The 120,980-nt window shown below is 42.3% G+C and overlaps 1 protein-coding gene across 1 annotated transcript; it reads left to right on the plus strand.

The window, feature by feature from the left end:
- Positions 1–23,253: 23,253 nt before the first annotated feature.
- On the plus strand, positions 23,254–97,642 carry LOC128902090 (mitogen-activated protein kinase kinase kinase 1-like). The gene is made up of 20 exons (XM_054184444.1): positions 23,254–23,820; positions 57,975–58,125; positions 60,626–60,829; positions 61,455–61,655; positions 62,601–62,717; positions 63,260–63,408; positions 73,071–73,192; positions 73,913–73,994; positions 74,110–74,290; positions 80,680–80,970; positions 81,399–81,520; positions 82,708–82,799; positions 83,054–83,243; positions 83,562–84,831; positions 85,904–86,056; positions 87,018–87,180; positions 89,017–89,148; positions 90,148–90,290; positions 91,106–91,237; positions 96,885–97,642. Exons 1-20 carry the CDS (start codon positions 23,390–23,392, stop codon positions 97,032–97,034), a joined length of 4,476 nt encoding a protein of 1,491 aa, XP_054040419.1. The 5' UTR covers positions 23,254–23,389; the 3' UTR covers positions 97,035–97,642.
- Positions 97,643–120,980: the final 23,338 nt, after the last annotated feature.

Raw genomic sequence — 120,980 nt, forward strand, 5'->3', positions numbered from 1 at the left:
TCTCTTCTCTGTAATTTCAGAGCCTCCATATATCCTCTTATAGACCAATGAATGACAAAATACTCAGTAAATCATAAACTTGGGCTTACCAGCAGAATTTTCATTCATACTTTCCCATCTTCTGCAGCAAGACATCAGTGGAATTCAGACCTATGACCTTCTGAATATTCACAATGAATTCATTTTGAAAACATCATACACTTCAATCTCAGGACAGCTTTCGTTGTCTTTGGCGTGGTACAATTACTAAAAATAAGAAGGTTGGAATGTCTTTCTGTGTACCAATATAGACTACAAACACCCTCATGCAGTTCTGTAACGCGCATCTGACATCAAATCTACTTTTGGTTATGGTTTTAAACAAATTAATTTGCAGGCTTATAAAGCTAGTCTAGGTCTCATATATGAACGTTGTTCCAAATGGTAGCTATTTATCTCATGCTTTGTTGTGGGCAGGGGAAATAGAAATGCTTTCTTTTTATAGCTACAACTTTGGCTTTCATGACATCATCAAAATGCATTGGAATTTAACTTCTCTTCTTTCAGTACTTTAAAAAAAGAGGGAAGGAGGAAGGAGATAGGAGTTAACATTACATACTTTTCTAATATGCTGTCTTTAGTAATAGTTTTAGAATGAAAAATAAGAACAAAAGATAATTTTAAGGGGGGAAAATTACATACAAAGAATTTCGCATTTATTGACTGATTAACACACATGTTCACATGAGTTAGGAAAATACTCCTGATTTATTTCAGACATAAATAAGTTGGTTTATACCACTCATATTAGGGGAAATGCTGGGTTTAAAAAATAGGATTTTTTTCTTCCTGCAAGCATTTCTTCCTGCAAACATGTCTTCCTGCAAGCATTGGCCACATTCTTCCTCCATAAATTTCTGAAGTGATACTTTTCTGATGCTTTTCAGCTTCCTTCAAACTTTGGATAATTTAGAATGGTGAAAAGATGAGCTGTGATGTTCTTTGATATCTACTCATATAGTAGTGTATATACTACTCCAAATCTTTCAAAATGTGAAAGAGAAGTTTCTGGTGGACATGTATAGTGCTCTATAGAAGTATATATCTGATCAATGTGTTGAGATTGAAGATTCCCAAAAGCAAAGTTGTGTTTTAAAAATTTGGGGGGATTTTTGGAAATGTAGAAAAGAACAGGGACTCTACTAAGTCAGGGAGAGAAGACAGCTATCTACTGATTAATGATGAAGTGAATGGCAATCTACCCTATTAAAATCTAATTGGCAAGATAAAATAATAAAGAATTAACCTGAACTATGAAGCTGTTTTAATATATGAAAAGTACCTTTTCTTTAGGTTTAAGGAGTCTAATGTCTGCCTGTAACTTAACTGACATGGATAGCTGGGCTTTCTTCATACTTAAAATAAAATGTTGCTGCAATTATGTGTAAGTGCTTTCACTGAACTAAGATCAAATATGTAGGAATGTGTCTGAGAGAAAATGGTCATGTGAGCCAGCCTCCCTACTATGAAAGATTAGATTAAGAGCAAAACAGGTGGTAGAAGATGGAATTAGTACATGGGAAAAACGGGAACTGAGAAGGTAGAAAACATGTTGTGCTAATGACTAAGCAATTTACTGTGCGAATTCTTGTAACCAATCTGATGTGTGAATGAACTGCATGGACAGCGCATGGACAGTGTAACTAGCTAATCAGAAATAAGCGAGTCGCGTGTACGGCTACAACACAGGGTATAAAAGATGACGATCTGTGCTTAATAAACGGCTTCTGTTGATTCACATTGGATCGTCTGGAGTCCAGTTATTTCTCCTCAGATGGTGACCCCGACGTGATACCGATCGGCGCTTGGCTTGAGCAACGGAACGCGAGGGGCAGAAGACCCAGAAGGAGATCCACTGGCTGGAGGACGGCTCAGCTGGACTGAGACCGGGCGGATTGGCCGGCAATCCGGAATAGAGGAAACAGACGACATGGCCACGGACACCCAGAGAGAGGTGAGCAGCCGGGGCAGGAGATGGGGCAACAAGTAACAAAAGAAGAAGGGGCTGTATTAAAACTTCTCCTGCATATCCTCTCTAAGAGAGGGGTGAAATACGATGAGCATATGCTCCGAAGGTTGTTAACCTGGTGCAGAGAGAACGGATTCGCACCAGAGCCCCAGACAGCTTTTAAACCAGAAATATGGGAGGCTGTTGGGGAAAAAACTGTGGGAAGTGATAAGTAAAGGAGACAAAGAGGCATCACCGTTGGCGACGACATGGTGGTTGGTGTTATCGACGTTACAAGATATGAAGGCGGAGCGAGCCACAGCAGCCAGGGCTTTTGCAGCATTACAACCCACGGGAGGGGGATCGAACAGGCCAGGTCCAAAGGTCTGGGACGATCCCCTGCTGATCCCCTCTGCTCCACCTGAGGCCGAGGGAGGAGGCAGAATGTCAGCAGAGAAGGACAGAGCCGGAGCTGTTTGCTCCTGCCATTGCCCGCCTCGCCCCCTCCCCTCCCCAGTCGTCTCCCTGAGATAGAAGTGCTGGTTTTGTACGTCTGCTGTGTAAGTGTGTGCGGGTGCCAGCTTATACCTGCTGATCAGCATGTGTGCTACTGTTTGTTTTTTGTTGTGTGCAGTGTCGTTAGGTGACTCCCCTTGAGCAGGTGTTCTGCCCGGTGTGGTACTGTTCTCGTATGCAACTAGGGCTGACACTCCGTCAAGTGAAGAAGTTTGTATATACACAATGTTTAGACGTAAGGCGAGCGCGCCCCAGGTAGATACACCAGGATGGGCTGTAGAACCGATGGAAGTCCTGAAATGTTGGGGGAGTTTTCACCAGCCGACACGCTTACACTCTCGGGAACGGCTCGCCCGTGCAGGGCGTATCGCTGGTTGTTTGTTGTTTGTCTATAAGATCATGGTTGATTGGGAAAAGGAGTTGAGCCAAACTCTATAGGATACTCTGTAGGAAAATGAGAAACTTAAGGAAAAATGAGAAACTGAGCTCTTGTTGCAAAGGCAGACTTTTATGTCAGTCATAAGTGATGAGAAAGAAAAAAAAAAGAGAGGGAAAAAAAGAAAAAAGAAAAAAGAGAAAAAAGAGAAAAAAAGAGAAAAAAGAAAAAAAAAGGAGAAAAAAAAGAAAAAAGAGAAAAAAAAGAAAAAAAGAAAAAAAAAGAAAAAGAAACCAAACAGGAACAATTAGATGGGAAATGTGCCACGTTAGCACAAAAGTATGCCATACGCATTACGAGAAAGCATCAGAAAAAGAGAAATAGGACACCTGATTCAAAGCAGTACCATAGAGATATGTTTTTGGTTTTTTTCCTATATGTGTATATGTTATTGCATGCCTTAGTAGATTGCTCTGTGTTATACCCTGCGAGACTAAAATGAACCCCAGCAGAAGCGGTCTCTTGAGCAAGGGGGTGGAATATGGGGAAGCAACGGCAGATTGGCGAGGAGGACTGTAAATACACTCAAGGGACTCGCACCTGGGTGCTGGAAAACACAGATATCACACCAATTGTTATTCAGTCTCGGGTGCTGGCAAGAAAAACATTTGGATGACATAAGCCTGTAATGGACTCACGGACACCTTATCCAGCTGCTTGAGAATCTTGGCCTGTTGTGGAAGAAGATCAAAGCACAGTACCAGCAAGAACAGGGAGTCCGCATGCGCTCTTGCTAACAAGGACTCTTTTGCTGCCAAGGATTCGTGATAACAAGGACTCTCTTGCTGCCAAGGATAAGTTTAACAATGCTACTAGTACCGCTATTTCTGAGGTATTGCTAGATATAGATAGTATTCGATATGCGGCGCTGCAAAACAGAACTGCTACTGATGTTTTGCTTTCAGCTCACAGACATGGTTGTCAAGATTTTAAAGGACTGTATTGTATGAATCTAAGTGACCACTCCAAATCCATCCATGCCCAGCTGCAAGAACTGCACTGACCGAACCAGCAACTTGTGGAGACCACTGGGTGAAATCTCTTTGCTGGATGGACTTGGGGGTGGGGTTGGTTGAAGCAAATTGTACTCATTGCCTGTGTGGAAGGAATTTGTCTGTTATGTTTAGTGTGTTGTTTGCCGTGTTTAATAAGCATTATACGATCAGTTGTAGATGCCGCTTTGCATCGTACCCTTGTATGAGTTGTAGAATATGTTGCTCTAAAAACTATGTGTGTATCCATGAGAACCTGACCTTCACAGAAGAAGATAACAAGAAGGGATTACAACAATGTAGTCACGTATCAGACAGCCGCTGTTGGCAAAGCTGGATCATGAGTTTGGTGAGACTCGCTGCATACGCTGGCCACACGTGCAGCGACTCTGGCCTGTACTTCTCCACTCAATCCAGTGCAGGATATAGGGGGGCTGTCTCGGGTCAGAGAGGGGGAGAGAGACATGAGCACACTTTGAAGATACAGGGGACGCCCTGAAGCACTGTGTCTGCCCCCGCCCCCCCCCCATAAGTTCTATGTTCATTAACCCCAACAGCTCAGAAGGCATTACAGCATGTTGAAAGATAAGATATAGTCTACTACTGCTGCAAGACGCATTGAACACCTTCCTACAAGAATTTCAACTTTATGCCCTGATAGGACAGTGGGATGATGCACTCGCAAAGAGCCTGACTGTGTTAGAGTGGGTATTTTTGCCACATACCTTTTCAAAACCAGTAACTATGATGATTGAAATGTTACCACGATTGTTTTTCCAGGGTCGTTTGTGCTGTCACCAGCTTTCTGGAATGGATCCAAGCCACATACATGTCCCCATCAAAAAGGATGACCTTGACCCTTGGTTATCACAAAGTCTTATCCTCCTTAGTACATTATATTGGGCAAATAAATTATTCTTTCCCCTAGCACAGACTATTGCAGTCACTTTCACAAATTCCTTTACAGCCGCACACCCTGCTAGCACCAAAGCCTCTTGATGGCACTTGTTCGGTGTTTGTAGGTGGTTCAGGGACACAGTAAAGGCTTTGGACTTATTTCAACAGGAACTGTTAAATGTAGGCAGACTCTCAATATGTTACCAGTATTGTTCAAAGACTTGAAGGAGCATTTAGAAAACAAGTAGAGAACCAACTGTTATTTAGTCTCTTACTGCAATTAATGTTGCTTTTATGAAAAAGACAGTTTCCTTATTTTATTGTCCACATACGATCTCATAGCTGTTTACTTGGTCCTTTAACTGAGGGAAACACAGTTGCGGATTATCACACTGTTGGTAACAACTCCGAACATTATGCAGCAAGCTAAAATGTCGCATGATTTTTTTCATCAAAATGCGAAGGCATTGAGGAAGCAATTTTCTTTAACACAACAACAAGCACATGATATTGTGTGAACTTGTGCCGATTGTCAGCAGCTGGCTCCTCTGCCATCATTTGCGGGGGTTAACCCGCGAGGGCTTACACCTGATGAACTTTGGCAATCCGATGTTACGCGCATTATGGAATTTGGACATGTTTCAGTTGATTTGTTTTCTCACTTTGTTGTAGCTACTGCTCATGCAGGAGAGAAGGCTCGTGATGTTATTCGACATTGGTTGCAATGCATTGCAGTCATGGGAGTACCGAAAACTATAAAAACTGATAATGGACCAGCTTATGTGTCCGCTAAAGTACAGGCCTTTTTTTTTTACAGATATGGGGTATTAAACATGTCACCAGTATTCCTCATTCCCCAACTGGGCAAGCAATTGTGGAGCGTATGCATCATACTTTAAAAACCATGCTTGCTAAACAAAAAAGGGGGAATCCCGTAGGTATGACACCTCAAGAGTGATTGTATAAAGCAACTCATGTTTTAAATTTTCTAAACATGTCTTCTTTGTCATCCACAGCAGTAGAGCGACATTTTGTAAGAACTGTTGAATGGCCTGAACAACCGAAGGTGTATTATAAGCACCTTAAATTGGGGTGCATGCTAACCACGGATAATACTGCAACAAATAGAAGTTGTGAGCAAGAAAATTCTGTAATGATTTGTACTTCTCATCCGTATGTTTGCTTCGGCTCAAAATGCAAGTATACAAGAATGTAATCAATCTTATTGTGTAAATTTAACGTGAGTAAGGTATAAAACAGCAGTACTATGGATAGGGGATCGGCAAAATGCATTAAAAACACGTCTTTCTCTGTATTGGGATTGGGAGTACAACTCTCAAAGACTTTGTGTTACATCTCTCCCCTGGAATACGTTGCTACATGGCTGGGAAATGGTTAAACACCATCTCCAAGGTGCTTTTGACATGTCGTTGCAAGAAAATATTCGTCCTTTACATGATCAGCTAAAAGCTCAAATACTAAAGATTCAAAACTTAATGAACCACAATGTATTTGAAATATTACAAAAGGATTTCTCGTGGGTAAATCCAAAGAAATTGGCTTTCTGGGCTAAATTTAGGAATCTGGGTATTTATTGCCTTAGCAGGGTTCTTTTTGATTCTGTTTTTAATTGTGTTTAGTATATAACCTGCTAAGAGCGTCACAACGAGTAGAAGCACAAGTCATGGCGACCTTGTTAATAAATGGTCTGGTGATAAACAAAAAAGGGGGAGATGTGGCAGATCTACGAGCAGAGGCCTGCATACGGCCAAACACACAGTGAGCAGAGCACACAGGAAACACAGAGCCAAGAGAACAGTTCATACCTTCACTCCATCCTGTGACGACCATATAACATTTTCGAATCTCGGACAAAGAATAGGACTAAGTATTCTTCCTTCGCTAGGAACAGCAACGGCATTAAATATGTTGAATAAGACAGGGTGTTGGGCAAGTAAACAGATAAACCTTACAACTGAAATCATATCTAGCTTGCTTACTGATGTTGATAGCATTCGGCATGCTACGTTGCAAAATCGAGCGGCTATTGATTTTTTGCTGTTAGCTCAGGGCCATGGATGTGAAGATTTTGAAGGTATGTGTTGTATGAACCTTTCTGACCACTCATCATCCATTCATAAGCAGTTACGGGAGCTGAAGGATAACATGTCCAAATTAAAAGTGGTCAAAAATGGTTTCGATGATTGGTTAAGCTCATGGGGTATAACGGGATGGTTATCAGACTTCCTAAAACAAGGGCTCATGCTATTGTTGGTTATATTATTATTGATTATGGTAGCCTCGTGTGTTCTCCGCAAAGTGACTGACATGATAGAAAATGCCATGCATAAGGTCTGGCTGGCTCAAGAAGAAAAAGGGGGTATTGTAGGAATGTGTCTGAGAGAAAATGGTCATGTGAGCCAGCCTCCCTACTATGAGAGATTAGATTAAGAGCAAAACAGGTGGTAGAAGATGGAATTAGTACATGGGAAAAACGGGGACTGAGAAGGTAGAAAACATGTTGTGCTAATGACTAAGCAATTTACTATGTGAATTCTTGTAACCAATCTGATGTGTGAACGAACTGCATGGACAGCGCGTGGACAGTGTAACTAGCTAATCAGAAATAAGTGAGTCGCGTGTATGGCTACAACACAGGGTATAAAAGATGATGATCTGTGCTTAATAAATCGGCTTCTGTTGATTCACATTGGATCGTCTGGAGTCCAGTTATTTCTCCTCACAAATAAATCTGAGTTCTCTGCGAAAAAGAAGGAATATATATTGTCACAAATCATAGTAAACATGGGGAGTTAGAATATGCAAAGGAATTTGGGAATAACTCAGAAAGTTTTGTGTTTAGGAACTTAAAAATAAGAGGAGGTGCTATTTTCTTGATTTAGCTTCTTTACCCCACATTTTATTTTTACATTTGGTATCTCTCCATACTTAAAATATACATGAGTATGATCCACAGGGTGCAAGAAGTTATTAGAAAGGGGCCTGCAGTAGTTCTTACTGTAGACTGAAAGGTATGTTACCGCCCTAAGAAGGATCATTTGTTCTGGTTAAACAGAGCAAACAAATAGCTATAATCTCAAGAATTCTGTGCCTAATATGTAAATATGTCAATACACATTCTTATCTTGGATAGAAATTAAAAGGAAGATTGTTCTTTTCAACATAAAGCAGACAGTTCATGCAGCTTTATGGTTAAGATGCTAGAGATACCTAATGAAGTTAATATAATGAAATTGGTGTTAACATTTGTAAATAAAATCACCTCCAAATCTTGTGTCTAGAGGACGGGAAACTAAGAGCAGCAGAGTTCAGTGGTGTTAATTTGTTAATGAAATGCAAGAGAAAATGTATTTTTGAAGTGATCTGACTTGCACTGTTAGTACCATGCACAATAAACTCAATTAAGGCACTGTCCTTGAAAAGTAGTTATGCAACTCCCAGGAAGTGGTTTGCATGGTCGATATCTTCAACAGTAAGTGGTCATTTATGCTCTTGAGACTTGCAAGCCTTTGTTCAAAATCTGGAAAGTTTTGGCTTAAACCACAAAGAATGAGGAAGATAGGCAATCTGTCAAAATAAATTATGTATCCTACCTTGGCAAGCATTAAATTAATGCCCTCCCCCAAATCCACACAAACATTATCTGTCAAGGGCATTCTTTGCTTCTCAAAGGCCTTTCACAGAGAAAACACATAGAGCGTGTGAAGTCAGCTCAGTTTTGTACCCTGGCAATGTTTTTAGGTTACGTCAGCAGGATGAAATGAAATCATCAAATTTAAAATTGAAAAATATAAACAAAATCTATTAGAGAAGCAGCATATGTTTATAGTATATACATGCATTTATAGTACATGAAAATTAACTTTGCAGATGTCAAAGATGATCAACTAATACAGCATCTGTTTTCTGTGATTTCAGTATCCAAGAGAAGGAAGGCAAGTATGCAGAAAGTAGAGGATTTATTTACTGATTATTTATTGATAGGTGAAATTCATTAATCTCTACAAACTTCATAAAAAAAAAGTAAATGAACCGGGTGTAGCAAAGGAAGCTATGATATAGAGCAGCAAGAGCCCTGTGAATAATAAACTCCAGAAGTAGCAACCAAGTTCAAGAAGTAGGTTTATATGGTGGAATAGATGGAATATTTTTTGAAATATCCTTTTATCAATTAATGTCCTGGTTTCAGCTGGGAAAGAGCTGTGAAAGTAATGTCAATAATGCATATTGGTTTAGTTGTTGCTAGGCAATGTTTATACTTTTCAAGGACTCTTTTCATCTTCCCATAGAAGCTGAGAAGGCCTACAGACAGAACAACCGAATGGCCAATGGAATATTCCATACCATAGACATCATGCTCAGTATATAAATGGGGGTTGTCATGCTCAGTATATAAATGGGGGTTGGTGGAGGGTGGGGGTAATCTGCGATCACTGCTCTGGAAGGTGCCAATTCACCAGGTGGTGAGAGTGACTTGTGTCATTATTATTATTATTGTTATTTTCCTTTTCTGTTATTGTTCTATTAAACTGTCTTTATGTCAACCCATGAGTTTTTTTCCTTTCCCTTTCCCCTCCTTTTCTCCCTCTTCTCCCTGCCCTTCTTGGGGGAAAGGGGAGAACTGCGTGAGCAGCTGCATGGTCCTAGCTGCCGGCTGGGGTTAAACCAGGACAGTAAATCAGATCTCAAGAAAGGGAAGAAATTTGTTTTGCAAAGATATATTTTATTTCATTGTGTTTCTTTTGGAGCCAGCTGCTCATGTAATATAAAGGTAAGATGTTTGGTTTTAATACCAACCAAATAGTAAGACTGAAAAGTTACTTTCCTCAGAATTCTCTGGTGCAATCTTTCTTCTTCCAGAAACTGCCTGGGAAACTTTTTTATGACTCCTGCGCTCATATTACATGTACTTATGCATGCACAGAAGAGAAAACTGTGGAAGCAATACAATGCTGAAAACATTTTGTCTCAGAATAGGCAAGTGCCTACTACTCATGTCCAGATCATCTGGCTTTGGAGGATATTTAGTTTAGATGGTAGCTTGGGACACTGTGATTAAATGGCTTTGGAAACACCATTCTCATGGATTGTTACTGGCACACAAGCAATAAAGTAGTGTTGGACCTACTATAATTGCTGGAGGGAATAACTTATATTTAAGAGCTTACAAAAAATATGATGTGGACTTTTCTAAAAAGGTGGGTATAATAAAGATCTGTCTGTTTGGACATAAAACTATTTTTAAGATCTGTGGACTCCTTGCCATCATTACAGCAAAAAGCTATTTGATTTGCTTCTGCCATGGTGCCAGAAAACTGACAGTCTTGGCATAAAGGGATCACATGATGAACTAGGCACTAATGTTGCTGCTGAGTTTTCTTATTCTCTCTGACAGCTGAGGGCCTTGTCAGAATGTGCCTGCTGGATTTAAGAAAAGGAACAGTACTGCCACTACTGCTAGCCATCATGAATGAAACCATACAGACAGTATTACTAGAGGGGCAGGGTGGGATGAACAGAAATAAAAAGGAGGGAGAGAATGTGTCAGTCAAGATGCTATTACTGCACCCAGAAATGATTATTCAGATATGCACTGGCTCTGGAGAAAGCAAGAAGGGTACTCTTTGGAGGATGTTCTCGCCATTTCCTTGCTCATCTGGTGATTATTTAGGGAGGCAGTTATCCAGAGGTAGCTGTCAAACTGCATCCCTGTTGTCTGCTCCTCTTCTACAGGATCCTCATACAGCTTGTGTGGTATGCACTGAATATACCCATCACATGAGACTGTTGGTTCACAGCCCACAGCCATGCTGAGACACACCAAGACTTGGCCTCGTTTTTGTGTTTGGTGATGGTTGGATGTTTATGCTGTTGTTATGTTACTGTTCTCTAGTAACTGCAGTTTATTGTTGGCACTGCATGATTCTGCTGTTGGCAGAAGGATGACAGAGCAGCAGGCAGAGGAAAAGAATAACTGTGGGGTCCTGTTCGGTGGGAGTGAGGAAGTGGTCCTTCTTCCATCCTGACCCTTCACGCTCCCTTTCAGTAGGTTGCTATATTGTCCTTAAAGACAAAAATAAGAGTGAAAGTCTTGCATCTGTTCCCTTGTAATTTGGAAATCTATAGCTTTCAGTGGAGAAAAGCTTCCACAGTTTATTAACAGCTGTGCTTATTCCCTGTGCCTTTGTCTCCCAGAACAGAAGGAATAATAAGCGCCTATGCTGAAAGAGACATAACCACCAGTGGTAGAGCAGTATGGTAAAGGAAAACTAAGCTATTGCTAGTCTCCTGAGTCTGAAATGGTACAGTTGCTTTCTCCTGGAGAGGGTACTTATAATAGACATAACCGCTGATCTGGGTGAGAGCTATGTTGTCAATTTAGTAGTCTGGAAGGATATAAGAAAAAGAGCTGATGGCTGCAATAATTTTGGTAGCTCTTGCCAAGCGATGTACGACAAGAGGCTTAACAGGTCTTGTTCACTTCATTACTGTACTTCTTTTAAGAGGCTTAACAGGTCTTGCTCACTTCATTACTGTACTTCTTTTGAGCAAGGGATTACCTAGAAACTCAATAATATTAAATCCCTCAGCCTTTTGTCAGGCCTGAGGCAGGTAAATATATTTGTTATCCTGTTACAGTTGGGAAAAATTGAGCCACGAAAGGATAGTGACTTATTCAAGGTCAGAAAAATCCTCTGTAGCACAGCCAGGAAGAATATCCAAATTAGATGTCAAATAATTATTGATATTTTTAAAACTATCTGAGGTCACAAATTGAACTGATTTTAGTAGTTAATGCAAGATGTACAATCTAGTGACAAAAAAAAGTCAAAGCAGCAGATAGACTTCTTCTCTATGAGGACTGCAATCTAGCTTGATGATTTCTCCAATCCTTGCCTGTCTTTCATACTTAAATTGCAAACTCTTTGGGAACAGATTGCCTTTTTACTTTGGACCATATGGTGGATAGACCAAAAGGTTCCCCAGTTCATGAATAGATGCTACAGGAAGAAAATCTATAACTGTGATGAATGTGACTAGATGGTACAGGGCTCTTAGAAGAAACATCAGTATTAGCTCTTAAAAAGAAACAGAGAACTGTGATTACATGCTTTGGCAGAAAAAGGAAGCTTTATGTACAGATCTTTTCTTATATGTATCTGACACCTAGGTCAAGACATAATCTTAATTTTTGTGGATCCAAAATACATTTCTTAACAGTTCAGTTCTGCGTGAGCTGAAATGCGAGGGAAGAAATCTTTAAACACATTTTCCATGGAAATCAATGCTGAAATTAATAGGTAAACCAGTAAGAAAAATACTTAAATAACAGTAAGACTAGAAATTCCCAGTGTCTGAATGTTGTGATTTGGCCTCAGCTGGCAACAAAGAACCACGCGGTCAGTCGCTCGCTCACTCCACCACCCCACCCCCCATCCGTGGTGGGTTGGGAGAAGAATCAGAAGAAAAGGGCAAAACTCTTGGGTTGAGATAAAGGCAGTTGTCCTGGTTCCGGTGGGGATAGGGTTAATTTTTCCTGGTATTCCATGCCATGTGAGCCACGCCCACCCTGAGCTGCCGGGGGAGGGGGCAGGAAGTTGCTGCTTAAAAGCGGGCTGGGGCGGCCCGGGTCCGGCCGGCGAGCGGCGAGCGAGCGGCGGTTCCGTAATCGCGTTTGTATATTCCCCTATCCGTGTTGTTGTTGTTGTTGTTGTTGTTTGCCTGTTCCCTTTGCTGTTCTGTTAAACTGCCTTTGTCTCAACCCAAGAGTCTTGCCTTTTCTTACGATTCTTCCTGTGTTTGGAAGGCACGAGCGAGCGACACGTGGTTCTTTGTTGCCGTCTGAGGCTAAACCACGACAGTCCTTTTTGGCGCCCAACGTGGGGCTCGAAGGGTTGAGATAACGACAGAATCCAACTAGAACGTGGAAAAAACGGTTTTGGTTTTTTAGGTAAATAGTCACTGGTCATCATGTTGCTTGGTTTGTTCTCATGGCTGTGTTACATAAATTCCTATATGGCTTATGTACTCCCTGCGATGCTGTTTACCATGTCTGGAAAAGGGATGAGGATTATCATTCTGCTGTCCTGTGCGATATCTGTTTATGATATGATAACATCACTGTTCAGGCGGCTATTTTGGGGTGTTTATGTGGTTTTGCTGTCCTGTCCGTACATTGGACACCGTCTCTCAGAATTTGTTAATAATTTCCCCAGCCCTTTTGCCTCCCTTTTCTCCTTCGGGTCAGGTATGACAGCTTTTGAGAATTTTGAATATCCTTGGGATACTCAAACCAGCGTGTTCCTAGTGCTATGTCTCCTGAATACGTTCCAGGTCTCGTTTAGGGTTAAGTGACTATTTAAGACTACCACCCAGAGATCTGCTCCGAGGCTGGATAGTCAGGGGTGGCATGGCATGTGGGAGAGCATGGGCAGGTACCTAGAGAACTACTCACCTCCAATGGTCTGGGACTTCACCCCTGAACAATTACAGGACCCTGATCAAGTGGTAGAACATTTGAAGGGAAAATGCTGTGGCTATTCTAGAGAGGCACAACTCACCGCGCTGTGCTGGGCCCTGGCCAGTATCTACCAGGCACTGCTCAGAATTATGCAGCACCCTCAAGGGGAAGAGATGGAAACCAGACCGGCAGACACTGCGGCTGCTGCAGCCCCTGCGGTAGCCACTGCCACTGAACCAGGGAATCAACCCGTGCCGGTATCAGTTGCCCCCATACAGAAGAAGTACACAAAGAAATCAGTTCGCTTAGTAAGAGATGATGATGAACCAGGGCCATCACGAGAGCAGGAGGAAGAGGCAGAACCAGAGATAATTACTCGATCCCTATCCTTGAGTGAGCTGCGGGATATGCGAAAAGATTTCAGCCGACTTTCAGGCGAGCACATTGTCACCTGGCTGCTCCGGTGCTGGGATAATGGGGCCAGTAGCCTGGAATTAGAGGGTAGGGAGGCCAGGCAGCTGGGATCCCTGTCTAGGGAAGGCGGCATTGACAAGGCGATCGGGAAAAAGACCCAAGCCCTCAGCCTCTGGAAACGACTCCTGTTAGGCGTGAGGGAGAGGTACCCCTTCAGTGAGGATGTTGTATGTCAGCCAAGCAAGTGGACTACCATGGAAAGAGGTATCCAGTACCTGAGAGAATTAGCCGTGCGGGAGATGATTTATTATGACTTGGACAATGCAGACTTACCCACAGACCCTGATGAGGTGCGATGCACAAGGCCCATGTGGCGTAAGTTTGTACGGAGCGCACCATCGTCATATGCCAACTCCCTGGCAGTAATGGAATGGAAAGGTGAAGAGGGACCAATGGTGGATGAGGTAGCTGGCCAGCTCCGGCGATATGAAGAAAGTCTCTCTTCCCCCCTTGTCTCAGCTGTGGAGAAACTGTCGCGGAAGGTCCAGCAACTTGAAGAGAATATATCCTACTCCCCACCTGCACGGGCCAGTATCTCAGCTATTAGAAGCAGGCATTTCCCCACTCAAGAGAGAGAGTACGGAGGGTACACACCACGAGGCACCCTGTGGTTCTACCTGCGGGACCACGGAGAGGACATGAGGAAGTGGGATGGACAACCTACTTCGATCCTGCGGACACGGGTACAGGAGTTGCAAGGAAGGACAACCACAAAAGGGGATCCCTCCAGGAAAAGTGCCGCCCCAGTTTCCAGTGGGCCATTCCCCAGACAAAGCAGAAGGCCTGATCTTGCTTCTGATCCTCTTGAAGGAACTTCCAAGTCATTTATGCAAGAAGTGAGTAATGGATACTATGACCAGTATTAGGGGGGCCCTGCCTCCGGCCAGGTGGAGGAAAGGGACAACCGGGTTTATTGGATGGTGTGGATTCGATGGCCTGGCACATCAGACCCACAGGAGTATAAGGCTCTAGTGGACATGGGTGCGCAGTGTACTTTAATACCATCAAGCTATAGAGGGGCAGAACCCATTTGTATTTCTGGGGTGACAGGGGGATCCCAAGAGTTGACTGTACTGGAGGCAGAAGTGAGCCTAACTGGGAATGAGTGGCAAAAGCATCCCATTGTGACTGGCCCAGAGGCTCCATGCATCCTTGGTATAGATTACCTCAGGAGAGGGTGTTTTAAGGACCCAAAAGGGTACCGCTGGGCCTTTGGCATAGCTGCTTTGGAGACAGAGGAAGTTAAACAGTTGTCTGCCTTGCCTGGTCTCTCGGAGGATTCTTCTGTTGTGGGGTTGTTGAGGGTCGAAGAACAACAGGTGCCGATTGCTACCACAACGGTGCATCGGCGGCAGTATCGCACTAACCGAGACTCTCTGATTCCCATCCATGAGCTGATTCGTCAACTAGAGGTTCAAGGAGTGATCAGCAAGACTCGCTCACCCTTTAACAGTCCCATATGGCCGGTGCGAAAATCTAATGGAGAGTGGAGGCTAACTGTAGACTATCATGGACTGAATGAAGTCACGCCACCGCTGAGTGCTGCCGTGCCGGACATGCTAGAACTCCAGTACGAACTGGAGTCCAAGGCAGCCAAGTGGTATGCCACAACTGATATAGCGAATGCATTCTTCTCAATCCCTTTGGCAGCAGAGTGCAGGCCACAGTTTGCTTTCACTTGGAGGGGCATCCAGTACAACTGGAATCGACTGCCCCAGGGGTGGAAACACAGCCCCACCATTTGCCATGGACTGATCCAGACTGCACTGGAACAGGGTGAAGCTCCAGAACATCTGCAGTACATTGATGACATCATTGTATGGGGCAACACAGCAGAAGAAGTTTTTGAGAAAGGGAGTAAAATAGTCCAAATCCTTCTGAACGCTGGTTTTGCTATAAAGCGAAGTAAGGTCAAGGGACCTGCGCAGGAGATCCAGTTTTTAGGAATAAAATGGCAAGATGGACGCCGTCAGATTCCAACGGATGTGATCAACAAAATAGCAGCTATGTCTCCACCAACTAGTAAAAAGGAAACACAGGCTTTCTTAGGCATTGTGGGTTTTTGGAGAATGCATATCCCAGATTACAGTCAAATTGCAAGCCCTCTGTATCAAGTAACCCGGAAGAAGAATGATTTTAAATGGGGTCCTGAGCAACGACAAGCTTTTGAACAAATCAAACAGGAAATAGTCCATGCAGTGGCCCTGGGGCCAGTCCGGGCAGGACAAGATGTTAAAAATGTGCTCTACACTGCAGCCGGGGAGAACAGCCCTACCTGGAGCCTCTGGCAGAAAGCACCAGGGGAGACTCAAGGTCGACCCCTAGGGTTTTGGAGTCGGGGATACAGAGGATCCGAAGCCCGCTACACTCCAACAGAAAAAGAGATATTGGCAGCATATGAAGGGGTTTGAGCTGCTTCGGAAGTAGTTGGTACAGAAGCACAGCTCCTCTTAGCACCTTGACTGCCGGCGCTGGGTTGGATGTTCAAAGAAAGGGTCCCCACCACACATCATGCAACTGATGCTACATGGAGCAAGTGGATTGCACTGATCACACAGCGAACTCGAATGGGAAACCCCAGTCGCCCAGGAATTCTGGAAGTGATCATGGACTGGCCAGAAGGCAAGGATTTCGGAATGTCACCAGAGGAGGAGGTGACGCGTGCAGAAGAGGCCCCACCATATAATAAACTGCCAGAAAATGGGAAGAAATATGCCTGAGCTGCCGGGGGAGGGGGCAGGAAGTTGCTGCTTAAAAGCGGGCTGGGGCGTCCCGGGTCCGGCCGGCGAGCGGCGATGAGCGGCGGGGGAGCGGCGGTTCCGTAATCGTGTTTGTATATTCCCCTATCCGTGTTGTACCCAAGAGTCTTGCCTTTTCTTACGAAGGAAGGCGTGAGCGAGCGGCACGTGGTTCTTTGTTGCCATCTGAGGCTAAACCACGACAGCAGTTTAACAGAACAGCGAAGGAAAGAGGAAAACAACAACAATAATACTGATAAAGGAATATACAAAACACGATTAATGTACAACTGCTCACCAACCGAAAACCAGAAAAACCCAGCCGTCTCCCAAGCAGGGATTCCTGCCCCCCCCCCCCAGCCAGCACCCCCAGCTATATACTGAGCATGATGTCACAGGGTATCAAATACCCCTTTGGCTAGTTTGGGTCAGCCATCTAGGTTGTGTCCTGTCCCAGCTCCTTGTGAAAATTAACCCTATCCCTGCTGGAACCAGAACAGTCCCAGCCTGTCCCATCCCATCTTATTGTGAGAATTAACCCTATCCCCACTGGAACCAGGATAGTGAACTAAACCCAGAGACTTCCCTGTAACAGATTCTGGTTTTACCTGCCTTTCTCTCTCATGAAAAGTGATATAGGATCCTGATTATCTGAGGTGGATTTCCTTCTAAAAGGCACACCTGTTATGCTACGAAGTAAGAACTGAGCATCAGCAAGATGGCAAAGCATTTCTATAGGCAAGAGATGCAAGCAGATTCTCAGCAGGTCCTAGGAAACAAGAATGAAAAGGATCTCAGACTATTTTCTCATTTAGTTGCTTTACTTCTACATTACACAGAAGAGTAAATAGGAAAGGATTATGGCTTAGGAGCAGGTTTGCTTTCCCTTTCTCACAATGGAAAGAATGAATGGAAGATCAAGGTGGGGATAAGTTTTTCTACAAAGAAGAACAAGGCAGTGAGAATCTAGTTTGTATACAGTATTAAAGCACTTTTTGCATGTTTAGTCGAGACTAGAAGCTATGGACTGTGTGTGCTGGTTTTGGCTGGGATAGAGTTAATTTTCTTCATAGTAGCTAGTATGGGGCTATGTTTTGGATTTGTGCTGGAAACAGTGTTGATAATACAGGGATGTTTTCATTATTGCTGAACAGTGCTTACACAGTCAAGGCCTTTTCTGCTTCTCACACTGTCCCACCAAGTAGGCTGGGGGCGCACAAGAAGTTGTGAGCGAACACAGCCGGTACAGCTGACCCCAACTGACCAAAGGGATATTCCATACCATATGATGTCATGCTCAGCAATAAAAGCTGGGGGAAGAAGAAGGAAGTGAGGGACATTCGGAGTTATGGGGTATATCTTCCTAAGTAACTGTTATGCGTGATGAAGCCCTGCTTTCCTGGAGATGGCTGAACACCTGCCTGATGATGGGAAGTAGTGAGTGAATTCCTTATTTTGCTTTTTGCTTGTGTGTGCAGTTTTTGCTTTACCTATTAAACTGTCTTTATCTCAACCCACAAGTTTTCTCACTTTTACTCTTCCGATTCTCTCCCCCATCCCAACTGGGGGGAGTGAGTGAGCAGCTGTGTGGTGCTTAGTTGCTGGCTGGGGTTAAACCACAACAGTGTGTTATGTCTCATATTTATTCTGTTTGTGGATGATGATGTCTACGTTATATATTCAGAGGCACAGCGGATTCCTATCTCTAGCATGTTGAAATTTGTTGGTTCGTGACATTGTTACAGGTTTTGTGCAACAAGGAAACTCCTTGACTTGCAAAAACTTAGTGTGTTCCCAAACAGAACTTTCTTTGTGTACAACAGTTGATGTTCCAAATGTTGCATGATGCTAATTTGAGGCCAAAGGCTTCTGTTTCATAACAAACCCTGGATTACTTATGACTTAGGGGAAGCAGGGTCACTGAAAACTGCTAAAAGTTACCCTCCAGAGCTGTATTTTAAATTGGCCCATTGGAACTCAGCAGTTTGACAGACTGAGAAAGAGATAACACAGTATCTTTCTGAGTTTTTCAGTAAGTTTTATGCTTTTTACAATTAGGTCAACTCATATTGATTAAGTGCAAAAGGATTTTTAAGAGCAGATCACAAGAAAACACAGATGTCAGTCAGCGTGTGAGCCAACACAGGCAGGACACAGGAACAACCACAAAGCTACAGATGAAAGGCAAAGAACAAATTTAATCTTGATACCTCATGGATTGGGGAATCTCTGAAGCAACACCTAGGCAGAGGCATGCAAGCAGGGGATGCAGGCACCGCGGAGTGAGAGTGAGTCCTTATTAGCAAGAGAGTCCTTGTTAGAGAGAGACTGAGAGAGTGAGAGCTCATACTTGCTGTTCTTGCCTGTATTTCAAGGGTTCAAGCAGGCATAGTTTTTCACTGTGCTTTGATCTTCTTCAACAGCAGGGCAGGAATCTCAGGCACGTTTGATAAGGTGCCCCTGAGTTCGTCACAGGCCTACATTATCTAAGTGCGGATGTTCTACTTGTCGAGCACATAAGACTAAACAACAATTAGTGCGATATATGTGTTTTCCAGCACCCCACGTGCGAGTCACTCACTTGAGCGTGTTTACAGTCCTCCTCGCAGATCTTCTGTTACTTTCCCACAGTCAGCATGTTCAATTAATGATTTCAGAATTTAGTACTTCTAGTAGAGCCTCTACTATACAGTATCTCTGTATTGTTCATAAATCTATGTTGCATACGGGCATTGCATCACCTAGTGTTCTGGAGTGAGGCATGGCAGGTGTTTTCTCATTCACCACTGTGCTCCCCTAGTCAAGGCAGAGTGGAGAAACATCCATTTGAAACAATAGGTTGAATATAAGGATCGAAGGCAAAATGTAATGTATTAGTTGGATTTTGGCCAATAATCAGAGCATAAACAGCCCTTATATGGCATGCCATGTATTCTTTAATGACTAAATAGTGAGGCTTTTCCACTTTCCATCTTATCCAAAAAGTAACTCAAAACCTTGATAGTGCTGGCCTTACTCAAATGGCAAAGTTGTGCCTTACCAGGGATGGTGACAGCACTTGTCTGTGCTTAATTATTTCTTACACTGGTGCCTCCTGCTCTCCCTGGATTTCATGTTTTGCCCTGTTCTTAGCTGCTTTTCAGAAACCATTTCACCTCAGTGCACGTGTACATTCCTCAGTACCCCACTGCCACTCTGACATTGTGCCTCAAATTTCCCAAGTTTCCCTCTCCTTTAAGCTTTATTGGAGCTTTGGCACTCTGGGAGAGGTGTCCACTAGGACTCTGTCAAACCAAAAGGACGTTTATGCACTCTTATTTCCTAGATTTAGTTTTATTAGAGATTTGCTCTTTTTATTCTCTGTATCCCTTTCTAACTGATTGCTATTCAAAGCTGTATTCCTTCTCCATGTGACAAGTGTTTAGTAAATTCCTAAAGTTGTTTTTTTTTCTGTTCAGAATACTTTAAAAGCATAGGGAGTTTTTCTGTGAATGGTATTTTATGTCAGAGAGGAGTATTTGAAAAGGTATAATTGTGCAGTTCAGTTTTGTTTGGTTTTTTTTCTATTGAAGCATCCTGTGTACATGCAGGTTACGCTGCCAACAACTGATAATTTGAGTTCAGTTCAACCATCTGCTTCAGAATTTACATGCAGCTAATCTCATCCCACTTCTACAAAGCGCATACTTTTCTCTGTTCTTCCCTGCATTTAGTAACATCCTCACTTTGACAATAAGTCTTGGTTTAGGAATCTTCCAGAAAACTGTCCCTAATTTAATATATAGTTGAGACTTTAAATAAGAGAAGTGTCAAATACTGCATTTATGAAATTCAGAATTAATTTTTCTTTAAATGTACATCACAAGAGGATATTTAGATGACCTGCTCATTCCAAAGGTACGCTATTCACAAGATGATAATGAACACAACTGACTTTCTCACAGCATCCTTCACTGAAAAACCTTCATAAGGGTAGTTAGAACATGGCATTTTAACAGACCATTTAAGTGATTCACTTAGTGTGACCTTGAGGCCGTGTGCATATTGATACTATTCTGCAATTATATCGAGAACCATTTGAATCAGTCTCCTTGAGCTTTTGCTCTTGCAAGTCTAGAGGAAAAGAACTCTTCTAATCTGCTCGTCACATCCTTCAGCAAAAACTCTACATTTAGGTTAGCATATGATCATGTATGTAAGACATGGGTTGAGTGACACAGGACTAATTTCTCTTTCAGTAATTTTACTTTTCAGTAGTCTCTTCTTGGGAAAACTGCACCTTTAGAAGACTCTGGTGTCTGAATTTGTGAAAATATTTACTTTATAGCCAGCTAGGCTATGTCGGTTTCAAGGTCTCAGTGTTTTTGAGCCTTGCCAGGTGCGGGGATGAGGAGGAGCAAGACCCTTGACCCAAGATGGCCAAAAGGATTATTTCATACCATGAATGTCACATTCAACATAAATTACAAAGTTTGCTGAGGAGTTCTCTCTTTTCCTTGGTGGCTGTGATCCTGAGAACTTCTTGCCCCAGCGTCGGACCCCTGAGGCCTTCCCTTCCTCCTGAAGCTGTAGCGCTTACAGTGTCCGACATTTGCTGTCCACTGCTGGGAGTGCACAGCTTCCTACTGATATGATTGGCTGAGTATAATCCTTGTATATTTTATCTTGGTATTGGGATCAATATTGGTTCTTTAGTGTTATTAATGTTAATTATCTAGTCTTATTCTATTAAAGCTGTTTATATTTCAACCCTCCTCAGGTTTCCTTGTTTTTTCCCCGATTCCCCTTCCCGGGTGGGGAGGGGTCGTCTGGTGATAGAATAATTGTCTAAATGACAATAAATTGTTATGGGTTCCTCAAACCATAACAGAAAAGAAAGAATCTGCTTCTGTTAGGAGGTACTTCTCATTCAACTAGCACTTCAGATGAAAGCAGTGATCCCAGCAAAGTAACCATACTAAAAATCACTGTCAAGATGCTCAGTTAATGCTACGCTTGGGGGACACACATCAAATTCTGAGAAATAATCTTAAGATATTCAGCTAAAGAAAAATGCTTTGAACTGCGTGACTTCTACTGTATCCAGAACCACATCAACCTGAAAACAACCTGGTATGCATAGCAACATTCAGTTATTCTTTCATTGTCTCAGATTAAATCAGCATTCAAATACGTAGACTTGTTTAACGGCAGCAAAACAGCACCTCTCTGACAACAATGTATGCCCTTCTGTTCTTGCAAATTCTAAGTCCCTTCTCCACAGCTTGGAGGTTGAAAGCAAACCCACCCAAATGTGGTCAAGTGGAAATCTAGACCAAGAGTAAATTTTACTTGGACCTCCCCAAGGTTCTGGTCACGTGATGTCTCCTGCCTTTCTTCTCTCTCCCAGTCTCTTGGGAAACAGCTGCAGCGGTAGGTATATGTGGCAGGCTATAATTTAAACTAGACGTGTGTATGTTGTGGTTTAACCCCAGCTGGCAACTAGGACCACACAGCTGCTCACTCACTTGCCCCAGTTGGGATGGGGGAGAGAATCGAAAGAGTAAGAGTGAGGAAAAAATCGTGGGTTGACATTAAGACAGTTTAATAAGTAGAGCAAAAGCAGTGCATGCAAACAAAGCAAAACAAGGAATTCATTCACTGCTTCCCATCAGCAGGCAGATGTTCAGCCATCTCCAGGAAAGCAGGGCTCCATCACATATGATGGTTACTTGGGAAGACAAATGGCATAACTCCAAATGCCCCCACCTTCCTTCTTCTTCCCCCAAGCTTTATATACTGAGCATGACATCATATGGCATGGAATATTCCTTTGGTCAGTTGGGGTCAGCTGTCCCAGTTGTATCCCCTCCCAACTTCTTGTGCACTCCCAGCCTACTCACTGGTGGGGCAGTGTGAGGAGCAGAAAAGGCCATGACTGCTTAGCAACAACCAAAACCACCAGTGCACTATCAACACTATTTCCCATTCCAAATCCAAGACACAGCACCATACCAGCTGCTAGTAAGAAAGTTAACTCTATCCCAACTGAAACCATGACAGTGTACATATGAACACATGGAAACGAGTGTACTCTGATGAGACATTAACACTTCTAAGTAGTTACAGACATGGAAAAGTATCAGAGGACAGGTGAAGCAGCACCTGCCAAATGAGGGCAACTCAGAGAAGGACACTTGAAGGCTGCAAGCAAGGATGTGCATTGAATTTCATACTAATCCCAGAGACAAATGAGCAGGTAAGCTTGGGCACAGCAGCGATTTCAAGGTGGCTCACTGCAGCACAGAAAGGCACCGCAGGCATTTTGCTTCTTCCTCACCTCTTGCCTGGCTCCTGGGGAGGACATTGCCTGGGAAAGTTTTGGAAGCGCTAGGGAGAGGGAGCACACAGACAGGGTGTTGTGAGCTGAGGCCCGGCTCCACCAGGAGCCGGCCCGAATTTCAGGAAGGGCTTCCCCGCGCTGCCCCGCAGCACCGGCTCCTCACAGGGCGGCAGCTGACCCACATCACAGCCCCACGCCTTGAGGCTGCCCGAGCACCCACGGCTCTCCTGCGCATGAAAAGGACCACGTGGGAACGGGGACACCCTCCTCATCCAACACCTCCGCCAGCTCCCAGACGCGGCCCGACCCCGTCCGTCCGCACACAGCCAAACCTTGCCCCGCCCCTGATGAGCAAGCGCGACGCCAGCACCTGTGTGGGGGTGGGGTGCCACCACGGGCCGCTGCACCTACAGGCGACCGCCCCGCGCCGCCTGCTGCTGCCAATCCGCGCCCGACTCCCACCTCCCTCCTTACGCCGTTTCCGTAGTGTGTTGGAGTACTAGCTTCCCCTAAGCCTTAGGGCTCTATGTGACCCGCTAGAGAAAATGGCGGCGGTAAGGAGTCGCACTTCGTTGTCGGGATTATCCTCGGTCAGCAGCACGGAGGCGGCTGCCGCCGCCGCCAGGAGCCTGAAGGGCGGCGCGGGAAGTGTCGCTGGGAGCGGTGGGGGGCTCCTGCGGGAGGCGGGCGGCGAAAGCCGGGAGCAGCGCTCTGACTGGAGACGGAAGCAGCCGCGTAAAGTGCGGAGCGTGGAGCTGGATCGACTGCCTGAGGCGCCCCTCTTCCTCGCCGCTTCCTCGTCCTCCTCTTCGCCGGAGCTTCCCGAGACGCTGCTGCTCCACTACCTGCCCGGGCCGCACTCCAGCCCCGCCAGCCCGGCTGCCTCACCCAGCTGCTGTGCTGAGTTCCTGGAGCCGCTGTCGGCAGGGACCGACCCCGTCGCGGAGCGGAGGATGGAGCCGTGCCCTCCGGAGAGGTGAGGGGGGGCGGTAGTGGAGGCGGCAGGGCTGTTCCCGCGAGGAGGGCTCGGGCGTCTTGTTCCCGTTCCCCCGCGGGCGTCCGGCCGCCGTCTGGCCGGGGGCGGATGCGGGGGCGGTGGGAGCCGCCCGCCAAGTGTAGGGCTGGGGCGTGGTGGGCAACCCTTGTCCGCCGCCTTCCCTTGGGGCGCGGAGGCACCTGGTGCGTGCTTGAGGGAGGGGGGGTCGCCTGCAGCTGTCAGGCAGTGTGGGGCTGTGCGGGGCCCAGCAGCCGGCACCGGAGGGGCGGGGCAGCGCGTCGCGTCCCTGCGCCATGGGTGATTAGCGGCGCGGGAGCCGAGCTGTGTGGGTGGGTGCTTCTGTGTTTAACTTCTGCTGGAGTCCCAAAAGCCTTTGGAGTTTGAGTTTGTGGTGGTGGTGGCGGCCGGGACCGGGGTCGGATTGTCAGCCTCTGGACCTCAGTGCGAGTGGAGCCCGTTAACTCTTCTTGCAGCTCTGTCGGCTTGGCGCCGGAGCAGGGCGCGAGAGTGCGGCGTGGTTCAAGCGGTAGCTGTGCTTCTGATACCCACCGAGTATCTGACTGCTTGTCCTGGTTTAAGCGACGCAGGACTAATTTCTCTTCTAATGCTTTGGAAAACTGCGCTGTTAGAAGACTCTAGTGTCTGAATTTGTGAAAATATTTACTTTATAGCCAGCTAGGCTATGTCGGTTTCAAGGTCTCAGTGTTTTTGAGCCTTGCCAGGTGCAGGGATGAGGAGGAGCAAGACCCTTGACCCAAGATGGCCAAAAGGATTATTTCATACCATGAATGTCACATTCAACATAAATTACAAAGTTTGCTGAGGAGTTCTCTCTTTTCCTTGGTGGCTGTGATCCTGAGAACTTCTTGCCCCAGCGTCGGACCCCTGAGGCCTTCCCTTCCTCCTGAAGCTGTAGTGCTTACAGTGTCCGACATTTGCTGTCCACTGCTGGGAGTGCACAGCTTCCTACTGATATGATTGGCTGAGTATAATCCTTGTATATTTTATCTTGGTATTGGGATCAATATTGGGATCAATATTGGTTCTTTAGTGTTATTAATGTTAATTATCTAGTCTTATTCTATTAAAGCTGTTTATATTTCAACCCTCCTCAGGTTTCCTTGTTTTTTCCCCGATTCCCCTTCCCGGGTGGGGAGGGGTCGTCTGGTGATAGAATAATTGTCTAAATGACAATAAATTGTTATGGGTTCCTCAAACCGTAATTCAACTTTCTGCGCTTTTCTAGCAGATTACTGCACAAAATTGAGTAATTTAAACTTTTTTCTTTAAAAAAAAAACAACTTATCTGAAGTCTAATTCTAAATTGCAGCATCGTGATATTGCAGAACTGATTTCTTTGATTCTTAGGAAGGGAGGGGAGGGGAAGGGAAGGAAGGCTTTTAAACATAAATACTCGATATGGTGTGGTCCTAACGTATAAGAAATCTCTACTTAAAGAAGGATTAGTGGGGAATCTTAAGTGTTTCAGGAGAGGAAAAAATCATGTATGAATTTTGGCAAGTATCTTGAGCTTTTTTTGAGACAAAGATGGCGCTAAGAGTCATGAGTCGGGAATTTATAATGTACTGTATCTCATAATACAGTTGTATCCAGTTCCACGGCTTTCAAGGAAAACGAAGAATCAGTGTTGGAATATGTTTAAAACAACTCAGAGTCTCCTGCTGATAATAAGTGGGAGTTAGGCTTGATATTAGAGGTTCAGGAAGGTCAATATATGTTGCACTGATGCTGAAACATTGAGTCCATCCTTGCTAGTCAGTCCCACAGCAGCTGTGGACTTTTTTCCTTTCACATGGATAGTTTTAAGTACCTACGTTTGGACAAGTCAGTGTTTTGAGTGCATGCGTGAGTTAAAACCTCTTTCCCTTTCTCCCCAAATGCTCTCAGGAATGTTAGCAAATCACAGAAAATGCTAAATGCCAAGTGCTTTTCTCTTAAGTATTTTATTGAGATAGTCTACTTTTCAACTGTCTTCACAATAAATTTAAATACATGGCAGCATTAATAGTGACTTTTTCTTCAGAAATATCCTATAAATGCTCACGTATAGTATCTTAGTAATTCTGTATGTCACGTTACCAGTAATAATGTTAGACAAAGTACTGTTCTGTCAGACCATATCAAGAATTTAAAACATCTCTCTGCCCTTATTGTAATATTAATCTCCCTCCTTCAGCTAGAGCAAGTTAATTTGTATGTGAGTAGCAGTTAGTGTATTGCACGTTAAATTTGTGCATGCAGCTGTTGCCCAGACACTTAAGAGGCAAACTGAAGGGCATAATCAAAATAATATATTACGTGGAGGTTTTCTATTCTGTTTTTAAATACAGTAGTTGTACTTTCCTGTAAGATATACTGTTTGTTAAAAGATACTGTGCTTGCTCTGAAGTCCTCCTATCAGTCTCTGGTATTACAGTCACTTTCTTTTTAAATAAATTTTCTGTCTATGCTGGAAGACCTGCATGAGCCTCAGAATGAAGCTGAGAGGGAAAACTGACTCTACTGTGTGAAGTCTTAAATGTAAATAATACCTTTTTTCTTTAATCTCTCAACCTTTCTGCTTGTCAGTGCAGTAGAACAAATATTTTTCAATAAAAGCTGTGACTGTTATAAGTTATCTTTTTATATCGCTGTAAGAGGAGGAGAGAGTCATTTTACTAGGAAATGCAGCTTCAAGATAAAAGGTCTAAAGTGCTTTATCCCATGTCAATATACTGATGGTATATTGATTTGGTTTATAGAAAAAATTCTAACAGTGAGTTCAGTGATAACTGTAGTATGGTTTCTTGTAACTTGAGTTATAACTTCCAATTTGGGGCAAATCCATGTAGGCAAAATGCACCTCCTTCTCTGTGACTTTAACAATGTTCTCTTAAAATGTTCAAACCATTTAAGTGATGTTTATTTGTGTCTGAAATTGGTGTATATGACTTATTACATCCCTGAGTACAGGATTAGTTTTATTGCCGTAACCCTGTTTTTATAAAAATGAAAAGCAGGAAATGCTGTGATTAGTCTCCTCTGGATACAGTAAACATGTACTGTGTGACTTGGGTGAAAATTAAGTGTTTAAATTTTGAAAATGCATATGCTAGCTATGGTGGACTTGTCAGTTCAGCTGCAAGACAACCTTTGTAGGTACTTATGCTGTATTTTCTGCAGTTGCTGTTTGTATTGATGCCTGCTAGAGATAACAAAGACGCACTGTGAAACTGAAGTTTTGACTGTATGTACAAGTGTACTATTAAAAGCTTGTCAATTTTTATCTCTGCTTATCAATTTGTAGCACCTTTGACTTTCAAAGGAGGGCATGAATGTATTAACAGAGCACTGGACTGGGCAGTGGAGTAGGAACAGAGGGAGAACAAGTACAGTGAAAGCACAGGTTTTTTACTGGTTTGTTTTTTTTTTTTTTTTTTACTGAAATGATAATGTTCTCAGTTCATGTTCTCAGAATGTAGCTAAGGTAAAAAATGTAGCTTATTTACCTTGGCAAGAATAGCTAAGGTAAAATATAATTATTTTTTTTAACCAAGTCCATAATGCTGGATATTTTTCACTGTCTGCTTAAATAAGCTACCAAACTTTCTGCTTCCAGTTTAAGCTGAATACTACTGTGAGGGAAATTCCACCTCCTACCTCTTCTGCGCTCTGTGGCTTGAGAGTGGTTTTGGAAGAGGGTCACCCTCTACCATATCTGATTCTTATCACTGTTAGTTATTGCGAGCGGTAGGGTTCTACTTAAATGGTTTGATCTAGTATGGCAGTTCCTTTGTTCCTATGCAAAGTAAATAGATTGTGACTAATATGAAGCTTTCTGTCTCATTGAATTTAGTGATACTTAAGGTTCAGTCTTCACTGTCAGTCAGTGGAGTCTAGGTACTGCTCAGTGCGATACCTGTGTGTAGATGTGTGCAATTGTGCCTTAGCCAAACCTCAAACACGTAGAGTACAAGATACTTTTGAAGAACAGTTTTTCCTTCTGTATGATGAATTTGAACTTCATGAGATTTTTTTACTGTGCTAATGCATTTGTTACTGTTTGAAGTTGGAGTAAAGGTAATGGTGCAGTTGTGCAAAAGTTTATCCCAGTGTAGAAGAGGATGAGGTGGGAGGAGAAACAAGCAGCTGGGGTGGGGTGACTGTGGGAATGCTTCTGTTGGCTTTTGCTGGCTTTCAGTATTGGTGAAACTTGGCTTAAGCTTGTATAAAATAGAAATTATACATTGACATGTAGCTGTTCTTTAAACAAACTTGTAAAGCTAGTTTTTAGAACCTGCCAAGAACAAAGGGTTGTCTTTTTTTACTTTTTATCTGCTCTGCTCTCACTTAAAACTCTAGAACTGAAGTTCATTCTCTTGCTTGAGTTAAAGAGGATAGAAAGCCTTTAAGAGAGCTTCATTACTTGTCTTTAGGTGACTAGGAGGATGTTGCTTCCCTCCCTTTTTATCTTTATCCAGAGACTGAGTGCGTTGCCTGTAGAACACTTCTGATTTCCTGTCTCCCCACCCTGCAGAACTGGAGAATCCTGCTTGGTGGTGAATAGTCTTGATTATTTTTTCCTATAAGATAGGTTTGTGGGTTTGGAGTAGCGTGTGTGTTGGGACTTTTTGGATTTTTTTTTTTCTTTTTTTTTTTTTTTTGGAAGATCGGTTTTGGTGGATCTTGACTGAAAAATGTCCTAAAAGAACCCCAACCCCAGCAGCTCTGTTTACTCAATGCTTAAGAATCATTTGAAATTGGGAGTAGTTTACCTTCTGTCTGGAAACTGATGAAATACTTTTCAAATTGTCTTAATAAAAGCTGATACAGCCATCACTCCCTCTTAATTTTGATCCACTTTTTGGATAGCGCTCAGCATCTGATGACTAAGGATTTGAAGGTGTTTGTAAAAAGTGTGTGTGTTCTTGTTTGGTTTTTTTCCTTTTTTTTTAAAATTAAAATTTGTCATTGAATATTCTGGTTTCTCTGCTATGAGATGAAACTGGAATTCAAGTCAGTCTACCCTTGCTTCACACTGTCTCAGTGTATTTTTTTTTTTTGTATCCCTGAAGTGTAAACTATTCTCATAATTAATCGAAATATTACATAATACTGCTTGTTCTCATCTCTCTTATCCTAATATTCTAATTTGTAGTGGAATGGCTACTAACATACCTGTTACATCAGGTGATTTCAATTCTTCCCTAGTATTTCTCATCAATAGATTTCACAGTGTTTATTGTAAGACACACTACTGTTGATACTGTACCTCCTTGTAACTTACCCTAGGTTACTGTGGAAGGTAGGAGTAGAGTGCTGTAGAAATGGGTTTTGCAAGTTACACCATCCTGACATCTGATCACATCTGACATCTTGTTTTCTGAACTCTTTTCCATCCTCATCTTGAGCATCCTGTCATCTTGCTTTTGAGCAAACTGAAATAAGTCTCTGCTCAGCTGTCAGCAATGATGATCAGGTCCTCTTGTGAGCTGATAGTTAACCCTCAAAGGTATGCAACTAATACTCCTTGTTTGGACCCATGGATATGCATTTCACTTCACTAGTTAGTTCTGGCAAATACTGTCTTGCACTCTGAGGATTCTTTTCTTTATGACCATCATGCTTCTATTTTCAGAATTGTTCCTTTCAGATGCTGAAAGGGCTTGGTATTGAAAGAAAAAAGATCTAATTTGTGATAATACCAGTTTGAGAAACAGTTTTTCTTTTTAAACAAACCAGTATTATCTCTCATTCTACTACCAATAAATGCCTGTGGAAGTTTAATTTGGTAATCCTTTATTTTTATTTTTTTTAAAAGGGAAGCTTCAAAGCTCAGTGGATAATAGGGTCTCCCCATTACCTTCAGGTAATATTTACCTGTTCTATATCTGAAGAGGCATACAAAATTCAAATATCTGAAACATGTGGTGAAACTTACAGTGACCTCCAGTTTGCAGTTCATGTAGAGTTTATTGACCTTGTTGGATTAATGCACTCCAGTGGGCAGGTATTTGTCTGTTGTCATGGTTAAGATAATATTTTAATTGCCTTAATTTATGACAGTACTCTAATTTCTGGTTGCTGAATGCATACTTTGAAAATTCATGTATAGTCAGTGACAGTTTTCTCAGTTTATCACTATTTTACACTTTTTAAACTTTTTTAATGTTTTTTATTACTTTCACTTTTTTTTCTTGTAGCGAGTTTTAATTTTACCACCACATATGTAGTCGGTATTTTAAACGTTCCCATAAAATACATCTGAAACTTTTGGGTTTTTTTTTCACTGAAGTAAGTATCTCTACAGATGCCTAGCCTATGACTAAAGACTTGTTTGCTTAATGTAAGAAAATATTGCAGTTGTGATTAGCATGGAAGCTCACTGAAACAGTGCTAATGTGTTCTTAAAAATTTGGAAAGGATCTCCCATATTAAGGATCCATATTGCTTATTAATTTTTTGGTTTATTTATATAATTAAAACATAGGTGATGGTTCCTATAGTTGTGTGAAATGCATTATCAGGAAGTTCAAACTTGAAATGGAAATGTGAACAGCTGTTTTTTAACAGTGGGGTTGGATGGAGTTTCTCTTAAAACTATATTAATATACATAAACTTATTTTTAAAAAGTTATTTCAATAATGTCTGCATATAGTTCTGGAAAACAAGCTCTTCTGTAAACATAGAACAGACATGAATTTGTTGTGTCTTTTAACTGTAAGCTCTCCTTTTATTTGTAATTAACAGTTCAATACATTAGTTTTCCTGTGTTCTGCAGGAACATTGGATGCCCTAGCCAGTAGGAAGCACAGGGGCACTTGGGTTTTTATTAGGTTTTCAGTCATAAGTGTGGAAACTAGTTCTTCCATACTGCCAAGCAAATGCAGCCATGCTCTTCACTGCCTGACCTGCGCTTGTGGCTGATGGCTTCTGATTAGGTTACTGTAACAAGCAGAACTAGCTTTCTCTTTGAACCTTGAAGGTCAGGGCCAGGATCTCCTACATTGGTATCCTCTACTCTACAGAGGCTTGTTCATGCTTTCTTCAAGCATCTTCCTAAAAATAACTGAGAGTTTTAGTTTCTTCCCCTGACAAGAATTTGCTCCGAGTTGCAACTGTATGTTTTGTATACTTCTCTTGTGAGGAAGAGCAGGGGTATGTCAGGAAGAGGTCTTGAAGGCATGTAGATTGTTCTCTGTATTTGTTTTAAGCTGGTCTTACAGGAAGAGGGAGGAGGAGGAGCTTCCCCACCACCTGCCTTGTGTACAAGAAAACATGAAATGAAATTCCTTAAGCCATGCAGATCTCTAGCAGAGAGCAATGTCTTTGGGGTTATCACTTAGAAAATCACGTGTACATATGGTAAAGAGGAACAGTGCTACTGTATCTTCGGTTTTGTCTTTTAAGCATGTGATTAAGTTCTATCATGTTCAGGTACAACGGTAAACCATCTGGTCCTGGTAAATATACTGAAGCATATAACTTCCCTTAGTACCTCAGTAGAAAATTAATATGCTCTACTGTTTGCTTGTTCTGACCTGCTCCGAGCTGCATGTTTGTGGCAGTATTTTACAGTTCTGCTGCTAATGAGAATGCCTAGCGAAGCCAAGTGGGGAAGGACAATGGCTTTGGTATTTTGAAATCAGCTATGTATGAATTACATTCCTATATCTTTAAAATTGACTGCAAATGGGAGTAGAGGTCCAGTGACAGGGCAGGCCACTTGGAGACCCTGGGATTCAAGACTGCAAGGGGAGAGTGCAGACAGAACTTTAGGCTTTTGGCTTCCTTTCAGTCCACAGGGTGGACTGCTGAAGAGCTAGCAAGGGGAACTAGTAGGAAATCTGCCAGCTTCTATTGCATAGACAAAGTTCTATAGGAGCTTCATCATAATGGGTCTCTGACTTTTTCTGAAATAACTTAAAAAAAAAAAAAAAATATATTTTTTCCAGGCAGCAGCTTAGCTGTATGCATAAGTCATTCCCATGTCTTTAACAGTACTCATGTATGCATAAATATTTGAGACCTAACTAATTATAAATAGCTGGGACCTAAACAAAAATACAGGTTTTAATCTTGTGAGCATCTAGTAAAACCCTTGTGCAATAGTGGAGCCTTATAGGCTATATTGGTATTCTTTTGAGCAAGTGTTCACTTCTTGTGTATCTGTCCAATTTGTGGTATTGGTGCCTTAGGCTGAGATAAAGTAAGGTTTATCACTGAGTAGGTGAAACTGGGTTTCATTCAAAACCCGAATCCCAATTCAAAGGAAAATCAGGACCTGAATTACCGCTACGCCCACCTTAGAGTTATATGTGACTGTTGCAGGGTTCTAACTGAAACTTCTCTGCTCATCAGCTTTATTGAGCTACTGGCAGTAGGGCAACGCTAGCATGAAGCCTGTTGTACTCGCAATGACTAGGTAAGTGCTGTGCATCTTGGGGCCTTCAGCTACATAAAAACCTGGTATGGGGTTCATAAGATTAGTGATGCTTCAGGCAGGAGGTGCCTATGGAGCTCGGGAAAAAGCAGCATGTGCACTCGCAGCCCAGAAAGCCAACCGTATGCTGGGACGCATTAAAAGAAGCGTGGCCAGTGGGTCGAGGGAGGTGATTCTGCCCCTCTACTCTGCCCTGGTGAGACCCCACCTGGAGTACTGTGTCCAGCTCTGGAGTCCAGCACAAGAAGGACATGGACCTGTTGAAATGGGTTCAGTGGAGGGCCACAAAGATGATCAGAGGGCTGGAGCACCTCTGCTATGAGGACAGGCTGAGAGAGTTGGGGTTGTTCAGCTTGGAGAAGAGAAGGCTCCAGGGAGACCTTATAGCCGCCTTCCAGTACCTGAAGGGGGCCTACAGGAAGGATGGGGAGGGACTCTTTATCAGGGAGTGTGGTGATAGGACGAGGGGTAATGGTTTTTAAACTGAAAGAGGGTAGACTTAGATTAGATATTAGGAAGAAATTCTTTGCTGTGAGGGTGGTGAGACACTGGTACAGGTTGCCCAGGGAAGTCTTGGATGCCCCATCCCTGGAAGTGTTCAAAGCCCCATCCAACCTGGCTTTGAGCAGCCTGGTCTAGTGGGAGGTGTCCCTGCCCATGGCAGGGGGGTTGGAACTAGATGATCTTTAAGGTGCCTTCCAACCCAAACCATTCTGTGATTCTATGAAGATCTGGTAGTGTAGCATGTGTTTCAACCTACAAGACCTACTGGGTCTAACAGAGTTTCCACATATAAATGTGTTTACATTTATGTATATTTAGCACTCTTAGGTTGCTTCTGCCTAGGCCTTGCTGATAGTATTTTGGTACATGCTGACTTGTGAAATATCTAAAAAGGGTGAATTTGTCATGATTAAAACCCTGATTCAAAAGACATAACACTGAAAGTTGTTAAAAGTATGAATATGATTTTATTTTTTGTTTTTTCGTTAATAAGCCTAGGACCTTTTTAACTATAAATAGCTATACTTAAGGAGCCATAAGATTTTTTTGGGGGGGGAACACCCAAACCAAAACTGTTTGCTTGTTCTGGCTTATTGGGAAAATAATTCAGCTCTGTTTCAACTAATGCTTGTAAGGGAAGACTACTGAACAGATTAACCTTCTCCCATTATCATTGGTACAAAATGCACACGAAGTTTCTCTGATCTTGGAGCCAAAAGGTCTATACGCTACCCTGATTTGCACAACTGGTAAGTAGGTAAACTGCCTTGGAACAAAGCCAAAAATAGATGGAGGACTGATTTATACAACTGCTGCATTTTCAGATCTGTGAAACGTTGTCATCTGTGCAAGAGAGCTCTACTAGTTATACTAGTTGGGACCAGCTGTGCTCTTTTTTCCCCTCTGTGGGGAGACTACAGCTTGTGTTATGGGAGCTGGTACCTTAAGAAGGATGGGCTGCTTTGGGGGAGAAGACACAGTTGTCTCTGGATTTCAGAACACTTATGCAGCGAATGTGATGACAAATAAATTTATGATTTGGTGGCGGCACAGAGCAGGCCTATGGATTTTGCCCTGAAGAAATTTTTAAGACCACAAAAAAACCCACCTTGAAACCACAAAAAATTAGTGGGCAAGCATAAATGCAGTTGATGTTTTCTTTGTGGTTATAATTGGCCAAGGTTTTTGGCATTTATCAGTAACAGTCTATCCAATCTTTCAGATTTCTTTACAATCAGTTTCAGAAAATAAAATATTGCATAGCACTTGCTTCAACCACCCACCCCACCCCCGTAAGCTCACTTCAGAGAACCAACATCTCACTTTCTCTCCTGAGGGTCCAATGTCTGTTTCATTGCATTTCTGAACCTTATTGTGCTAACATCTGCATTTTGATACCTAAAAGAAAATGGGAACATGAGTTTAGCACTGTTACTACCTTTCCATTTTCAAATAAATGGCATGTTTTTCATAACTGGGAGGGGGAAAAAGCTGGCTCTCATAAGGGAAATGGTTAATGTAGCTAGTTCTTACCATGGCAACTTTTGATAAGGATCTGTTGGGTTACTGTATACTTATTTGCTGTCACTAAAATGAGTTGAAAAGTTTAACTCTTTAAGTTCAACTACGTTAGTCCTTCAGAAACTGTGAATGGGCAGTCAGTAGAAGTATTGAGAATTGTGCTGTTCCATAGTCATACAGCACCTTGCTTCTAACTTTGTGTAGATGCGTGGCTGGCTAATGCTTAACCCAGATATATTAAGCCAGTAGATGGGAAGGCTCTTGTGAGTGTTGACTTTCCTATCTGCAGTGGTCAGAGATACTGTTTGGGTCCTATATCTGAATGTTTGCATATTACGTGTTGTTAGAAATATGACTGAAACTGACTATGCAAGCACCTTTAGTTTTCCAGGATAGAATTACGTGACAGCGTGTTCTTTACTTGTTCTGTGCAGTCTGGACTGAAGTCAGTCTTGTTCCAATTCCATTTCAAAGGTGTGTCTTCCTTCTGATGGACTTGGGGCTCAGTCACCCTAGTCACAGATTCTGCATTCTGTTGCCTATAAGTTTAGTGTAGCAATTAAGTCAATGGGTGACATCAGTCTTCAGCTTCTAGTTCACAGCCAGGCCACTTCCAGTACCCAGTATAAGGTTAACCTGTTGAGAAAAGTATTTCCATAAACAGTCTATTAGTAAGACACAAGGGTGTGACTTATTTCATACAGTGACTTTTTCCACCTATAGTTCTACCAGTGTTTCCTGGAAACTAGTTTTTAATTCTGGTCTCACATGTGATGTAGTTTCACAGTGATTTGAAAAGCACTCTACATGCCTGTTTGAAGAAGTGAGACTGCTTTCTTAGTTGCAAGTTATTCTTGCATTTTTTGAGGCTGTTACTGAGATACAAGTCTTCATGGTAAGAAGTAAAATGAGTCTAAGCCATCTTTAGTGATCACAAATGTTTGTTTAATCTTTGAATATTTATTAACTTAGAAATTAATTTATCTTTGTGTTAAAGTAAATGCTCTTTACATCCTTTTCTTTAGATACTTATCTCATCTGAAGGTCTTTTAGAATAGTATGCTTTTCACTGATCTTAAAATCTGCCTTTTTCAGATGTGTTTTAGTGACAGTAGTTAAACTTTTAAGACATTCTGATCACACATTGATTTAACATAAGATTCCTCTTGTAATCTCTTAATATGTGGCAATGCCATTAAACTAAAGCACCTTCCAGAGTTGCAAGAGGTGTGGATTTTTCCACTTTTTTCATTCTTTCAAAGTAGAACTTGTATTCTGTAGGGAAAATGAAATTGGATTATGAATTTGTAATAATTGGACAAATTATGGAATAGATTTCTTACTAAGTTATGTTAACACACATTGTTTGAAAGTCCATTCAGAAGAGTCATAACACAGCAGGGTGGTCACAAATGGGACTATAAACCAGTACAGCTGCCAAGCTGGTCAGACTGCTTGGCCATCACCTGTTTAATTTGTTGCTTCTTTATCCTTTCTTATATTGAAGCACAGCTGATGAGTAAAAGCTTTCTTAGTGGCACTTCAGGGAATGACTTTCAAATTCAGTTGTTACTGATTTCCTTCGGGTGAAAGAGATTTCTTCTGTAACAAGGAGTGTTATTTCCCCTTTCTTAAGCTGGTTACACTTCTATTTCCTGCTGCTTTATGACTCATTACTATAGTAGATATTACTGCTTCAAGTCAGTCCTAGGTTGTAGAGAGTAAGGAATGTGTGACTATAGGAGATCATCAGTAGTATCTATTTTATGTGTGTTTGTGTGTGCATGCATATATATACTTATCTAAATTTATATAAATATATACGCAATCTCTTAAAGGTAATATAAAATGTAATGGCAGAGATGGAACATCTGCATAACACCCTCATAGGCTTTCATATTGTTTCAGCAAATAATCAACTCTTCATGTTATAAATTTTCTGACTTAAAATTTTAAGTAGCTTTGAACCCTCACTGTGAAGTTATGCATTATATATTGTGAACAGTTTTATAACTCTTAAAATATTTTAACAAAAATGCAAAGTTGTCTTATATTCCATCAAAACCAAACTAGCTGATAGTAATTAATCACAGAATGGTAGGGGTTGGAAGGGACCTCTGGAGATCATCTAGTCCAACCTCCCTGCCAAAGTAGGCTCACTTAGAGCAGGTTGCAGAGGAACGCATCCAGGTGGGTTTTGAATGTCTCCAGAGATGGAGACTCCACTATGGACAGAGCTCATAAAGGGTTTTGCCATAATTGTCACTATTGCCAGTAGTGGGTATCTCTTTCCCAGGCCATGTGCCTTTTTGAAGTATAATGAATACTACTGGTCATATATGTATCCCAGTTTGGCAACTTCTTGCCTGGAGCGTTTTGTGGGAGTTCTCCAGAAACCAGTAACATGACAGAACCTAAAATGCTCACATAAAGAGGTAAAAACAAATATTTCGTATAAGTAATTATTTAAGAGTTGTCAAAAGTTTACTGTAACAAAACATTCTTAACCTCAGAAGACTTTCCTGTCCTTTCCCATCCCCTACACAAATATTTTCTAATATTTTTGGTAGTGTCTTAATTGGATGGATCATTAGCTGAAGGCACTAGAAAGGCTTTCTTTTCAGGTGAGGTTGTGTTGAACAAGAATATTTTGGGAAATCGCAACTGCTCTAGTTGTACCTTAAGGACAATGAGAATGCTGTGCCAGTCTGGGGTGCTGCTTTTGTGAACATACAAATTACAGTAGTTATCGCATGTTGCCTGGCTTCTCAAAGTTGTATGCCAAGTGCTGCTTGTTTTGGCAAGAGATACTTAGTTTCCCTTAGCTTTGTAAGAAGGTGAAGAAGGTGGGAGGGAAGTGCAGGTTGAGAATCTTCCCTGTGCAGGTTGAGAATCTTCCCTAAGCAGTTTGGCCATCCATTAAATTATTTATTTAATTCAGTAGGGCAGATACCTATTAAAAGGTAGGCTAGAATACTGTGCATTTTGATTCTGCTTCATTCTTGTATGTAATTGTGTAAAAAAAAAAAAAAAAAAAAAAAAAAAAAAAAGTCACGTTGCACTGAAGTTAAATTCAGGTTTTAGTTGATACTTGCTAGAGGAAATTTAGCAGATAACTACTTAGAATCATAGAATTGTTACAGTTGGAAGGGACCTTAAAGATCACTGAGGCCAACCATTAACCTAGCACTGCCAAGTTACTACTAAACCATGTCCCTCAGCACTACATCTATGTCTTTTAAATACCTCCAGGGATGGTGATTCCACCGCTTCCCTGGGCAGCCTGTTCCAATGCTTGGCAACCCTTTTGGTGAAGAAATACTTCCTAATATCCAATCTAAACCTCCACTGGCACAACTTGAGGCTATTTCCTCTTGTCCTATCACCTGTTACTTGGGAGAAGAGACTGACCCCCACCTCTCTGCAACCTCCTTTCAGGTAGTTGTAGAGGGCAATGAGGTCTCCCCTCAGCCTCCTCTTCTCCAAGCTAAACATGCCCAGCTCCCTCAGCTGCTCCTCATAAAACTTATTCTCCAGACTCCTCACCAGCTTCATTGCCCTTCTCTGGACATGCTCAGTACTGGAGGTGGGGCCTCACCAGTGCTGAGTACAGGGGGACAATCACTTCCCTAGTCCTACTCGCCATGCTGTTGGCCTTCTTGGGCACCTGGGCACATTGCTGGCTCATATTCAGCCAGCAGTCGACCAACACCCCCAGGTCCTTTTCTGCCAGGCAGCTCTCCAGCCACTCTTCCCCAAGCCTGTAGTGCTGTATGGGGTTGTTGTGACCCAAGTGTAGGACCTGGCACTTGGCCTTGTTGAACCTCATACCATTAGCCTCAGCCCATCAATCCAGTCTGTCCTGCAACACCTTTCTAACCTCAGGCAGGTCGACACTCCTGCCCAACTTGGTGTCATCCGCAAAGTTACTGAGGGCGCACTCAATCCCTTCATCCAGGTCATTGATAAAGATGTTAAACAGAACCAGCCCCAATACCCTGGGGAACACCACTCGTGGCTGCCCGCCAACTGGATTTAACTTCATTCAGCACCACTCTCTGGGCTTGGCCCTCCAGCCAGTTTTTAACTTGGCAAAGAGTACTCCCATCTAAGCTGTGCGCAGCCAGTTTCTCCAGGAGGATGCGGTGGGAAACTGTATCAAAGGCCTTACTAAAGTTGTTTGTGGAAGACTGTTGCCTGTGGAAGGGACCCCACTCTGGAGCAGGGGAAGAGAGCGAGGAGGAAGGAGCAGAAGAGACAATGTGTGATGAACTGACCACAACCCCCATTCTTCATCCCCCTGTGCCACTTAGGGGGAGGAGGCTGAGAAATCGGGAGTGAAGTTGAGCCTGGGAAGAAGGGAGGGGTGGGGGAAAGGTGTTTTAAGATTTGGCTTTATTTCTCATTACCCTACTCTTATTTGTTTGGCAATAAATTAAATTAATTTCCCTGAGTTAAGTCTGTTCTGCCTGTGATGGTAACTGGTGGGTGATTTCCCTGTCCTTATCTTGGCCCATGAGCCTTTTGTTATATTTTCTCTCCCTTCTGTTCAGCAGAGGAGGGGGAGTGATAGAGTGGCTTTGGTGGGCACCTGGCATCCAGATAGGGTCAACCCACCACGCAGTAGCATAGACTCCTAGTCTAACTGTGTGTTTGCATGTTCTACCCAGTGCTGAATTTTGTGTTACATTGGTTGCCCTGACAGTGGTAAGTTGAAAACTTGTCTGCTCTAGTAGCAGATCATATAGACAAGGGCTGCAATTTTTTTGTATCCCTCTAGAGCAGTTAAGTGTGACTGTAAGCAAGACAATATTTTCCTGTATTTTGTCATGGTATAGCTAGGTTTTACAGTGTTGATTATGAATTAATTATATTCAGACTATCTGAAATCCAACATTGTTGGGGTGGTGTGCTAAAGCTTAATATGTAGGCAGATACAGGTAATGGGTATAACACATCTGTGCATTAAAGCGATATTAATGTTAAAGTTTCCTTTTAGGGAGTGATACATGCGATAAGATTGCAGCAGCTTCTGAAGTTCTTCTGTCTTGCTTGTGGAACTTGACAGAACTATGGAAATAATGTCCCGTACATAGGGCTTTGTGTAGCAGGCTCTCTGTTTAATGTGTAGATTCTTAAAATGTTTAATGTATTAGCAGCAACAAAATTTAAGATTAAGTACGTTCACTTTATGATTCCTTTGTAAATAAGACACTCCTCCTACAGGGACTGACACAGTTTACATGCTTTCCCCATATAGCTTTAACTTGCCCTGCAAGATCTTTCTTCAAAAAAAAAAAAAAATTCCAAGGACACTGCTAATATGTGTGTGAAACTAAAAATAAAAGCTCTGATACTTCTTCACTTTACAAAATAAAGTATGCAAGTATAATTGGAATAAAATCTCTGCTGATCAGGACCCAGGTTTCTCTTGAGCTGTTTTAAATAAAATGCAAAAATGTTTTTAATTCCACCCCTGTCTGAATCATGCTCAATAATTCCTAATAGTGATTGTTCTTGTTAATTGGGTTGATAGTTGACTCAACTGTTTTTGTGTTCTAGAACAGGTACTCCTGAAACAGGGGCCTACATGTTTCTCCAGGGTTTATAGCTTAGTTTTAAGGAATTTGTGAAATACAACTAAGAAAGGCTTTTCTGTACAAAGGCATAGTTTCACAATGAAAAATAAACTCTGTAAATCAAGAAGTTTGAAAACCATGCTGTAAATTTGGGGTTGGGAGGAAAGCCTTCTAAAGAAAACTTTAATTTCAATATGGCCTTACTTCTCATGTGTAACAGTTAAATGTCATCCTCCAGATGGATGATAGGTTTCTCTGTTGGTACAATTTTCTCAATCATGTATCATGAGAAGTTTGGGAAAACGGTGGAACTTCTTTGCATGTATGTGCAACTAAGTGACTGCTCAACCTATCCAAAATGTTTTTAATGTTTTTAGTTTTAATTTCAGCACATTGGCTAAAGTTTACCTTTACTAACAAAAATTAAGGTATACATAAAGTTACTGTTAAAAGCATTAGCATATTCTGTTTTACTAGTCTCAGGGAAGTAGTACATTTGTTTTCACTTCACTGTATAGCTTGGGTAAGCATTAATACTTCATTTTAGCCTGACCACATGTTTGATACCAGATTTTTTAATTGGCTCCTTCTGGAGGGGGCAGGGATGAGGCAAGGAAACCTTGTCATTGCTGTACATGAATACTTAGGCATTGTGAACGAAGTGTAGGAGCATCTCAGCATTCTTCCTTAAATTAGGAATACTTGTGAAAGGGCCTTGCTAAGATTTCTTGATGCAAAGTTACTGATAGCATCATAATTCCAGAGAACTGCTCCACAAAATTTCAGATTTAATCTGTAGAGGGGGAACACAATTGTGGACAGAAATGACTGTTTGAGAATTGTGTTAATGAGTTTACGTTGAGTGGTCCTCAAAAGCCTAGTGTGTAGTATTGTAAAACAAACACAATCTTGTCTTTTGTGCGATGTGGGAGAGCAATTTAAAAATCCAAAAGCACACTTATGTATTCATGTTTCTTTTTTGAAGCTGTGGACTTCACTGAGTGTTGCTATTTCAGATGAAGCAATGTTTGAGGGTACTGCACAAATGAATAATAACCACTTCCTATTTAGACCTTTCTGAGTCCTTTTGGATGGCAGTTCTTAAAACCAAGTTTTCCCTGATGATTGCTGGCTCATAGCTTGGAGTCTTTCTCGCAGTTCTACTTTGACTAGCTTAATTGAAAAGCTTGATTGGCCGCAGGCTTATTCTGTCAGCTACCTGAAAGATGGTCTGAGTATTTGTTGGTTGTATGCGATTGAAGAAAAATTAATATCACTGGTCTTAAATGGTTACTGATATCTTAAGTGATCGACAATGTATAGGAAATCAGAACCTATTAGCTTGAATGCTGACAGTCAATTTTTGACAAAGTAATGGAGCCCGGCAACAGGCACAAACTGGAACACAGGGAATTCCATCTGAACATGAGGAAAAACTTCTTTACTTTGAGGTTGACAGAGCACTAGAACAGGCTGCCCAGAGAGGTTGTAGAGTCTCTTTCTCTGGAGGTATTCAAAACCAGCCTGGATGCATTTCTGTCCAGCCTGCTCTAGGTGAACCTGCTTCGGCAGGGGGGGTTGGACTAGATGATCTACAGAGGTCCCTTTCAACCCATACCATTCTGTAAGTCTTAATTTTGTAATATACTCTTTCAACATGAAAAAATTCCTCAATTCAATGTGAAGCTTGGAGGGTATGTTCACAGAAGTAAACTGTTGAACTGTATGCATAAAGCCTGGGACATAATAAATCCACTAAAAAGCTGACAATATTGAGAGTATTTCAAAATGAGAACAAAAGATTCTGGAAAGAAGACTTGTACTGTAAGTATGTAAATAATTATTTGAGAAACAGACTTTGTGTTTTGATGCCATATCAGAAGTCTGGGGTTTCTTCCTTTTGTGTTTCTGTGGAAGCTTATATTTTTTGCCTATGGACTCTAGTAGGCAATATCTTGTAGAGTTAGACAGCAGCAGCTTAAAAAGTCACTGTCTGCATATGTGTATTCCAGTGGCCAGGAGGTGTCATCAGCTGTAGCAGAGTGGATGTAAAGGAAAGCACGTTTTCTTGGATTGTTGTCCCAGTTTAAATATACTACCTTTACCTGCCAGTTAAAATTGATTTGGTATCATTACTTGTCCAAAACCAAGTAGTTGTTCTTTTGAAGTAACATGGTAGTATTGTATATAATGGCAAATACTGTGAAGAGAGAAAGTAGTTGTAATGAAAAGCTGAAAAAGACAATTTTAAGGGAAGTATTACTGCATTTCAAGTGAAAGCCAAAGAAAAGTAACTGAATATCAGCAAAATGGAAAACAATAATGCTAGAGAACATATATAGTAACTGCTTGCCCTAAGCATCTTTTCCAGTGCTAATGAATAGAATCTCCTCTGACTAAAAACATGAGGTTTCATTCTAAGGTGGAATATTGCTGTGCAAACTTTTTAAAATATGGGGTTACTTACTAAATGGTTGAAAAGTCTAATATGTTCTATATAAGAAGTTTAAATAAATGGGCAGATAGTTTGAGAAGGATATGACAATCATGCACTTGTAAAGTAGTAAATATCTCTGATGTTTGTCAGTATGAAATATTTAAAACAAGTCACAAATAAAGCCAAACTTGAATTCAAGCGTGTTATTTTAATTCCATTTCTTAAGTTCCCTTTTTTAAGGGAATCTAATGAGAGAGAAGATCATTGTTGTTGAAAAGTCTCCTCTGCTTGAAGTGTGCGTATATGTATATTCCAGGGCTCCTGATAGATAGATCTATTCCAGGTCGCTCGCCAAGGGACAGCTCCGGTGCAGGTACGTCCGCAAGGGAGCGGGGGTTCACGGCAAAAAAAAAAGGAACTTTTCCTGAGCTTTCCAGAGCCGGGGAAAGGCCGAAAGAGCGCAGGCAGCCCGCGAGAGCCGGCAGCTCGCACGAGGGTTGCTGATGAGGCGGGGGCGGGGCCAGCAGTAACGGCGTCACCTCCACTCCCTCAAAAGGCGGGCCCTGGGGAGCGCCGCGACCAGGAGCGCTGAGAACAGAGCGGGCAAACAGAGTGGCGCGGCAGTTTGCACGGAAGGGCGCTGAAGGGCCGTACCAGCTTGACCAGGGAGCAATGGTATCCACCTGGCGGAAAGCCTTGGCCTCCCCAAGCCCTACAACCAGCAGGACTGAGGCAGCTTCCCAGACGGAGCTTTCATGGGAGCATGCTGCCACCCAGGTGTCAGGCTGCAGGGTGTGCCCTACCCTTATGCCGGTATCGCATGGCAACAGTAAGCATGTCTGTGGGAGGCATGCGTAGGTAGAGGAACTCCTCTACTCCTCCCGGAGCTCCGGGAGGAGGTAAGTAGATTGAGAACCATCAGGGAGTGTGAGAGGGAGATAGACTGCGACTCCGGCAGTCTATCTCCCCTGAACCAAGCCCAACAGGCAGAAAGGCCACATGATACAGAGGATTCCCTGTCCTTTCTCTGCCTAGCTGAACAAGGTAACTTAGAGGACAGGGGGCTATGGGAACATGTTCCTGCCTGGTGAAGCAGGCATGTCTCCCCAGTAACTCCCCCACCTTCCTAGGTACCCTTAAAAAATAGGTATGAGGCTCTGCAAGGGGAACCCAATCATGACAAGGAAAATAATTCAATTTCCACAAAGGTGTCGCCAAGGTTAAGTCAAACTACACCTCGCATCAAAACATCTTCAGTTAAGAAAAAAAGATGGGTCATTGTTGTAGGTGACTCCATCCTGAAGGCCTGATATGCAGATCAGCCTCACTTCTCAGGGAAATCTGCTGCCTCCCTGGGGCCTGGGTTAAAGATATAAAAAGAAAACTTGCCTCCCTGGTAAGCCCTTCAGATTACTACCCACTGCTAATTTTTCAGACAGGCAGAGATGATCTGTTAACAAGAAACTCAAGGGCGATTGAGACTTCTGGGCCTTGGGATGACTGGTTAAGGGGTCATGAGCGCAAGTAGTGTTCTCCTCTGTCGTTCCAGTCACAGGGAAGGATGAGGGAAGCAACAAGAAGAGCCAGCAGATCAATACCTGATTCTGAGCCTGGTGTCAGCATCAGGACTTTGGCTTTTTTGATCACAGGATGGTTTACATGACACCAGGTCTGCTGGAGACACATGGGGTACACCTGTCTCAAAAGCGGAAAAGGATCTTTTACAGGAGTTGTCAGGGCTCATCAAACAGTCTTTAAACTAGTTTTGAAGAGGAAAAGGGATGAATCCAGCAGCAGAGACATGAGGGTCATTGATGGGTTAGAAAGTATGTCTGCGCCTGGGAATGGACAGGTAGGAATTAAGGCAAAAAGGTGGCAGGACCAGTAGCCCAGCTGAAGTGCTTCTACACTAATGCACACAACATGGGCAACAAACAGGAGGATCCGGAAGCCATTGTGCAGCAGGAAAGCTATGATGTAGTTCCCATCACGGAAATGCTAGAGCATCCTCCTGGAGAAACTGGCTGCCGACGGGAGTACTCTTTGCTGGGTTAAAAACTGGCTGGAGGTCCAGGCGCAGAGTGTGGTGGTGAATAGAGTTAAATCCAGTTGGCAGCCGGTCATGAGTGCTGTTCCCCAGGGCTTGGTATTGGGGCCAATTCACTTTAATATCTTTGTCAACTATCTGGATGAGGGGATCAAGTGTACCCTCAGGAAGTTTGCAGACAACACCAAGTTAGGTGGGAGTGTCGACCTGCTTGAGGGTAGAAAGGCTCTACAGAGGGACCTGGACAAACCTGTGCCTGACAAACCTGGTGGCCTTCTACGAGAAGGTCACAACATCAATAGACAAGGGGAGAGCAACTGACATCGTTTACCTGGACCTGAGCAAAGCCTTTGACGCTGTCTCGCATGACGTCCTGGTCTTCAAGCTGATAAAATATGGGTTTGATGGACTGACAATTCAGGGGATAAAGAACTGGCTTGACGGCCGCACCCAAAGAGTGGCTGTCAATGGGTCCATGTCCAAGTGGAGTCCATCAAGGATCAGTATTGGGACCGGTCTTGTTTAACATCTTTGTCAGCGACATGGACAGTGGCATAGAGTGCACCCTCAGCAAGTTTGCTGATGACACCAAGCTGTGTGGGGTGGCTGACATGCTGGAGGGAAGGGATGGATGCCATCCAGAAGGACCTTGACAGGCTGGAGAGGTGGGCCCATGCCAACCTCATGAAGTTCAAGAAGGCCAAGTGCAAGGTCCTCCATCTGGGTCGGGGCAATCCCAAGCACCGATATAGGCTGGGCAGTGACTGGCTTGAGAGCAGCCCTGAGGAAAAGGACTTGGTGGTGCTGGTAGACGAGAGGCTCAACATGAACTGTCAGTGTGCACTAGCAGCCCAGAAAGCCAATCTTATCCTGGGCTGCATCAGGAGAAGTGTGGCCAGCAGGTCAAGGGAGGTGATTCTGCCCCTCTCCTCCACTCTCGTGAGACCCCACCTGGAGTACTGCGTCCAATTCTGGAGCCCCTACTACAAGAAAGATATGGGCGTGCTGGAACGTGTCCAGAGAAGGGCCACGAGGATGATCAGAGGGCTGGAGCACCTCTCCTATGAGGACAGGCTGAGAGAGCTGGGGTTGTTCAGTCTGGAGAAAAGAAGGCTCCGAGGAGACCTTATAGTGGCCTACCAGAAAGCTGGTGAGGGACTTTTTAGGATGTCGGGTAATGGTAGGACTAGAGGGAATGGATTAAAACTAGAGATGGGTCAATTCAGACCAGACGTTAGAAAGAAGTTCTTCACCATGAGGGTGGTGAGACACTGGAACAGGTTGCCCAGAGAGGTAGTGGAAGCCCCATCCCTGGAAGTTTTTAAGGCCAGGCTGGAGGGGGCTCTGAGCAACCTGATCTAGTGGGAGATGTCCCTGCCCATGGCAGGGGGGTTGTAACTAGATGATCTTTAAGGTCCTTTCCAACCCTAACAACTCTATGATTCTATGACAGGATAGATCGATGGGTCAAGGCTAATGGTATGAGGTTCAACAAGGCCAAGTGCCAGGTCCTACACTTGGGTCACAACAACCCCATGCAATGCTACAGGCTTGGGGGAGAGTGGCTGGAGAGCTGCTTGGCAGAAAAGGACCTGGGGGTGTTGGTCGACAGCCGGCTGAATGTGAGCCAGCAGTGTGCTCAGGTGCCCAAGAAGGCCATCAGCATCCTGGCCTGTATCGGGAACAGTGTAGTGAGCAGAAATAGGGAAGTGATCGTCCCACTGTACTTGGCACTGGTGAGGCCCTACCTTGAGTACCGTGTCCAGTTTTGGGCCCCTCACTACAAAAAAGACATTGAGATTCTGGAGCATGTCCAGAGAAGGGCAATGAAGCTGGTGAGGGGTCTGGAGAATAAGTCTAATGAGGAGCAGCTGAGGGAACTGGGGTTGTTTAGCCTGGAGAAAAGGAGGCTGAGGGGAGATCTTATCGCTCTCTACAACTACCTGAAAGGAGGTAGTAGAGAGGTGGGAGTCAGTCTCTTTTCCCAAGTAACAGGCGATAGGACAAGAGGAAGTGGCCTCAAGTTGGGCCGGGGAGGTTTAGACTGTATATTAGGAAAAAAATTTACGCTGTAAGGGTTATCAAGCATTGGAACAGGCTGCCCAGGGGAGTGGTTGAGGCACCATCCCTGGAGGTATTTAAAAGACAGGTAGACATAGTGCTTAGAGATATGGTTTAGTGACGGTTTTTGTCAGTGTTAGGTTGATGGTTGGACCAGATGATCTGAAAGGTCCCTTCCAACCTAGGTAATTCTATGATTCTATTCTATGATAATTATCTTAGATATACTTGGCGTGCATGTCACTGAAAATGCCTTTGGTGTTTTATCATATAATCAGTGCTGTTGAATAGTTTTCTCTAAGCAAGTAAATGCTTTTTTTTTTGGTAATCATACTTATTACATATTATCAGGCACTGGAACAGGTTCCCCAGAGAGCTTCAGCAGTATAAGACTACTCTTATAAGGCAGTGGTCACTTTTGTGTGCTTGTGGCTTAGGACAAATGAAAAAGCTTTCTTACCAGTTACTTTAATGTGATACTTATCCATGCCAAGAAAGAAAACTACTTGAGTGCTGCTGTTGATATATTTTTTTTTTTTTAAATATCTGAGGTTTCTGAGGTTTTTGTCAGTTTCAATTTTTTTACTTTTTTCCAATTTTATGGGTTTTTTTGAACCCCCGTGTATGTCTGCAAAACTTGTCTTCCATGGTTGCCTGTGCTTATTCATGTTTATAAATTTCATGTTTTTAACAAGTCTCTCCTTCCCCAATTCTTTTGGATCAATAAAAAGATGACGTTGGTAAATTCAGTTACTCTGAAAGCTTCAATTACTGTTGTAACTTCATCCCAACCAAAACCCATACAGTTACTTTGGGGGGGAGATCTCATAATGGAGTTATGAACTAGAATTACTCTATTGTTCAGTTGCGTTGCTGATTAGAAAGCATAATGAAAGATTAACTCTCCGGTTCAGGAAAACTCTCCTCCATTTCTCTTCAAAGAGGTTTTTTAGCAGCCATAAGAAAACTGGTCACAATACTGCCAAACATAGATACAGTTGGGATGATTTCAGAGTTCAGTACTCATATATAGTCCATATACTTGCTGTCCTATAATCAGCTTCCTTGCTTTATCACAGACCTATTTGGTTATTACAGTGGGTTTTTTTTAATTGCTTTTAAACTACATTGATTATTTTTTTTAAGTTACCTCACTAAATACTCCTCTCCTCATCAGATAAGATTGCTGCACTTAATTTCTCTTCATGTTCTGGGTTTTAAAGAAGCTGAAATAGGAAACCATAACCATTTTTAGCCATATGCTTGCAGAAGTTTTGAATGCCTTTTCCTGCCATTTTTTTGTCATGATAGCTTGTTATCTTAAAAAAAATAAACATTTGTAATAGTAGCTGCCGTTGTTAGAATGGGTGTAGTTGTATGCCTGGCCTGTGGCTAGGCTAGTTGACAGACGTCACTGAAAGGTCTGTCCTTGTTGCACAGGGAGATGTGCTCTCCCTGACAGCACAGAGCACTCTGTATAGTGTGTGAGGGTGTGAGAATTACTGAAGATCCTAAGTATGGATCTTCATGGTGAGAACACAGTTCACCTGTGACTTTCTGCTGATAGAAAATATGCTGTCCACTATGGATCTACCATAAGCGGGTGAAGGGGTCTAATATGTTGCTATAGGGTGGTGCTTCTTCACCTAGAAGTTACTCAAAATAGGCTTGCAAGGAATTTTTTACTTCTGCGCCCCAGGAAAGCTTTTTGTGCTAGAGCCAGAAGTATATGTGGAAATGCTTAGTCCCCTTTGGCTTTTAGAGCTAAGTTCAGCGTATGCACGAGTCTTTGCAAGACAAGGAGACATTTTGAATGGGTCTAAGTGTCAGTGAGCAAGACAGACATCTCTTTAGCAAGGTTTTGTGTTTATTTAATACAGTTTATTATTGAATTCCTAAATCATAAGAAATTAATAATACTTAATTGCTAGTGTAACTCAGACTGACAAATATACGGACAAGCTTACATGAAAAGAGAAGAAAAAACAAATTAGAGAATAAGCTTAAAGATGAATACCAAATAACAAAACCAGATACACAGACAAGATATATAAATAAGAAAATAAATTAGGACAATTAGCATACCAGGGTCCTGCTTCATGACTTCTAAATGCTACTTCAGTAAAACTAGTAGATGGCTAGTGTCAGCAGCGTACACCAAGAAACAAACACGATCCTGGTGAGAGAAACCATTTTTACCATGGAAACACACACAGTATTAAAATCGTTCTTCAGAAAAGAACAAGAGCAAACCTGTTAAACGTCTTTTCGTGTCTGTAGTCTCTTTCTGTAAGGCCAGAGATTGGTTTAGCTTTTTAAATTTAACTTTAAATCTTTTCAAGACTTGTTTTGAAAAGAGTATGTTTGGTTCTCCATTTGCATTACATACCATTTACTGCCTAACCAGTCATTAAGACTTAAAAATTTTAGACTTACGTTTCTTTGCTACAAATAACATATTTAAAAGCAAATAAGAAAATAAAGGCTTAATGTGGTTTATTTTTACAATTGTCTTTTGCCGAGAGAACTTTAAAATTCTCTTTACGACAGCAGTCTTGGAACATTTGATACCCGATGATAACTCTGCAGTTTTAAACAGTGCCAGAATGGTCTAAATTCCCTTTCCTGTTTATAACTCCTCAAGAAATTATTTAATAGGTTGTAGCTTTGGAAAATCTACTTAGCTAATCCTGTCCAAGTTACTTATTAGAGAAAGGGATTAGCATATAAATACCTACACTTGTGATCCTATAACCTGGTGCAGATGAAATAATCATGCTTGACTGTCAGTGAGCACTTGTATTGCTATCTTTTTCTTTTTAATGACATTACTGCAGTTCTTGGAGTAATGCCCAGTAGTATGTCACACTGGGATGGGGGCAGGACATGCTTTTTCTCTTCAGTTGCCCCAGTGTGGACTGGGCATACTGGATTCTGTTCTCTGTTAGGATACTGAAGTTTATCATACAGTAATAAACTTATTGAATCTTTGTGTAAGCTGTGTTATCATACTTCAGATATTAGTCCCAATACATAGAATTATTAAAAGAATTAAGCTGCACAATTATTAGCGGCTTTGGGTCTCCATGTATCAATATAAATTACAATCTACTTCCTGTAACTTTTAGGAATTTTTCTCAATAATGGAATAAACTTTTAGTTTTATAGAGATAAAATACCAGACTCCCTCTGCAAACATTTAGTATAAAAGTAGAGTTTGAAAGATCATGTAATGAACTGCTATTTTTTAAATCTTGAAAATACCACAGTATGTGTATATCTTGATACATCTGAATTGGTACTGGGAGACTAAACAGCAGGAAGGATTAGAGAGACCTAGGAGCTTTTGTAATATTTGCTTCAGATGTCTGATAGCTTTCTTGGGAAGCATGCAGAAGAAAGAAGCCCATTTCATTAGCTTTGTGGCAAGCATCTGTTGCAAATAGAGGCTGATATTTATTGGCTTGTTTTGTAGGAGGGTTCCTTTTCAGTGGCTACTGAATAGTATCACAATCTCAAAGTATGACTAGGTGACTTCAGAGCAAGCAATCCAACCAATTTTTTTTACGTATTTCAAGCAGGTAGATTTGACTTCATAGGAGCTAGAAAATCCAGGCAGGTAATTTACCTCTAACTTTAGACATCCATTTTTGAAGATCTGCATGTTTATCACCGAGGGGATGATCCTTCTTGACCAGGGCCTGTGAGGTTCCACTGAAGGTGGTGGCTCAGTCTGTGGAGTTAGTGATTCAGTTGTGAATGTTGTCCTGTTAGCAGTGAAATGTTCTCTTTGACAAATGTGTCTTTTGACCTGTCAGTCTTCCAGAGATACACTTGATTGTCATGGTCTTTGATACCAAATGACTTTATAGGGAGAGAAGACAAGGGATGTATCAAACTGAATAAATAATTACTACTAAACTAGTAGAGGTGTAGGCTCAGTAGATTTGGGTTTAGAGCCAAATAACAGAAAGGTTTTTCTTCCATGTTTTCACATTCTAAATGGATTTGTGTTACCTTTTTATAGAAAAATGCTGGAAAAAATAAGATATGCTTTAGCTTTTAAAACTACTTTGTAAAGATGCAGTGGCTGTCACCTGATGGTGGTTTCCAGCAGGGGTGCTTGCACTGCAGCCTAGGATCCCCAGGGCAGTGGAGGTTACACAGAAACCTGCTGGGTGTTATGCTTGTGTATCATAGAATTGCCTAGGTTGGAAGGGACCTTTCAGTTCATCTAGTCCAACCATCAACCTAACTCTGACAAAAACCATCACTGAACTATATCTCTAAGCTCTATGTCTACCTGTCTTTTAAATACCTCCAGGGATGGTGCCTCAACCACTTCCCTGGGCAGCCTGTTCCAATGCTTAATAACCCTTACAGTGTTAAACTTTTTCTTACTATCTAGTCTAAACCTCCCCGGCACAACTTGAGGCCACTTCCTCTTGTCCTATCGCCTGTTACTTGGGACAAGAGACTGACCCCCACCTCTCTACTACCTCCTTTCAGGTAGTTGTAGAGAGCGATAAGATCTCCCCTCAGCCTCCTTTTCTCTAGGCTAAACAACCCCAGTTCCGCCCTTCTCTGGACATGCTCCAGCACCTCAATGCAAGGTGGGGCCTCACCAGTGCCAAGTACAGCGGGATGATCACTTCCCTATTTCTGCTCACCACACTGTTCCCGATACAGGCCAGGATGCTGTTGGCCTTCTTGGGCACCTGAGCACACTGCTGGCTCATATTCAGCCGGCAGTCGACCAACACCCCCGGGTCCTTTTCTGCCAGGCTTGTAGCGCTGCATGGGGTTGACCCAAGTATAGGACCCGGCATTTGGCCTTGTTGAACCTCATACCATTAGCCTTGGCCCATTGATCCAGCCTGTCCAGATCCCTCTGCAAAGCCTTTCTACCCTTAGGCAGGTCGACACTCCCACCCAACTTGGTGTCATCTGCAAACTTACTGAGGGTGCACTCAATTCCCTCATCCAGATCATTGATAAAGATATTAAAGAGACTGGCTCCAATACCAAGCCCTGGGAACACCACTCGTGACTGGCTGCCAACTAGATTTAACTCCATTCACCACGCTCTCTGGGCCCGGCCGAGAGTTTCATTACACCCGGGCACCACTTATGCTTTTTCTATAGTTTTCTAACATGTAAATGTATTTATAGTTTATAAGTAAGTTTCAAAATATATGTAGAAGATACAAGGTTAATTGAGGTAAATTGAAAGATGTTTCTAATGCAAAATGCTTGTTAGTGATTCATCTAAATGACATAAAGTGGCAGTCTTTTAATGTGAGTGAAAGGCAAATGATGGGTGCGGAGTACTACTCAATATGTACTCCTTGTGAGCTTCAGTGGGAAGTGTATTGGCCAAATGAAGAGAGCCTATGTTGTTCTCAAGGGAAGATGATGAAGAGCTATTGGTGAGGCTGAGGCAGCTAGAAGAAAAGAAATAAGATTTATTGTTTTCCCTTTTGTTTTTGTCAGCTACTCTGACAGAAGAATAGAACTTAATTTCACAATTATATCATTCGGCTAAAATTCCTGTAACTATTTTAGGAAGCTAGATTCATTAGTCTCTATGAAGTAGTGTCTTCAGTGCTGTCTTTAAGTGGCAGTTGCTGCCATTTAGTACCAGGCTGAGAAAGTTCCCTGATAAATTTTTAATTTTAATGAAATGTATCATACCTGATCTTTTACTTTGTTAGGATGGACACAAATGGTTAGACACCAGCAGTAGTGGATCAGGAAGAGAAGGAATGGGAGACTGGCAGGACAGACCATGCCTTGCTCATCTTGATCTGATTTTTTTATTTTTTTTTTTCTGGTCCTGATATCATTGAAAATACTCAATGGCAAAAGAAAAACTGTGAACACTATTGGAACTTAGTGGCCAGAAGTTATCTGAAACACTAGTAACTGACCTTTTTGGGGAATGGCTAACGTTGTTGGTTTTCCCCATGCTGAGCTCTGCTCCTAGCATTCTTCCAGGCCAGCTGGACTAGCACAGGGTTCTTGGGATCTGTTGAGGGTTGGGTTGCAGGTAGCTGGGTGCCAGTTTTTTTAATTCTTGCCTATTATCTCCAAAATGAGCTCTGTACATCCCATATAAGCTTGTCCCCAGTATTGATTGTCACCATATATGGCATTTGCACTGAGCAAAATATATAACTTCTCATTCAGTGATTTTTCAATAAAGCCCTGGGCTGTTCTTCTTACAACCTGTTAAGCACATTGTTCTGATAGAACTGCTGTGTGACCACTCTTGTTCATGAGTATGTTCTGTGGTCACCCATGGTTTGACCACTGCTGGTATTTCCTAACTTGCTTCAGACAAATATATTTAAAAAAACAAACAAAAGAAACCAACTCAGCTGCTAATAACTTTTTTCTTCCCTATGATTGAGTATTTGTGGATGTGGCAGACAGAGCTTTCCTTTTCTTGGTGAATTGATTCTTTCCTATTTCAGAACTTGCCTTTTTCCCACGCTTTCCTACTGCTAATAAAATCTGGCCCAGCGTGGCTATTGGATAAAGCTGTTTGCCCAAATAAGATAGCAGAGAAGCAAGGACATCTAATTGTTTCTAAACACTGAGAAGCACAGGAAAATGAATTGGAGCTACAATTCATCTTTCATATACTATTGTATGGCCTTTGTAAGAAAAATATTTGCAGAGAATTATATTAAATTCACTGAGCCATTCAGAAGTAAAACTTTATTGTATATTGGAAAGGCATGGATTTGATGGATGGACCACTCGGTGGATAAGGAACTGGCTAGATGGCCGTACTCAAAGCATTGCAGTCAACGGCTCAATGTCCAAGTGGAAACCGGAGATGAGTGGTGTTCCTCAGGGGTCAATACTGGGACTAGTGCTGTTTAACATTTTTGTCGGCAACACGGACAGTGGGATTGAGTGCATCCTCAGCAAGTTTGCCGATGACACCAAGCTGTGTGGTGCGGTCGACACACTGGAGGGAAGGGATGCCATCCAGAGGGACCTGGACAGGCTTGAGAGGTGGGCCTGTGCGAACCTCATGAAGTTCAACCAGGCCAAGTGCAAGGTCCTGCACCTGGGTCATGGCAATCCCAGGCACAAATCCAGGCTGGGTGGAGAATGGCTTGAGAGCATCCCTGAGGAGAAGGACTTTGGGGATGCTGGTGGATGAGAAGCTCAACATGAGCTGGCAATGCGTGCTTGCAACCCAGAAACCCCACCGCATCCTGGGCTGCCTCAAAAGAAGCACGGCCAGCAGGTCGAGGGAGGTGATTCTGCCCCTCTACTCTGCTCTGGTGAGACCCCACCTGGAGTACTGTGTCCAGCTCTGGAGTCCTCAGCACAGGAAGGACATGGACCTGTTGAAATGGGTCCAGCGGAGGGCCACAAAGATGATCAGAGGGCTGGAGCACCTCTGCTATGAGGACAGGTCTCTCAACTGAGAGAGTTGGGGTTGTTCAGCCTGGAGAAGAGAAGGCTCCAGGGAGACCTTATAGTGGCCTTCTAGTACCTGAAGGGGGCCTACAGGAAAGATGGGGAGGGACTCTATCAGGGAGTGTGATGATAGGACGAGGGGTAATGGTTTTAAACTGAAAGAGGGGAGGTTTAGATTAGATATTAGGAAGAAATTCTTTACTGTGAGGGTGGTGAGGCACTGGAACAGGTTGCCCAGAGGAGTTGGGATGCCTGTGTTCAAGACCAGGCTGGATAGGGCTTTGAACAACCTTGTCTAGTGGGAGGTATCCCTGCCCATGGCAGGGGGGTTGGAACTAGATGATCTTGAAGGTCCCTTCCAACCTGAAGTGTTCTATGATTAACAGTAGTTTTCTAAATAACGTGTGTATTGCATATCTTGTCTTTAAAATACTGAATCATTGATCCACAGAGAACCAGTTGTTAATAATCTAACTGTTCAATTACTGTTTGCAAGTTTTCAAAACTAAGACACAAAAACAAAGCAGTTTTGTGTTCTGTATTGCACAAGATGTTGCATTAGACTGTTTTCATGTAGTAATTAATTCTAGTGTATTTAGTTTTATAGTTCATAGAGCAAATAATTAAAAGTGAACAATGCAGTTATTAATGTGCAGACCACTAAGTTTATTCATTAAAAAAAACAGTAGTCATCACACTATTGAGCTTGCTCAGTACTTTAGAATTGCAATTTTGATCCATTTCTTGACTAATAATACAGTAGCTGATGTCTGGTTTAAAAATAATAAAAAGAATTTAAAAGATTCTTAATGCCTGTTTGGGGAGGGGGAAGCAAAGTTTAAATGTTAATTTTTATCTGGGGAAAAACCCTTTTATCTTTTTCACTTGATTCATGAAAAGCTGAAACATGTAAGAGCAAAATCCTTGCTTCCTGATGAAGCAGAAGGGTGGGATGTAGAGAAATGTCAGGGTCCCTGCTCCAAACTAGCGTATTCTCTGGGATTTTTTTTGGCCCGCTCCTTAGCTGTGTCACTGCTGTTCAAATAAAGTACCACATGGCAGTCACTTAAGCACATTGTTACCTTGACTCAGGAATAGTTTTTGCTGTATGAAGATAAGGATCAAATTCTCAGTGGAGTACACTCTAGGGTTTTGGGTTGGGTTTTTTTTGTGCTGAGGTACAGTGATATGGGGACTGGCAATAGATGAGGGGTTTTGTTTTAAATTAAAAAATAAAAAAACCCTGTAGGTTTAGGCTACAAAATGAGGATGTCCTGCAGTATGCAGGAAACTGTGCATTCACAGGAAAAATTATTTTTTTTTTTTTTCACAGATCCAACAGTATAAGAATATTTAGTAAACTATAGCTTTAGCTAAAATAGGGTTTTGGGTTTTTTTTGAACACTTCAAAAACTGTGTTCTATAAAAATCCACACAATAATTAAATTCTGCAAAAAGATAACTGGTTTACTGAGCAAAAGCATTCAGACTTGGTTGGTCTTTCCCACCTGTGTGGAGGAAAAGCACAAGAGTTCTTTGTGCAGGCAAGAGTACATCAGTTTAGCTGTCACATGAGAGGAAGATAGTTGCTTCTGCTTTTTAGAGAACAAGTACAGATTGTGAAGCCTCCACTGTCATATTGCGTTGTTCATTAATTCAAGTCCAAGGGCCTCTAAAAGACTTTTTTTTTTTTTTTATATCAGTTGGGAAGCTAATCGTGGTTATATGAACAAATTAAATACTGTGTCGTTCTTCCACTGCTGGAGAGTGTTTTCTGTCTTGCATACAAAGTGTTCAGGCCATGGAATAAGTAATATAAAACACAGAGTAACTCTATATTTTTAACTTATCATAGGATCTTCATGGTTGGAAGGGACCTTTGAGATCATCGAGTCAAAGCGCGCGCACACACACACACTCACACTCTCTCTCTCTCTCTCTCTCTCTCTGCCACTAGAGCATGCCCTGAAGTGCCAAATCTAGACGTTTCTTAAATACCTCTAGGGATGGTGACTCAACCACCTCCCTGGGCAGGCTGTTCCAGTGCCTGACCACTCTTTCAGTAAAGTAATTCCTCCTAATATCTAACCTAAACCTCCCCTGCTGCAACTTCAGACCATTTCCTCTGGTCCTGTCATTATTCACCTGGGAGAAGAGAACTTGCACCTATATTACTTTAGAGCTGTACTGTTCTTATGCAGACAAAGACTTTTGTCTTTTAAATTATTTTTTTTGTCTGAGGAAAAACTCTAAATCAGTCCTTTTTAGACAATAGGGGTTTCCCCTCCCCCCCCCCCCCCCCCCCCCTTTAAGCTTTTAGGCACATTTTCCATTTGGACTCTACCTGCTGCTGTAATGTCTTTGTTTTTCATGAAGAATCACTAGGTTTTGTCCCTTTCTAGAAAGCAATAGTATGAAATGCAGTGTTGGGACAAAAATAACTTGTCATTTGCATTAGTTTTAAGTTAAGTTAAGCAAGCATTAATGCTTAACCTCTGAAAAACCATTAATTCTTAGATGGATTGTTTTTCTATTTATAAATATTTAAGTCTTTAATTGCTAGACAGTTTCAAGTGTCTAAATTTCATTATTAACAGTAGGTTTAGATGTTGCTTGAAAGAAAATGAATTTTGTTTACAATATCCATCTGCTTATTACATTTCAGCACTGAACAGGAAGAGTTATTTCCTGTCTGAATACTTTATTTCCTTTGTGTCTACAATGAGAGAAAAAAAATAACATGATGACTACTGACCAGTGAAAACTTCTCATTTTTCTAAGTAGGGATTTGTGATAAATGAACTTTAGTAATACATTGCTGATAGGCACTGTAATTTTAACTTACTATTATCTTATTATCTTATTTAACTTATTTAAGATAGTAAATATTAATATATTAAACTAAACTATTAAACTAAATATTAATGTAATATTAAACTTATTAAATATTTAACTTATTGTAGTGAATGTTGTAGGGAATATGTTGTAGGTTATCATACAGTACATAAATGTAGTTTTAACTGTATAGTTAAAAGTTTTAGAAGTCAAAGACTGCATGCATGAAAGCAGCAGATGTAAATATGCAATTGCTTCTCATTGTAACTAAATTATTATATAGCCTTATCTTCCACTTCAAGCTGTGCTTTTATTGTTGCAACAAAATTTTATTCTGAGATTTGGCTTAATCAAGCTTGCTTATTTTTAAAGATGGCTAACTTCAAGAAGATGTAAGGGGATCGTGTACTGCTGCTTAAGAATGTAGTTTTCTTGGTGATTTAGCAGATAATACAACAGAATCAGGAAATCTCTCAGACTGTTCATATTTGTTTCAGTGTCTGACAGTATTTTTTTGCTGCTTTGTTGTTGACAGCAATCACAGGCAACTACTTTGCTGTAGGTCAAAAAAGCACAAGTCCAGATGGATTATACTTTCATTTTACATATACGAACTTGCTGTGAGTTTTGCTATAATTATAGCTGACTTGAAGTGCTTTTGAGTCATCAGTCGCTCAGAAAGCAATTCTCAAGGACACTAGCCTTACTTTGATTATTTCTGTCTCTAGTTTAAACATACTATGTGTTAGTTTAAAAGTCCTCTTTTTTTGAGGAAGAGTTCATGTGTAGGAAGAGACACTACATACATAGTTTCATGCTTGTGCATCCTATGAAGATGGAAACTTTTCACCATTAATTTGTATTCATTTTGTAAATTGTTTTTAAATAGATATTGCAAGCTTTGAATTGCCAATGCATGCATGAACCATCACAACACTTCTGAAACTTTTGGTGAATGACATGACATACAGGGTAATTTTTGTATTGGTTTAATATTTGCCAAGACATTCCTCTTTACTGAGTGTCCAGTGTTACAAGCAATACACACATTTTAAATAAATACACCTCAAAACAGGTATGCTGCAGACTAGCAAATTAGTTGTAACTCTTGAAAGGCTTGCTGCAGTCAGTTGGAAGTAATGTTTTAGTAGCTGCATTTTGTAAGGAGAGGGAGAACAGGATGGCACAAAGCTTAAGAATGATATACTATTATACCTTAACTAAAAATAATTTTATCTATGGCTTTTTTTTTTTTTTTTCTGTAGTCATGATATGGAGAATAGAGAAACCCTCAGGGGGTTGCAGAAGATGGACGACCGCCCAGAAGAGCGTATGATCAGGGAGAAACTCAAAGCAATGTGTATGCCAGCCTGGAAGCATGAATGGCTGGAAAGAAGAAGCAGAAGAGGCCCTGTGGTAAGTGGCACAGAAGTAAGGGCGATATCTGTGACATTTATTACAAATAAAAATCCTTTAAACTTCTTTCTTTTAGAAACCTTTTTATCGTTAACAATTTGTGGACTCTTAATTGTGATCCCCTCGTTCATTTTTTTTATGAGAGGTTTAACAGGAAATTGTGTCTGACTTTCTGAAGTGTACGCATTTATTAAGCTTTTTTAAAAAAAAAGCATATTGCTATGCTGCTGATTGTGTAGTATAAAATACTGCTGTGGCAACATTGCCCTCTAATGTCAACAGCAAAAGTGGCTCTCGTTCATCCGATAAAAACTTTCATTTGAGTGCAAAACTGCAGTGTAGTGCTTTGTACTCCCTCTGTTCTTTAGGATTTCATGACTTCACATTTCCTTAATTTGAAAATGTTAAAGTTTTCTATGTTTAACATGTGTGGAATTTTTTTGCTAGATGAATATACAAACCGCAAGCTTACTAGAACCAGAAAAATCAAATCTGAGTAACTTCTTCACATAAGTCTCAACTCTGCTAAAATTTGGATGCCAGAGTATTCCTATTAGCCTTTTTGAGTAATGCTTTTGTATAAGTGGCTCAGAAGTAATTTTAAGAAATTTCAGATAGATCAAACTGGAAACTTATTAAACACAGTTATGATTCTAACACTAGCATATTCAGTATAATGCTGGTTAATAGCAATTAGTTGCATATAAGTGTAGTTGCATTGGTCAATGATTCCTGTGTGACGCTTGATGGGAGTGCTAACTTAAAGCTAAGATCACCTGATGCAGTAAACAAGTGTTTGGAGGCAGCTTTTCTAGAACAGAAATAAGGGTTATGTTGGTAACTTTCTGTCATAAGAACATTGAAAATACTTAAAGTGCACCAAAAAAGCAATACCTTGAATAACACAAAACAGTTCTTACTTGAAAAAATTTTAAAACGCAACTTGGTTACTGCATAGCTTGAAATTATGGTTCCCTGCTCAGCCCACTTCCCTTGAGGTTTCCAGTTATTTTAATACAACTTTTGATGCTCCAGATTCTTAATTAGTACCTTTTTACATTTAAACTTTTTAGAGCACTAGCAACTGATAACCGTAACTTGCCCATAGGCGCATGAATTTGCATTCTGACTTTCCAGGAAAGATAAAAAGCATTGTGGTAATCAGTAGGAAGAAAAAAAGCCTGCATTGCTTTTCATACTTTTCCTTTATCCTGTTCACTTTCATAATCAGATAGCAGTATATTTTAAAACAAAACCAAAGGTTTCTGAAAAGTTCAGGTTTGCAAGAGGTATACATTCAATATGGTGACTTCTTAAAGTAAAACAAGCAGTGCTTGGATCAAGGCTGTAAACACAGGTCTTCTCTCTTGGGCAGTGCCTAACTGCTAGGCTACAACCTCATCATTGTCTCTTCTCCCTGTAGCCTGCTGAAACTGAAATGCATTTCTGGATAGTGGAACAGCTTCAGCTGGATGACTTAAATGCTTCAGTTTAAAATAGCATTTGACCATGTGGATGCAGCCCAAATCATCAGGCACTGAGGCTGAATGTCTCATACCCTTTCTAGGAGAAGTCTGCTCCATTAATCTGAAGTGTTACTTGGAGCTTCCCTCCAGCTTTGATTTGAGACTCTAAGACATGGAGAAATGTAGAACTAAAACTGACTCTGCTTGCTGTGACCACTTTTAATTCTATTCCATGGGGCCTTACTCTTCTCATGCATTATATAGGTCTGAGGGGCAGGCAACTGAAAGTTGTCTTGAAATATTCCATATCTTAGTGTCAAAATTCAGTGTTTATGCAACAAAGCACTGTATTAGAAGTGTATGTGCTCACTCTTCTTGAGCACACGTAGTGTGCTCTGTGCAGGTAGTGCAGCACTGTGCACAGTGGTTAGCTCAGATACCAGATGCAGTGTAGCTGTTTTACTTGTGTAGCAGGCAGAAAAGCTGTCTGTGGTTCTTATAGGGCACAGCACACCTTAATTTTGCTGTATTGCCTCCAGGTTTAAAGTCATTTTGCTTTGCAGCAAGTGTTCAAATTGTGCTGTAGAAATAGTGGTCCCAGTATTTATCAACTGATACTTACTGTATGTAACAGATAGATCCAAGGTTATAGCTCTTAAATAAGCAGACAATGCCTGTAGGGGAAAAAAAACACAATATTTTGGCTCCTACTATCCAAATGGGAGAATTGCTGTCCTCTGAAATACCGTGAATGACAGCTACAGAAGCACTTTGAGAATCAAATCAGTTGCTGAACAACTCTAAGAAGTGGCACAAATGGACAGGAAAAAAGGTTCTTGCTTTTATGTTGTGTATAGATTAATAAGATAGCCCCTGTTAGATGTTAATATTAGAACCTGGGGAATATGCAAACTTTGGATGTCTAAATAATGGCTTAATTATAATGCTAGCAAAATAAGTTTTGATGAATTTGTTTTGCTTTAATGTAAAATGACTAATTTTTTAATTCTAACATGTGGTTTAATTCCTGCAAGGTGGTGAAACCTCTCCCTGGGAAAGGAGATGGATCGGAAATGAACAAACTTTCTCTAGAGCCTCGGGCTGAAGGACAAAGCACTGCTGTTTCACCTAAACAGAAAGGAAGACATAGTCCTTCTCCTAGTAGCTCTTCATCATTCTCTAGGACAGTTAAATCTGAATCACCGGGTGTTAGAAGAAAAAGGATATCTCCAGTGCCTGTAAGTTGCAAGTTGTGATGTAATTTTTAATTTGGCTATAGACTGCAATCTTTTGCTTAGAGAGGCAATTGGTATCTAATCCTTCCTGGGTAGGCAAGATGCTGATATAAAGGGGTTATGACAGGGTATCACTTAAGTGAGATATGCAGAGCATATCTCGCGTTACACTTCTGTGTGGAATTTTGTTCTCTCCTCTTAAGTGTGTGTTTTCTTCTTAATTCAGTCCTGCTTTCAGTTTTTCTTTGTAGGAAACAAATTAAGAAATATAGGTATTATGTTGTGAAGACATGCATATTCTTAGCTTGATTTGCACGAAGAGGTGCCAGGAGTTGGTTTTTTGCCCCTTAGTTTTAGTTTTGCATGTTAGTTCTCCAGGAAGGTATATTCCCTTGGGGATAGGATTGTTGACTGCACCCCCCTGCCCCTCCCCACTCAGACACACCACCCCCACCCCCCAATTCTCTTCTGCCCTTGCGTTCTGGGCATGGAAGAAAATTAATTATTTTAAATTCATATAGTCTAAGCAGGTTATAGTTTCTTCAGGTCTTCTATTTCATTTGAGGGGGGGGAAATAGTTAAACTTACTATTATCCTGGAAATGCTCATGATGGAACTACTTATATAGTTTCAGAGTGGACGAATAACACCACCTCGACGAGCCCCATCTCCAGATGGCTCCTCTCCATACAGCCCTGAGGAAACAAATCGTCGTGTCAATAAAGTTATGCGAGCCAGACTGTACTTGCTGCAGCAGATAGGACCCAATTCTTTCTTAATTGGAGGAGACAGCCCTGATAACAAATACAGAGTGTTTGTTGGGCCCCAGGTAGAGAACACTTTTGTATTGTCTGTAGCTTTTATTAATTTATAGTTAATATTGGAAAACTGTACAAAACCAAATTAGATCAAGTTAGTCGCCAGGCCTTGCTAATGGTTCTATAAAGTAATGTTTAAAAGATGTAATCTGTGCTTATGTAATATAATGATCATCTTGTATTTTTTTCAAATATGTAGCAAGTATTAGTTTCATCTAGAGTTTATCTTAAAAAAAAAAAAACCAACAAAAACAAACAGAAAAACAAACAAAACCCAACACCTCTAGGAAGTAATTACTAATGTTCTGTATATTTCTCATTCCTAGAAGTGTCTCCTCATTAATATCTTAAGTATTTTTGGCTATAACTTGGCCACTTTGTTTTCCTAGTTTTTCACTCTGAAATGTTATATTTCCTCTGTTCATGGGATATATAAACGATAAGCACATGACACGATTCCTTTTAATGGTGTGATAATTTCATTAATACCCATAGTGAGGTTCTTCTCAGACTTGCATAGTACTGCTGTGATCCTGAGTTGGGGAGCTTTAGGTTTTTGAGTAAACAGAAGCATCTCATTTAAGTTTGATTGCTGTCATATTATGGGTAATTGATGATTACATGCATAAATTCCTTCTAGTATGAAGGGTAGCAATAGCTTCAGCTGATTTTAAAAAATAAAAAAGGGGGGGGAAGTTAAGAGAAAATTGGTGTTATAATTGTCTACTTTTCCATAGATATTCCTGAATAATGCTTTGGGGATTCACATTTTCTGTAAGGTCGCACAAGAAGATGTTTATGTCTATATATGAAATATCTTGCATTAACTACTTTTTTTTTTTTTTTTTAAAAAAAAAGCATGGGGGAGCTACACTAGTATATGTCTACATGATGCACTTAATGATCTATGTAATTATCAATTCAGTAGAGCTCCTAGCATATACTTTTCTTTGCAGACTTGTAGCTGTGGCCGTGGGATGTTTTGTATTCATCTGCTGTTTGTTATGTTGCGGGTCTTCCAGCTTGAACCCTCAGACCCAATGCTCTGGAGAAAGACACTGAAGAACTTCGAGGTAATAGATTTCTAATAAACTAATGGCAGATCTAAAGTACCCTCCAGGTAAAATCTTTAGGGCATTATCTTAAAAATGCTGATAACTGCTGCATTTCAAAGCAAGAAGAATATATGTTTTTAATTGTATTTGAATTTGGGTTCAAAGTTCTGCAAATAGGAAAAAACAAATCTACAAATAAAAGGCATAACTAAAAGAATTATTAGAGAGCTATAGTTTAGTGAGTGATTCAGATCTTGGATTTTCTACTCAAATTTGTATCTCTCACTGATTATCTGAAAGGTAAACAGAACAAGGATCTTCAGAAGTAACTGTGTATACTTAAAGCTATTATTTTTAATAAGCAAATAGGATTTTGTTGTAAAATTTCTTGTGATCTATTAGTAAAATTTCTGAAATTCCTGCTGCTGCCTACTGCTAATGCATTATTGTGAAGGTGAATAGATCTTTCATAGCAGTAGTTAAGCTTCAGTAATACTACCTTTTAAATACAAGTGATTCATAGCATAAATATGACTGTTGCTATCTTTTTCTGATGTTAGGTTGAGAGTTTGTTCCAGAAATATCACAGTAGACGTAGCTCGAGGATCAAAGCTCCATCGTGTAACACCATCCAGAAGTTTGTCTCACGCATGGCAAATTCTCATACGCTGTCATCCTCTAGTACTTCTACATCTAGTTCAGAAAACAGGTTAGTATTTTTCTAAAGGAATTAAAAGCTTTAGTCTGTAGTTTTTTCTAATTTTTGAGGTTTAGAATCACCTACATTCTTTTTGTTCAAAGCTGCTTTCATTTTAAGCCATGTTAAGTCTCTGTATTTGCAAAAAATCAAGAGTCAAGCATACGTTAGTCACAGTCATAACAAGTGGGCATACTTGCTTTATAATTTCTGTTTGAAAAACATTAAGTATAATTGTGAAAAGAATTTTTTTGACTCTCTGAATTTGGGAGACAAAATCAAGAAATGTTAAGTGATCATCTGCAAGACTGAAGCATGTATTAACTGTGGAAGCTTGTTTATTTGTGTGCATTTGTTCAAATGCAGTGCTTGTGAAAATGTTGACAAATGAAGAAACAGGCTTTTTGAAGAAACCACTGTTGTGGTTTGGGCTGGGTTGGCCAATGACAAGATGACAGGTGCTCTCCCCCACCTTTCACTCTAAGGAGAGGAAGAAGAGAGATAAAGAGATTTATGAGTTTAGAAAAAACTAAACTACTTTAATGAAAAATTAATAATAAAATAAAAAAGGATATTTTAAAGGAGTGAAACAAAATAGATACAATATAAATAAATATATACAAAACTGGATCAAGTTCCTAGGAAGATGTCACTGTGAAAGTTCTAGACTGGACTCGGTAACAAATGGGAACTGGAACACACTGACCAGGAACAAAAGGCAGATAAGCTGATGGGATCCTCAGATATCAGTCATTGAAGAAAAGACAAAGATGAAGAGCTTAACCTGATCCCTTTGATCCCTCAGCTTTTATACTGAGCATGGCAGATGGGATGGAATACCCTATTGGTCAGTTTGGGTCACCTGACCTGTTGTCGTGGTTTAGCCTCAGACAGCAACAAAGAACCACGTGTCGCTCGCTCGTGCCTTCCAAACACAGGAAGAATCGTAAGAAAAGGCAAGACTCTTGGGTTGAGACAAAGGCAGTTTAATAGAACAGCAAAGGGAACAGGCAAACAACAACAACAACAACAACACGGATAGGGGAATATACAAACGCGATTACGGAACCGCCGCTCCCCCCGCCGCTCGCCGCTCGCCGGCCGGACCCGGGCCGCCCCAGCCCGCTTTTAAGCAGCAACTTCCTGCCCCCTCCCCCGGCAGCTCAGGGTGGGCGTGGCTCACATGGCATGGAATACCAGGAAAAGTTAACCCTATCCCCACCGGAACCAGGACATTATCCACCCCTTATTCCATACCATCTATGCCATGCCCAGCAGGTTCCAATGAATTGCCACCACTTTCCCCTGTGCCTTACTTGTAGTACAACTGATAGCAATTAACAGCACACAATCTGATTCATTGGCTATTCTCGCCCAAAATCAGATCTCCATGAGGTACACATCGGACTTCCCCATCCTTCCGCATCACCCACCAAGTGCACCCAGGTCCTTGGGCAAAAGCAATCCCACGGATGGGTTTGCCTTTGCCTGAGGCAGGACTAACCCAGACTGTCTTCCCTAGCATATTCTTCATGTGCACTACGGGGACTTTATCCCCTTCTACAGTACGTGGAAGTTTTGATTGGGCAGGGCCAGCCCGATTGTTAGATCCCCTGGTGTTAACTAGCCAGGTAGCTTTTGCTAAATGCGTATCCCAGTGTTTGAAAGTCCCACCACCCATTGCTCTCAGTGTAGTTTTTAACAGTCCATTGTATCGTTCTATCTTCCCAGAGGCTGGGGCGTGATAGGGGATGTGATACACCCACTCGATACCATGCTCTTTGGCCCAGGTGTCTATGAGGCTGTTTCGGAAATGAGTCCCATTGTCCGACTCAATTCTCTCTGGGGTACCATGTCGCCACAGGACTTGCTTTTCAAGGCCCAGGATAGTGTTCCGGGCAGTGGCATGGGGCACAGGGTATGTTTCCAGCCATCCAGTGGTTGCTTCCACCATTGTGAGCACATAGCGCTTGCCTTGACGGGTTTGTGGCAGCGTGATATAATCAATCTGCCAGGCCTCCCCATATTTGTATTTCAGCCATCGCCCTCCATACCAAAGAGGCTTCAAACGCTTGGCTTGTTTGATCGCAGCGCATGTCTCACATTCATGGATGACCTGTGCAATAGTGTCCATGGTCAAGTCCACCCCTCGGTCACGAGCCCATCTATATGTCGCATCTCTCCCTTGATGGCCTGAGGAGTCATGGGCCCACCGAGCTATGAATAGTTCACCCTTATGTTGCCAGTCCAGATCCACCTGAGCCACTTCAATCCTAGCGGCCCGATCCACCTGCTGGTTGTTCTGATGTTCCTCCGTGGCCCGATTCTTTGGTACGTGGGCATCTACATGGCGTACTTTCACAACCAGATTCTCTATCCGGGCAGTAATATCTTGCCATAGGTCAGCAGCCCAGATGGGTTTGCCTCTGCGCTGCCAGTTGCCCTGCTTCCACTGCTGTAACCACCCCCACAGAGCATTTGCCACCATCCATGAGTCAGTGTAGAGATAAAGTACTGGCCATTTTTCTCGCTCAGCAATGTCCAAAGCCAGCTGAATAGCCTTCACCTCTGCAAACTGGCTCGATTCACCCTGTCCCTCACTGGCTTCTGCAACCCGTCGTGTAGGACTCCACACAGCAGCCTTCCACTTTCGATGTTTTCCCACAATACGGCAAGACCCATCAGTGAACAGGGCATATTTCTTCTCATTTTCTGGCAGTTTATTATATGGTGGGGCCTCTTCTGCACGCGTCACCTCCTCCTCTGGTGACATTCCGAAATCCTTGCCTTCTGGCCAGTCCATGATCACTTCCAGAATTCCCGGGCGACTGGGGTTTCCCATTCGAGTTCGCTGTGTGATCAGTGCAATCCACTTACTCCATGTAGCATCGGTTGCATGATGTGTGGTGGGGACCCTTTCTTTGAACATCCAACCCAGCACCGGCAGTCGAGGTGCTAAGAGGAGCTGTGCTTCTGTACCAACCACTTCCGAAGCAGCTCGAACCCCTTCATATGCTGCCAATATCTCTTTTTCTGTTGGAGTGTAGCGGGCTTCGGATCCTCTGTATCCACGACTCCAAAACCCTAGGGGTCGACCTCGAGTCTCCCCTGGTGCTTTCTGCCAGAGGCTCCAGGTAGGGCTGTTCTCCCCGGCTGCAGTGTAGAGCACATTTTTAACATCTTGTCCTGCCCGGACTGGCCCCAGGGCCACTGCATGGACTATTTCCTGTTTGATTTGTTCAAAAGCTTGTCGTTGCTCAGGACCCCATTTAAAATCATTCTTCTTCCGGGTTACTTGATACAGAGGGCTTACAATTTGACTGTAATCTGGGATATGCATTCTCCAAAAACCCACAATGCCTAAGAAAGCCTGTGTTTCCTTTTTACTAGTTGGTGGAGACATAGCTGCTATTTTGTTGATCACATCCATTGGGATCTGACGGCGTCCATCTTGCCATTTTATTCCTAAAAACTGGATCTCCTGCGCAGGTCCCTTGACCTTACTTCGCTTTATAGCAAAACCAGCGTTCAGAAGGATTTGGACTATTTTACTCCCTTTCTCAAAAACTTCTTCTGCTGTGTTTCCCCATACAATGATGTCATCAATGTACTGCAGATGTTCTGGAGCTTTACCCTGTTCCAGTGCAGTCTGGATCAGTCCATGGCAAATGGTGGGACTGTGTTTCCACCCCTGGGGCAGTCGATTCCAGGTGTATTGGATGCCCCTCCAAGTGAAAGCAAACTGTGGCCTGCACTCTGCTGCCAAAGGGATTGAGAAAAATGCATTCGCTATATCAATCGTGGCATACCACTTGGCTGCCTTGGACTCCAGTTCGTACTGGAGTTCTAGCATGTCCGGCACGGCAGCACTCAGCGGTGGCGTGACTTCATTCAGACCACGATAGTCTACAGTTAGCCTCCACTCTCCATTAGATTTTCGCACCGGCCATATGGGACTGTTAAAGGGGGAGCGAGTCTTGCTGATCACTCCTTGAACCTCTAGTTGACGAATCAGCTCATGGATGGGAATCAGAGAGTCTCGGTTAGTGCGATACTGCCGCCGATGCACCGTTGTGGTAGCAATCGGCACCTGTTGTTCTTTGACCCTCAACAACCCCACAACAGAAGAATCCTCCGAGAGACCAGGCAAGGTAGACAACTGTTTAACTTCCTCCGTCTCCAAAGCAGCTATGCCAAAGGCCCAGCGGTACCCTTTTGGGTCCTTAAAATACCCTCTCCTGAGGTAATCTATACCAAGGATGCATGGAGCCTCTGGGCCAGTCACAATGGGATGCTTTTGCCACTCATTCCCAGTTAGGCTCACTTCTGCCTCCAGTACAGTCAACTCTTGGGATCCCCCTGTCACCCCAGAAATACAAATGGGTTCTGCCCCTCTATAGCTTGATGGTATTAAAGTACACTGCGCACCCGTGTCCACTAGAGCCTTATACTCCTGTGGGTCTGATGTGCCAGGCCATCGAATCCACACCGTCCAATAAACCCGGTTATCCCTTTCCTCCACCTGGCCGGAGGCAGGGCCCCCCTAATACTGGTCATAGTATCCATTACTCACTTCTTGCATAAATGACTTGGAAGTTCCTTCAAGAGGATCAGAAGCAAGATCAAGCCTTCTGCTTTGTCTGGGGAACGGCCCACTGGAAACTGGGGCGGCACTTTTCCTGGAGGGATCCCCTTTTGTGGTTGTCCTTCCTTGCAACTCCTGTACCCGTGTCCGCAGGATCGAAGTAGGTTGTCCGTCCCACTTCCTCATGTCCTCTCCATGGTCCCGCAGGTAGAACCACAGGGTGCCTCGTGGTGTGTACCCTCTGTACTCTCTCTCTTGAGTGGGGAAATGCCTGCTTCTAATAGCTGAGATGCTGGCCCGTGCAGGTGGGGAGTAGGACATATTCTCTTCAAGTTGCTGGACCTTCCGCGACAGTTTCTCCACAGCTGAGACAAGGGGGGAAGAGAGACTTTCTTCATATTGCCGGAGCCGGCCAGCCACCTCATCCACCGTTGGTCCCTCTTCACCTTTCCATTCCATTACTGCCAGGGAGTTGGCATATGACGATGGTGCGCTCCGTACAAACTTCCGCCACATGGGCCTTGTGCATCGCACCTCATCAGGGTCTGTGGGTAAGTCTGCATTGTCCAAGTCATAATAAATCATCTCCCGCACGGCTAATTCTCTCAGGTACTGGATACCTCTTTCCATGGTAGTCCACTTGCTTGGCTGACATACAACATCCTCACTGAAGGGGTACCTCTCCCTCACGCCTGACAGGAGTCGTTTCCAGAGGCTGAGGGCTTGGGTCTTTTTCCCAATTGCCTTGTCAATGCCGCCTTCCCTAGACAGGGATCCCAGCTGCCTGGCCTCCCTACCCTCTAATTCCAGGCTACTGGCCCCATTATCCCAGCACCGGAGCAGCCAGGTGACAATGTGCTCGCCTGAAAGTCGGCTAAAATCCTTTCGCATATCCCGCAGCTCACTCAAGGATAGGGATCGAGTAATTATCTCTGGTTCTGCCTCTTCCTCCTGCTCTCGTGATGGCCCTGGTTCATCATCATCTCTTACTAAGCGAACTGATTTCTTTGTGTACTTCTTCTTCTGTATGGGGGCAACTGATACTGGCATGGGTTGGTTCCCTGGTTCAGTGGCAGTGGCTACCACGGGGGTTGCAGTAGCCGCAGTGTCTGGTTTCCATCTCTTCCCCTTGAGGGTGCTGCATAATTCTGAGCAGTGCCTGGTAGACACTGGCCAGGGCCCAGCACAGCGCGGTGAGTTGTGCCTCTCTAGAATAGCCACAGCATTTTCCCTTCAAATATTCTACCACTTGATCAGGGTCCTGTAATTGTTCAGGGGTGAAGTCCCAGACCATTGGAGGTGAGTAGTTCTCTAGGTACCTGCCCATGCTCTCCCACATGCCATGCCACCCCTGACTATCCAGCCTCGGAGCAGATCTCCGGGTGGTAGTCTTAAATAGTCGCTTAACCCAAAACAAGACCTGGAACGTATTCAGGAGACATAGCACTACGAACACGCTAGTTTGAGTATCCCAAGGATATTCAAAATTCTCAAAAGCTGTCATACCTGACCCGAAGGAGAAAAGGGAGGCAAAAGGGCTGGGGAAATTATTAACAAATCCTGAGAGACGGTGTCCAATGTACGGACAGGACAGCAAAACCGCATAAACACCCCAAAATAGCCGCCTGAACAGTGATGTTATCATATCATAAACAGATATCGCACAGGACAGCAGAATGATAATCCTCATCCCTGTTCCAGACATGGTAAACAGCATCGCAGGGAGTACATAAGCCATATAGGAATTTATGTAACACAGCCATGAGAACAAACCAAGCAACATGATGACCAGTGACTACTTACCTAATAAAATAAATGCATACAAAAAAAAAAAAAAACCAAAACCGTTTTTTCCACGTTCTAGTTGGATTCTGTCGTTATCTCAACCCTTCGAGCCCCACGTTGGGCGCCAAAAAGGACTGTCGTGGTTTAGCCTCAGACAGCAACAAAGAACCACGTGCCGCTCGCTCGTGCCTTCCAAACACAGGAAGAATCGTAAGAAAAGGCAAGACTCTTGGGTTGAGACAAAGGCAGTTTAATAGAACAGCAAAGGGAACAGGCAAACAACAACAACAACAACACCACGGATAGGGGAATATACAAACGCGATTACGGAACCGCCGCTCCCCCCGCCGCTCGCCGGCCGGACCCGGGCCGCCCCAGCCCGCTTTTAAGCAGCAACTTCCTGCCCCCTCCCCCGGCAGCTCAGGGTGGGCGTGGCTCACATGGCATGGAATACCAGGAAAAGTTAACCCTATCCCCACCGGAACCAGGACACCTGTCCACAGGTGTAACCCTTTCACAGGGTAAACAACCCAGTAAGCTGACCCTGATTGCCACAGCAACAAGTGTAAGCAAGAGCCTCTCCCACTGAGCAGAAAGTTGGCTCTGCTTCACCCCAAACCAGGACAATTTGTGTGCATTTGTTCAAATGCAGTGCTTGTGCAAATGTTGACAAATGAAGAAACAGGCTGCTTTTTTTTTTCTTGTCCAAACAACTTTGTACTGCTTTGGAGAAATGCTTATGCCTATGCCAATATACTGAAAAATTTCTGGGTAAATGTATTGTTTGTGTAAACAAACTTAATTAAATATATAGAGATATATAAAAACCATATGAACTAGACATTGTATAGAGAGATCAAACCACAGAAGGCAACCAAAGCTGAAGCTTTCTTTTGTGTAAAGTGAATCTTAAGGAGTACCTTGATAGGTTACTTTGTGATAAGTATATAGTTAGATGAATATGTTCAGACAGGATTATAATTCTGACGTACAGATTGTGACCTTAATTTCCCATAGTCTTAATTATTTTTCCAAATTGTCAAATTGTGTCATTGTAAATAAATTACATGAGTAGTTCCGGAGTATATTTTGTATTTAACTGGCTGGTTTATTTGGCAAGCCAGTTCCTTTAATTACATACCTTACATAGGAAAATTTATTAATTTTTTTTATATAGGAATGGCTTTATTGGACTGTGAACTTTGCTATGTTAGTTCTCATTTTTGACAGGATGAAAGATTTTTTTAGTTGTTTGCCAATACACCTGATGATTAGTTCCCAGCATTATTGGTTCAATGCGATAAGTTGTCATGCTGTGAGAGTCTAATCTTGCATGATATAAGTATTGGAGAACACTGCGCATCAGAGATAAGTTTACTCAGTTATTTTTGTTTTCCTACTGATTCTTCAAAAATAAGTTTTAAATTAATACTTGTGTCTATATATGCCATGAAACACTTTTCACTGTAAACTTATTTTTGTGGATTTCTCGAGGACAAGGAAAATTAGCATCAACCATTTGCAAGAAAATAAAAGTGAATATATGTGTGTAGGAACAATGTATACACAAATTATTTTAAAAATATACTGTTGCTGAAGAAATACAGAGTTCCTGCAAACTTTTAGACACACACCAACTATAACTTAAATTTTTACTATGAATAGTAAGAGTTTTGCACACTTAAAATCTACATGTGATAGGTAGATATATTAGTGTTCATGTGAATCTATTACATCTGTTTCTCAGTGTCAGAAAATTCTTGAGTGCCTGTTACCTTCTGTTAATTTTTTGAGTTTTACGTGTTTTACATGTGTTCCATTGGTGAATGGAGTTAAATCCAGTTGGCCGGTCACAAGTGGTGTTCCCCAGGGCTTGGTATTGGGACCAGTTCTGTTTAACATCTTTATCAATGACCTGGATGAAGGGATTGAGTGCGCCCTCAGTAACTTTGCGGACGACACCAAGTTAGGTGGGAGTGTTGACCTGCCTGAGGGTACAAAAGTGTTGCAGAGGGACCTGGACAGACTGGATTGATGGGCCAAGGCCCATGGTATGAGGTTCAACAAAGCCAAGTTGCCAGGTCCTACACTTGGGTCACAACAACCCCATACAGCACTACAGGCTTGGGGAAGAGTGGCTGGAGAGCTGCCTGGCAGAAAAGGACCTGGGGGTGTTGGTCGACTGCTGGCTGAATATGAGCCAGCAGTGTGCCCAGGTGCCCAAGGCGGCCAACAGCATCCTGGCCTGTATCGGGAACAGTGTGGTGAGTAGGACTAGGGAAGTGATCGTCCCCCTGGTGAGGCCCTACCTTGAGTACCGTGTCCAGTTTTGGGCCCCTCACTACAAGAAAGACATTGAGATTCTGGAGCATGTCCAGAGAAGGGCAATGAAGCTGGTGAGGGGTCTGGAGAATAAGTCTAATGAGGAGCAGTTGAGGGAACTGGGGTTGTTTAGCCTGGAGAAAAGGAGGCTGAGGGGAGATCTTATCGCTCTCTACAACTACCTGAAAGGGAGGTAGTAGAGAGGTGGGAGTCAGTCTCTTGTCCCAAGTAACAGGCGATAGGACAAGAGGAAATGGCCTCAAGTTGTGCCAGGGGAGATTTAGATTAGATATTAGGAAAATTTTCTTCACCAAAAGGGTTATTAAACATTGGAACAGGCTGCCCAGGGAAGTGGTGGAATCACCATCCCTGGAGGTATTTAAAAGACGGGTAGACATAGTGCTTAGAGATATAGTTTAGTGACGGTTTTTGTCAGAGTTAGGTTGATGGATGGACTCGATGATCTGAAAGGTCCCTTCCAACCTAGACAGTTCTATGATTTTATCAAATAGCCTTTAGCCCACTACAGAAAACTGTAAATACTATCTTGTGAGTTAATACTCTGAAAGGAGTGTGGAAAAAAATGTATGTACTTCTCAAAAACTAAAAATTTATTAGCTTTTTAAAACCAAAGGATAAGTAAAAAAGCAAAGATTGGTTTATTTAAAGAAACCGGGGGGGGAAGGGGGGGGAGTGCCTAAGGCTGGGCCTTTCAATCTCTAATTGGTATGTGATCTAGTTTGAAAAGATTTCATGCATTTTGTGACATTCCCTATCATTTCAACAGTGTTGTCTGTACTCAGTGCTTCTAAAAATGTGGTTGCTCACTTATTTAGACCAAGGTTTAGGAGAATGATTCATGAATAGCATATAGTTATTTGGAAGTGATTGTTCCAAACTGGAAGCTAATCTTTTTCACTGTTAAAGCCTGTTCTGAGTTCTGATATGCCATTTTTACAGTCACAAATATTTATTTTTATAGTATGAAGGATGAAGAAGAACAGATGTGCCCCATTTGTTTGTTAGGCATGCTGGATGAAGAGAGCCTAACTGTGTGTGAAGATGGCTGCAGGAACAAATTACACCACCACTGCATGTCAATATGTATGTTGTCATTTTTGTCTCATTAAGTTCTGGTGACTCTGCATATACAAAAGTATTATAACTTTGTGTGCGTGTGTTGTAGGGTTTTTTGTTTTGTTTTAAAAGTTAAACAGAAACCTGCTTTTAAGTGATGACTGTAGCTCTTTGAGAGTTTGGTATCATTCAGGTATTATTGATATGCCTTATTTGTCAGTTATCAAATTACAACTTAATTTGTGAATGCTTTGAGAGAAGTTAACTGCAGGGCTAGAGGTTTGAGCCTCTTACCTGAGTGAGAATATCATGTCCAATTAGAGCAAGGTTAGGAACAGACTTTTACCCCTCTGACTTGTCATTAGAATGCATGAAAGTCATCTACTAAGATTATATAGCGAATTATGGAGTATGTTTTTATATACCGCACTAAATAAAGTATATAAATAGTTTGCTTTAACAAATAAAATTCCATCTTCCATGTTTTAATAATTTTGAAAAAGTATTGCTTATGTTTGAGGCACAAAAAGACCTGCATTTCAATTCATAACTTTTAATATTAATTGTAGTGCTAAGCTGCAGTGTTTCTGCACGCAAAAATGTTTATCAGACTTCTGCACATGGTTCAGTTCAGAAGTGTTTATCCTGAAACTGACATTCTTCAGTAAAACTTAAAAATAATAATGCCATCTTCTGGTTTTATGCACTGTAAAACTGAAATATGTATATCCTGTTGCTGTGTTCCAGGGGCAGAAGAATGCAGAAGAAACAGAGAGCCACTTATATGTCCCCTTTGTAGATCTAAATGGAGATCTCATGATTTCTATAGGTAAGGATTCAGTCTTTTTCTGGATCCTTAGTTGATGTTCCTAAATATGCTATAAAGTATTTACTTCAGTAAATGTTTCATTTGATAATGCATGTTATTTGTTGTTAATCTGTAGTCATGAATTGCCAAGCCCTGTGGATTGTTCTTCTGTTCTCCATGTGGTTCATGAACAAATTCAGCAGCAATCTACAGCTGGATCACAGAGAAGAACCCAAGATGGCAATTTTAACCTTACTCATTATGGGGTCCAGCAGATCCCTTCTGCCTACAAAAATTTAGCTGAGCCATGGATTCAGGTAATTTTATTTTGTAAAAGAAGCTTCCAATGCAAAAACGGGTTTATTTTTTTTAACTATTTTGCTAGATTTGTCAAATCAACAATTCAAAAATTTATTCTGAATGGTTGATTATTATTGGAAAGAATTATATTTGACTTGCATCAGAAGAAAAGGTTTTCCAGTCTTGTTTTCACTGGGGTTTTCAGGTTGGGACTTCATCTCAGGCCTCGTGTTAAAGGTCCATGAAATAAAATGTAGCATTCTTAATTCCAGTTCTGGTTGTAGAAGTGTCACATAAATACGAAGTTGGCACTTACTGTTACCCAACTTGGGTTGCAGGAGCCAAATGACCTAAATAACCTCTACAGTCTAGAGGTGGGTTCAACTGAGCAGGGATCACATGCTTATAGGAAGAGTGGGAGACCTGGTATTGCCTATATATCTGCTGTAACTTGTGTCTGGTGTGGCTGGACCTTGGTTTCAGGGTTGTTAATATCAATGTCTAGACACAAACTCCATACTGAATAATTAAAATTCCGAGTGAATGAAACCATCCATACAGTCATTCCCCCACTTCTCTTAACAGAGTTTTTGGAGAACTGATGACTTAGAAATCACAGAATCACAGAATGATAGGGTTGGAAGGGACCTCTGGAGATCATCTAGTCCAACCCAGGACTGGACCCAGTACTGACCCCTGGGGAACACCACTTTTCACTGACCTCCAACTAGACTCTGTGCCCCTAATCACGACCCTCTGAGCTCTGTCTTTAAACCAGTTTTCCCTGGTTTCTACTGGACCTGCTGCTTGTTAACAGAGAAGGTCTTGTAGGGGATGTAAAGATTGGAGGTCATCTTGGGCAGAGTGATCATGAAATGATGGGATTTTTGATTCTTGGTGAAGCAAGGCAAGGAGCCAGCAGAACTGCCACCTTAGATTTCCGAAGGGCGAACTTTGGCCTGCTTAGGAGCATGGTTGAGAGTGTCCCTTGGGGGACAGTCCTGAAGGGCAAAGGTGCCCAGGAAGGCTAGTCTTACTTCAAAGGAGTAACTCTTTAAAGCTCAGGAGAAGGCCATCCCCAAGTCCCAAAAAACAATCAGACAGGGAAGTAGACCAGCCTGGCTAAATAGAGAGCTTTGGCTGGACCTCAGGAAAAAAAGGAAAGTTTATGATCTTTGGAAAAGGGGGTTGGCTACTTATGAAAAATACCAAGATGTAGTGAAGCTACACAGGGTGAAAATTAGAAGGGCCAAAGCTCAAGCAGAACTCATCTTGGCCACCACGGTTAAAGATAACAAGAAGAGGTTATTTCAGTATATCAATAGAAAAAAGGAAGACTAGGGAAAACGTAGGCCCACTAACGAATGAGATGGGCGCCCTAGTGGTGGAAGACGTAGAGAAGGCAGAGCTACTGAATGCCTTCTTTGCTTCAGTCTTCACTGCTAAAGCTGTCCCTCATGAATCCCAGGCCCTGGAGGCAAGGGGGAAGGTCTGGAGAGAGGAAGAGTTTTCCCCAGTAGAGGAAGATCAGGTTAGAGACCACTTGGCTAAACTGGACATCCATAAGTCCATGGGTCCTGACGAGATGTACCTGCGAGTGCTGAGAGAGCTGGCAGATGTTATTGCTTGGCCACTCTCCATCATCTTTGAAAGGTCATGGAGAACAGGAGAGGTGCCTGAGGACTGGAGGAAGGCCAATGTCACTCCAGTCTTCAAAAAGGGCAAGAAGGAGGACCCAGGGAACTACAGACCAGTTAGTCTCACCTCCGTCCCTGGGAAGGTAATGGAGCGACTCGTTCTGGATGCCATATCCAAGCACGTTCAAGAGCAGGAAGATATTGGAAGTGGTCAACATGGATTTACCAAGGGTAAATCATGCTTGACCAATCTCATAGCCTTCTATGATGTTATAACTGGTTGGCTGGATGAGGGCAGAGCAGCAGATGTCATCTACCTTGACTTCAGCAAGGCTTTTGACACTGTCTCTCTCATAACATCCTCCTTAGGAAACTGAGGAAGTGTGGACTAGATGAGGGGACAGTGAGGTGGATTGGGAGTTGGCTGTGTGACAGGACTCAGGGTTGTGATTAACGGAGCAGTTGGAGGCCTGTAACCAGTGGTGTCCCCCAGGGGTCAATACTTGGACCAGTATTGTTTAACATATTCATCAACGACCTGGACGAGGGGACAGAGCGTATGCTCAGCAAGTTCGCTGATGATACCAAACTGGGTGGGGTGGCTGACACCCCAGAGGGCCATGCTGACATCCAGCGTGACCTAGACAGGCTGGAGAGCTGGGCAGAGAAGAACCTAATGAGGTTCAACAAGGACAAGTGTAGGGTCCTGCGCCTGGGGAGGAAGAATGTCAGGCACCAGTATAGGTTAGGGGTGGACCTGCTGGAAAGCAGCTCTGAAGAAAAGGATCTGGGGGTCTTGGTAGACAGTAAATTATCCATGAGCAAGCAATGTGCCCTTGTCGCCAAGAAGGCCAACGGAATTCTGGGCTGCATAGGGAAGAGCGTGGCCAGTAGGTCGAGGGAGGTCATTCTCCCCCTCTACTCTGCACTGGTGAGGCCGCACCTGGAATACTGTGTCCAGTTCTGGGCTCCCCAGTTCAAGAGAGACAGGGAACTACTGGAGAGAGTCCAGCGCAGGGCAACAAAGATGATTGAGGGACTGGAGCACCTCCCTTATGAGGAAAGGCTGAGAGAGCTGGGACTCTTTAGCCTGGAGGAGAGAAGGCTGAGGGGAGACCTTATTAATATTTACAAGTATCTAAAGGGGGGGTTTAAGGAGGATGGAGCCAGACTCTTTTCAGTGGTTCCCAGTAACAGGACGAGGGGTAATGGGCACAAGCTGGAACATAGGAAGTTCCGATCAGACATGAGAAAAAACTTCTTTACGGTGAGGGTGACAGAGCACTGGAACAGGCTGCCCAGGGAGGTTGTGGAGTCCCCTTCTCTGGAGACTTTCAAGACTCGCCTGGATGCAGTCCTGAGTAATGTGCTCTAGGCAATCCTGCTTTAGCAGGGGAGTTGGACTAGATGATCTCTAGAGGTCCCTTCCAACTCTGAAAAAAAATTCCGTAATTCCTTAAATTCCGTCTAGGTCTCTCTCGATGGCAGCACAGCCTTCTGGTGTGCCAACCACCCCTCCCAGCTTTGTGTCATCAGCAAACTTGCTGAGGGTGCACTCTATCCCTTCATCCAGGTATTGAACAGGACTGGACCCAGTACTGACCCCTGGGGGACACCACTCGTCACTGACCTCCAACTAGACTCTGTGCCCCTAGTTATGACCCTCCGAGCTCTGTCTTTCAACCATTTTTCTATCCATCCCACTGTCCATCCATCTAACCCACACTTCCTAAGCTTCCCTATGAGGATGCTGTGGGAGACCGTGTCAAACACCTTGCTGAAGTCAAGGTAGACAACGTCCACTGCCCTCCCCTCATCTATCCATCCAGTCATGCCATCATGGAAGGCTATCAGATTAGTCAGACATGATTTCCCCTTGGTGAATCCATGTTGAGTACTTCTGATAGCTTTCTTTTCCTCCACATGCCTTGAGATGATGCCCAGAATGAGCTGTTCCATCATCTTTCCAGGGATGGAGATGAGGCTGACCGGCCTGTAGTTCCCCGGCTCCTCCTTCTTGCCCTTTTTTGAAGACTGGAGTGACGTTGGCTTTCCTCCAGTCCTCAGGCACCTCTCCTGTTCTCCAGGACCTTTCAAAGATGATGGAGAGCGGCCCAGCAATGACTTCCGCCAGCTCCCTCAGCACTCTCGGGTGCATCCCATCAGAACCCATGGACTTGTGGATATCTAATTGACCTAACTGATCCCTCACTCGATCCTCCTCAACCAAGGGGAAGTCTTCCTCTTTCCCTGTTACTTTCTCCAAAGTCTGGGACTCCTGAGGGCTGGCCTGAGAAGTAAATACCAAAGCAAAGAGGGCATTCAGTAACTCTGCCTTCTCCGCATCCTTCGTCACCATGGCTCCTGTCTCATTCAACAGCAGGCCCACAACTCCTCTGGTCTTCCTTTTGGTTCCAATATACTTGAAGAAGCCCTTCTTGTTGAGCTTGACATCCCTTGCCAGATTTAACTCCAAGGAGGCCTTGGCTTTCCTCATTTCATCCCTGCACGCTCTGGCAGCATTCTTGTAATCTTCCCAAGGGGTCAGTCCCTTCTTCCACGTGCTGTAAACTTCCTTCTTCCACTTGAGCTTTTTCAGAAGCTCCCTGCTCAACCATGCAGGTCTCCTGCATCCCTTGGCCGATTTCATGCTCTTAGGGATGCACCAATCCTGAGCTTGGAGAAAGTGGTCTTTGAATACCAACCAGCTCTCTTGAGCCCCTTTGCCTTCCAGAGCCCTAGGCCACGGGATCTCTCCAAGCAGTTTCTTGAAGAGGTCAAAGTTAGCCCTCCTGAAATCTAAGGTTGCGATTTTACTTTTTGTTGTTTTGTGAATACCACTCACGATCCTGAACTCTGTATCTTCTCATGATCACTACAGCCAAGGCTGCCCCAACCTTAATGTCCTCCACCAGTCCCTCTGTGTTTGTCAGTACCAGGTCCAGTAGTACACCTCTCCCTGTTGGCTCCTGTACCACCTGTGTCAAAAAGTTATCATCAATACACTGGAGGAACCTCCTGGATTGTGCGTGCCTGGCTGTGTGGTCTTCCCAGCAGGTATCAGGGTGATTGCAGTCCCCCATGAGAACCAAGGCCTGTGATTGTGAGGCTACCTTCAGCTGTCTGTACAAGGCCTCATCAGCTTCCCCATCCTGATCAGGTGGCCTGTAATAAACACCCACAAAGTGTCCCTCATATTTGCCTGCCCCTTAATCCTTACCCACAAGCTCTCGACCCTCTCTTCATCCCCCCCCAGGGAGAGCTCAATACATTCCAGTTGCTCTCTCACATAAAGAGCAACTCCACCACCTTGCCTTGCTGGCCTGTCTTTCCTGAAAAGGACATAGCCATCCATGACAGCATTCCAGTCATGCGAGTTGTCCCACCACATCTCAGTAATTGCAATGAGATCATGGCCCTACGACCACACACAGATCTCCAGCTCTTCCTGCTTATTCCCCATGCTGCATACATTGGTGTATAAGCATTTCAGAGAGGGAGCTGTGTGTGTAGTTTTCACCCTTGAGGGGTGGTAGGCCTTCTGGTTCTCAAAATTACTAGCATGCTCCCCCGCAAGTGCTGAGCTACTATACCCAGGCACCTCTCTAGCAAGCCCAATACCATCCCCACCCCCCTTCAAATCTAGTTTAAAGCCCTCTCAGTGAGCCCTGATAACTCTTGTCCTAGAACCCTTTTCCCCCTGCAAGATAAGCTATCATCATAAATGATGTTGAAGGAGAAACCACTGCCCGAGCATTCACACACCATTCAAGGAGTCGCATACGCGCTACCTGAGTCTTTAACTGCTAGGACCAGAGTTCCTTTGTAGCGGGTGACTCCAGTGAGCTGATAGGTGCCCCTTTCAACTCCACACACACACTCTCTCTCTCTCGGGCATGCTTCCTCCTTCAGGCTTGACCCTAGGTTTCCTGCAGCAGAGTCTCAGGTGTCATATTTTATAAAAATAAATAGTTTAACTTTAAGGTACAGCAGCAGGGTCAGCCTGGGCTGGGTACCTCTGGAGAGGGACCTTGAACAAAGAAATCCAATTATACCCTTGCGATCTATACACCTGCCTCTCATATGCTCTTCATGCATCTTTTAGTCCAATGGTAATTCCTGGTCTGGGGTCTTCTACCACCTTATTGGATTCTTTCTCTGCGTCCAGGTGGGCAGGCTGTTGACTGCTCTTATCTTGTTGATTTTCAGTCTCTGCTGAGGGTTGTAGCCTCCTTATTTTCTGGTTTATGCTGCTTGTGCACCTGTGCTTGCTGGCAGAACATGGGAAACTGAAAAGTTCCAGACTTAGGAAAAACACTACTCAGACACAACCAAAACATCAGTGTGTTATCAACATTTTTCTCATACCAAAAGACTAAACACAGCACTGTACCAGCTGCTAGGAAAATTACTATGAAAATTAACTCTAATTACTAAGAAAATTAACTCTACTGTGGCCTAAGGCTTCAGCAAATCTAGCTACTCATGCTAAATAAGTAAACTAGGCAAGCAGCATAAATCACACCATATTATAACCTTAAGTAATTTATTCTAATTGAAACTTACTTATTTAAGCTAAACAACTAATATCTCTCAACAAATGATATCACAGAATCTTTTTTAAGACGCTACCTTCTGTCACATTTTTGCTGTCAGGTTTCTTAAGGTATCTTTCACCAGAAATATTTTGCTCTTTTTGATTGCTCTTAAGTACTTAAGTTGCAGTATTATTCAATTTGACTCCTGTAATGTTGCTTTTTCCTTGGCAGGTATTTGGAATTGAGTTAATTGGCTGCTTGTTTTCTCAAAACTGGAATATACGAGAGATGGCACTTAGACGTCTTTCCCATGATGTTAGTGGTGCTCTATTAATGGCTAATGGTAAAAGCACTGGAAATTCTGGAAGTAGCAATGGAAACAACACAAGTGCTGGAGATTTGGGAGCAGTTAGTGGATTATCTCGGACCAGTATCTCAGAAGATGTGGTGGTAGAATCCTGCTGCAGTGTGCTGTCCATGGTCTGTGCCGACCCTGTCTACAAAGTGTATGTTGCTGCTTTAGTAAGTAGCTGTTTACTCATTGTATTCCAGTAATTTCCAAATGACTTCATTTTTTGAAAGGGAGGAGATATATGAAGTCAGGAATCCTAATAATTGTTGTTGAGCGCCACTGACTTGACTTTTAACCATCATCTGAAAGCGGGTTGAACAAAATTCTCAGCAAGAGTGAAATGGCATGACTCCACTGGTCAAATAAGGAAATGCTTGCTACAGTGCTAAGTGTTAACAGTACTTGTATGACCAGATTCCTTCCAATCTCAAAGAATAAATGACTAATTCTAACAGTGAATATATAGTAAGCTGTTTGTTCTTTGAACATGTCACTGATATTTTGAATGCAATTAATATAGAACTATTTACAACTTCTAAAAAATCAAATTTGTGTAGCTAATTTGATTTCATATGTATTGTTTTTTCCTTTCTCTTAGAAAACCTTAAGAGCCATGCTGGCATATACTCCTTGTCATACTTTAGCAGAGAGGACTAAATTACAGCAACTTCTCAAGCAAGTTGTAGAGACAATACTAGTTAAATGTGCAGATGCCAACAGGTATGGTGTCTCACGAACTTCAAATTCATCTTGGATTGTTACTGAAATGTCTTGAAACTTCATTTGTTGTTGTTTTATATGGAACTAGGAGACCATTTATAGGTGGCGTTGAAATAAAATGTGTGGATCATATGTTTAAATGTTTTTGTTAAAGTCTAGTTGTGACCAACCAACTTCTGTCTTGAAAGATGTAGGTTTTGAAGGCACCTGATTATGTTTTTCCAGTACTTACGGATCTTAAATATGATGCTTTGCTTGCATAAGCCTTTTTTTCCCCTTAAAATAAAGGAAGATTTTTTGGGTGCAGTCATCAATCATCCCCTCCTCCTCAGTTGATATTGCTTTGGTCTAATTTTCATGACTCCTCTTTAAGCAGTCAGTAAGTACCCTTCAGCAAGTACCAATCATCAAATTTTGTATCTTTAATATATATGTATGTTTCCTACTTCAACAAAAGCTGTTGTACATTTATGTCATGAAGCGTTAACACTACTACTTTTTACTTCATAGTGTAATGTTAGGAGATGGCTATTCTGAGTGAATGCATTTGGCAGTTCTGGCTTGAGTAGGCCTTGTCTTCCTCTCCCAAGCTACCCCGTCTGCTCTGCCAGACCTACCATTTCTTCAGCTGTACTGTAAACTAGATGCAGAAGTCCACCAGATTAATATTTTTTTAACTTTTTTTTGTCTCTTTCAGTTTAGCTCCTAAGCAGCATTGCTTCTGAAACTGCAACTAGAGATGCACTGGCAATAGTTTAGCACTAGAAAATCTAAAATCAAAGGTATAAGTGAAATAGAATTGTTCCTTGTGGTGCTGGATTCCTGGATTTGGCCTGTTTGTGCAAGAGGATGAGATCCTAATGTGCAGTTGAATTAATTTCTTTTAATAGAGATTATTGCCCAAAAGTCTCAAAGAATTTGAGAAATGGGGAAGCTGATTTCTATTTGGTTTTTTTTATTTATTATTGATAGACATTACATTTCTGGAAGTGTCCTTGTAAAAAAAAGTCACAACTATTGGTTGCTTACAGATAGAGGACTACAGAAGTATATTGGAATAAAGTGATGTGAAATAATTATTCCAAGCACAATTCTAAGCTAACAATTATTGAAATGTAATGAGTAAAATGTTTTTTCTTGAAAGCATCTGCTAAATGTTGTTTGTTTTTTTTGTTTTAATTTCTTAGTCGAACAAGTCAACTTTCGGTCTCAACGCTATTGGAGATGTGTAAAGGCCAAGCGGGAGAGCTGGCGGTTGGGAGAGAAATACTTAAATCTGGTAATAATTGTTCTTCATATATAATTGAATTATCATTACAAGCAAATATACTGAAGTGTTTTAAATTTAACACAGGTTTTACCCTGTATTTGCCAGCATGACAAAGAGAACAGTGTTGCTCTCAGCAGTTTGGGGGGGAGGGTGGTGTTAATTTGGGTGCACATTATGTATTTCTGTATGATATAGTTCTGATATTTAGATCAGAATTTAGATTGTGAACATACCTAATCCTTATTTTATCAACTTTTTTATAGGGTCTATTGGTATTGGTGGTGTTGATTATGTCTTAAACTGTATTCTCGGAACCCAAACAGAGTCTAGCAACTGGCAAGCTCTACTGGGGCGACTTTGTCTAATAGACAGACTTCTGTTGGAATTTCCTGGTGAATTTTATCCCCACACTATCTGTGGAGGTGTTTTACAAGCTGATACTGTAGTAGACAGGTATTTACTTACGCTATGTGACTAATACTCTTTGTAGTTGAATGTGTTATTGTTGATTTCTTAAAAAATTGGTTAGTTTAATTCCTGTAAACAAGTAGTGTATATTTATATGCAAAAGTGCACCTACTTTAGAGTAAACAGTTGCCTTTTTTAACTTCTGACCTGTGAAACAATTCTGAAGCACCAATACAGCAATAAGTCTCCTTTCTACTGCACAACTTACAGCTAAATAGATTATCTAGAAATGGCATTCTTAGCACTAGTTAACTAGAGCATATCAGTTTATAAGACGCTTTTCTTTTTTTCCCAAACTTTCAGGTATAAGAAACTTCTCTCTCTCTTAAATTTCACCTTGCAGTCAATTGACAGTTCCCACTCAATGATTGGAAAACTATCACGGAGAGTATTTTTGAGTGCAGCAAGAATGGTGGCAAGAGTGCCCCGTGTTTTTGTAAAGCTGTTAGAAATGCTGAGTGTGACAAGTTCAATTCATTATGCAAGGATGTGTCGATGTCTGATGGCAATAGCAGATGAAATGGAAATTGCAGACACCATCCAGCTAGGCATGGAAGAAATGCACTCTGGGGAATGTCAACATGAAGACTTTTTGCAGCTACCTGTACCAGATAACTCTCCAGAAGCTACAGAAAGGAATACTCCTAACAATACTGGCCAGTTATCAAGGAAAAGTGAGAAAAGTTTAAGTGATAAAAAACTGAGTGCCAGTCCAGAGGACACTTCTGAGACGCTGGCTGGCCTTACTATGGGACTGCCTGTTTCATCGGTAAGCACTGAGCAACCAAAGCCAACCATTCAAACAACAGGAAAAAACCCTGGTCAGTGTTTGAACTCTTCTCGCTCATCCAGTCATTCTCAGTCACTATTCCCCATGCTTCTGTCTCCTTCAAACACATCTGTACTAGCTGGCACTGTAACAGATGTCTCTAAACTTGGACTTCAGGGATTTGTTACCTGCAAAATCCCCTCACCTTCTCAAACACAGTGGAAACTTTCTCTCCAGTTTCAGAGAAGCTGTTCTGAAAATAAACAGACAGATAAACTTTCTCCAGTTTTTACCCAAGTCAGGCCATTGCCATCTAGTCACATACACAGGCCAAAGCCATCACAACCCACCTCAAATGATGTGAACAAGCAGGGAGAAACCTCAAAAAACAGTATGACTCTGGACCTGAATGATATTTTGCAGTGTGATGGCAATAGTAGTAGCATTGCAGTTATACCAAGTGAAGAGACAGTGTTCACACCAGTAGATGAGAAATGTCAATTGGATGTTAATGCAGAGCTCAGTTCCAGTATCGAGGACCTGCTTGAGGCCTCCATACCAATGAGTGATGGCACAGTTACATTCAAGTCTGAAGTTGCAGTTCTTTCTCCTGGGCGGGCAGCAAATGATGATACTTACAAAGATGATGTAAATCATAATCAAAAATGCAAGGAAAAGATGGAAGCTGAAGAAGAGGAAGCTTTAGCTATTGCTATGGCAATGTCAACATCTCAAGATGCCCTGCCGATAATTCTCCAACTACAGGTTGAAAATGGTGAAGATATCATAATCATTCAGCAGGATGTAAGTATACATATGGTAATTTAGCATAAGTCTCAACTGAGGCTCACTGAATTTATAAAGCAGTGCTGTTGTATTTCTAAAGTTATATAAAATTCAAAGGGATTCAATACCCTCTCCTAGAAGTTGGAGTACAAACAGTCTACCGGTTGAGGGTGCTAACAGAATCCCATGGCTATTAACAAGTTTAGAAGACACTATTTGGAAGAGAGACATCATGTCATATACCAACCTTTAAAATGGCAAAAAAGAAAGCGTGGAAGTGGGGAAACAGGAAATGATTACAATGATTTTTAAGCAGGAGTGGAATTGTACTGGGTCTTAATGCTGTTTTACTTTGAAGGCAATTGTATGAAACCAAATTAGTTTCTGAAAGAAAAGGCAGATAGAGTAGGAAGTGATAGTAGGAAGTGATCTTGCTGTCAGCACATCTTGAGAGAGATGAGGTACTTTAGAAATCAGAAAAATTTCTTTGCAAATAGACAAAAGCATAAGAAATAAGAATAGAGAAAGAAAGGAGTATTTTATAAAAGTTCACAAAATGGTTGACTGTATTAACTTGAGAGTAAGACAGGTGCTAGAAGCTTGTGAGGCTGCATGCCTAGGAAAGGTAACAGATTTGGTAGTAAAGAGGAATGAAATGTTGGGTTTTGTGATCCTTTACATGAGGTAACAACATGTGAAGCATAAAAGGACAGAAATAAATTAAGTAGAAAACTTGATTTTGTTTGTGTTTACTATAGGTGCTGACTAAAACCTTGACTAGATATGAGATCAGGAATAGAAAAAAGTCTTGCTCCTATTTGTGTCCTTACATCTTGCCTTTCACCTTCAGGTAGTAACATAAAAGGGGCTCTGTTCTTATACACAGTAGGAATATGTGGATTAAGGAATACACTGGTGTTCTGGTCTCAACTGAAACATTTATAACATGCAGTACAAATAACTGTAGGGGAGAAGAGAGGCATATAAACAATATTATAAACATATAAAAGATATTTCATAACTTTCCAGAATGTCTGTATTTTAGATGCATGTTAGTAAATATGTGATTGATTTGGAATTTAATTTGCAGACACCAGAAACCCTGCCTGGACATACCAAAGCAAAACACCATTACAGAGAAGATGCAGAATGGCTTAAAGGTCAGCAAATTGGTCTTGGAGCTTTCTCTTCCTGTTACCAAGCTCAAGATGTAGGAACAGGGACATTAATGGCTGTAAAGCAGGTAAATACTTTTTTTCCTTGAATATATTCTGCTGCTTCTTCAATATTTCTTTGAAATATTAAATATAAAAGTGCTCTGCTCTCACAGACTTCTGTTCCCTACTTCCTCTTCACCCTGTCACATGTACTCACATGATACATAATGCAAAGTCTTTATATGCATGGAATTAACATAATGTTTTCAGTTTCTTTTACTTCTCTTTAAAAGGAAAAAAAAAGAGTACTTTTTATATACCCATTTTCTTTCATAGTTCTTCAAATACATTTTTGTTTTTATCAAGTTTACAAATCAGTGACAGAGATAGGAATGGAGTCCAAGTCTCTTGATTCCAAATTGATGCTCTGTTTGAAAGATAGCTATTAAAAGCAATTTCAAGACTTTCCTAAAACAGATTAAGCAGAGGAAATGTAGTTTAATGCTTGTTTCCTCCAATCCAACAGCCAACTTCGAGGCAAGTATTTTTAATATTTAAATTATTAGATACAAAAATGTGACCGAGGCTGGACTTCTGATCGGCTTTTTTTATACCCATTGACTTTCTTGGATAAGACATTTAGTTATGAAACAAGTAGTATGGTTAAACTTACAAATAACATCACTGACAGAATCCTGCTTCAGGCCTTATCTTTCTTCCTTTTCTTCAACATCTGAAAAAAAAATAAAAATAATTTCCTAGTTTAAGCAGAGGGAATTTCCTAGTTTAAAGAGGGAAGTTAACCCATGCCACACTTGGAGAGATTTTTGTTGGTATTTCTCTAGAAGATCACTATTAATTTTCTATGACTGTCTCACATGGAGATATATGGTCTCAGCTGAAGGAACTCGAGATAAAAGAATACTTGGTATTTCCAGATGGTGAAAAGGGACAGAAAGCCATCCATTCTTGTTACTGCACTGAAGAGGGATGGTTACAGGATTGGTAATTATGTAAGGTAAATCTGAATACCATATTTCAAAACAGGTGACGTATGTCAGGAACACATCATCTGAACAAGAAGAGGTAGTTGAAGCACTGAGAGAAGAAATAAGGATGATGAGTCATTTGAGCCATCCTAACATTATTCGAATGTTGGGTGCTACATGTGAGAAGAGTAACTATAACCTCTTTATTGAATGGATGGCAGGTAAACAACTGCATGCCAAATAAAATGAAAATATCAGTTGAGTCTTGAACTATGTAGTTTCATACTGCAAAATATTCCATGCATCACTTCAGTTTGCAAACTTATATTTTTATTGCTGTTGGTAACCAGTATAAAGGTCTACTTCCAGAACAGTTTAAGCAGTATTCTTACTGGCATCCTTTTTTGAATTGGAATTTTCCATACCTAATCTGTCATTAACTGGAAACCCTAAACAAAAATTCTACTACCTCAGCTTCTGAATTTAAATGAGGAGTTATATATTGGTTTTCCATGGCAAGGTTTTGGTAGTGGGGGGGGCTGCAGGGGGTGGCTTTTGTGAGAAGCTGATAAAGCCAGTGCCAGCTGGCTCCAAGATGGACACGCCATTGGCCAAAGCTGAGCCAATCGGTGATGGTGGTAGCACCTCTGTGATAACATATTTAAGAAGTGGGGGGGAACCTGTGCAACACCATCAGCAGTCAGAAGAGAGGAGTGAGAATATGTGAGAGAAACAACTCTGCAGACACCAAGGTCAGTGAAGAATTTTGGAGAGGAGGTGCTCCAGGTGCTGGAGCAGAGATTCCCCTGCAGCCTGTGGTGAAGACAGTGGATGTTAACAGTGGAGCAGTTATCCACCTGCAGCCCACGGAGGACCCCACACCGCAGCAGGTGGATGCGCCCCAAAGGAGGCTGTGACCCCATGGAGAGCTTGCACTGGAGCAGGTTCCTGGCAGAACCTGTGGAGAGAGAGGAGGAGAGCCCACACTGGAGCAGATTCTCTGGCAGGACTTGTGACCCTGTGGGGGACCCATGCTGGAGCAGTCTGTTCCTGAAAAAGATGTTCAAATCTCAAATATATGAAGTGGTAATTCTGGTAATAAATAATGAAATCTTTGTTATTGTACAGAGCAGGTACAAGAAAGTTTATATCCTTTTTTAAGAAGGAGCTTTATTAATTTCATGAATGGGATTATATGTTGTTATATATGTTGTAGTCCAGTTAGCAAGACTAGATTTGGTGGTTTATATATACTTGTTTCTTTTATAAGAAAACGTTGAACTTTAACTTATGTTCTCTGGCAGAAATTGCTTAGCAATACCAAAGTGCTAACAAGCAAAGCCCAATTATGTGTTATTACAAGCAATAGTGCAGAAAATATTTTCCCAAAACTAAGTGTGTTTAACTCTTAAATATAATTTTTCTGAAATAGTATTATTTAGATAATGAAATGTCAGAAATTTTCTTTACCTCATTTGAGCCCAAATTATATTAGAATACTTTGAGAAGCACAATGGAAATCTAAAATCTTGAGGATCTAGATACCACTTTTGGAAAACGGAGGAAGATAGTGCTTTTCCTTGCTTGTATACTTGCTTCTATATATTGGTTCTTAAATGATAATAAAAGTAAATTAAGATCCTCGGAGGGAACGCTTATTGGAGGCTGCACATATCTATTGCCCCAAAGAAAGCTAGTGTTCTACTACTTGAAAACCTTAGTGCAAAATGTAGATATAAAAACATGTAGTTTTTTATCAGCAACAGTTGTTGTACAGTCCTTTTGTACGCTAAGGGATTTGTACATTCTTTTGAGGACAGATGAAAATATTAGGAAGCATAAAGACTTATGTCTTTGTAACATGTACGGCTCAGGTAAAAAGTAATTAAGTAACCAAGTATATTATTTTTTGCCTATGGAACTTTTAATGTTTGGGGGGGAATCTAGTTATAAATTAGGAATATCGATACCAAGTTCCAATTTTAGAAGACAGCGCTGCATTCTACTAATACAAAATGTTAGTGTTGATAAATTGTAATTTTTTTTTTATCTTCTAGGGGGTTCAGTTGCTCATTTGTTAAGTAAATATGGAGCTTTCAAAGAATCTGTTATTATTAATTATACAGATCAACTGTTACGTGGCCTTTCTTATCTCCATGAGAATCAGATAATTCATAGAGATGTTAAAGGTGAGAATTATTTAGAATGTATTTTAAAAAAGAGTATTCAAATAGCAGCACCTATTTTGGCTTGAGACCTATTGCTTCTCTTGGAAACCCATCTCAAGAGTGTTATTTCTATTGGGTTTGTCTGATCATACTTAAGAACCTTTAGTTACTGAAATTAATCAGAACATTCATAGTATGCTTGGGGATACTTGCCATTTGTGCCAATAATTTAGAAAAAATCGTTTTCTGAATTTGTTAAAATAAAGCTATATGGCAACTTCATATTTTAAGGATTATTAGTTAAATTAATCTAAATACCCTGAAACGACAGTAAAATCTGTGAATAAGCAAAATAAAGAGGTCAGGTTTCAAATGTACAGGAATATTATGATGGGTTTTCTTCCTTCATCCTAATTGAATATAAACACAGTTGTACCATTTGACAAACAAAATGTGGACTTTATTGGGAAATGCCAGTCTTACTAAACTTCTCCCTTGTAATGTCGCTATAGCTGTCCATAAACTGGAGAGACATCCACATAAGCGGCAACATAGCAATGGCAAATACTTGCCTTTTAATATTTCTTCTTAAAATAGGAAAACTTTCAATTGCTCTGTAATTCTCTTCAAGACAACTCAAAGTTGCTTAAGGAAGAAATAAGTTTTTAAATTTTGCAGAGAAGTGCAGGCAATGAAAACCTCCAGGATTTTTAGGTCACCATTTTCTTTCATTATTCCATCTCCAGGTGTTGTTCCAGAATCCTATGTTTGCCCTACTTTGAAAGTTTGATTGCTTCTCTAAATCCCTTGGACAGCCTCAAGCTGTGTGCAGTATCATTCAGGCATAACAGAAAAGTGACATTATTAGACTTTGTCCTTGATTTTTAGATCTCCTTGATATTGTGGGTGAGGACCATGAACTTACTTATAGCTTTGAAATAGAGGGAGAAAGAGTGTCTGTTCATCCTTTTACCTTTAATAAAAAGCCAACTAGCAGTATTCTTATTATGCTGTTGACAGGTGCCAATTTGCTCATTGACAGCACAGGTCATAGATTAAGAATAGCTGATTTTGGAGCTGCAGCCAGGTTGGCATCAAAAGGAACTGGTGCTGGGGAATTTCAGGGACAGCTGTTGGGAACTATTGCATTTATGGCACCGGAGGTAAGAAACCAGTTTTGGAAGTTACTTCAAAAAGTTTGTTTGTACTCTTTAAGCTAATTCATACAGCTAAATAACAGAAAAATGCTGTGAATGCTTCAAATGTGTTTTAAATGTACTTGTTCTAAAAAATAGGAATGATTCCAACATGGTGATAATGACATTTCGTGCTATCACAGTTGTTATAGAATCACAGAATGGTTTAGGTTGGAAGGGACCTTAAACATCATCTAGTTCCAACCCCCCTGCCATGGGCAGGGACACCTCCCACTAGACCAGGCTGCTCAAAGCCCCATCCAGCCTGGCCTTGAACGCTTCCAGAGATGGGGCATCTACAACTTCTCTGGGCAACCTGTTCCAGTGCCTCACCACCCTCATAGTGAAAAATTTCTTCCTAATATCTAATCTACATCTCTCCTCTTCCAGTTTGAAGCCATTATCCCTCATCCTATCACTACATGCCCCTGTAAAAAGACCCTCTCCAGCTCTCTGTAGGCCCCCTTCAGATACTGGAAAGCTGCTATAAGGTCAATTAGTTTGTTACAAGATACATAATAAGTATTGTTATTAAAGCTCAAACGACCATTTGGTCAAAAGCTAACTATTGCAAGATACTTTACTTTGCACCTTGATCAGGCATTTTATTTACTAGCTCTCTATAGCTGTATAAATCTTACAGCATTTACATCACTGATCACTCTCTCAACCTGAAATGTTAATTAGAATGCACTTGATTGAAGATTTATTTTTTTAATCTAAATTACTTAGAGTTAAGAGACTTTGAAGTGGATAATCTGAGCTTTGACCTGTCTATTCAGGTTCTGAGAGGTCAGCAATATGGTAGGAGCTGTGATGTGTGGAGCGTTGGCTGTGTTGTTATAGAAATGGCTTGTGCTAAACCTCCCTGGAATGCAGAGAAACACTCCAATCATCTTGCTCTCATATTTAAGGTGAGGTACTTCATTGCTACAAATACGCTACAAAAGACACTGACTAATTTCATATACAGCAATGTGAATTTTAGAAAAGTATACAAGTAGTAGGGTTTGCTGCAATGGCTGCTCTTTATATTGGAGCTGTTAGTACAGAATCAATATTGATACCAACATAATTATCATACTTTAAAAAAAAAAAAGGCTACCAGCACAATAATATGCAGAAAAAGCTCTGTTCTAAGATATAAATACATAATGCAGGAGGCTAAAAAAAAAAATAAAAAAATTATAGAATCATAGAATAGTTTGGGTTGGAAGGGACCTTTAAAGGTCATCTAGTCCAACCTCCCCTGCCATGAGCAGGGACATCTTCAACTAGATCAGGCTGCTCAGAGCCCCGTCCAACCTGACCTTCAATGTTTCCAGGGGTGGGGCATCTACCACCTCACTGGGCAACCTCTTCCAGTGTTTCAACACCCTCGTAGTGAAAAATGTCTTCCTTATATCTAGCCTGAATCTACCCTCTTTTAGTTTAAAACCATTACCCCTTGTCCTATTGCAACAGGCCCTGCTAAAAAGTTTGTCCGCATCTTTCTTATAAGCCCCCTTTAAGTACTGAAAGGCTGCTATAAGGTCTCTCTGGAGCCTTCTCTTCTCCAGGCTGAACAACCCCAACTCTCTCAGCCTGTCCTCATAGCAGAGGTGTTCCATCCCTCTGATCACTTTTGTGGCCCTCCTCTGGACCTGCTCCAACAGCTCCATGTCCTTCTTGTGCTGAGGACTCCAGAGCTGGACACAGTACTCCAGGTGGGGTCTCATGAGAGCAGAGTAGAGGGGCAGAATCACCTCCCTCGACCTGCTAGCCATGCTTCTTTTGATGCAGCCCAGGATACGGTTGGCCTTCTGGGCTGCAAGCACACACTGTTGGCTCATGTCCAGCTTTTCATCCACCAGTACCCCCAAGTCCTCCTCTGAAGGATTGCTCTCAATCCCTTCATCCTCTGTCCTGTATTGATACTGGGGGTTGCTCTGACCCAGGTGCAGGACCTTGCACTTGGCCTTGTTGAACCTCATGAGGTTCACATGGGCCCACTTCTCAAGCTTGTCCATGTCCCTCTGGATGGCATCCTGTCCCTCAGGTGTGTCAACCACACCACTCATCTTGGTGTCATCTGCAAACTTCCTGAGGGTGCACTCCATCCCACTATGTCATTGATGAAGATATTAAACAGTACTAGTCCCAATACAGACCCCTGATGGACACCATTTGTCACTGATCTCCATCCAGACATTGAGCTGTTGACCACTGCTCTCTGGATGCAACCATCCAACCAATTCCTCGTCCACCCATAAAATGCATGTCTCTCAATTTAGAGAGAAGGATGCTGTGGAGGACTGTGTCAAAGGCCTTACAGAAGTCCAGATATCCGTAGCTCTTCCCTTGTCCACTGATGTAGTCACTCCATTGCAGAAGTCCACGAGGTTGGTCAGGCAGGATTTGCCCTTGGTGAAGCCATGCTGGCTGTCTCGAATCACCTCCCTGTCCTCCATGTGCCTTAGCATAGCTTCTAGGAAGATCTGTTCCATGATCTTCCCAGGCACAGAGGTGAGGCTGACAGGTTGGTTAGTTTCCGGGGTCTTCCTTTCTCCCCTTTTTAAAAATGGGTGCAATGTTTCCCTTTTTCCAGTTGCCAGGGACTTCACCTGACTGCCATGACTTTTCAAATATCATGGAGAGTGGCTTGGCTACTACATTAGCCAGTTCCCTCAGGACTCTGGGATGCATCTTGTCAGGTCCCATAGACTTCTGTATGTTCGGGTTCCTCAGGTGGTCATGAACCTGATCTTCTCTTAGTGGGAAGGACTTTGCTCCCCCAGTCCCTGCCTTGCAGTCCATCCACTCGAGAGGTGTGGGAAGAGAGGTTGCCAGTGAAGACTGAGAAAAAAAAGCGGTTGAGTACCTCAGCCTTCTCCTTATCCGTTGTTACCAGTGTGCCTTTCTCGCTCATCGGGGGGAGTACGCTTTCTTTGACCTGCTTTTTCTGGATGACATACCTGTAGAAGCCCTTATTATTCTTTGCATCCCTTGCAAAGTTCAGCTCCAGCTGCACCTTGGCCTTCCTGACCCCATCCCTACACAACCAGGCAGCGTCCCTATACTCTTCCCAGGACACCTTCCACTGCCTGCGCATTTCCTTCTTGCCCTTTAGTTGGACCAGCAGGTCTCAACTCACCCATGCTGGTCTCTTGCCTTCCTTGCTTGATTTCTTACACCTGGAGATCAAGAGCTCATGCTCTATGAAAAGCGTCCTTAAAGATCTGCCAGCTCTGTTCTGCCCCCTTGTCCCTGAGGGCAGTTTCCCAGGGGGTCCTATTGACTAACTCCTTGAAGAGCTGGAAGTTTCTTTCCTAAAATTCAGGGTCCTGACTTTACTCTTCACCTGACCCATATCCCTCAGGACCGTGAACTCCACCAGTGCATGATCACTGCAGCCCAGGCTGCCTCCAATCTTGATGTCACCGATGAGCTCACTTGTGTTGGTGACCATCAGGTCCAGTATCGCATCCCCTCTGGTAGGGCTGTCTATTACCTGGCCTAAGAAGTTACCCGCGATGCATTTGAGAAGTCTCCTGGATTGCCTACAGCTCACTGTGCTACTTTCCCAGATGATGTTGGGGTGGTTGAAGTCCCCCAGCAGGATGAGAGCCTGTGAGCGCAATGCCTCCTGTAGTTGGAGTAAGAAGGCTTTGTCAACAGGCTCCCCTTGATCAGGCAGCCTGTAGTAGACACCAACCATGGGGTTTCCTTTGTTGCCTCGGTCTCTAATTCTCACCCATAAGCTTTCAACCTGCTTGTGGCTATTCTTCAGAGACAGCTCTTCATGCTCTATCCATTTCTTGATGTAGAGGACAATGCCTCCGCCCCTCCTTCCTCGCCTGTCCCTTCTGAACAGCCTGTAGTCATCGATAGCCACACTCCAGTCATGGGATTCATCCCACCAAGTTTCAGTAATGGCAACTAAGTCGTAGCTTTCTAGCAGCACGGTGGCTTCCAACTCCTCCTGTTTGTTGCCCATGCTGCATGCATTGGCGTAGAGGCCGTGTCACCTTCTTAGAGGAACATCCCTTAATTCCTTTGGGGTATTTCACTGGTGTTTCCCTCTTGGCTCCTATTACCTCAGGAGCCCCTGGCTCATCTCTGTAAAACTTTGTGTGCTGCAGCATAGCTAGCATGTCTCAGAGCAACAGGCTGAGTGCCCTCGCTAGCATCATGTCCCTCTAACCATTGCCTGTTGTCCCACAGCTTGTCGCGGGCAAGCCTGATGTTGCCCCCCTCAAGCCTAGTTTAAAGCTCTGTCAATGAGCCCTGCTAGCTTGTGAGCAAAGACCCTCTTCCCCCTTTCAGAAAGGTGAATCCCATCTGACTCCAGCAAGCCTGGTGCTGTGTAGGCCATCCCATTATCGAAAAAACCAAAACTGTGGTGATGACACCAGCCACGGAGCCACATGTTAATAGACTGGGTCCATCTGTTTCTTCCAGTGTTGCTGCTTGCAACTGGGAGGAGAGAGGAAAAAATAACCTGCGCTCCAGATTCCCTTACCAACTGTCCCAAGGCGCTGAAGTCTCTTCTGAGACCCCTTGGACTACACGTTGCGGCTTCATTGCCACCCATGTGGAAGAGCAATAATGGGTAATAGTCTAAGGGCCGTACCAGGCTAGGAAATTTCCTAGTGATGTCCTTAACCTGAGCTCTAGGGAGGCAGCAGACTTCCCTAAGAGGATGTTCTGTCTGGTGTATTGGACCCTCTGTTCCCCTCAGAAGGGAGTCGCCTACAACTATAAACCATCTTTTCTTCCTTGTGGGAGGTGGTCATGATACAGGGGGGTAGGCCTTTCTGACCTTGGCAGCACCTCTGGTGAAGATGGACTGTCATACACATCATCATCCATTGACTGGCCTTCCACATCCAGAGCCTTGTACCTGTTGTACAGAGGCACCTGGGAAGGCAGGGTGGCCAAGGAGGGGATTTGCCTGCCACCCTGAGCATGGACTTTCCTCCATTCACTCCTCTCCTTTAAGCTATTGCCTTCAGTCTGTCAGGGGGAGGATACAGGATCCCCTTGATTTTGTTTTTTTCTAGTGGTGGTTCCCATTTCTGTCTCAGGGACGGCAGAGTGTGATTCCACCAGTCTGTCTTTTTCTTGGACTCCCTGATGCTCCTCAATATTTCTACTTCCTCTTGTAGTTCTGCCATCAGAATGAGCAGATCATCCACCTGGTCACACCTCACACAGCTGTTCTCACTATTACCATCTGTTATCAGGAAAAGGCTCTGGTACTCCCTGCAGCCCAAGACCTGGATGGCTGCATGTTTTTGTGGGAGCTCTGTCTGGGTTGCCGCATCCTTTCTGCCAAGTGCAGAGGACATGGCTTTCCGCCAGGTGGATACCATAGCTGTGCTCCTTCTAAGAGGGTGACAACCACCGATTGAACTTACCTCTTGAGGTGGTAGTGTGACTATGCCCTTCCTGCATGCCATTCTACACAAACTGCACAAAATTTGGGAATAGAGTTGATCGTGACTCTAGGCAGAAGACTGGTGTTTGAACTCTTTACAATCCTGTAAAATACAGGAGCAAAAAAAGTTTTTCTACCATAAAATATTTGTACGTGTTCATAGTGGGGAATGTCCTTTGGTAAAAACCTGGTGTTCCATGTTCAGATTTTGTCGAAAGATATTTACTATTATGCCATGCTATATATGAATATTATTCCTCCCTCTTCTAAGTCATCTGTTTTGGCATTCATGTTTCTTACTAAAATCAAGTAGGTATATTTAATACTAAAAATCTAGTTGAACTGTGGGCATGAATAAAGAAAATACTGCCACAAGTGAAGAAAGTGATTAGCATCTTCACTAGCATGAGTGAAGAAAGTGTTCTGTTTCCACAAAACAGAAGTAGCACGGTGGTATTCAAATATGTTCTAATTAAATACAAATCACTTATAAGAGATGTAGTTGTCTTGGTTCTGTGTCTCTGTGAATCTGGTGGTGCCACCCTAGTGTTCTCAATCTTGCTTAATTTGATCTAGAGAAGATCAAAATTAATTTGGTTGGGAGTGATCTACTTCTATCTGAGAAAGATTGCCCTCTGGGGTGGTAGCAGAAATACAGTAAGACAATGCAAGAGAGCATACCCAGCTTAACATATCATAATGTAACATCATTCAGCTTAATATATCTCAGTGTTTGCTTACACTATGCCAGTTAACAGTGATGACAAGTATTAGACTAAAGAATATCTGTAAGTGTGGCATAAGAGCTTTTCTTATGGCCTGTTTAGCAGATAGTTACTGCAGAATCTTGCTGTAAGAGGAGAATTCAGAGAAAAGTGCAGAGAGGCGCAGACTGTGAAAAGCAATAGAGAATATGTTATTGGGGAAAGAAGCATAAAGGGAACTTAAGACCCATTTTATAAAATGGAAGCAGTAATGTAATCTTCAAACTGCAGTAGGAAATATGCTAAGTGGATAAAAGCTCATAACTAGTCAGCTGAAAAAGATTAAGCTTGTTGAAGGGTTTAGGGTAGGAGAGGGGGCTTAAGAATCACTGACTTCTAAAAAAATATTTTATTTTTTTTTTCCCCCCCTTTGTTCAGATTGCTAGTGCAACTACTGCTCCATCAATCCCTTCACATCTGTCTCCTGGTTTGAGAGATGTGGCTCTTCGGTGTTTAGAACTTCAACCTCAGGACAGACCCCCATCAAGGGAGCTGCTGAAACACCCAGTCTTCCGTACGACATGGTAGCTACTTATGTGTAAGGCTGATATACTGAAGAAGATGCTATTGAATATACGATAACTGTCTTGCAATGCAGTTAAGCACAGCAGCTTGTATTATTCTGCTGGCCTTAATGATAGATACATCAACGACAGTGGAGGACCCTACTGAAGTATGTGATTGACAAATTGAGATCTTTACCTAAGCTCAGTATGCAACATTTCACAACTTGTGCAGAGACTTTGTAAACTGTGCCTTTTCAAACATCTGGTTCTATGTGAACACAAAAGCATTTTTCCTTAAATCTGCATGATTATTTAGTGGATAAGTGATTTTTATTTTATTTGGAGCACTTTTTCAACAGTATTAGCAGCTGAGGGGCTCAGGATCTATTTTAATATAGCAATCACTGTTCCATTTCACATCATGTAGATGTAAGCAGAGGGTTCTGTAATTAGTCAGTTTTCAGCACTAGGTAAAAGGAACTTCTGTATCTGTGTCTCCTAATTATACAAAGTTCTCTGAGTAACAAATCCAAACATTGATGAATACTTTAAAAAACATATTGCCTTCCTTAAAGTAAGAGCAGGCAGTTGTGGTTCACTGTGCATTTACTGCTGGTCATGTAATTTCTTTTGAAATAAAAATACAATGAAAACAAACTTTTAACTTTCAGGGAAAGGTGATCTTTTAAAATAGTCTTTAGAAAAAGATGCAAACTGTCATGGAATATCTTGCTGACATGAGTTTTTAAAACAGATTTGCTGGAAATCTGGAATAAAATAAAATGCCAGTCAGTGTTTCAGCCTCTGACAGTATAGATTTTATTTTTTTTTTAAAGTTTTGCATAAAACAACTTAGTCTGAATCATGCTAAAAGTTGGGCCTTCTTTTCATATAGTGGTTTCTTCTGGCAAATAGTGTAGAGAATTTTCATCTCAAAGGCCCCAAACCCAGCTCTCATTAAAGTTTATGGGAGACTTTGTCCTGTACTTCAGTGGGACCTATGAGCCACCTGTGAGCAAATGTCATTCTTTGTGTAACAAAACTGAGGTCACATTCTCCACTGATAACAAGTTTTACTTGCTGTCTTCCTTCTGCTGTACATCATCTATTTACTGTAGTAAATAATTTAGTAGTAATAACTTAATTTGAAAATGTTAAAAATATTACCATAAAAAAGGTATTTATTTTAATAAGAAACAAATTTGGACTTGAAAAACAAGGTTAAGAAAAACGTGAAGTAAAGCTTCACCTATAGTGTGAAACCTGTGTTTTTAGCAGGTGTGTTTTAAAAATTATTTTAAAGGCAGGTTTTTAGATTCTGATACATGTAATGCTAAAGGAAAATGGCAGCTTTTCTTTTGCCTTTTTAAGAGAGGGGATATTTTTAAATCAAATACTCATTGTGTTTAATCGATTTTGGAAAAAAAACCAACACAACAAACAACTGTTCATGTTTTAACTTATCAGAAGCCAGTTGAATTCTTGGACTGAAATAGAATTGGTTACTTTCAAAGACTCAGGACAAACTAAATAAGTTATAGTACATTAAAAATGTACAATAAAGTTGGAAGTAAAACATCTTAAAGGTAAATTTACAGGGATGATAATGCTCATACTGCTAAAAAGCAGTTTCATTAGTTGTGAATGTGTTTCTTTTGGAAACTTTACATTCCTTTTTTTGAAAAATTGGCAGACTTTGAATAGATAAAAAGATAATACTAAAACGTGAAGTTTGGTAGTTCTAACGGTTTTGTACTTGACTTTTTTTGACCACTTTAGAATTTCTCATTCTAATAAGATTGTTTCCAATTCTTTCTTATGTGCAAGCTTTAAAGGATGCCAATTCATGTACTAGAAGATCAGTTGTCAGATTAATACTGTTTCTGGCAGAAACATAAACTGTATAAACTGATGAACCTCAGCTAATCAGTATTACTTTGTAGATCACTGTGCCTACCACATCTCAAACTTAAACTCTAGGTGTCCAGATGTATTTGAGTTTGTTTTCCTCAGCTTGCTGGTAATTGTGGTGTTTTTAAAATGCAGATGTGATGCAATATTCTTATTTTTTTTTATCAAAGCTGGACTGAAAAAATTATTGTGTAATTATTTTTTGTGTGTTCTTAATGTTATTTGGTACTTAAGTTGTAAATAACGTTTACTGCTGTTTATTCCAGTTTCTACTACCTCAGGTGTCCTACAGAGTTTCTTCTACCAAAGCTCGCTTTCACAATGAAATTATATTTGCTGTGTGACAGATTCCTAAGACTTCCAGGGCTTAAGGGCTAACTTCTATTAGCACCTTACTGTGCAAGGAAACTTTACAGAAATCTCTGGGTTAAGAAATTTTGGCTTCATTGTATCCTTTGTTATTTTAAATATATCAAAATATTTTAATTAAGTTTTTACCCCATCGAACCAATTTTATATAGAATAATTTCTACCTATTTTGGTGTTTTTTCGTTATAGTAAATAAAAGTTTTTGAACAATTTTTGTCCTTTGCTTATTTTAATATAAATATAGAATCATAGAATGGGTTAGGTTGGAAGGGACCTTAAAGATCGTCTAGGTCCAACCCCCCTGCCATGGATGGGGACACCTCCCACTAGACCAGGCTGCTCAAAGCCCCATCCAACCTGGCCTTGAACACTTCCAGGGACGGGGCCTCCACAACTTCTCTGGGCAACCTGTTCCAGTGCCTCACCACCCTCATAGGGAAAAATTTCTTCCTGATATCTAATCTAAATCTACCCTCTTCCAGTTTGAAGCCATTACCCCTCATCCTATCACTACATGCCCTTGTAAAAAGTCCCTCTCCAGCTTTCTTGGAGGCCCCCTTCAGATACTGAAAGGCTGCTATAAGGTCTCCCCGGAGCCTTCTCTTCTCCAGGCTGAACAACCCCAACTCTCTCAGCCTGTCCTCATAGCAGAGGTGCTCCAGCCCTCGGATCATCTTTGTGGCCCTCCTCTGGACCTATTCCAACAGGTCCATGTTCTTCTTGTGCTGAGGACTATAGAGCTGGACACGGTACTCCAGGTGGGGTCTCACCAGGGCAGAGTAGAGGGGCAGAATCACCTCCCTCGACCTGCTGGCCATGCTTCTTTTGATGCAGCCCAGGATATGTGGTTGGCTTTCTGGGCTACAAGTGTGCATTGCTGGCTCATGTTGAGGTTCTCATCAGTCAACAGCCCCAAGTCCTCCTCAGGGCTGCTCTCAATTCATTCTCTGCCCAGCCTGTATTTGTGCCTGGGATTGCCATGACCCACATGCAGGACCTTGCTCTTGGCCTTGTTGAACTTCATGAGGTTCACACAGGCTCACCTTTCAAGCCTGTCCAGGTCCCTCTGGATGTTATCCCTTCTGTCCAGTGGGTCGAATGTTCCACACAGCTTGGTGTCATCGGCAAACTCGCTGAGGGTGCACTCAATCCCAAATCCATGTTGACAACAAAGATGTTAAATAGTACCAGTCCTAGTACCGACCCCTGAGGAACACCACTCATCACTGGTTTCCACTTGGACATCGAGCCTTTGACCACAACACTTTGAGTGTGGCCATCTAAAAAGTTCCTTATCCACTGAGTGGTCCATCCATCAAACCTATGTCTCTCCAATTTAGAGACCAGAATGTTGCGTGGGACAGTGTCAAATGTTTTGACATCATCTCCCTGGACTTGAGAAGTTACTCTCTCCTTATCCACTGATGCTGTAACATCATTGTAGAAGGCCACCGAATTTTTCAGGCATGATTTGCCTTTGGTGAAGCCATGTTGGCTGTCACCAATCACCTCCTTATTTTCCATGTGCCTTAGCAGAGTTTCCAGGAGCATCTGCTCCATGTCCTTGCCAGGCACAGAGGTGAGACCGACTGGCCTGTGGTTCTCCAGGTCTTCCTTTTTTCCCTTTTTGAAAATGGGGGTTACATTTCCCCTTTTCCAGTCAGCGGGAACTTCACCAGACTGCCACGACTTCTCAAATATGATGGATGGTGGCTTGGCAACTTCATCTGCCAGTTCCCTCAGGACCCATGTATGCATCCCATCAGGTCCCATGGACTTAATGTACCTTCAGGCTCCTCAGTTGGTCTCAAATCTGGTCTTCTCATATAGTGGGCGGTACCTCATTCTCATAGCCCCTGCCTTTGCCTTCTGCGACTTGGGCAGTGTGGTTAGAGCCCTTACCAGTGAAGACTGAGGCAAAGTTGTTTAGTACCTCAGTCGTCTTGTCCTGGGTGATCAGGTCTCCCATTTCCTTCCAGAGTGGGCCCACATTTTCCCTAGTCTTCCTTTTGTCACTGACGTACTTATAGAAGGCTTTGTTCAGCTTTGTAAATATGTTCAATTTAACAATGTGAATAAAATATGTCTGGTACACTTCACTGTTTATACACGATTTCATATGCAACACGTTTCTGATATTAAATGACATACAAATATCAGCTGATATACGTATATCTTAGGTATATCAACGAAGAATGCTTAAATAAAGGGCAGCAACAAACACTAAATATTTTTTTAATTTATAATAAAGGTAGGAACTGCTCTGTATCTATGAACCTCATTTTGCATATGCCCTTAGATCTAACACTAAATGTCTAAATTTCACATTACTACAGAAATTTAACTACTAATTGCTAAGTCAAGTGAGTTGATTTGGTTAGATCGGTTCTGGAGCCATTGAGGGAGGTGTATCTTGGAAGTTAATCTGCTATTTTATCATAGAAGCTTAGAATGGATAGAGTTGGAAGGGACCTTAAAGATCATCTAGTTCCAACCCCCCTGCCATGGGCAAGGACACCTCCCACTAGACCAGGCTGCTCAAAGCCTCATCCAGCCTGGCCTTGAACACCTCCAGGGAAGGGGCATCTACAGCTTCCCTGGGCAACCTGTTCCAGTGCCTCACCACCCTCACAATAAAGAATTTCTTCCTGATATCTGATATAAATCTACCCTCTTTCAGTTTAAAACCATTACCCCCTCATCCTGTCGCTCCACTCCCTGATAAAGAGTCCCTCCCCATCCTTCCTGTAGGCCCCCTTTAGGTACTGGAAGGCTGCTATAAGGTCTCCCCAGAGTCTTCTCTCCTCCAGGCTGAACAGCCCTAACTCTCTCAGCCTGTCTTCATAGGAGAGGTGCTCCAGCCCTCTGATCATCTTCGTGGTCCTCCTCTGGACTCTCTCCAACAGGTCCATGTCCATCTTATTTTGGGGGCTCCAGAGCTGGACACAGTACTCCAGGTGGGGTCTCACCAGAGTGGAGTAGAGGGGCAGAATGGTTTTCAGTGAAATGATTCTGTTGCTTCTGTGTTTAAGTAGCAAACATAAATATTTCCTTATTCATGCAATCTGAATATGTACTGCAAAACTACAGCTTGTTTCAGTTGCTTGTCTGTCTTCTGATTATTTTTTTTATATTTTTTTTTAAAAATTAATTTTCGGATAGCTGAAAATTACACTCAAGTGTTCTATAGCCTCTTTTGTGACTACTAAATTCTATATTTTGAAGGATTAATCTTTATATTCTCCATTATTTATGTGATTTTTTTTGTGCAAAGAGATGAACATATCAGTTCATCAGCAAAACTTGGCAGCAGCAATCTTCAGTTAAATTCTAATATCTGTTTTGTAAAGCAGAAAAATATATTAACTGAAATGTCAAGGAGAACATATGGTGAGGGTTAAATAAAAGATAAATTGAGTGTAAGGTATTTTTCCTTCATTTGATTTACTGTAAAACTGAATTTTACAGTACTGCGCAGTAGTTATAATGTTGCAGTCTCCTTTTTTTAGGAACAAGGGATGGCAGAGATCACGTCTCTAGCAGTTGGCAGTAAATATCAGACACCTACTTATGGAACCGAATTTCTTCATTTGCAAAGGGCCTATTCAGTTCTTCCACAGGCAAATAGTAAGTTATGCCCATTTTGGTTTCTCTGGTGGGAATAATACTATGTTGTATTCTATGTGACTGTCATAGGTTGAAGTCTGACAGTGTTTCATCTTTGCAAGTGCTCATTGAAAGGTAATGCTTGCTTTCAGAGCATGTTGTAATGTCATGAGGATCATGTATTTCCTCTTTATCGCCTGAGTGGGTAAACTCATGCACGGCTGTTCTGCCCTGACTGTGCCCACCTCCTGAGACATTATTTCCCTTACAAACTTTTCTCTCATTGCTTAGTGTTCCTTGCTGAGCTGTAAATCATGAATGTGATAGTCTTGCTTTTAAGAGCTAGAATATACATTTACTGTGGCAAACGTGCATGTTGTTTTCTCATTAAGGCACATAGCTCTCAAATTCAGAATTTCAGTTGTGAATTGCTACCTTTCTTCTATGTCATTACCAAGAAAGTCCAGAAGATGTCAGGAAAGCACTTTGAGCCAGCTAAAGGCTGAGGTTTACCCTGATGTACTGTGCCGTTTTATTTCGTTTCCCTCAGTTATTTCAGTTTGCAGTATATCATTGCTCAGTTCCTGTTCTTGGAAAAACGTATAAGACCAACAATAGAATTAAAGTGAATATGGAGCAAATCGAGAGGCAATTTATAAATATTTGCAAGGCTCTGAGACAGGAAGTGAATTCTCCTGCTTGTTTCATTGTTTTGGTGGGTCTGACTCAAAATCCCAAACTCTTGACAAGAGTTCAGATCCAGACTTAGGAGTTAAGCCTTGACATTGACTTGGTTTGCTTTCTCTGTTCACCTGAAAACCAACTCCCAAACACTAGCTGCTTGTGACTATTTTTTAAGTTGGTTTCCTAAGAAAGATATATGCTGTCATGTTCTGTCTTGTTTTCCCAATAACTTTTGACTTCATTGGCAGATTTTTAACTAAAATTGCAGGAGCAGCATTAAAGATACAAGTTTTATGTAAGTAGGTACCTAAGCAGAGAAGGGAGACTGAGACAGAACAGGGACCAAGGAGATCATAAGATTATCTTGATATCTCTTAACAGGTTCTAAACTTATGATGTGTAAAGAATAATTTGGGGGCCTTTGTCAGAATAAAGTACCTTGCTCATAAGAACACCAAGTATGGCTTGGGTAGGTCATAGCATGTAGTGCAGGTTGTGTTAGCACTCTAGTCAAGGATTATGAACAATGTCATATCACTTTTTTAAATCTTGTTCTATGAAGTTGATAGATAAATGTTTTTATCACCTTCCCCAAATGTTACTTCATTTGCATATGGGCTGATTTATGTAAAGTTACACCTAGGTACCAACACATAATGTAGTTAATTTTTGAGGATCAATTGCTGAATAATTGTTTTCTTTGCTAGATTTTTTTGGTTCGTTTTACAGACAATTGATAGTAGAATGTGGCACCAAAAGAGATTTTTGCCCCCACCCCACACACACTTGAGTCCTAAATGTACATGATTTGTAAACACATTCCTTTTGTTAGGTTTGTTGTAAATCATGCAGGCTGCTTCACATCAGTAAGCAGGCTGTACGTTTCAAGCTGCAGTTGCTTATGATGCTACAAAGTATAACTCATGTCTCCTTGTCACCAGGGCCAAATACTATTCAAAAGTGGACAGAAACGTCAACAGATTTTAGCTCTTGGCTATTGATCTGCTCCTATGAAGTGGATCATCTGATGTGCTAACAGTCTTCAGCATCAGTAGATACAGGCACAGTACAATTTTGGAAAGGTAAGCCAATGATAGTGTTTGGATTGCTCCCAAATATAGAATTGTCAAGGAGGTGGGGTTCAACTGCTGCTTCTAGCTCATTTTTTTTTAACTTTTGGTATCAGATCTTGCCTTTTTTGATTGTTTAATAAAACATAGAAGGGGCACATAACATCTTTGTGTTGCGGTTTGGGCCGGGTTGGCCAATGACAAGACGACAGATGCTCTCCCCCACCTCTCGCTCCAAGGAGAAAGACAAAGAGATTTATGAGTTCAGAAAAAACTAAACTACTTCAATGAAATATTAATAACAAAAAGGAAGTTCAAGTTTGTGACTGTTACCTCTTGTCCTGTCCCCGGGCACCACTGAAAAGAACCTGGCCCCATCCTCCTGACACCCATCCTTTAAGTATTTATAAGCATTGATAAGATTCCCCCCCTCCCCCAGTCTTCTTTTTTCCAGCCTAAGATGACCCAAATCCCTCAGCCTTTCTTCATAAGAGAGGTGTTGCAGTCCCCTAATCACCTTGGTAGCCCTTTGCTGCACCCTCTCCAGGACTCCTGTCCTTCTTGAAGCGGGGAGCCCAGAACTGGACACAGTACTCCAGGTGCGGCCTCAACAAGGCAGAGTAGAGGGGGAGGATGACCTCCCTTGACCTGCTGGCCATACTCTTCTTGATGCAGCCCAGGATGCCATTGGCCTTCTTGGCCACAAGGGCACATTGCTGGCTCATGGTCATCCTGTTGTCCACCAGGACTCCCAGGTCATTTTCCACAGAGCTGCTCTCCAGCAGGTCAGCCCCCAACCTGTACTGGTGCATGGGGTTATTCCTCCCCAGGTGCAGCATCCTACACTTGCCCTTCTTGAATTTCATAAGATTTCTCTCTGCCCAACTCTCCAGCCTGTCTAGGTCTTTCTGTATGACAGCATAGCCTTCTGGTGTGTCAAACACCCCTCCCAGTGGGTCACACCTGACAGATTTGGTGACCTATGACGGGGTTACAGCATTGGTGGATAAGGGGAGAGCAACAATCATCATCTACCTGGACTTGTGCAAAGCATTTGACTCTGTCCCGCACGACATCCTGGTCTCTAAATTGGAGAGACATGTATTTTATGGGTGGACCATTCAGTGGAAAAAGAAATGGCTGGATGGTTGCACTCAAAGAGTTGCAGTCAACAGCTCGATGCCCAAGTGGAGACCAGTGATGAGTGGCATTCCTCAGGGGTCAGTACTGGAACCAGTACTATTTAACATCTTTGTTGGCGACATGGATGTTGGGATTGAGTGCACCCTCAGGAAGTTTGCAGATGACACCAAGATGAGTGGTGTGTTTGACACACCTGAGGGACAGGATGCCATCCAGAGGGACATGGACAGGCTTGAGAAGTGGGCCCATGTGAACCTCATGAGGTTCAACAAGACCAAGTGCAAGGTCCTGCACCTGGGTGAGGGCAATCCCCAGTATCAATACAGGCTGGGGGATGAAGGGATTGAGAGCAGCCCTGAGGAGAGGGACTTGGGGGTGTTGGTGGATGAGAAACTAAACATGAGCCAGCAATGTGCACTTGCAGCCCAGAAAGCCAACCGTATGCTGGGCTGCATCAAAAGAAGCGTGGCCTGCAGGTCGAGGGAGGTGATCCTCCCCTACTACTCTGCTCTGGTGAGACCCCACCTGGAGTACTGTGTCCAGCACTGGAGTCCTCAGCATAAGAAGGACGTGGACCTGTTGGAATAGGTCCAGTGGAAGTCCACGAAAATGATCAGAGGGCTGGAGCACCTATGCTATGAGGACAGGCTGAGAGAATTGTGGTTGTTCAGCCTGGAGAAGAGAAGGCTCTAGGGAGACCTTATAGCAGCCTTTCACTATCTGAAGGGGGCCTATAAGAAAACTGGAGAGGGTCTTTTTACAAGGGCACGTAGCGATAGGCCGAGGGATAATGGCTTCAAACTGGAAGAGGGTAGATTTAGATTAGATATCAGGAAGAAATTCTTCACTATGTGGGCAGTGAGACACTGAAACAGGTTGTCCTGGTTTGGGGTGGAGCAGAGCCAACTTTCTGTTCAGTGAGAGAGGCTCTTGCTTACACTTCTTGTTGTGGCAACCATGGTCAGCTGACTTTGTTGTTTACCCTGTGGCAGGGTCACGCCCTGTGGACAGGTCGGGTGACCCAAACTGACCAATAGGGTATTCCATCCCATCTGCCATGCTCAGTATAAAAGCTGAGGGATCAAAGGGATCTGGTTGGCTCTTCTCCAGTTGCTTCCTCTCTAAGGGCTCTTCTCCAGTGGTTTCTTCTCTGAGGGCTTTTTGGATATTCTTCAATGGCTCTCCTTCTTCAGACTGATGTCTGAGGAGTACCCCGTCAGCTCATCTGCCTTTTGATCTTGGTCAGTGTGTTCCAAGTCCCAATTGTCACTGAGTCCAGTCTGGAACTTTCACAGTGCCTGCCAGTGACATCTCCCTGGGAGCTTGATACGGTTTTGAGTATATTTGTATATATTGTATCTATTTCATTAGTTCATTTTTTTAATTATTAATATTTCATTAAAGTAGTTTAGTTTTTTCCTAAACTCACAAATCTCTTAATCTCTCTTCTTCCTCTCCTTGGAGCAAGAGGTGGGGGAGAGCATCTGTTGTCTTGTCATTGGCCAACCCGACCCAAACCACGACAAACAGGTTTCCCAGAGAAGTTGTGGAGGCCCTGTCCCTGGAAGTGTTCAGGACCAGGCTGGATGGGGCTTTGAGCAACCTGGTCTAGTGGGAGGTGTCCCTGCCCAGGGCAGGGGGGGTTGGAACTAGATGATCTTTGTCCTGGTTTGAGGTAAAACAGAACCAACTTTCTGTTCAGTAATTTTACTTCTTAGCTATTTCTCTATTCCTTTAGCAGCAGAGTGCAGGCCACAGTTTGCTTCCCCCTGGAGAGGCATCCAGTACACCTGGAATCCACTGCCCCAGGGGTGGAAACACAGCCCTACTATTTGCCATGACTGATCCAGACTGCACTGGAGAAGGGTGGAGCTCCAGAACACCTGCAGTACATTGATGACATCATTGTGTGGGGTAGTACAGCAGAAGTTGTTTTCAAGAAAGCTAAGAAAATAATCGAGATTCTTCTGAAAGCAGGTTTTGCTGTAAAAAGAGGTAAGGCCAAGGGACCTGCATGAGACATCCAGTTCTTGGGAATTAAGTGGCAAGACGGTTGTTGCCAGATCCCAATGGATGTGATTAACAAAATATCTACGTCCCCACCTACTAACAAAAAGGAAACACAAGCCTTTTTAGGCGTTGCGGGTTTCTGGAGAATGCATATTCCAGGCTATAGTCAGATTGGGAGCCCTCTCTATGAAGTGACTTGAAAGAAAAATATTTTCACATGGGGTCCTGAGCAACGACAGGCCTTTGAGCAAATTAAACAAGAGATTGTGCATGCAGTAGCCCTTGGACCAGTCCGAACAGGACAGGACATTAAAAATGTGCTCTATACCGCAGCCGGGGACAGTGGCCCTACCTGGAGCCTCTGGCAGAAAGCACCAGGGGAGACTCGAGGTTGACCCCTAGGATTCTGGAGTTGAGGATACAAAGGCTTCGAGGCCAACTATACCCCAACTGAGAAAGAAATCTTGGCAGCATATAAAGGAGGTAGAGCTGCTTCAGAGGTAATTGGTACCAAAGCACAGCTCCTCCTGGTGCCCTGATTACCAGTGCTGGGCTGGATGTTCAAGGGTAAAGGTCCTTCTACTCATCATGCCACTGATGTTACCTGGAGGAAGTGGGTTGCCTTAATCACGCAGCGAGCTTGAATAGGAAACCCAAATCGTCCAGGAATCGTAGAAGTGATCACAAACTGGCCTGAAGGCATAGACTTCACGATGCCACCAGAGGAGGTAGTGACTCATGCTGAGGAAGCCCCACCATATAATGAACTCTCAGATAATGAGAAACAGTATGCCTTGTTCACTGATGGATCTTGTCATATTGTAGGGAAACATATAGGAAGTGGAAAGCTGCTGTATGGAGCCCTACATGATGACTTGCAGAAGCTACTGAAGGAGCATTGAGTCAATTTGCAGAGGTAAAAGCCATCCAGCTAGCCTTAGACATTGCTGAACCAGAAAAGTGGCCAATACTCTATCTCTATACTGAGTCATGGATGGTGGCCAATGCTCTGTGGGGATGGTTAAAGCAGTGGAAGCAGAGCAACTGGCAGCACAAAGGTAAACCCATCTGGGCTGCTGAATTATGGCAAGATATTGTTGATCAGCTAGGAAAACTAGTAGTGAAAGTACGCCACGTAGATGCCCACATACCCATGAGTCGAGCCACTGAGGAACATCGAAACAATCAGCAAGTGGACCAAGCTGCTAAGATTTTCCAGACAGATTTGGACTGGGAATATAAAGGTGAACTATTTTTAGCTCGGTAGGCCCATGACACTTCAGGTCATTGAGGAAGGGATGCAACATACAAATGGGCTCGTGACTGAGGTGTGGATTTAACCATGGATGCTATTGCACAGGTTATCCACAATTGTGAAACATGCGCTGAAATCAATCAAGCTAAAAGGTTAAAACCTCTGTTGTATGGGGGATGATAGCTGAAATATAAGTATGGGGAGGCCTGGGAAATAGACTATATCACACTCCCTCAAACCTGCCAGGGTAAGCGTTACGTGCTTACAGTGGTGGAAGCAAGCACCGAGTGGTTGGAAACCTATGTCATACCCCATGCTACTGCCCAGAATACCATCCTGGGCCTTGAAAAGCAAGTCTTGTGGCAACATGGTACTCCAGAAAGAATTGAATCAGACAATGGGACTCATTTCAAAAACAATCTTATAAGTACTTGGGCAAAAGAACATGGTATTGAGTGGGTATATCATATCCCCTATCATGCACCAGCCTCTGGGAAAATACAGTGGATTGTTAAAAACTACCCTGAAATCAATGGGTGGTGGATCCTTTAAAAATTAGGACAAGCATTTAGCACAAGCTACCTGGTTAGTTAACACCAGGGGAGCCATCAATCAAGCTGGTCCTGCTCAATCAGACCTTTTAAATACTGTAGAAGGGGATAAGGTCCCTGTGGTGCATGAAAGGAATATGGTAGGGAAAACTGTTTGAGTTTTTCTTGCCTCAGGCAAAGGCAAACCCATTGGTGGGACTGTTTTTGCTCAAGGACCTGGATGTACTTGGTGGGTGATGCTGGAGAATGGAGAAGCTCAATGTGTACCCCAAGGAAATTTGACCCTGGGTGAGAATAATTAATTTTGAGCTGTATGATATTAATTGTTCTATGACACTAACAGTGTTCTATAAGTGTTTTTCAGGATAACCCAGTGGTGATGAACCCTGAGCCAGCTTCATCAAGTGGCATCCAGCAAAACTCTTTGAGATGGACATGCTACCCGTGGGCATGGACCACAATGAATTTCATTCATCTTTCCTACCCCGAGATTCTGCTATGAGAGATGAAACTCTACAATTATGAACTAAATGGACTTAGTGCACTTTTGTAGATGTAGATAAATCATAACTGAGTAACCTGCATATATCTATTTATATATCTCTCTCTATAGTTTTGATAGATAAAAGTATTAGTGGTATGGAATAAGGGGTGGAATGTCCTGGTTTGAGGTAAAACAGAACCAACTTTCTGTTCAGTAATTTTATTTCTTAGCTAGGCCTCTTCTAACTCTCTGAAATTAACAGCATGTTGTGCCGAAAACAGTTCGTTCTCAGAGTGATAAGACCAATGTTTACAGTTAATGCCAAGGAATGGTATGCAGAGAGGCTCTTGCTTATACTTATTGCTATAACAACCAAGGTCAGCTAATTTCGTTATTTGCCCCATTGGAGGGTCGGAAATGGAAAAGCGTAGGGAGTCCCACCTGCAGGGAAGAGCAGACAGGACAGGTGACCCAAAATTGACCAGCAGGGGTATTCCATCCCATCTGCCCCATGCTCAGTATAAAAGCTGAGGGATCAAAGGGTCAGCTCTCTTTCGTCAATGGCCGACGTCCGAGGAGGACCCTGTCTGTTCATCTGCCTTTGATCCCGATCCGTGCATTCCTGACTCCATCTGTGTAATCCAGTTCCCATCCGTTGCTTAGTCCAGTCTGGGACTTCCCCAGTGCCTGCCGATGACGCGATCCTGGGAGCTTAATATGGTTTTGTATATACTGTATCTATTTCATTATTTTCCTTTTTATTTTATTATTAATATTTCATTAAAGTAGTTTAGTTTCTTTTAAACTCATAAATCTCTTTATCTCTCCTCCTCCTCTCCATGTACGAGAGGTTAGGGGGAGCATCTCTCACTGGCCATTGGCTAATTTGGCCAAAACCGTGACAATCTTTAAGGTCCCTTCCACTGTAAACCATTCTATGGTCTGTTTAAATGCTTTGGATTTGTTTCCATTTCATCTGTCAACAGAATCATCCCCTGCATGTGGTCTCTAGCTTATGCTGGTGGTATGGGATTGGGATCGTTCCAAGAACCAGGCAGCAGAGCATGTTTTGCCTGCTGAAGCAGGAGTATAGCCATGTTTAATGCAATAAGGATGACCTAAAGCTCCTATAGTAGGCTGTATATCTCTTGTGTAAATTCAAAATAGGGCTTCAGAGGAGTGTAGTAGCTCCTGATAGAGGCATGGTTTTCAGGCTGGATGAAGCATCTGATCCTTTTGCAGAAGTACATTTAATATTTATCTCTAAACCCGATCTAAGAAATTCTTGTGTTTTTTTCTTATTTCTAGAAAAAGCAGCCAATGTGTGTTATCAGGTTTTTGATGTGCTGAGATATTTTTCAGTAGAAGTGAAGCGGTATCTACTGAACATCATCTACAGTCACAACAGAGAGTTAGCAGTGAATCAAAGACCTCATAGATTTGTATGACACAAAGCATACTGTATGTGTAAAAAAGACAAGGTTGAAGAATATTACTCCTTATTACACAGAAGTGTGCACTTGTATAGAAGAGTTAGCTTTTTTAATAGACCAATTTCAAGTGATTTACAGGACTATTTCTTTTTGTTCCTTTTTCCTCATCTTTGCAAATGAGATCAGCATAGTTCTGAAGATGCAGTTTTACACGTAGTGGTTACACTACAGTGTAGTAGTTTTGTAGTAATAGTTTTGTTTGGAAAAGTGACAATTAGATAAATATTTACAAGGAGCTGTCTGCAAGTGACTGTCCTGTACTGGTATGTAGTCAAGAATAACTTTGAAGATGTGAGAAAGTAAGTTGCAATGTTGTTCCTGAATTTAACACACCAAAGAAATTGCACTTCTGGGGACCAAATTAATCCTCTTCATTTAGTGGATGTATAAGAATTTTAGAGCAGATCATCTAGACTTGTAATTCTGGAGCTATTTTAAAACTCTGAAATTTGGTTGGAGAGAGTTATGGTGCATATTGGAAAAATGGCTTTCCTGATTAACCTTAGACTTCGTTGAGGTAAGGTTAAAGATGCACCTGTAAACTGCAGATAAATAAATAAATGCTAATAAAAGAGGTAAGACTGAACTTTCAAGAAGCCTGGATGCTGTACACTTGAGGTGTGTAGTGCTTGTCACTCTGAGACATCAAGCAAGGAGAACTTTTTTCTAATTACTACACTGTTGACAACTGAATTCATAGATTCAAGACTGAAGAAATCTGTGTCATTAAAATACTTATTGTGTGTATACTTCAAGCTTCATGAGCATTTTTACACGATGGAGGGCTGTAGCTTTACCATTAGAAAGCAAGCTGCAGGCTTTTGATACAGAGGTGAAGGTTTAACTGTTTACATCATTAGGTTCTCAGCTATCTACTGTTGTTGGTATTATTGTTTATTGGTGTTCAGCTATCCATACAATATCTCATAAAATAAAAATTTAAGTTCTGGACATGTCATTTAATCTTCTAGTTTGCACAGTTGTCTATAACTGTGGCTCAGTTTTAATATTTTGCTATTTCACTTCTCATGCTTACAATGGACACAATTTGTAAAAATTACTTCCCTCTTGTGAAGTATTCCTCAGATGATCCTCAGTAGTTTACAGTAATTACTAGTTCTTGCTCTGTTTTCTTGGAGTTGGTTCTATTCTCTTTGGTATTTGCTTCCTTTTAGAAAGTATTTTTAGTGTAGCCAGTTGTCCAAATCTCTTATAGAAGCCTTTTGGATAAAGCTAATATGCACTTCTGATGTGCCTGCATGATGACAGCACATCAAGAGCGTCAACCACTTGCTTTAGCTATGCCTGTCTTGGGGTAGCAGGAAAGATGCTATGATATCTTGAGACACTGTCCAACCCTAGTTTTAGTGGTTCAATGAAGGTTTCCTGGCATGTGTCAGCTTTCATAGCTTTTATTCTCAGAGAGAGAACTTCATGTTGCAGCGTAGCTGGAGGAAATAATGCCAACCAAGTGTGCTGTGCATTTTTTTTTTAATGAGTTGCTGGCATACAGAGCCAGTCATTTCCATGTTAATTCTTGCTGCTGTCTGCAAACTGCAAACAAGAGACAGATTGTCAATCTTTGTGTCTGGCTAAACAGCTTGCTTGGGAAAGAAAAATCAGCCCAGTATTCTACTGCAAAAGTCCAAGCAAGCTTCCCAATGAATTTGTGGTTGGCATAAGCTCATGAGAAAGGAGGAGCTGGGAAATAGTGTGCTCTAACAAAACTGGTAGCGATTGTGACAGCCAAGGTGCCCTGCTTAGCTGCAGAGGCATCTAATCTCCTTTTCAGAATTCAAAGCTTTTTGGTATCTGTGTTATTTGGTCTCCTTCCAAGCCTGAACCTTGTCTTTCATATTCATCTGGAAGTTCTCAGATTTAAGATTTAAACAGCAGAGCAATGAAACAGTGGCATGTGGCTCAGCATGGGTTGTACAAGTTTATGAAGATACTGGGGACAAGTTCTAGTGGCAGCCCTTGTTGTGTCTTCACTGTGGTAACAGATCAGAGCAGGTGGTGATCTCCAGTCTACTGAAGAGGATGCTCCTCCTCCATCACTCTGAGGATCCCAACTCTCTCTGGGAGGAGGTTATTGGGCATCTCTTGATCTCTGAAGAGGAGGCTGGTTGTCAGGGTGCCTGCAGTGTTGGTTAGCTCAACAGGTCAGGGTTTATGGGTAGGTGGGGAATAGTAGTCTCAGCATGCCAGAAAATGCAGGTGCTGTTCATGTTTCTCCAGGCTGAGATGCTGTCATGCAAGGGCATAGATTACTTCAGCTGTCTCATTATACACTTGTTAATCATTATTAAATGACCTGATTTGAAGGTATATTCCTATCTGACAACTGTAGAAATTAGGTTTACAACTCTCTCTTGAAAGATGATTTGCCTGGGTAATTTTCATTGGAATTCCCTAAAAATAGGGACTTCATTGACTTAGAAGGAAAGGAAAATCAAACTAAAATGTAAGGTAGTTTCAACTCATCAGTCTACTTATAGGCCAGGTCTGTGAAGTCCTTCTCCCAGATGCAGACCTATAGTCTGCACATGTTAAAATGTTGTACTAATTCAGGAGCTAATTTGTATGTTTAAATCTGTTGCCAGCTGTGATGCACAGGCTTGGATCCTCAGTGAGGATCACCTACATAAGACCAAAACCAGGAGCATGTGGGGAAAAGGGAAAGACTCACTACTGCATGGAGAGTTTTAGGCTTATGTTTTCTGGATTTGTCTGAACTCACTCCTCACCCCTGTGTTAAATGTCCTGGCAGTCCTGGTGCAGCCAGTGAGGGAGTCCCCTAATTGCAGGCACCAGCGCTCAAATGCAGCTAGCCAACTTGGGTGTGAGAGGCTGAGAAGCTTAGTAGATTGGGCTGAATCCATGTGCCTCCTCAGCAAGAGGATGGAGCCTTTGACACTACAGTATTGATTTGGAAACTGTGAGGGCCTCCTGCTGCAGTTCAGATGGTGAAATCAGATCTTGGAATAAATAAAATTGCATCAAGAGACACCCAGCTGCTCTCACCAGGCTCTTCTGAAGACAATTGGTCTGCAAGGCTCTGACTCTTGACTTCTTAACTCAAAAGGCAAAGCTGGTGATAACAGCTGATTGTAATTCTCCAGGAGGTTGTTAACTGGAATCCTTATTGATTCAGGATGTCAGGAAAACAGAAGTGCTTGAAAGATCAAGAGATGAGCTAAAAAAAAATTTGGAGAGGTTTACACTGTATGGACATATACTCAATATACTAAAACCATTTTATGACTCCATCATTACATAGCTAACAATTAATTGCATCAAAACAAGAAAGGACTAGATGGGGTTGGTCATTATGATTTGTTTTGTCTAAGAACGTTGATATTTATGCAAAACAACTGGAAAAAGGGAGGTGTAGGTATTTTGGATAGGTATTTTGGTTTGCACCTTGTATCAACCATCATTGAAGACACTTATCTTGCATCTCTTCCTCTTAGCTCCTAGAGAAAGGGAAGCAAAGCTCATTTAAATTACTTGCCAATTATTGCTTTTGCTGTTCAGCTTTATATGAGCTTGCACTTCTATCTATTAAAAAAAATATAAATCCTTTCTTTCCCTGAAGCATTATGGTGCCAGCCATTACAAAAACAAGCACTAAATAATTCTGGTCCTTGACAGAAGTGGTATGTAGGATCTTGGAAATAACACAGTGCTTTTCAGGGTCAAAGATTAGTGTTCATTTTGTTGAAAGAGAGAAAAAACAAAAAGACAAAAAGCATTTCAAATAGTCAAATTTAACCTGACATGGATTTAAGGATTTGGACAGGTTTTCTTACAGAAGAGAACAGCTGTGATATGTTACGTTGGAGCTATGTCTAAGTCTCATCTAAGATTTTTGCTAGGCTAAAGCTATAATGTTTTAGTGTTTGAAGGAAATCATTACTTACTACTTTACCTGCATCTCTGTATATTATTTTTTTCACTCCTCCCTTTCATAGAATCATTTAGGTTGAAAAAAGACCTTTGAGATCGAGACCAACCGTAAACCAAACAGTGCCACGTCCACCACTGAACCATGTCCCTAAGCACCATGCCTACACATCTTTTAAATACCTCCAGGGATGGTGACTCAACCGCTTCCCTGGGCAGCCTGTTCCAATGCTTGACAACCTTTTCAGTGAAGAAATTTTTCCTAATAGCCAATCTAAATGTCCCCTGGTGCAACCTGTCCTATCACTTGTTATGTAGTAAAAGAGACTGACACGCACCTCCCTACAACCTCCTTTCAGGTAGTTGTAGAGACTGATAAGGTCTCCCCTGAGCCTCCTTTTCTCCAGACTAAGCAACCCCAGCTGCTCCTCATAGAACTTGTTCTCTAGACCCTTCACCAGCTTTATTGCTCTTCTTTGGATGTGCTCCAGCACCTCAATGTCTGTCTCGTATTGAGGGGCCCAAAACTGAACACAGTATTCGAGGTGGGGCCTCACCAGTGACAAGTACAGGGGGGCAATCACTTCCCTAGTCCTGCTGGCTACATGTCGTGGTTTAACCCCAGTCGGCAGCTAGAACCACACAGCCACTCGCTCACTCCCCCTGCAGTTTGGATGAGGGAGAGTAAAAGTGAGGAAAAAAAACTTGTGTGTCGAGATAAAGACAGTTTAATAAATAGAGCAAAAGCCACACAGGCAAGCAAAGCAAGGAATTCATTCACTGCTTCCCATTGGCAGAAAAGTGTTCAGCCTTCTCCAGGAAAGCAGGGCTCCATCTTGTCTTGAGAAGACAAACACATTCACTCTGAATGTCCACCTCCTCCTTCATCTTCCCCCAGCTTTATATGCTGATCATGATGTCACATGGTGTGGAATAGCCGTTTGATCAGTTGGGTTCAGCTGTCCCAGCTGTAATCCCTCACAACCTACTCACTGGCAGGGCAGTATGAGGAGCAGAAAAGGCCTTGACTGCCTAGCAACAGCCAAAAACATTAGTGTGATATTATCACTGTTTCTCATCCCAAATCCAAAACATAGCACTACACCAGCTGCTAGCAAGAAAGTTAACTCCATCCCAGCTGAAACCACGACACCACACTATTTCTGATAGTGTGAAGGCTGTTGGCCTTCTTGGCCACCTGGGCACACTGATGGCTCATATTCAGCTGGCTGTCGACCAACACCCCAAAGTCCTTTTCTGCCAGGCAACTTTCCAGCCACTCTCCTCCAAGCCCATAGCATTGCATGGGGTTGTTGTGACCCAAGTTTAGGACCTGGCACTTGGCCTTGTTGAACCTCATATGTATCTCTCATTGATCCAGCCTCTCCAGATCCCTCTGTAGATCCTTCCTACCCTCAAGCAAATCAACACTCTTGCCTAACTTGGTGTCACCTGCAAACTTACTGAGGGTGCACTCAATTCCTTCATCCTTCATCCAGATCATTGATAAGATATTAAACAGAACTGGCCCTAATACTGAGCCCTGGGGAACACCACTTGTGACTGGTCACCAACTGGATTTAACTCCATTCACCACAACTCTTTTTTACCCAGTGAAGAGTATACCTGTCCAAACCCTGAGCAGCCAGTTTCTCCAGGAGAATGCTGTGGGAAGCAGTGTCAAAAGCTTTACTAAAGTCTAGTTAGACAACATCAACAGCCTTTCCCTCAGTCACTAAGTGAGTCACCTTGTCATAGAAGGAGATCAAGTTAGTCAAGCAGGACCTGCCTTTCATGAACCCATGCTGACTGGGCCTGATCACCTGGTTGTCCTGTATTTGCTGTGTGATGACACTCAAGATGATCTGCTCTATAACCTTCCCAGCACCGAGGTCAGACTGACAGGCCTGTAGTTCCCTAGATCCTCCTTGTGGCCCTTCTTGTAGATGGGATTGACATTTGCTAGCCTCCAGTCAACTGGGACCTCCCTGATTAGCCAGGACTGCTGATAAATGAAAGTGGCTTGGTGAGCACTTCTGCCAGCTCCCTCAGTACCCTTGGGTGGATCCCATCTGGCCCCATAGACTTGTATGCGTCTAAGGGGTGGAGCAGCTTGCTAACCATTTCCTCTTGGATTATGGAAGCTTCATTCTGCTCCCTGTCATCCAGCTCAGGGATCTGGGTACTCAGAGAACAACTGGTCTTACTTTTAAAGACTGAGGCAAAGAAGGCATTAAGTACCTCAGCCTTTTCCTCAGCCTTTATGTTTCCCCTCTGCATCCAATAAAGGATGGAGATTCTCTGTAGTCCTTTTGTTGCTAATGTATTTATAGAAACAATTTTATTGTCTTTTATGGCAGTAGCCAGATTAAGTACTAGTTGGGCTTTGACCCTTCTAATTTTCTCCCTGCATAGCCTCATGACATCCTTGTAGTCCTTCTGAGTGGCCTGCCCCTTCTTCCAAAGGTCATAAACTCTCTTTTATTTCCCTCCAGCTTCCAGACAAAACTCTCTGTTCAGCCAGGCCGGTCTTCTTCTCTGATGGCTCATCTTTCCGCACATGGGGCTGACCTGCTCCTGTGCCTTTAAGATTTCCTTCTTGAAGAATGTCCAGCCTTCCTGTACTCCTTTGCCCTTCAGGACTGCCTCCCAGGGGACTCTTGTCAAGCAGGCTCCTAAACAGGCCAAAGTCTGCCCTCCAGAACGCCAAGGTAGCAGTTCTGCTAACCCCCCTCCTTACTTCTCTGAGAATAGAAAACTATCATGTAGCGATCGCTGTGCCCAAGCTGTCCTCCAACTGTCACATCACCCAGAAATCCTTCTCTGTTTCCAAACAACAGGTCCAGCAGCATGTCTTCCCTAGTTGGCTCACTCACCACCAGTGTTTAGGAAGTTATCTTCCACACACTCCAGGAACCTCCTAGACTGTTTCCTCTCCACTCTATTGTATTTCCAGCAGACATTTGCTAAGTTGAAGTCCCCCGTGAGAACAAGGGCTAGTAATCATGGGACTTCTACCAGAATATTTCATCTGTAAAATTAGGTAGAGTGAGTCACTTTTACCCCCTTCCCCCTTTCCTGAGAGTGGGACATGACATTTTAAATGGCGTAGTCGGCAGGATTTCCCTCAGCGTTGTAAGGTCCTTGTAAAAGACATAAGCTTGTAGACTCTTAGGCAACAAGAACTGTGACCGTGCTTAAATTTTAATATAGAGAATAATTATATATCAATAAGTAGATAGATTATAGCATTGTAGAATTGATTAATAATATGCAGGTGGTAAGAACAATACTAGGCAACCATAGAAAAGTACTGCTCATTTGTCCTTTGTATAGCCCTTACCATGGCTGGCTTAAAACCCAGTCAAGCTGAATCAACAGAATAGCAAATGTAGGCAGTAGGCGTAAGACAGAATAATAGATAGGAAATAAGTGATTAACTTAGAAAAGGTTAGGTATTCAAAAATAGACATAGACTAAGCATATAACTAATAGAACATCTTAAGTTTCTAAGAATCCTACAGGTGAACTTTGATGAAGATTGTTTGAAGAAGATAAGAGACTGTGGTGACCAGAAACTGCACCAATGAGCTGCAACTTCAAAAGGGGAACTGGAACGAGATGACAAGAATCAGCTGAGACCGAGGAATTGTATGGACTTTTGAAATTACTGAAGAATAGAGAACTGAGAAGTCGTGAAGGAACACCCAGACCCTTCCAGACAAAAAATACCAATTATGTAATGTTGTTTCAACTGTATATATATGACATTATTCCTTGTCAGTCTTTGCCACTCACTGAGGTGACGGCCCAACTCTGAGTTGTCAATAAAGCACACCTAGAGGTACCCATCGTCTGGTGAAATTCTTTAACAGTCCTAAGGGAAGTGATCTCTCAGCTATAAACTGGGAGAGGTTTGAGCAGGGGCTAGCGCTTGACTGCTACCCGTATTAAGGGATATCAGTTCTCTATCTGACTGTGGACAGGGAGAATCGGGAAGCGGCCTCTCACCTATAAGCCGGGAAAGGTTTGAGCAGGAGCAAAGGCCTGACTGCTACCCATTGGCCGAAGGGATATTGGTTATCTATCCAACTGTGGACAGGAAGAATTGGGAAGTAATTTCTCAGCTATAAGCTGGGAGAAGTTTGAGCAGGGGCCAGTGCTTGACTGCTACCCGTATTAAGGGATACCAGTTCTCTATCTGACTGCGGACAGGGAGAATTGTGAAGAAATCTCTTAGCTATAAGCCAGGGGAGATTAGAGCAGTAGCAAGCCATGATGGCCCGAGAAATGTCTGTGCTTGACTGCTACCTGATTTTGGAAAAATTGAAGGAGTACAAGGCATGTCCTACTCCACCAGGAACAGGCTGCCCAGAGAGATGGTGGAGTCTCCGTCTCTGGAGACATTCAAAACCTGCCTGAACGCGTTCCAGTGCAACCTGCTCTGGGTGACCCTGCTCTGGCAGGGGGGTTGGACTAGATGATCTCCAGAGGTCCCTTCCAACCCCTGTCATTCTGTGATTCTGTCAATGGTCTGGGCCCACGATAATTGGCGTAATCCAGAAGCAGTGGCTAGTTCACTATCCTTGCAAGGGAGCAAAAGCTGCAATCGGGTAAAGGAAAAGCTATAGTGTGTGCTGTTTTAGGGGCAGCACTGACTGCAGCCCAAAAGGATAGACATCTGACTGGGCAAACAGAAGGGGAGCCAATCAGATCCTTGCAAGATCTGGTAAAATCTCTCCAGGATTGATTGGATGAGGAACATAATGCTACTAAAGTGATCAAATCCTTGCAAGAACAAATTGAAATTTTGCAAAGCCAATTAGCTGCTGAGCATAACACTACTCAGTGACTCCATGCAGCCCTGTTAGATGCCCTGGACTGAGAAAAAAATCTTATGGTCCAAACTAGAGGAGAATGAACAAGAAACCTGTGACCAGACAGATCTTAACTCTGTCCCAGGGGGCAAAAAGGAATCTGTTGTGGGGCTGAAGGAATTGAGAAAGGGCTTCCCCAGAGTGTAATGGATGGCCTGCTCACTGCAGCCCTAGAGAAGCTTATTGGAGCATGGAAAGACCAGGGGAAATTACTCCTCTAGACAGAGAAACCCTCCCGGCTTATAGCTGAGAAAGGCAGTGTGGAACTGAAATCTAACAAGATGGCAGTAACCTAACAGTCCAGAAAAAAAAGAGTGTGTGTGTGGGGGGGGGGGAATCAGAAAAAAAACAACTCTTGCTCAACCCTCTCCACATCACCAGCGGGAGGTGTGTGTGTGCAAGTTACCAGTGTGAGGGGAATCAGGGAAAAAAAAAACCTCTGTCTCCTGCTGTCTCCTGTTGTATAGATCTGTTTGCCTTTTTTTTTTATGGACCTCTTAGAGACACTCCACAGAATATCTGCTCTCTTGCCTTCTTAACCCTTTCTTCACTGTATTATGATTATTGTGGGTTTTTTTAAAGGAAACTCCCCTTTTCACTTCTCTACGA

Source organism: Rissa tridactyla, chromosome W (genome assembly GCF_028500815.1).
Source record: "Rissa tridactyla isolate bRisTri1 chromosome W, bRisTri1.patW.cur.20221130, whole genome shotgun sequence".
Taxonomy (NCBI): Eukaryota; Metazoa; Chordata; class Aves; order Charadriiformes; family Laridae; genus Rissa; species Rissa tridactyla.

What these genes read in the sequence shown, in the direction of transcription:
- LOC128902090 (XM_054184444.1), top strand. Translation starts at nt 23,390, where the DNA reads ATGGCGGCGGTAAGGAGTCGCACTTCGTTGTCGGGATTATCCTCGGTC. An exon ending in GCTGATACTGTAGTAGACAG is followed by an intron (nt 83,244 to 83,561) that starts GTATTTACTTAC and finishes CCAAACTTTCAG; the next exon opens with GTATAAGAAACTTCTCTCTC. An exon ending in AATTCATAGAGATGTTAAAG is followed by an intron (nt 89,149 to 90,147) that starts GTGAGAATTATT and finishes TGCTGTTGACAG; the next exon opens with GTGCCAATTTGCTCATTGAC.